At 53.7% G+C, this 139,833-nt stretch overlaps 3 protein-coding genes across 5 annotated transcripts in view; all 3 read left to right on the top strand.

Moving 5' to 3' along the window:
- Nucleotides 1-21,032: 21,032 nt before the first annotated feature.
- On the top strand, nt 21,033-47,855 carry P2RY6 (pyrimidinergic receptor P2Y6). Its single transcript, XM_032166895.2, has 2 exons — nt 21,033-21,357; nt 45,620-47,855. The coding sequence occupies exons 1-2, from the start codon at nt 21,089-21,091 to the stop codon at nt 46,638-46,640; spliced, it is 1,290 nt and encodes a 429-aa protein (XP_032022786.1). The 5' UTR covers nt 21,033-21,088; the 3' UTR covers nt 46,641-47,855.
- A 9,945-nt stretch (nt 47,856-57,800) lies between these two features.
- On the top strand, nt 57,801-119,869 carry ARHGEF17 (Rho guanine nucleotide exchange factor 17). Its single transcript, XM_032166899.2, has 21 exons — nt 57,801-60,995; nt 95,881-95,958; nt 102,142-102,324; nt 104,854-104,970; nt 105,182-105,274; nt 105,496-105,672; nt 106,037-106,087; nt 106,353-106,462; nt 106,560-106,645; nt 109,147-109,265; nt 109,633-109,846; nt 110,401-110,474; nt 111,352-111,551; nt 111,733-112,034; nt 112,511-112,760; nt 113,052-113,138; nt 113,477-113,544; nt 113,756-113,904; nt 114,691-114,865; nt 114,979-115,248; nt 116,870-119,869. The coding sequence occupies exons 1-21, from the start codon at nt 57,801-57,803 to the stop codon at nt 117,064-117,066; spliced, it is 6,195 nt and encodes a 2,064-aa protein (XP_032022790.1). The 3' UTR covers nt 117,067-119,869.
- Nucleotides 119,870-125,611: 5,742 nt separating this feature from the next.
- Nucleotides 125,612-139,833, top strand: part of RELT (RELT TNF receptor) — a 20,046-nt gene continuing 5,824 nt past the window's right edge. For all 3 annotated transcript variants that reach the window (XM_032166901.2, XM_032166902.2, XM_058446757.1), the window contains exons 1-4: nt 125,612-125,804; nt 138,119-138,188; nt 139,566-139,640; nt 139,770-139,833. The exon at nt 139,770-139,833 is cut by the window's right edge and continues 103 nt beyond it. In XM_032166901.2, the coding sequence (XP_032022792.1) occupies nt 138,144-138,188; nt 139,566-139,640; nt 139,770-139,833 (184 nt within the window). In that variant the 5' untranslated portion in view covers nt 125,612-125,804; nt 138,119-138,143. The remainder of the gene's footprint in view (nt 125,805-138,118; nt 138,189-139,565; nt 139,641-139,769) is intronic.

Consider the following 139,833-nt stretch of genomic DNA (forward strand, 5'->3'; position numbering starts at 1 on the left):
AGCTTGCAGTGAGCCAAGATTACGCCATTGCACTCCAGCCTGGGCGACAGAGCGAGACTTCGTCTCAAAAAAAAAAAAAAAAAGACAAAGACAGCCAGGTGTGGTGGCTCACGCCTGTAATCCTAGCCCTTTGGGATGCCGAGGCAGGCAGATTGCCTGAGCTCAGGAATTTGAGACCAGCCTGGGCAGCATGCTGAAACCTTGTCTATACTAAAATACAAAAGAAATTAGCTGGGCGTGGTGGCAGGCACCTGCAGTCCCAGCCACTCGGGAGGTTGAGACAGAAGAATTGCTCGAACCCAAGAGGCAGAGGTTGCACTGAGCCGAGATCATGCCACTGCACTCCAGCCTGGGAGACACAGCGAGACTCTGTCTCTAAAAAAAAAAAAAAAAAAGACAAAGATGATGCCCTTGAGCTTACATTCTAGTGGGGGGAGAGAGATAATAAGCAGTGAACATAATAGAATGTAAATTATATGGTGTGTTAAAAGGTGACAAGCTCTGTAGGAGGCAAAAAACAATAGGAAGAGGGATTGTGAGGACAGGAAGGTTGCAATTTTAAATAGGGTGGTTGGGTGAAAAGGGGCCATTTGGGCAAATACTTGAAGGAGGTGTGGGAGTTAGCTAAATGGAAAAGAGCTCCCAGAAAGAGGGACCAGTAAGTGCAAAGCCCTAGGGCCTGTGGCTGGCATGGAGTGGGCCTGGAGGAGAGGAGAGGAGGCCAGAGGTCGGGGGAGATCTGGCAGGACATTAAATGAGAAGGGAAGCCATGCAAGGTCTGAGGAGGGGACAGAATCTGACTTACATTTTAGAAGGATCGGTCTGTCTGCTGTGCTGAGAATAGACCACAGTTGGGCAAGGTCAGAAGTAGTGACAACAGGGAGGAGCTGTTGCAGAAATCCAGGTGAGAGCTCAGTCTGAGGACTGGGACCAGGTGGTAGCCATGAAGGTGAGGAGAAGTGGACCAAGGCCAGACGTATTCTGAAGGAAGAGCGAACAGGATTCTCTATGGATTGGATGGAAGGAGGTGGTAAAAGAAGAGGGGGTGCAGAGGATGCCTACAATGTTTTGTAGACAGTGACCCTGAGATCTAGAGAAGATGTAGTGTGAGGCCACACAGCTAGTCGGTGGGTGGGGGTGGAGGAGAGGAGGATGGGACCGGGGTGGCGGGAAGGTCCTCAGGTCTAGGACAGCATCTGGGAGAGGATAGGGGGAAGGACTCTGCCATAGCTGGTCACAAACCAGCCCCAGGGCAACTGAGCATCGATTTGATCAATGGCTTTTTCCTCTTCCCTTGAATTCCCCTATGATGGCCTTTTAATTGGGTCCATTTGTTCCAAGGCCATGGGCTGAGCTGAGCAGATGCCAGATGATATGCCTATTATTAAATAGATTAGGAAATGGCCCTACATCTTGGGCTGCCAGAAAAACCAGAATGACTGAACAGTGTCCCTGAGGAGTAACACGTGTATTGTGGAATACTGGATGTTTTGCAGAATCCCTTCCAGGCACCTTGCCTTTCCCATGCTGTCCCGGCATCTACAGAGTCCTTCTGACTTCCTTGCTCACCTGAAATGTGTCTCCTCCTCCAAGATTCACTTCAAATCCCCTCCTCGGTGAAGGAGCTGAAGGAGCGCGCTAATCACCACCCCTCCCCTCAGCCTGCCTGAGCTCCTGCCACAGAGAACTCACATCTGCCTGGCAAGAGATCCAACCCGAATTGGAGGGTCTGCCCTAGGGGACACTGTCCAAGTCAGGGTTGTCCAGGGAACAGGATTACCCAAAGAATATTTAAATAACAATCCCACTTCAGTTAAAAAAAAAAAAAGATGTCTCCATTTCCTGAGCTCGAGTCAAAAAGGGTGGCTGGGAGGCAGCAGAGAAGAGGAGTGAGTGTAAATTCCGTGTGATGGGAATGAGTGGCAATTTAAATTCGACTGGAGAAAAAGAAAACTTTCATGTCAGTATCAAACTTAGACCATTTTTAAAAATCCATTTCTTCCATTTTAGACATTATATATTGGTTTCCTTTTGTGAAATGAGGCTTTAGTTCTCTTCCTTCTCTCATTCTCCCACTGCAATTTTTGATTAAATATTCAGTGCTTCTATTTTTATGACGTCAAAAGTATTGCTCACAGTGACATCTTAGGGCATTCTATGTTTATATTTTCTTTCTTGCATAACTTTTTGTTTTTCCTGGAGTTAATAACTGCCTCACTGTACATTCCTAAGAAAGACATATTCTAAGGACAAAGAGAACGAACTCTAAAGAAATCTGAAGCAGTCTCTGTAATCATATTGCAAGTACAGTTAACCCTGAACATCATGGGCTTGAACTGCATGGGTCTACATATATGCAGAGTTTCTTCTGCCTCTGCCACCCCAGAGATAGCAAGACCAATCCCCACCTTCCACCTTTTCCTCAGCCTACTCAGTGTGAAGATGAGAGGGATGAAGAACTTCACGATGATCCACCTCCACTTAATGAGCAGTAAACATATTTTCTCTTCCTCATGTTTTCTTAATAACATTTTCTTTTCTCTAGCTTAATTTATTATAAGACTATAGTATATGATACATGCAACATACAAAATATGTGTTAATCAACTATTTATATTTTCGGTAAGGCTTTGATCAACAGTAGAATATTGCTAGTTAGGTTTTGGGGGAGTCAAAAGTTATATGTGGATTTTCAACTGCATGAGGGGTTGACATCCCTAACCCCTGCGTTGTTCAAGGGTCAACTTTAATACGATTGATGGTGTTAGTTTGAAACTATTACATATAGTAGGATATAATGAAAATGTAATTATGTTAATGTCACTGGAAACCAAAATTTTCAACATAAGAGAAAAGAGATACGAATATAAAATCAAAGAAGAAAAAACTACTATCAGTATAGTCTTGGATTTGGAAACATCTGTATAAACTCATGATGCCTTTTTCTCTTTAAAAAGTATTTCCTATTTCTAACTTCTAAAAAGGCCTGGAAACAATAACTAGCCCAGTGATACTGAGCACCTCTAGTACCCGCTTCAAAGGCTCTAAATGTATTTCCTATTAAAAGGAACAAGGGCTTCTTGGAGAAATGGCTGATTCCGGGTTTGTGGCAGGAAATGCATAAGATGGGTTCAGAATATTGTGTCATACAAAAAGCAAGTTGGCTCACGCTTGTAATCCCAGCACTTTGGGAGGCCAAGGCGGGCGGATCACGAGGTCAGGAGATCGAGACCACGGTGAAACCCCGTCTCTACTAAAAATACAAAAAAAAAAATTAGCCGGGCATGGTGGCGGGCGCCTGTAGTCCCAGCTACTCGGAGAGGCTGAGGCAGGAGAATGGCGTGAACCCGGGAGGCGGAGCTTGCAGTGAGCTGAGATCGCGCCACTGCACTCCAGCCTGGGTGACAGAGCGAGACTCCGTCTCAAAAAAAAAAAAAAAGCAAGTTGTCGGCACTACTAATGTTGTTTTTAAAGGACATAAAAACCAACTTGAGGACTGTGCTGCACAAAGGTGGGGTATTTTTAAGTATCAAAAAGAATAATGCCTACAATGGAATGAAACATACAAATCTGAAACTCGTGTTTCAATCTATGAGTTTACAATGACACTAAGAGCAAACAAACAAGCAAACGTGTAGGTCTGTTCTGTAGGTTGGTAGCTTATCAATGTATTATTCTGAAAGGCAGGTTAAAAGGAAAAGAATCTGTCTTTCCTATACAAACTGTATTTCAGAGTAACCAAATAGACACTGAGGAAAATTCTTCTTTACTGAACTCCAGCCAATAAATGAAGAAGGTATCACAGAATTAAATGTCATCATTTTGCATGCCCTAATCGATTAATGCCTGTAGGCCTGGGGTGTCCAATGTGGCAGCCACTACCCACAAGTGCCTACTGAACATTTGAAATGTGGCTTATCTGAATTGATATGTGGTATAAGTGTAAAATACACACTAGATTTTTGAAGACAATACAGAAAAGAAAGATTGTAAAATATGTTGGTTTTTATATAATATTTTTGATATAACAGATAAAATATTATTTAAATTAATCTCAGTATTTCTGATTACTTTTTTAATGTGCTTACTTTAACATTAAAAAATATACCTATGCTTTGCTTTCTATTTTTTTTGGGGTCATGTCCTCTCCTGACCGTTCCCCCGCGCTAAAAGGTTGGTCAGCCCTAGATGGAGTCTCCCTCTGTCCCCTAGTCCGGAGTGCAGTGGCACGATCTCTCCCGGGTTCAAGCAATTTTTCTGCCTCAGCCTCCCGTGTAGCTGGGACTACAGGCGTGTGCCACCACACCCAGCTAATTTTTACACTTGATCTTAGCCAAAAGGCCGAGAAGCGATACACCCAGCTAATTTTTGTTTGTTTGATTTTTGGTGTTTGTTGTTGTTGTTGTTGTTGTTGTTGTTGTTGTTTTGATTTAGAGTCTTGCTCTTGTCATCGAGGCTGGAGTGCACTGGTGCAATCTAGGCTCACCACAACTTCCACTTTCTGAGTTCAAGTGATTCTCCTGCCTCAGCCTCCTGAGTAGCTGGGACTACAGGCGTGTGTCACCATGCCCAGCTAGTTTTTGTATAATTTTCAGTGGAGACAAGGTTTCACTATGTTGGCCAGGCTGATCTTGAACTCCTGATCTTGTGATCCGCCTGCCTTGGCCTCCAAAGTGCTGGGATTACAGGTGTGAGCCACCGCGCCTGGCTATTTTATTCTGTTTTTTTAGAGACAGGGTCTCACTATGTTGCCCAGGCTGCTCTTGAACTCCTGGGCTCAAGCGATCCTCCTGCCTTGGCCTCTAAGTGCTGGAATTACAGGCATGAGCCACCATGCCTGGCCCTGAAGTTTTCTTAAAGGTCTTTCTACATAAAAACTCCCCTGTTCTGTTTTAACAACCATGGTTTATTTAACCAGTTCCCTATGAATAGACAGGTCATTTCCAATATTTCAGTATTGATATGTTGATTTCTTAAAGAGCTGAAATAAATGAAAACACCAACTTTTTCTTCATTAGAACATAGTTTAAACTATGTACTAAACAATGTCTGCTTGAATCTCAGATTTAGTAAATCTGTTTTAAAATGGACAGGGATCTGTTGGTACCAAGTGAAAGAATTGCCCCACTCCCAAGGGTTGACTCACATTAACTTGGCTTTTTTTAAATTTTATTTTATTTTATTTTATTTTATTTTATTTTTATTATTTTATTTTATTTTATTCTATTTTGCAATGGAGTTTCGCTCTTGTTGCCCAGGCTAGAGTGCAATGGCGCAGTCTCAGCTCACTGCAGCCTCCGCCTTCTGGTTTCAAGCGATTCTCTAGCCTCAGCCTCCCCAGTAGCTGGGATTACAGGCACCAGCCACCACGCCTGGCTAATTTTTTGTGTGTGTTTTCAGTAGAGACGGGGTTTCGCCATGTTGGCCAGGCTGTTCTTGAACTCCTGGCCTCAGGTGACCCGCCTACCTCGGCCTCCTAAAGTGCTGGGATTACAGGCGTGAGCCACCGTGCCCAGCCTAACTTGGCTTTTTGTTCCTTGTGTTGATTTCATTACCCTCTCAGTGTCCCTACAGTCCCAAGGGCAGCAGACAGTGTTGCAGAGGTCACAGGGCTCCACAGGTAGTGTGAGCAGCAGATCTCTGTGGACTATCACCTCCTCTGACATAGGCATTATGCTCCTTTTAATGCCGCCAGAAAGTATGTTAACATTTATAGCCAAGAGTGGTGGCTCACGCTTGTAATCCCAGCACCTTGGGAACCCGAAGCAGGTGGATCACAAGGTCAGGAGTTCAAGATCAGCCTGGCCAACATGGTGAAACCCCGTCTCTGCTAAAAATACAAAAAATTAGCCGGGCGTGGTGGAATGCTCCTGTAATCCCAGCTACTCGGGAGGCTGAGGCAGGAGAATTGCTTGAACCCAGGAGGCGGAGGTTGCAGTGAGCCAAGATCGTGCCATTGCACTCCAGCCTGGGCGACAGAGAAAGACTCCATTTTGAAAATAAATAAATAAATAAATAAACAAACATTTGTACCAGGAGCAGCTCTGGTGGGCATGGGTCTGGTAGGAGGGAGCTAAATGGAGTGTCCCATCAGTGTGCTTAGAGGCAAGAGAGGAATCCAGAGCCCTGACTAAGAGCTGCCAGGGCAGGATTCCTGGCTCATGAATTTGTGAATCAACACTTGGTTGGGCAGCCGGAATGTGGTGGGAATGAGAAAGAGGCAAATTCCAGGAAGAGGTTCTCCTGTTCAGAACAAGGGCTAGCCATGGCTGGTGGACTGACAGGGCAAAGGGGAGTCATGTGGGGGCTCCTGGACCTCAGGAAGGAGGCTGGGGTCTTAGGACTACGGCTGGGGCTAAAAGAGCAGCCCCGGCCCTGAGAAGAGGCCACAGGGACACCAAGGCCAGGGGCTGACAGGGGGAGGGGGATATCTAAGAAGTTGTTGGAAATGCCAGATATGGCTCATTCAGTGCGGGATCTTGCTGGGCACCTGCCAGCTGCTAAGGCTTCTGAGGCCATGGCTGAAGCTGGGAGGGAGAGGAACAGGAGGAGGCAAATTAGCTGCCGGATACAGTTTAACCAAGGGCTCCTTGACCTCTCTTGGGGCCAGTGGGGATGGGGCCTGGCTCCCAGGCCCAGCTCTGAGCCTGTGGCCTCCCTCCTTCTTCCAGGCCCATCTTCCCTTGGCCTCAGTGACATGGCACTGAACTGCTCCTTTTCTTACTGCTCTGGCTGCCCCCCTACAGTTCCACTCCTGGGCATCTCTTCCCTCCTTTAACTGATGGCTCCATCTTAAAGAGAGTAGAAGTGACTTCACCCACCCTATGGCCTAGAGGCCCAAACATGAAGCTCCTGGGCAACAGGATTTGGTTTTATTAAAGAGCTGCCAAGTTCCTCTGCCTTGGTGTGAGTATGGGGATCAGGCCGCCTGGCTAAGCTGGTCAGAGGGAGCATTTCCAGAGGTCAGAGCACAGTCTCCATGGAAACCAGGGCTCTGCATACCCAGGAGGACCCAGGGACAGCAGGAGGACCAGTGAGAAAGATGGAGTGCTGAGGAGAGGACACTGGGGTGCAGGCAGGGCCATCAGGTTGAAACCCACCCCCACTTCCCCAACTCCTACACAGAGTCCCTCCTCCACCCAGCTTGGAGAACCAGAGCTCAGCCTACAGGGAACAGACAGGACTCGTTTCGTCCTGCAGCAGATGCTGTGCCTCCTACGCCCCTCCTGGGCCTCAGGAAGGGGGCTGGGGGTTATAGGGCTATGGCTGGGGCTGAAAGAGCAGCCCCAGCCCTGAGAGGAGGCCACAGAGACACCAAGGCTGGGGATTGCCTGTGCCACTTAGCACTCTCATCCCCACACCTCTGCAGCTTCTCACTGTGGGACCCTGGGTTTCTGCCCTGGGGTTTCTCTGGCCTTTGGAGCACACTTGGCCAGAAGTGCCAGAAAGTTTGAGGATCAGCCTTTAACCAATGACAGCTAGAGTTGGTGACCAACTGCTCCACTTTCCTTGCCTTTTGGGTGGGACCTCCCTGTGGGAGGTTCTGCGCAGTCTCCCACAGGTTCCCCACAGGACTGACCCACAGAGATGACCTGCTCGGCAGCCACCATGGCTTGCTTCTTTTCCCTGGATCACCTCTGAAATAAATGATTTGTACTTAAATGTTTGCCCCAGGCCGGGCGCGGTGGCTCACGCTTGTAATCCCAGCACTTTGGGAGGCCGAGGCGGGCGGATCACGAGGTCAAGAGATCGAGACCACGGTGAAACCCCGTCTCTACTAAAAAAAAATACAAAAAATTAGCCGGGCGTGGTGGCGGGCGCCTGTAGTCCCAGCTACTCGGAGAGGCTGAGGCAGGAGAATGGCGTGAACCCGGGAGGCGGAGCTTGCAGTGAGCCGAGATCGCGTCACTGCACTCCAGCCTGGGTGACAGAGCGAGACTCCGTCTCGCTGTGACAACAACAAAAAAAAATGTTTGCCCCAGGATCAGCTTCTGGAGGAACCCAGACTGAGAATCCCCTCTCTCTCCCTCACATTCGCATCCAATCTGCCTGATTCTGCTGATTCTACCTCCTTAAAAAGCCCTCAAGGCCAGGTGTGGTGGCTCACGCCTGTAATGCCACCACTCTGGGAAGCTGAGGTGGGAGGATCACTTGAGCCCAGGAGTTCAAGACCAGCCTGGGCAACACGGCAAAAGCCTCTCTCTACCAAAAAAAAAAAAAAAAAAAAAAAAAAATTAGCCAGCCATGGTGGCATGCATCTGTAGTCCCAGCTACTTCTCGGGAGGCTGAGGTGGGAGGATCACTGGAGCCTGGAAGGCAGAGGTTGCAGTGAGCAGAGACTGTGACACTGCACTCCAGCCTGGGCAACAGAGCCAGACCTCCATCTCAAAAAAAAAAGAAAGTTCTCAAATCCACCTTCCAATCATCTCCCATATATCACCCCTCCTCCATCCCCACTGCCCTGGCCACCTGCCTGGACTACTGGCCCAGCCTCCTCACCAACCCACTGCCTCTGCACAGCAGCCAGCATAAGTCAGCTTTCTAAAACACAACTCTGGGCATCTCCCCAGCTCCCACCCTGCTTAAATCCTACCATGGTTCCCATTGCCCTCAAGATAAACCAAGCTTCCCAGCCTGGCATCAAGACCCTGAAATGGCTGGTCCCTGCCCTCTCTACAGCTCTCTTATGCCACTCCCCTCTTCCACTGGACTCTCCAGTAGGGCTGAACGTCTTGAGGTTCTCAGAGTTGGCAATGATCAACCCCACCTCCTGGTCTTCACAAGCTGTCCCCTCTTGCAAACAGGAACATCTTCCTCCTACTTTACCCAAACAACTCTAGTTGTTCTTGAACACAGCCTAAGACACAACTTGTGCCTTAACCACCCCTGTTCTCCCTGCTCTAGGGCTGGGCGGGCTGGGGGTCCCTCAGTGCTCCTAGGTATCTTCATGTCTCTCTGGCCCAATGCCCACCAGGTTCTGGTCTGTTCTCCTCCACACTGGGCATTTCTGAAGGACACTAGCCATGAGCAACTCATCTTTTTTCTTCCCCGGGCCTAGGCACATAGCAGGTGCCAGAGAATAAATGAGTGATGATGATGACTTTAAATCTCCAAAGAATTATGCCCCGGAAAAACTCCTTGGCCGGTGGAGGAGAAGTGTGAAGAAAAACACCACCAGGCCAGAGTGATCAGGGTGTTACAAAGGCCAACACTTGGACTTGGGAGCCCAGAGGAGGCCTCAGCCCTCTGACTGGCAGGGAGGGAGCCAGAGAAGGCTTTGGAGGGGAGGTGCCTCCTTTGCGTGCTGGCCCTGCCCGTCCTCTTTGTCTTTGCAGAGTGTGCTAGGGAGTTGGGGAGTCAGGAGGGAAATAGAAAGTAGCATAGATCCCACACAATCTCACCCCTTCCTTTTCCTCAAAGGTGACCTCTACCTTGGTGGTCATTCTTACACATGCCTTTGTATGGTTTCTACATTATTGTATAGAAATATACAATAATTAAAACTTTACGTGCATAGTCTCATACTGTGTGTATCCTATATATTTCTTTTTTGGTCACATTATGCTTGTGTGATTTTAGCCTTCTTGATGTGTGTTGCTCAAGTTTATTTTTTGTCTGCTGTATAGTATTCCATTTAAGAACATACAGTCACTTTTACTGTTAGAATATAATTCATTCCTATAATCCCAGCACTTTGGGAGGTCAAGGCAGGTGGATCACGAGGTCAAGAGATCGAGACCATCCTGGCCAACGTGGTGAAACCCCATCTCTACTAAAAATACAAAAATTGCCTGTAGTTCCAGCTACTTGGGAGGCTGAGGCAGGAGAATCGCTTGAATCCGGGAGGCAGAGGTTGCAGTGAGCTGAGATTGTGCCACTGCACTCCAGCCTGGTGACAGAGAGAGACTCCGACAAAAAAAAGAATATATTTCTGATAACAAATTTGTGAATAGTGAAAGCTTATATTCCCAGAAACTTAAAAAGGAAAAATGTGTCACCAGCTCATCCTAAGACCCTAATTTTCCCCAAATGCCATTAAAATTTTTTAAACTATTAACACTCAGCAACGATTACTGCATAGTATAAAACTACACTATCAAATATGATATCTGTTAGTCACACGAGGCTATTTACATTTAAATGTAAATTAACTTGGAGTTAAAAATTCCATTCCTCCATTGCCCTAGACGTATTTCTACATGTGGCCAGAGGCTACCCTACTGGACAGCAGATATAGGATATTTCCATCATCACAGAAAGTTCTAAAGCATTTAAAACACTGACTACTTCATTATCTAATACTGAATGTGCTGTGTTTTCTCACTCACAGAAGCGCTCCCACATATGGGGGGTGAGGATCAGTCTAACATCTCTCACATAAGCCAAGCTTACATCTTTCACTGTCCAGCCCTCCCAATGAGCTTTGTCACATCCACATTTTCTTCTAATAATAAATAGGCTTTTCTAGGTCTTTCAGGCTCAACTACTTTCTTCTCAGGCCTTTCCACTTTCTTAGAAGACAACTATACTTAACAATGAAGGGAAGAGGCTGGCATGGTGGCTAACGCCTGTAATCTCAGCACTTTAGGAGGCCGAAGCGGGTGGATCGCCTGAGGTCAGGAGTTTGAGACCAGCCTGGCCAACATGGTGAAACCCTGTCTCTACTAAAAATACAAAAATTAGCTGGCGTGGTGATGGGTGCCTGTAATCCCAGCTACTTGGGAGGCTGAGGCAGGAGAATCACTTCAACCCGGGAGGCGGAGGTTGCAGTGAGCAGAGATCATGCCATTGCACTCCAGCCTGGGCAACAGAGAGAGACTCCATCTCAAAATAAATAAATAAATAAATATAAAAAGATACAGTGCTGTGATGTACATCCTTATACATGTGCAGGGGTTTCTCCTGATTATATGCCTTGAAGTGGAATGGTTCAGTTTTAAACTATGCATTTTCACTTTTACTAGATATTGACAGATCGTTCTTCAACTTGGTTGTGTTCCCAGCAGTATGTAAAAATTCCTGTCAATTCAAACAAAGTTTGTTTGGTTTCAACCAAATAATTGGTTTCAACGTTTACTGAATAACCAATTATTGGTTGAAACCAAACCAATTTTGTTTTAATTGAGCAGAATCAGCAGAATCAGGAGCACTTCTGTATGTGAGAAAACGCAGCACATTCAGTGTTAGATAATGAAGTAGTCAGTGTTTTAAGTGCTTTAGAACTTCCTGTGATGACGGAAATATCCTATATCTGCTGTCCAGTAGGGTACCCTCTGGCCACATGTAGAAATGTGTCTAGGGCAATGGAGGAATGGAATTGGTTTCAACCAAACCAATTATCAAACTTTAAAAAGTTTGGTAATCAGATATGCATGAAATGGTATCATTTCATTTGGTTTTAATTTAGATTTCCCTGGCTGGTAGTGAGGTTGAACGTATTTTCTTATGTGTATTGGCCATAATTGCTTTCTTTTCTGCGAAATGCCTGTTCATGTCTTTCAATCATTTTTCTGTTAGGTTGTTTAGCTTTTTCCTATTGACATGTAGGAGTTATTTTTATATACTGGATAATAATCCTTTGTTATATGCATTGCAATAATCTCCAGTCTGTAGTCCGTCTTCTTGCTTTTTTCTTTTTTTAGTGTTTTTGTACAAACATAACTTTTTTATTACTCTGAGCTTATTAACATTTTCCTTTACAATTTTCTTTGTTTTTGCTGTTGCTGTTTAAAAAATTGTCCCTTAATCCTGGCAGATAGTAGAAATCCAACATTTGCTGAACGAAAGGAGAACAAGGAGAATGAGTGCCATCCCCAGGGAGAACGTGCAGAGTGAGCAAGAAGAGGGTGGGACAGAACCCCGGGGAGGACAGAGACAGAGCTACCTAGGGAAGAGCGTGAAGTGGCGGAAGAACCAGGAAGGGAGCTGTACAGGCCACATGGGGAATTTTGAAAGTGTCCGGGGGAGTGACTAAGATGTGTGCATTGCTTCAGAGACATGGAGGTCACTGGATAGGTGGGCAGGGCACTGCAGAGAAGAGTCCGAGAATTGTCACCTCTCCCAAGAACGTTGACAGTGAAGGGAAGACCTTTCCTGTCTTGGGGCCTCAGTGTACTTTCTGCCTAGGATTCTCTTCCCCTTACCTTCACCTGGCTAAGTCTAACTCCTTCTCCTGGTTCAGCTTAAATGTCTCTTCCTCTGGGAAGCCTTCCCTGACTCTCAATTTAAATTAGATGGCCTCTTTCCCCATGATAGTCTTTCATCCAGTTCTTGACTTTTCCTTCTTAGCAGTTAACACAATACGCAACTATGTATGAAATTTGCATGACTATTTGTTTAATGTCCGTGTTACCCACTAGATTACCAACTCCACAAGGCCCCACTGTCTGGACCTGGACTGTTGTTCCAGTGCACCCTCGTGCCTAGCACACAACCTGGCACAGTAATTGTTGAATAAAAAGCCACAATGGGGGCTGAGAGGAGGAGCTGGTTTGTATCTGGGGACAGCAGATCTGGGAGGTTTCAGAAATGAGGGAATCAGAGGTCCCTGTCCACCAGCCAGATTTTAGGCGATAAAAGGGAAAAAAGGAAGGAGAGTGACAGTCAGGAGGAACACTGACATTGATGAGACACCAACTGTGTACCAGGCACTGTCCTGACACCATCCCGAGCATCACTGCCATCCCCACTCCCATCTTCAGTGTGATGTCCCACTAGCTGGGTGAACTGGAGCAAGCTAATCTCCCTGAGCCTCAGTTTCCTCATCAGTAAAATGGACTGGTAACACCAAGCTCCTGGGATTGTTATGAAGAGGAGGAAGCAGGGTATGGTGTGGAAAGTGTTACAAACCCACGCTTCAGGGGTACTTGGGCTCTGGAGTCAGACCACCTGGCTTCAAATCTCAGGTCTGCCACTTAACCAGCTGTGTGACCTTGAACAAGTCACTTCATTTCTGTGCCTCAGTTTCCCCACCTGTAAAATAGGAGTAATAATACCTCTGGAATTGCTATGAGGATTAAATGAGGTATGCATTAAAACACCTTAGCACAGTGCTTGGCACATAGTAGGTGCTCAAGGAAATAATAATTAAAATTATTCCTCCCTCCTCCCCACTATCCCAGAACTGCGGAATGTCAGAGCTGGAAAGATGGGAGAAATCACCATTTGATACCCACCCCCCCACACACACACATATCAATACAAAGAGGGAAACTGAGGCCAGCGAAGGGTAAAGTCGTGAAGGATTCTGGACTGGAGTCCACCGGTCCCAGGTCCCAGCCCAGGAGCAGTCCCCAGAGGCCTGCAGCCTCTTCCAGACATCACCTCCCCTTCATCCCACGAGGGCGGGCCGCCGAGTCCGGGCTGGGCGGGACTCCAGCGGTGCCGAGGCCGCTTGGCCACAGCCCCTCCCTGCCGCTTTGCTCTGGCTCCGCTGGGTCCCAGGGACGCTGGGGCCGGAGCTGCTGCCGCGGTCTACACCGTCCTCTCGTTTGACGGGTTCGCCTCCCAGCAGCGCCTGGGCGAGTGACATCTGGGCCGGACCGGCTGGTGCTGCGCGGCGCAGGTAAGGGCGTGCGCGGGCGGGGACAGAGAGGCAAGGGGTGCCGGGGCGCCGGGATACAGGGAGGCCTGCCCACTCCAGGGTCGCGGCCAGTCAGGGCGGGTGCCGGGGATGAGTCCCTACGTGTGTGTAGTGTGGGCAATGTGTAAATGATTACTGTGAGCGCGATCTGCACTCCAGCCTGGGAGACAGAGCAAGACTCCGTCTAAAAAAAAAAAAAAATTACTGTGAGCAATAGGTTAATAGGTTGTATGCGGTTAGTGTGCGGTATGTGCAAGGTGTGACCCGTGGATCATGATGTGTGTCTGCCTGCAAGAAGTGTGCATTGCAACTCTCTGTAGCTCTAAGTGACTGTGCTGGGGTAACACAGGGATCCACGGTGCACGTACACTCTGTGGCGGGAGCCGTGGCAGGGTGGTGCACTGGGTGTGCGTTGTGTGAATTGTGAGGTGTGTGTTTTGTGTGGCACATCCATGGCCCCTGTGGTGTGTTGAGCCAGGTGATGGAAGGTGGGACACATTTGTGCAGGAGTGACACTGACAGAATGTTTTCCGTGGTGGCTCTGCCTTTTCCACCCAGTGCCCCGGAGGGCTTGGGAGAATGAAAGCTCACCCGGATCTGGGTGGAGAAAGTATGACAGGTCCCAGGCTCACCCTCTCACACACAAACACATGCACACACAAGAGAAGCTGCTCCGAAATCTCATTTTTTTATCTTCCAAAATTCCTGTGGATTTTGCATTCTTCTATAATATTTCTGCATTTGTTTTAATGTAAAAATACTGTTCTGATAAATTACCATCCAATGAGTTGGCTCAAGTCTTGGAGGTAAGCTGAGTTTATCTTGTGGTGGGAATCCCCTGCTTGTCTCCCAAACTGAGATGCAAGGACTTGGACTCAGCAGGAGTGAGGCGGTGATGTTGGGTATGTGGTGTGTGCTGCAGGGCAGGGTCGGGGGGAGTTGTTTTGGTCACTCCTAGGGCAGGGGCAGGAGAGCTGGGCTTCTGAGTAGGAACCCTGACCATCAATGAAGTTCTTGCCTCTTCTCCACTGCCTGGGCAAGAAGAGGCTGCAGGACCTTGGGGACCACAAAGAAGGGGGTTCCCCTAGCAGGCTGCCTCCTGAGACAGTTAGGTGGTTGTGTCATCCAAGCTTGGTTCAAATTTGATTTAAGCAAATGCAGAAATATTAGGCTTCAAAAGGGCTCTGGCACTTTATCTGCAGAACTTTGGGCAAAACCTCACTGTGTCTCAGTTTCTTCCTTTGTAAAATGTAGATGTGGATAGTATTTGCCTCATAGGTTATTTTTAGGACTGCCTGAGTGCCTGGATATTAAGTGGCTGGCACAATCTTTGATACATAGAAATCTTAACAGCTGGTGACAAAACTGTGATGATAGTAATGGCGACCCCCACACAACTGGGTCCCTACCCACCCCAGGAACTCTCAGTTTTCACAGAGGCAATGATTCCAATAAGCTGTGTGGGTAGGAATCAGAGAGTCCCTATTTCAGTATGTCTGGGGGATCCTTTCCCATTCCCAGACCGAATCCTTGTTGAATTCTCAGTGACCACCTGCTTCCTGGGAAGATGCAGTCTGGGAGAGGACAATGCAGGTCTCTGTCAAAGCCTGGGATGGAGCGTGGGAGAGAGGTTGGGGGAGAAATGCAGGGGCAGCCACGAGCTTGGATGGAGGCTTCTCAGTCCTGACAAACCCTGGAGGAACCGAAAAATGCTGGCCTTGTGTATGTGTGCGTTTGGGAACTGGCAGGGGCAGGGGCCTGGGGTGCCCTCTGCCTGGAATGAGGAAAGTCCAGTACAGGATCAGGAATATTTGGTCCCTGGACCAAGACAGGCCCTGAGAGCTGAAAGGGAGGCTGTGAGGTCAGCACTGAGCTGCAAGAGGAAACGGACCAGGAGGCCCCCCTCAGGCTGAGCCTTGTTTCTGGGGCTAAATCGTTTGCATTGGCAGAGCAAGTGCCTCTGTTCCTGTTGACTTCATTGAGTCAGTTTAGAGGAGTTGCCCGGAAGCCTTGGAGGACAAGGGGACATAAAAGGCAGTGTTGGGAGCTGTGGAAACATCTGGGGAGGGCACCTAAATATATCTCATGGTGACGGGGTGCCATGATGGGCCAGTGCAAGCTTGGGCACGGCAGAGGCAAGCCACTGTTCCCACTGTCCCCTAACAGGGAGTACTGCTGCCCCAGAGGCCCTGAGAGCTTCTCTGGAAGGTCTGGACAGAGCCCTCCTGGGGAGAAGGAGGCCTGGCCCAGCCCTGACTTGCTGAGTGATAAGGCCAGCTCTCTTCTTAGCTGTCAGGGAGGTGGGACCAAGTGATGCTGGCGTCACTTCTGGTCCTGATTTCCTTTAATCCCCAATTCTGGCTATAACTGTTTATAATTCCACACCCCTAGCCCTAAGAGTCTATAATTACTCAAACATTCTAGAAGTCTACAATTCAAACTCCAACTTTGTACACTCCAGAGCTGTAACATTCCCCAATTCTGGCTCCAATGTTGGAGGATTCTGGCCCTGGCTTTGGCAGTCTGACTCTTGCAAACTTATAAACTCCCAAGAAAGAGGTTACTTCAGCAGAATCATGTGAGAAGCCCCAGAAAAGGTCTCCTCCCTGCCTAAGCCAGCCTGGAGTGGAGGCAGGTGCCTGGTAAAATGGCCATATGCTCTCTGGGGTGGATGACAGTGAACCCAGAGGCCCCTCCTCATCAGAGCAGCAGAGGTGCTGGGAGTACCTCACAGCTCTCAGGGGACAGTAGCCCTAGAGCAGAGAAAGGTTCACATCTTGGATTGTAGGCACCCCTCATGATGAGGGAATTGTGGAGTCACTGGGCACCTTGCAAGGCCATCAAGAGGAAGGAGAGAGAGAACAGGAAATGGGGCTGAAGAGACCTCAAAGGCAAACCTCGTTCTCTCTGAGAGACCTCAGGTTATAGAAAAGACTCCTGTGGAGCCAGCAGGAGCAGCACCGTTGATGCACAGCCATGTCTGAACTCAGCATAGGCTGGGGGGTGGAGAGCTCCAAAATTCACAGTGATTAGCTTAAAACCTTTCCTTGAGCTGGTGACAAGCAGGACTGGTAGCTGACTGGGCAAGTTGGGGACAATCCTCCCATAGAAACCTTTGCCTACTTTCTGTGAGTATTCTGACCAGGACTTATGTGGGACGGCTGAAGAATGTGAGCCAGACAAACCATCTGTGTTCTTGGGGAAACCTGTTAGCTTCTCTGGGAGGGGCAAAGGAAGGGCTTGGGCATCCAAGGACTCAGGTTTTCCTCTCCCATCTCTTTTCTGGTTCTGAAAGCTCTTCACATGCAACTTGCTGCTGAGCTAAGCTAGAGCCCTATGTACGCTGGCTGGAAGTGGGTGCATGCATGTGATGGTGCCTGCGTGCCTGCTGTGGGTGGTGTGTTCCCAAGTGTGGCAGGTGCCAGGGCACGTGTGCATATGTATGTGTGAACCTGCATGAGTTATGTGGAGCTGTGTCCGGGGCTGGGTGTGCTGTGCATGCACCAGTGCAGAATTGCACCCACGGGCATGTGCTCCTTACAACTCTGTTAGGTCTCTGTGGCCTCTCTGTGCTTTCCTATGATGGATGGCAAACAGCAGACCCCAGACTCTGGACAGAATGAGGGGCTCAGGTTGCAGAGAGGGAAAACCTCTGCAGCTCAGCAAGAAGGCCTAGCTCTGGCCAGACGCGGTGTCTCACGTTTGTAATCCCAAAACTTTGGGAGGCTGAGGGAGGAGGATCGATTGAGACCAGGAGTTCGATACCAGCCTGTGCAAACTAGAAAGGCCCTGTCTCTACAAAAAAATACAAATTTAGCCAGGTGTAGTAGCTTATGCCTGTAGTGCCAACTACTTGGGAGGCTGAGGAGGATCATTCGAGCCCAGGAGGTCAAGGCTGTAGTGAGCTGTGTGTTTGCACCACTGCACTCCAGTCTGGGTGACAGAGTGAGACCCTGTCTGGAAAAAAAAAAAAAAAGATGTCCAGTCTCCTCCTGTCTAAGGAGACCACCAACCATGCTTCCTGCAAGCTTGAAGTGGGCCAACTCTTTTTAGGATCTGATCTGAATCCCAGAGGGACCACATCTCCTCCTACGGACCAGGGCTAGGCAGCCTCCTGTTTCAGTCAAGAGGGCTGAAGGTAGTGCTTTCCCTCCTGACTCCTGGGAGCAGCAAGGAGCCAATGGGCGGTGGCCAGGGATGTGCACGAGACCATTGCTGCCTGCCAGGGGCCTCATTACAGGCTACAGAGACCCTTCTCAGCCCTTGACTCATGTGGATCGGAACAGCTCCATTCCACAGCTGAGAAAACCAAGGTTCAGGAAGCGGTAAGACCCACCCAAGGGAGTAGCCAGTACTGAGCTGTGAGCCCAGCCCAGAGCCAGGAAGGAAGACACTAGGACTAAGCTAGCAGTGGCTGCCTGGGGGCAGGGCCTCCGGGGGTAGGACGCCAAGGTCAGCCTGGCCAGCTAGTGGTGAGCATCACCCAGCAAGGGCATGTGGGGTGTAAACTGTTAAGCACCTGATTTATTGTAAAGGACCTGGGGGCTTCCTGCTGGTGACTGAGTGCAGGAGGGTGGCTGTGGAGGGGTCAGTGCCCACAGGCAACATAGGGTCTGAGGGGCTTCAACCTTGGGCACTCCTCCCCTCCCCGTGAGGAGCCTACACCCTGGGCTGAGCTAGGAGAGCCTGCGCCTGAAAGTTATCCCCTAAGGCTTCCTCCTCATCTTATGTAACTGCTTTTATTCCTGGGGAAAATCAAGAGCCTGGGAACCCCACAAATCTCCCGTGGCATCTGGGACAGTTTGAGATTACGATAAGGATTTCGGAGACTGGGAAAACAAGGCCTGTGGACTAGGGGTTTGCGGGGCTGCCCAGGAGTGGCATGTGTGTGGAGCACATGCAGAGGCACGGGCCTGGGCAAACAGGTATGTGAACAGGTGTACACACTCCAGAGCCACTCACAGAAACACACACACACTTGGGCACAGTTCTAAACACTTGTGCCTTGTGAATGCATGTGCATCTTCCAGCACAGGCACACATGGCTGACAAGCCCCCAGGCAGACACTGTGCACCCAGCATTGTCCTCCCCCAGCCTGGGGGCCTGACTGGGGTTGGTGGCCCTTAAGGCTACCTCAGGGCTATGCCTCTGCCTCCCAGAACAAGCTTTCCCAGGCCTCCCAGCCTTGTCTCTTTCCCGTCTCTCCCCCCCACACCTTCTTACCACAAGGACAGAGGAGGGGCCCTTCCTGTCAGCTGGCTGGGAGCAGAGGTGGCTTTGTCTTTTCAGAAGAACTGGTTCTGTGGAATTTGTGCTTATTTCCCATCAAGGATCAAGGACCTGCTCTGGGGCTACCTCAGGGCCCCACAGGATGAGGGGCTGGTTTTCAGATGAGTTTTCTGCTTGCCTGTCATCTGGATAGTGTCTAAAAATTTGAAAACTGCCTTCCTGTCAGTGTCTTGCTCATTCTTCATGACACTCCTGATATGTAAGTGCCTTCACTTCCTCTATTTGGCAGATGAGGGAGCTGAGGCCAGAGAGGGATGGGACTGCCTGAGGTCACACAGCAAGCTGAGGCAGGGTTGACCAAAACTCTCATGAGCTGGGGTTGCAAGGAAAATGCTTTCAGCTTCCTGGGGCTTGGAGGAGGAGAATTTGGCTGTCAGAGCCTACAGTGTGGGGCAGGCTGGCACCACCAGGTGGGCCTGCCACAGAAACACCTCACACTCCTTTACCAGGAGCTGACGGGGGGCACAACCAGCCCCTCACAGGCCAGCACTGTGCTGGGAGGCTCACCCCTGAACCTACCTTTGTGGACATGCCAAGAGAGGGCAGGAGAGGGAGCTCTGCCTTGCTGTGTGACCCAGGCAAGCCCCGACCCTCTCTGGGTCCAGCGCCCTCTCGCCTACTGGTATATTGGGATTAGGGATTGGTTGAGGGATGTGCTCCCTCTCTGGACCACAGAGGAAGCAGAGAGTTTTCCCAGGGCCGGGAGTGGGGCACAAGCTCGGGATGCTCCCTGCCAAAGCCCTGGTGGCCCTGAGTTGTTGCCTGTGCCCAGGGAGTCCGAGTCTTGGCACTGGCCTGCTGCTGAGATCCACCGAGGCAGGGCCTGGCACACAGTGGGGGCTTGGGGCCTGGGCGAGGGTCTCCTCCAGGCTAGGTGGCTGGGAGAGGGTGATCTGGCAAATGCAGATGGGGCCTGTCCACCCATCCGAGGCTGCAGCCCCCTAGCTCTCTGCCCCTTACCCTCCTTTATGTTTCTCTACCACTGCTCTTATCACTATCTGGCCTGCTATATATTTACTCATTAACCAAAAGAAACTAATCTCCCCTGCTAGACTACAGGTGTCTCAAGGGCGGGACTTTGTTTTTTGACCTCAAGTGCCTTAACATTACCCGAACCGAGTAGATGCCCAATAAGTACCTGTAATAAAGAAGAGGAGGAGGAGGAAGCTGGAGAGTCATCTTACAGATGGGGAGAGCCCACCATAGGCCCAGGTAGAGCCGCCCTGGCTGCCTTCTCATCAAGCCCAAGCTCAAGGATGGATTGGCGCTGGGGAGGGGAGGGTCGTCTGGGGTCAGCCTTTCCCCCGGCATCACCCTCCATCTTTGGTGCTGTAGCAGGACGAGCCACGGGCAAAACCCTTCAGACACCGAGATAGTGAAGGGTGTGGCTTTAATCAGCTGGGAGAGTTGGCAGGCTAGCATCTTAAAATCTGAGCTCGTCAGGTGCTCAACTTCTGTCCCTTTTAAGGGCTCACAACTCTAAGGGGGTCCGTGTGAGAGGGTCATGATCGATTGAACAAGCCAGGGGGTACATGACAGGGGCTGCGAGCACCAGTGGTCAGAGTGAAACAGAACAGAACAGGAGGTTTCATAATGTCCTTCCATACAATGTCTGAAATCTATAGACAACAACAGCTGCTAGGTCAGGGGTCGAATTTTAACCACCAGGCTTAGGTCAGGCAGGCCCAGGCCTGGTTTCAGGTCTGGTTCCTTGGTTTCGGGTCTGGTTCTTAGGCGCCAAGCTACCTGCCTTTAGTTTCACTTCTCTTTCCTTTTCCGAGTATAAAACAATATCAAACAATATGAGAGGGTCTCTCTCTTCCCTCAGTGCCATCCTCATCCCTGGGTGGGAGTTGTCTGGATCCATAGGGTTGGAGCCACAGATAACAGAGCCATTAATCTCGGGGTCTCAGCCTCTCTTAACGGACCTTCCAGGCAGTGCTGAGAAAACCAGGTTAATGGTTTCCTGCGACAGCAATTAGCAGAAGCAGGGCCATCTCCAGACTCCAGAGAAGCCAGGAGAGGGCTGGGGTGAGAATGGGGAGGAGGAGAAAAAACAGCCACCCAATGCGTGCCTTCCCTGTGCCAGGCCCTTGTCCTGAAATGTTATCTCACTCCATCCTCCCAACAGTCTCTTGGGCTAAATTGGTGATGCTGCTTGTTTGAGTGAGCAAACAGAGGGTGAATGAAGTGACTTGCAGGCACCTGGGTAGAGGATGAGTCAGCATTGGTGTAAAGGCCTTGAGCTTCAGGGTTCTCAGGATGCGAGTCCTGGCCCTGCTGCTTGCCAGCTCTGTGCTGTGGCAAGTTACTTCCTCTCCCCAGGTCTCTCGGTTTCCTCATCTGCTGCCTTTCCAGACTTCTGCCAGAACATTGCACGCGACAGTTTCAGGCACAGAACTGACTGGCAGCAGGGGCTGTTCCATGAGTGGGAATTTGCTCCAGCACTTCACAGACTGCAAACAGGGCACTTGCTAACTCTTGGGTGAGTTTTCTGGGTCCTTGCCTGGAAGGGCTTGTGCCCCTCAGCTCCCCTAGGAGCTTCCTGAGTAACTGCAGTCCACTTGCTGCCACCGAGGCTCATCACAGGCAAGAGTGGCAGTAGGGCAGGCACTGGGGTCCTCCTCCTTCCTCCGTCTGGCTATGCCTGGAGCCTGCAGACTGCACAGCGTGGAGGGACGAGGCACCTCAGGACGGGGTCAGTGGGGGCGGGGAGGAGATGGACACATTGGTGCTCTGCTGTGCCTTGCTGGAGAAGTGGAATAGCTCAGTCAGGATTCGGAGTCACAAAGGTCTGGGTTGGAGTCCAAATAGCTGGCAAGGACACTTTTCCTCTCTGGGCCTCAATTTCTTACTCTCTAAAATGGGGGCAACCGTGGTCTCTCCCTGCGTATGTGAACACTGCTAAGTGTAGTATCTGGAGAGGGGCCGTCACGGAGGAGGCTGGGCCCTGCCCTCAGAGCTCCCCAGGAACTTTGGTTGAGGGAGTGAGTAGGAAGGATTAGTGACCGAATAATTGTCCACAGAGGAGGCCCTTGGGAAGCCTCTCACCTCTGCCATTCCAGCTAAATCTTAAGACAGCCTGGAGCTGGCCCCATGGGAGTGGATTGGAAAAAAAAAAAAAAAAAAAAAAAAAAAAAAAATGCGTCCCTGAGTCCAGGTGTGACTTGTTAAGGGTGAAAAGGCCTATCTGGGAGAGCTAGGTTAAAACTTTTCCGGAGTTTCTATTGCCATTCAGCTCTGCTGACACTGACACAGAGAAAACAGGCAGCCCAGCCCATGAGTTCAGCCCTGGCCTCTTGAAGATATCTGGGACTCTCATCTCTTGCCAGCTCTAGAATGGGTCGCATTCAGGGAACCTCTCCACCCCTCAGTATCAATGAGATGAAAAATGAGAAGGCCCTTTGCAAACTTTAAAGTGTTGTGCCCCAGAAGGTGCATCCATGTGTGTGCCAAGCCCCTGGGTGTGTACGCGAGAGTGAGAACGCCCGGCTTCCAGTGTATGTGTGTGTGTATGACTGGCTGGGTGGGGGGAACTCTACACTGCCCTCGACTCCCTGTGTGGCTGGGACTCTTCTAAAATTCTTACAATCTTTTTTTGCATTTCCTCACTGTTTGTCAGTTTATCAGAAAGGGAGGGGGCCATGGTCCAGAAACCTGGCAATTGTTTCTGAGCCTGCCGACTCTTCTCTCCTGCCCTTGCCTTATCCTGTGGCTGTCTCTGGAGGCCTGACTGCCAGGAGCTCCCAGCATGGCCTGTTCTGCCAGAAGCTTGCCTGGCTCCTCTGCGCAGCCCATCCACCACCTGTTTTTCCATCTGTGGCTATGCACTGGCTGTTTTCACACCACTGTCCCACTGACTCTTTTTATTTTTGGATTTTTTTTTTTTTTTAAAGATAGGGTCTTGCTCTGTCACCCAGGTTGGAGTACAGTGGCCCTGTCATTGCTTACTGTAACCTTGAACTCCTGGGCTTAAGCAATCCTCCTGCCTCAACCTAAAAGTAGCTGGGACTACAGGCATGTATCACAATGTTCAACTAATTTTTAAAAATATTTTGTAGAGATGGAGTTTTGTTATGTTGCCCAGGCTGGTCTCAAACTGCTGGCCTCAAGTGCCACTGACTCTTTATAACATCCCAATGCCCTCCAGAGATGGTATTTATTGTTCCCATTTTACAGGGAAGGAAATGGAGGCTTGTTGAAGGGAAATGGCTCTCCCAGAGTTATCCAACCAACTAACGGCAGTGCTAGGGTTTCAATTCTTACCAAACTCCAAAAACTTTATTAACTGTTGTGGCTTACCTAGTAGGTGTGTGTTGGCTGTTTGGCTGAATGAATAAATAAATGAAATAATATGAATAAATCATTCATCAAAATTGAGCTGAAAGAGAAAGTTAAGCAATAATAGCAAGGTCTGTCATTGACTGAGCAACTACAATGTGTCAAGTGTTTCACACAAAAATGAAAGCTTCAGGAGGCTCAGGCAGCAGAATCATTTGAACCCGGGAGGAGGAGGTTGCAGTGAGCTGAGATCATACCACTGCACTCCAGTCTGGGTGACAAGAGCGAGACTATCTCAAAAAAAAAAAAAAAGAAAAGAAAAGAAAAAGAAAAAGAAAAAGAAAGCAGTCAGGATTATTGTTATTCCTATTTTGCAGCAGAGGAAGCTGAGGCTCAGAGAAATTAAAGGATCCTGTCCAATGTGGGAGCTGGGACTATAATTTGTCAGTGTCCAGGCCTCAGAGCTCTGAATCTAGCTTTCCTGGTTCCTTAGTGTTAGAGTGAGTCGGCAAAGCCTGGCAACAGGTGCCCATTACAGCAGAGGACCCGGGGCCCGTCGAGACTCTCAGGAAGCTGGGTGCAACAGCCCACCCTGCCCCCTCCTGCCTTGGGACCATTTCCCCATTTGTCTCTGAAATAGGTTTCTATTTCAGGCTGGGGTGGGGATCTGGCAGCTCAGGCTCTGACTCTCCCTCTCTGACTGTTGGCTTGTCCAGTTAGGGCCAATGCCCCGGCATGGGGTGATATCTTGCTGCTTCCCCTGTCCCAGGGCTGGCCCTGTCATTGATAGCTCCATGGGAGGGCAGGGTCTGAGCAAGATGCAGTCATTTGGTTTACGGAGATGGCATAGGCTGGGTCAGTGGCTTCTGTGCCCAGCCCTGTGTGGATTCCAGGGACCCAGGAGCTAGTGGGTCCAGCTCTCTCCTTAGGAACTCAGGGGCTGGGTACTGAGCTCCAGGAAGATGAACTCTGCAGTAGCTGAGACAGAGCCTGGCATCCTGACTCCCAGGGCAGTGCCGGTTTTCATGGCCTGGGATGGAGTGGTGGCTGTCCTGTGGTACCAGGAGGCAGATTTCAACTCAGAGTGAGGGATAACCTTGTTTCTCTCATGCCAGAGGGATGGGAACCAGCCTTTCAAATCAGCCCACAGTTCCTGAGTGTCCTATCCCTTCTATTGAGAGACAGGGGCACGACAGGGACAGACCTGCACAGGAGAAGGAGAGCCCATTGTCTGAGGGAGGAGAAATTCCCTCAGGCAGCAGCTAATATGATGGTTGAGGCAAGAGACAGACATGGAAGTGCCAGAACCTGTCCTGCAGATTCACTAGTACTTGACAGCCTGGTGCAGTCTCATTCCTCATGCCTTCGCATTGCGGCCCGCCACGCTCCTGAGAAGGACACACCTCCATAGAATGGAGGGGAAACAGAGGCACAGAGAGGCTAATGTTTGACACAGAAATGCCTCTGTTGTAAGAAGTTGCTGGAGTAAAGCAAATAATAGATTAAAAGCTAAACAGTCCCCAGCCTAGGTCTCCTCCAAGGCTGGTAATCTCCCGTTCTGACTCTTGGATTCATTGGTGAGATTCACGGAGGACTTGCTTTGTGCCAGGCCCACTCAGGGGCTTTATTATAGATTTATCTTATAATAGCAGCAACACCAAGAGCAGTTAATACTATAACTCACATAGAATAAGTGGGGAAACTGAGACTCAGAGAGTTAAATAACTTGCTCGAGGTCATATAACTAGTAGATGCAGAGGGGATCAAACCTAGGACTATCTGTCCCCGAAACTCATGACTCTCCCACTCCATGGAGTACTTGTTCCACAAGACGTCAGGCCTCAGAGCATACCATTAAATGGTAAAATATGAATGACAACATAAGAAAAGGAGCAATTAGGGAAACACAAATCAAAACCACAATATGATACCACTTTACACCCATTAAAATGACTACAATGAAAAAGGCAGACAATAACAAATGTTGCCTAGGATGTGAAGAAATTGGAATTCTCATACACTGCTAGTGAGAATGAAAAAGTATATAGCCATTTTGGAGTGCAGTTAGGCAGCACCTCAAAAGGTTAAACATAGAGTTACCATATGACCCCCTGGTTCCATTCCAAGGTGTATATGCAAGAAAATTTAAAACACAAAAACGTCTATATAAATGTTCATAACAGCATTATTCATAATAGCCAAAAAGTGGGAATAACCCAAAATGCCATCAGTGGATGAACAGATAAACAATTATGTGGCCTATCCATATAATGGAATATTATTCAGCCATAAAAATGAAATTTTTATTTATGCTACAACATGGATAAACCTTGAAGACACACTAAGTAAAATAAGTCAGACACAAAATGGTACATATTGCATGATTCAATTTACATAAAATGTCCAGAACAGGCAAATTCATGAATGCAAAAAGGAGATTCGTAGTTTCCAGGGGGATGGGGAGAAAAGGAATGGGGAGTAACTGCTATTGGGTACAGGATTTCTTTCTATGGTTATTAAAATGTTCTGAAATTAGATAGTGGTGATGGTTGCGCAATCTTGTGAATATGCTAAAAACCTCTGAATTGTCCACTTTGAAAGGCTGAATTTTATGGTATGTGAATTATATCTTAATTTTTTTAAAATCCGGGAGCAGGAATATAGAAATTACATAGAAGGTTGAGATGAATGTTAGTCCTCAGGTAGGTGAAAGGGAAACTTCACTGTGAGTTTCCTGGCAGCTGGAGTGAAAAGGGAGAAGCAGCCTCCAAAAGGAGGAAACCAACTCTTCAGGGGCTTAGGTCCAGGGCAAGATCCCTATAAACCCAAGTTGGCCCACTGCATCACTGCATCATAATGTCAGAAATACAGATTTTTTTTTTTTTTTGAGACACAGTTTCACTGTGTTGCCCAGGCTAAAGTGCAGTGGTGCAATCTCAGCTCACTGCAACCTCTGACTCCCAGGTTAAAGCGATTCTCCTGCCTCAGCCTACCAAGTAGCTGGGATTACAGACTTGTGCCACCACACCTGGCTAATTTTTGTATTTTTGGTAGAGACAGAGTTTCACCATGTTGGCCAGGCCAGTCTCAAACTCCTGAACTCAAGTGATCCGCCCACCTCTGCCTCCCAAAGTGCTGGGATTACAGGCATGAGCTACTGGGCCCAGCTAGAAATACAGATTTTTTTTTCTCCCACCTGAGATTCCGATGCAAAAAGTATGAAGAAAGTGGGAAGGGCCTGTGATTTGACCACACTTCCAAGCCAATGAGTTGGCCTGCTACAGTTTCATAGTTGCTGGCAGAAGACACAAGACTTCTGGTTAAAGATAAAGAACTTTGTTCCTCACAACAATAGGAGTAGCCCAAATATCAGCATTGGCACTTGTTCCCCAATTCCTGCAGGACAATGCAAAGGGGGCCAGGTAATACCTGCACATGCAATGGCTTGTGCAGGTAAGGAACCTGGAGCTTAGGCAATCCGCATCTTTTATAAGAGGCAGCAAGCCTACCTGACCTTTGCCCCAGAGGAAGACATCATATTTGTTATATTTGTTATACCAAACAGTCAATAAACCTGGTTTTGGCTCCAGAAGGGGACACTATCTCTATCTTTATCTTCCAAAGCTGTCTGCTCTACAGATATCCTTGAAAAGATCGTCTGGAACAAAGGCAGTCTGTCTCTGCTCACAAGACATGCAGAAATCTGAGTGGCCCTTGGAGAATTGTCTCCCAATACAGTAGATGTGCTGGTCAAGGCTGAGTTTTGTTTGTTTGTTTGTTTATTATTATTTCGTTTGTCTTTTATTATGATAAAATATACATAACAAACTGTATGATTTTAATCCTTTTTGATTGTACGATTCACTGGTATTAAGTATACGCACATTGTTGCACAGCCATCACATCACCACCATCCATCTCCAGGACTTTTTATTTGTTTATTTATTTATTTATTTATTTATTTATTTATTTATTTATTTGAGATGGTGTCTTGCTCAGTCACCCAAGCTGGAGTGCAGTGGCGCGATCTCGGCTCACCGCAACCTCTGCCTCCGCAAGTGATTCCTCTGCCTCAGCTGGGATTACAGGCACACACCACCACGGCCAGCTAATTTTTGTATTTTTAGTAGAGACGGAGTTTCACCATGTTGGTCAGGCTGATCTCGAACTCCTGACCGCAGGTGATCTGCCCACCCACCTAGGCCTCCCAAAGTGCTGGGATTACAGGCATGAGCCACCGTGCCCAGCCCTCCAGGACTTTTTAAAGTCATCCACTGAAACTCTATGCCCATTAAATAATAACTCCCCATTCTCCCACCCTCTCAGCCCCTGGCAACCCCCACTCTACTTTCTGTCTCAATGAATTTGACTTTTTTAGTTACCTTATATAAGTGGAATCATACAGTATTTGTCCCTTTTTGACTGGCTTGTTGTACTTGGAATAAGGTTTTCAAGTTTCATCCACGTTGTAGTATGTATCAGAATTTCATTTTTTAAGGCTGAATAATAATCTACTGTATGTATATATCACATTTTATTTATCTATTCATCCATCTACAGATGTTTGGCTTGTTTCTACCTTTGGGCTACTGTGAATAATGCTGCTGTGAACATTGATGTATAAACTTCTGTTTGAGTCCTTGCCTTCAATTCTTTTGGTTGGAATTCTAGGAGTGGAATTGCTGGATCATATGGTAATTTTATGCTTTGATAAACAGCCGTAATATTTTTCACAGAGGCCACATCATTCTACATTTCCACAGTAGTGCAAAGGTTTCCAGTTTCTCCACATCCTCACCAACACTTGTTATTTCCTAGGTTGGTCTTTTTTTTTTTTTTTAATAATAGCCATCCTAATGGATGTGAAGTGTTATCTCATGGTTTTGATTTGCATTCCCTATTGATTAGTAACGTTGAGCATCTTTTCATGTGCTTATTGGCCATTTGTATATCTTCTTTGGAAAAATGTCTAAGTCCTTTGCTGATTTTTGAATTGGGTTGTTTCTTTTGCTGTTTAGTTTGTAGGAGTTCTTTATACATTCTAGATATTAATACCTTATCAGACATATGGTTTGCAAATATTTGCTCCCATTCTGTGGGTTGCCTTCCAACTCTGTTGATAATGTCCTTTGATGTACAATAGTTTTAAATTTTGATAAATTTCAACTTATTTAATTTGCTGTTGTTGTTGTTCTTGCCTATGCTTTTGGTGTCAGGGTGGTCAGGGATATTTTGGTTGCAAGAGACAAATGCAACTAGCTTGGGCAAGAAAAGGTATATCAGTTTATATAAATAAAAAGCCCAAGGTAGACCTAGATCTGACACGGCTAGATCCAGCAGTTACAAGGATGCCGTGAACATCTCTCTCCTGACTTTCCACTGGGTTCCTACATTCTCACTCAAGTTCCTTCCAGAAGCACCAGGCTTCCATGGTCTGCACAGCTAATAATCCAGGAGAAAAAGAGTGAGAACCTTTCATGCTGGTTCCACAAAAATTCCTGGGGCAAACTCTAATTGGTTGCCCCTGAACCAATCACTGGTGAAGGGTCTGGATGGATCCTGAGTCTGGTGACCACCTTGAATGAAGAAAATCGCCACTGAATGGGGCGAGAGTCTCCCAATAAGAAGAGATGCAGGACAGGCAAACATTCCTCCCCAGAAAGAGTCCAGGAATCTGATGAGCAGCCAGGGTTGGGAAGCTCTGCTTAGAAGGGTGTCCCTTACCTTAGGCTTCCTGTGAGGGGCCTGGGAGAAGTAGAAGGAATCCTTCTATTTGATCACTGAAGATTTCCTAAAGGACGCAGCATTTATGAGGCCCTGTGACTGATGGAACGGCGAGGCCAGGGCAAGCTGGGCCCCAGGCAGGTTGGGTCAGAGCAGTTGAGGGGCTGGATTTCCCTGCCACCTGAAATCCTTCCTACTCCAGCCCTGCTCTGTTGTAGGGGCTAAGAATATGCACTCTGGAACCAGGCTGCCTGGGTTCAGAATAGCCCAGGAGACATTCTTTCTCCCTGTGCTACCTTGAGCTAATCTTTGTGGCTTGGTTTCCCCACCAGAAGTATAAAACGAAGATAATAACCAGTCCCACCTTGCAGGATCCTTACGAGGATTAAATGGGGCAATGCACATCTGGCACACACTAAGGCTTCAATAATTGTATTGTCATCATTATTAGTTTGGGCCTCTTTTCAAGCACATCCAGAGCAGCTCCAGCTCTGTTCACCATCCTTCAACAGGCCTCTCACAGACTCTGCCTTTTACTTCTACATACACTTGACCATTTCACTGCCACCTCCTCACCGAGCCTTCTCTCCTGTGGAACTATCCCTCCCTGCCTGTGTTCTGGCAGGACTCTGGGGCTTAGGGTTATAGATCTTCAGGTAGATGTCCCTTGTCCCTACTGAGTGCCTGTGGGCAGGACCTGGGCCTCCTCTGTCCCTGAGTTTACGATGGGAGTTGGCCAGCCACAGATGTGGGGAGAGGGAAGTCCAGTGGTGGAAACAGCACTGACGAGGGGGAAAAGAAGAGCAGGAACTGAAAGTAAATCAGAGCCCAGCAGGTCGCGTGCCAGGGGCAGGAATGGGAGCTGAGAGTGGAGATGTCAGCAGGAACTGGGTTTGCCTTTATCCTCAGGCACTGGGAAGATATAGAGAGGGCGTAGAAGGAGAACCAATGAAGTCAGACTTTTGCTGAGCCAGGGTCCATCTGGCCGCAGAAAGGGGCTGGACTGGCCCTGGAGATGGAAAACCAGAAAGCATGAGAAGGATGCGGTCTGGGTTGGGGGAGGGGCCGTGGGGTGAGAGAAGAGGAGTTCGAAATGTGAAAATGGAGCACAAACAGGGCTTGGTGATTGACATGAAGTGGGACCTCAGTTTTTCCACCAGAGAAATGGCAAGTCCTGCCCATCTGGCCTCTGCAGGTGGGATTAGAGGACAGCGGGCTCTTGGCACTGACCACTCTAAATGGCCAGTAACTTTGTCTGCTATATCAGCTCATCTGCTCCCTCAGCTCATCCTCATGCCCTGGTACAGTCCAGGTCAAGCACAGACCAGACACTCAGGGTGCTAAGTCAAGTCTGTAAGCTCTAAGAACCAGAGTTGGGCTTCACCACCCAAGCCCACCCTGGGAGAGCTAGTGGGGCACAGACTAGCTGAGCTGTGCTGAGGACATCTGGCTCCCTTGGGCAGGGTGGGGCCCAGGCTCCTCCATTCAAGAAGGGACCAGCCCACATCCACAGTGATCTGGAGCAGATGGCACACGGTTCCTTCCTGTTCTATTCTGCTCAGCCATGGCTTACAGACACAGGCTAGGATGGAAGGGAAGTGACCCCTGGGAACTGTGCTGGGCATAAGGGCCAGGCAGGAGCCAGACAGTGGTGCCATTAGAACTCCACCCCTCACCAGCTGAGTGTCCTCGGGAACTGTGAATCCCGCTGCCCAGGGGCAAGGCCAGGCCTGGGAACCAGGTACTCTGTCTCCCACAGCTGACATCCCATGTCCAGATGACTGTGCTATCCCAGGAGCCGAATGTCTCTCCTCTCTTGGCCTCAGTTTTCCTCACTGCAAAATGGGTGCAAAGGAGAGAAGAGAACTTTGGAAGCTCTAAGGGCTCCCCTCTCCAGTCTGTCTGATGGAGGAGGGCCTGCATAGGTCTGGCAGTTGGAGCAAATCATCCTTCTGCTCCTCCAAGTCCCCTGCTACCAAAGCCATGCCTTTGCTGCCCCTGGAGAGGAGAGCCAGGCTGGAGCAGCAGGCTTGATGACTGGACACAGAGATGGGAGGCTCCCCACCGGCTCCCTGCAGGGCCACAGCATCCTCTTGCCTGTTCTGGACCTCAGCTTTTCACCTGTGACCTGAGGGCTGGTGTGGGACATCTGTCTTTCCACTACTCTGGCTGTCAGGGCTTGTTAGGGGGCAGGGGAGACTGCTGTGAGCCTGCCATCTGAGATCCTTGATGTGAGCCTACCACTGGCTGGTCCCTGGAGCCTCCCCATCCCATGGCCACAACCCCATTTGAGGCTTTATTTTTTCTGAACCTAACCACAACCAATTCATCCTCCAACTAGCAGCCCAAGGGACCTTCTAAGTCTCAAATTTGATTATGCCTCTGCCCTGCTTTAGAAAGGGGTCTCCCGGCCAGGCGCAGTGGTTCACGCTTGTAATCCCAGCACTTTGGGAGGCCAAGGCGGGCGGATCACGAGGTCAGGAGATCGAGACCATGGTGAAACCCTGTCTCTACTAAAAATACAAAAAAATTAGCCGGGCGTGGTGGCGGGCGCCTGTAGTCCCAGCTACTCGGAGAGGCTGAGGCAGGAGAATGGCGTGAACCCGGGAGGCGGAGCTTGCCGTGAGCCGAGATCACACCACTGCACTCCAGCCTGGGTGGCTGGGTGACAGAGCGAGACTCCATCTCAAAAAAAAAAAAAAAGAAAGGGGTCCCCCAATGAGGACTTTCTTCAGCTGGCACCCTCAATGCAGCGGCCACATGTGTAGCCTGGCATTTTGAGGCCTGTTGGGCCTGGCTCTAATGACCCCACAGGCTTACCTCCTGCAGGGCCCCTCAGCACCTGCAAACCCAAACACTTGCAGGTACTCTGAGGTCCCACATCTCCAGCAGGTCTCTCTGCCTGGAGCACTTGCCTTTTCCTTTCTACACTCCACCAAAGAATCACCTCCTCCAGGGAGCCTTGCTTGATACCACAGACAGGGTTAGAGGCCTCCTTTGTCTTCCCAGAGACCCATGGATCTACATCTTCATCTGTCTTTTCCACTAACGGGGGCTCCTCAAAGGACAGAGCCCAGAGAGGTGCCTGCACATTGTAAGACTCCTTGTAAATGCATGGCGAATGAATGAATGAATGGAGGAGGAAGGGAGGAAGGGAGCAAAGGTTGCAAGGGAAGTCATTTCTCATGAGTTTGGCTGGTCCATGATAAAATTATGGGTGATAATAGAAGCCTCACTGAGCAAATACTTCTTATGCACCAGGTATTGGGCTAGGTGATCTAGATCCACTATTTCATTTGAGCCCCCAGTGATGCTGTGACTATTGACAATATTTAAAATTAAGGACTCGGAGGCTCAGAGAGGTAAAGTCACAGCTCATAAGTTGCAGAGTCAGGACAGGAACCCCCAGGTCTTTTGGGTGCCAAGCTTTGCAGAGGGAAGAGTGATGGGTTACAGAGGGGTACAAATGCTGGGATTGGGCATTTGGATCTAATTCCATGGGCTGGGGTTTGAAGAACTCTGGTTTTCTGGGGAGCTCTGAGGAGAGACCTGTTCCAGGAGTGAATCCTCACATTTTGTATCCACAGGGGCAGTAATCTGGGGAGCCTTGTACCCCAACCCTCACCTACTCCATAAGCAACGATCCCTCCTATTCTGTGACAGAAACCATTGATGTTTTCTCAAACCAGTGTCACAAGCTATGCAAAGGTATTATCCCAACCGGTCACCTCCCTCATCCCCTGCTAAACAGATGTCCTGGAGGTGCCCCTGCCGGCCCTGATCCCCACCCACCTTCCAGGCAGAGTCCAGGCCCTTTCCTGGAAGCCAGAGAGGTGGCTCTCCTCCCCTAGCCCTGCACCAGCCCTGGGTGGTGCTCAGGGATGTCAAGCCCAGTCACGCTCAGTGGCCTGTTTTCTCCCCAAGGCCTGTGTTGTCAAGATCACTTTGGAGATTTCCTTGTGGATGGAGCTCAGACAGTTGCTCGCTCCTTGGTTCCATCTTGCCAGCCTCACCCAGAAGACAGAGTGCCCACTGCTCTTCCCGGAGCTGGGCTCAAAGGCTCCTTGCTCTGCCCTGGGCCTGACTGTAAGTGTGTGAGAAATGGGTGCAGGGAGGCAGGGCTTGTGGGTGACTCTTCCAGAAGCTTGATTGCGCAGGGAGGAAGAGGAACAGACGGAGAAGCACAAGGGATCAAGGAAGACATTTTGCTCAGATGAGAGAGACAGAGACTGAGGAGTGGGAAGTGTTTGGGCTGAGGGGAAGGAACCAGCAGATGCAGCATGGGGAGGGTGCTGAAGAGAGGGCAGGAGGTGGCACCTGGGGTCCCGCGGGGCTGTGGATGGGTGAGGAGAGAAGGTGCAGACACACGGGTTTATTTGGACAGTGGGAAGCTGAAGGCAGCCCCTCTGAAAGGCTGTCTGCTCTGAAGGAGGAGTTGAGGGCTGGTAGGGTTGAGGGTATGGGGCTGACAAGAAAGATGGGGCCAAGGCTTAGAAGACAGAGGAGGAGGGAGGATGCCCTAGGGCAGACAAAAGTTGGGGACCCAGCCAAGTGGGGCAGTGACAGGGTCTGCAGGGCCTCAGGCACTCAACCGAGTCATGTCCTCCAGCTCTACTCAGCCCCACAGTGCAGGATGGAGCAGTCTGGTGGCACCATGAATGAGGGACACGAACTGACTGGTTGTGTTCGTGGGAATCCTGGGTCCTGGTGGGGAGGCCTAGGCTGGCAAGGGAAGGGAGACAAGCCAGGAAGATCCTGGGCCGGGGCCCCAGTGCAGAGGGAGTGATCCCGTGCAGGGAGGTGAGAGTACCAGAGAAAACCTCAGGCAGGGCAGGAGGGAGATACAGGCTGCCCAGCCCTGCCAGGCCAAGTTCTATTCACCCTTCTCAGCTGGGACTGTTCACAGCCCAAATCTCACACACGTGGCCAGGCAGAAGCAGCCCCAGGGCTGGCTTAAAGGCCTTTGGTGCTCACATTTAATCTCTATCTGCTCCCAATCCCCAATAAACACATACTCTTAAGTACAAACTACAGCTTGCTATATGAATAGCCTCAAGCCAAGACCCCCGTGCACCCAGTCCTCTCTGTGTAGACATAATTGAACCACCTCTGGAATTTATTTGTTCAGTCACTCAACAAATATTTATTGAGCACCTACTATACACCAGACACCGTCCTAAGTACATGCAGCAGTGAAAAAAAAACACGAAAACCCCTGCCCTGGTGGAGTTTATGTTCCAGTCAGAAAAGAGAGACAATAGCCAATAAATAAGTAGAACAGTGTATTAAAAGATTTTAAATGCTAAGGAGAAAAATATAGCAGAGAAGGGGCATAGGAATCACACGTGTGCATGTGTTGTGTAGGGGGTTATAATTTTAGCTTAAAGTGGTAGGAGAAGGTCCCATGGGGAAGGTGTCATTCGAGTGACCACCTGAGGGGGTCTGTCCTGCATCCCTTTTTTGAGACAGGGTTTCGCTCTGTAGCCCAGGCGGGAATGCAGTGGTGTGATCATAGCTCACTGCAGCCTTGGCCTCCCAGGCTCAAGAGATTTTCCCACCTCAGCCTCCCAAATAGCTGGGGTTACAGGCACACGCCAACACACCCAGTTAATTTTTAAACATTTTTTGTTAGAGCTAGGTTTTTCTCTATGTTGCCCAGCCTGGTCTCGAACTTCTGGGCTCAAGTGATCCTCCCGCCTTGGCCTCCCAAAGTGCTGCGATTCCCGGCATGAGCCACCACACCCGGCCTGTCCTGTGTTCTTCATGCACACTCCACAGCAGGAGCCACCTGTCGCCTGCTGACCTCCTACATTGCACTCTGAATGAGGTAGTTGCCCCTGACTTTGAGCTCTTCCTCCCAGGCCACCCCTTGGACACCCACAAAGCCCTCTTCCTCCCACACTGGACTGGCCACAAACGGGCCAGTTGAGGGTGAAGATTTGGGGTTTGGCGACAGGCAGTCCAGCTGATTGGAAGATCACTGACAGATTGGTGGCCCTCGCAAGTAACTAAGCTGTTGGTGGCCTTAGTTTCCTCCTCCCAAAAGAAGAGACCATGCCCCCCTTACAGGCCCCAGGCAGGCAATGAAAAAGGACAGAAGGTAGCAAAGGGTTTTGTCTTCAGGTTTGAAAACAGTCACAGACCACGGCCTCATCCTTGAGGATCCACCACTAGGTCTCCCGGGGCCTGGACATGTACCTGAAATTGCCTGGTGAGAATGAAGACCAATAGATGGACAGTCTTGGGACAATCTCTGCAGGGTGTCCTGGGGCAGCCAAGCTCTATGGCCCCAGAGGCAAGCTGGACTGCTGTGGGAGAGCAGTCACTAGGGACAGATCTCAGGGCTTGGTGTGACAAAGCATATCTCCCAGTGAGCTTTCTCAAGGTGGAATGCAGTGGCCTAGGAGAGGAGTGAGCTCTCTGTAATGGGAAGTATGCAGGCAGGGGCCAAACAAGCCCAGTAAGGAAGGCTTCAGAGAGCCCCCTTCTCTGAGGGGATGGTGGGAAGACCTCTGAGTCAGGTGACCTTAAGGCCTCCCTAGCCCTGAGGGTCCAGAACTCAGAGGCCTGTCATTGACCCCCGGGTCCAGCTGAATGTCTTATCTCTGCCAGGTGGGCTCAGGCCCTAGGAAGAGCTAGGGATGATCAGAGCAGGAATCAAGGCAGGGGCTGCCTTTCATGGGAGGGGAGGAGTTCCCTGAGGCTCCCCCTCCACACCCAAACCTTACCTGTACGAGTTGTGGACAAAGCTGCCTCCCTTCGGGCCTCAGGGTCTGCCTGGGAAATGGGCAGGATCATAACCCACAGTAACCACTTGGCAGGGTTGGTGGTCTGCCTTTCCTGAGGTGGGGACTGGGGGACCCAAGCAGTCTCAGAGGTGCTACTCCTGAACCCATTACCTTCATTCTCCTTGACAAATCTTCTCCATCATCAGTCAAGACAAAGATTTAAAAAAAAAAAAATGGAACCAGGCAGCACCAAGGACAGAGACCCGGGGCTCATCTTTATAGACTGGATCCAGTCATCCAACATTTCCCAGTGCCTCTTGGGCCAAAGCCTGTACTGGTCTCTGAGGCCCCAGAGGCAAAGCAGACCTTGTCCCCAGTTCCTAGCAGAGTTAGAGAAGGAAAGGGAGGGAGTTTGACACCGCCCCTTCGGCTGGTCTTCTTCTCTGCCCTGACTCCTGACCTCCATTTCCTTGTCCTTTCTTAAGCCACTCTTCCTGAGAGACAGGGTGTCATGGTGGATTTATAGTGCACTTTGGGCAAGTTCCTAACCTCTCTGGCCTCAGTTTTCTCGTAGGGAAATGTCACGTCTCTTCCTGGGCACAAGGTGCAGATCTACAGGTGGGACTCCTAGTTTCAAGAGACAGAATCCTAGGTTAAATGGATTGAGGCAAAAAGGGAGTTTATCAGCTCATGACACCAAAGGTAAAACCTCAGGCACAGCTGAAACCAGGCACTCAATGTTGTTCTCAGGAAACGATGCATCCCCATCTCTCATCTCTGCCATTCCTTGGCTTTCTATGTAGACAGTCTCCTCCCTGGTAGCAGTATCTCCATCGCCCAGGACAGTGCCTGGAACTTAGTTCACTTGGCTCCAGCAGTTCCTGCCTCGCTTTCTACTAGCTTTGCAAATGTTGTGGAAGACCTGTCTCCTTCCCGATGCCCCAGTAAAAGCACCAGAATTGACTCTGAGGCATGCAGTGAAGGTCACTCCTCTACCCTGAGCCAGTTACAGGCCTGAGGGGCCCACTCTTCTCTCATTGGTAGGCTTAGATCACAGACCCATCACTCCCAGACCCCCAAGACTCTAGATGGGAGAAGGGGGATCCCCCCAAAGGAAAATCAGAGGGCAGGGTCATCATCATAAGAGGGGATCTGGGAACTGGGTGGGAAGAAGCTACAGAGGGGCTGAACAATGACTGCCAGGCTAGCCAGGTGGCTGGACCTGGGCCATCTCTTCCCCCACGGACTGGAGCCTGGTTATCTGGGAGGATGGGTGGATCCTGAAGGCACTAACTGTGGCCATCAGCCAACTGCACTACTTGCAGCTAAGCAGCAGGTTCCTTCTCAAAGGGAGAACCAAGTGACCTCTCCCACAAGGAGAGAAACAAATGGGACAGCCTGGTGGTCCAGGCAAGGCACAGAGAGCTTCTCCCACTAGCTCCAGGGGAGAGATTTTTAGGAGGCCCTGGGGATCTCCTGGAGCACTGGGTGGGAGGTGCAGTGGCCCTATAGGCGTGGACTTATACGGGCTGGGCACCACAGGCCATCCCTCTGCTCACCGGGGGCTGCCCTGTCACAGCTGCTCCCTGGGCCTCTGTGCTATCCACACAGTTCCTCAGTCTCAGAGCTGCCCTTGACCTCTCAGCCCTGTGCCCACCAGGGCCGCGTGGTCTCTAACCCTCTTCATTCACATTCCCAAGAAAGAACCCCTTGCTAACTTTGCTATGCCTCAGTCACCTCATCTGTAAAGTGGAAACAGTAGTTGTGAAGAGTGAATGAGACACAGCACATCAAGCATTTTGCACAATGCTTGGTGCATCGTTAGTGCTCAATGAATACATGTGTCCAGGTTGTGGTGGGACTTCTGGGTGCCTTCTTGGGCAACTAGGGCCCCTCATACATAGTGGGGTCTTGGGAGATGCAAATTCCATCTTTGCTAAGCTTGAAGAGGCTGGAGAGAAACCAAAGGAAGCAGCCCCAACCCCCAAATTCCCCAAAGCTGCAGCTTCCTCTTCCTTTCACTGAAAATGGCTGTTTCAGTTTTAGCTTTAATTCCTGTTGAGCGGGAGGTGAGAAGGGGAAGTGGGAAAGGAGAAGAGAAATCAGGGTCCCTGCCTTCCATGTTCCCTTCTGCCAGGTTTGTCCTTCTGTAGCCAGCCAGATGCCACAGGTAGGACCAAAACTCCTCCAGGTGAGAGGACTCTGCCTCCGGCCCTCTGTCTTCTGGGTGCCAGGGAGGCACTGGCATTAGGAATCTGGCCTCAAGCTGGCCTCAGGTGGGCTCCAGGGGTAACCCTGCCTCAGGCTAGAGGCTTCCCAGAGTCAGGATTGGGTTGATGACTGGGGCACAGAGGGTATAGTGATCCTGTACGGTAGGTAGTTACCATAAGTAGCCCTGTTTACCCAGGCTCAGAGAGTGTAGGTGGCTCTCCCTAGGTCACACAGCAAGTTGGTGGTCAATCCCAGCCTGTCTGACTCCTCAGGGGAAGGAAGCGAACTCTTGACCCGTGACATCCGATGCCCTTTCTGCTAACTCACCGGCCAGGGGCCCAGCAAGGGGGTTTCCAGGCCTTTATTTCCCAGCAGGCAGGCAGGCCAAGGTTAGGAAGTCTCTTCCACATCCAGCCTGGTCTGAGCTGGTTCCTGCCTCAGCTGGCTGGCAGACAGTGACTCAGGCTTCCAGCTCGTGCCTTTGACGAACAGGTCCCCTCATCCCCGCTAGATATGAAGGCCTCAGGGGATGGGGGAGGCTGTGGGGTCATGTAAAGTTTATCCTGAGACCATAGGATCTACGCAGCCTGAAGGGCTAGGCCCCTTGTCATTTCTTCCTATGTCCATACTGAATGGCTCTGCTCTAGAACTGACCCCATGGTTGTCGCCTGAACTGAAAAAAGGAAACTGGAAGAGGCTGTCTCTGCTGTGAGGTGAGGGGCTGCCGTGTTTTGCCAAAGGTGTACCTGGGTGGAGATGGGCGCTGGATGCCTGAAGCCAGGGCCTCTACCTCTGACAGACACGACTTGGTGCTGACCCTGTCGTCCCTGCCATGTCCCCAGTGGCTCCTGTGACCACATCCACCAGGGTGAGGACCTGAGAACAAGAGCTTGAGTTCATCTGGGGAGGGTGAGTGGAAGGAAGGTTGGAGAGTGGGTCAAGAGGAACTGAGACTGGAAACCCAGTCCAGAGGCTGCTCAGTGCCAGCCCCGAGGGGAGGCCCCCCGCTGTGGGCAGACCAGCCTTGCCCTCACCCCTCCCTGGCTGTGTGACGGAGCTGGGCTGGCTGTCCTCTGGCGCCATCTCATGGCTACAGAGTCTCAACGCAGGGAAAGACCCAACTCCCCTGGGAATCCTCAGGTATGAGCATCTTAAGTTCCGATTTCAGGGAACAATGGAGAAGGGGGCCTTAGAGTCAAGAAGAACGTGCTGAAATGCCAGCTGGCTGGGATAGCTTGGAAAACTCACTGGCCCTTCCTGAGCCTTAGTTTCTTCATCTGTAAAGGGGAGGGAATAATTCACCCCCCATCAAATTGCCCAGAACTGCAGATTAAACATCTGGCACAGAATAGGCATTTAAGAAACAATACTGGCCAGGCACGGTGGCTCACGCCTGTAATCCCAGCACTTCGAGAGGCTGAAGCAGGTGGATCACCTGAGGTCGGGAGTTCGAGACCAGCCTAACCAACATGGAGAAGCCCCATCTCTACTAAAAGTACAAAATTAGCCTGGTGTGGTGGCACATACCTGTACATCCCAGTTACTTGGGAGGCTGAGGCAGGAGAATTGCTTGAACCTGGGAGGCGGAAGTTGCAGTGAGCCAAGATTGTGCCATTGTACTCCAGCCTGGGCAACAAGAGCGAAACTCCGTCAAAAAAAGAAAGAAAGAAAGAAAGAGAGAAAGAAAGAAAAAAAAAAAAAAAGAAAGAAAGAAAGGAGGGAGGAAGGGAGAGAGGGAGGGAGGGAGGGAGGGAGACTGGCTGGGCACAGTGGTGCATGCCTGTAATTCCGACACTTTGGGAGGCCAAGGAGGGAGGATCTCTGCCGGAAGAAGGCTCTGCCTTGGAGGTTTCGTGACGGGCCAGCCCCTCTCAGGCCTCCCATCTGAGGCCCCCTCTTTGCAGAGCTCATCCATTGCTCTGGCTTCTATATTTATTTATTTCTCACAGAGGTTAAGCTCATTCCCCACTTCCGTGCCTTTGCCCACACTGGGCCTCCTGCCCGTGATGCCCTCTTCAGCCTTGTTATGTGTCCAGGTCCCTCTGGCCCTTCAGTGCCCAGCAATGGACATGCTTTCTCCATGAGCTTTGCAGGTTACTCACTCCCAGGTGCACCCATGACCCCTCAGACCTGAGTGCTCCCTCCCGGGTCCTGCCCCCTCCTCTAGGCCTAGCCAGGTCCATGGGCAAAGCTAAGGCCCGGTGAGAGCAAGGCAGTTTCTCGGCTCCGATTCAGTCATCCTTAGGTTCTTTGAAGTCCCAAGCCCTAGGATGCTGTGGTTCCAAGGTCCTGAGAGCCCTCAAACCTAGACTCTGTTAGGAAGGCAAAGAACTAAAAGGCTGGTGGGTAATGGGTACTCAGTTGTTGTTGAGGTGCCAGGCCAGGCCTCTTGTATGTCCTTGAACCCCTGAGAAGAAGGTGGGGAAGGGGCAGCTGGCCTTAGTTTCTTTCTCCATCTGTCAAGTGGGACCCCATGAGCCTTTCCTTCCCCTCTGAGGTTAGTCCAAGTGCCCTTATCTGAGCAGAGCAGTGGGGCTAGGGGTCTCCAGATCTGCACGTCTGGGTGGATAAGGCATGATAGGGACAGCTTTGTGTTTCCCATCCATCCAGGTTGCAGGAACTGAGGCCACTTAGGCTTCTTACCCAAGCTCTGCCCTGCCCTGCCCTGCCCTGCCTTGGAGCCAACACCTCCCAGGAGCCCTCAGAGTTGTTCACATTCCTGGGACAGTGACCCGCCCTGCTGGGAATGGGTACGGGAGGTTGTCCCAGGGACCCAGCAAAGGACTGGCTGCTGAGCTGAAGGCCACCTTGCTCTCCTGGGCCACAGCACAGGTCAATTCAACCAGGAGGTCCACACTCAGCTGGCAGAAGCGACCTCTTAGCACAGGCCTGAGCAAGCAGTAGGTGCTCAATCTGTGCACAACTGACCAAGTGTTTACCAGAAGTTCAAACCTGATTTTTCTCAGTGTGATCCAAACTTTAGGTTCCCACTCTGTTTCTCAATCCCCTTGCCTGTAAAAATGGCTTTGGGGTGAGATCGGTGCCTTTAAGAGCACCTTCAGCTCTGATGCTGTAGGCTCTAGGAGTCTCCTCTGCACCTCCCAGGGTAGAAGATGAGCTGCTCTGAGTGGCACTTCATCCTCCCAGCACACTGGTGATCAGTATGACCATACTCTACCAAGGAGGCTCAGAGAAGGGAAGGGGCTTATCTAGTCAGTGACTGGGGGCAAAGGTGGAGTAAGAACCTGGGCCTCAAACTCCCAGGGCAGCATTCTTTCCCCACACCATCTTCCCCTGCCACCTGCCTTGCTGCCTCAGCTGCTCCAAATCAAAGCCCACCTCTTCCAGGTCACCCACTTGGAATGCTGCTTCCCCCTCTGGAGCTGGCCTCCCTGGGACAGTGAGGAGCCACATGTCCTGCTCTGGTCTCCTAACAGCTCTGAGGCCAGTTTGGTGGTGAGGAGGGGCTGGGGTGGATGAGGCAGCTGGGTCCTCATGGGCATCACATCTATCTCCACAGCCCACGTCCATCACTCCTCATGCGCTCTGCGCCTGCCTTGTGGAAGGCAGGAAATGGGGGAACATGGGAGGATCTGGTGACACATAGTAGGTACTCGATAAGTGTGTGGAGAAAAGGAGAAGAGGGAAGGGGAGGGGGGAGAAGGCGGCTGAGTAAGTTTGTACATAAGTGGATTGCCACATGGAGGGATGGGTAGATGGACATGTTGGTGAGTGAGCTATTGAATGAGGGAAGAAAGGCTAGATGGGTGAGTGAATGGCTGGGAGGAGGAATGGACACCCCGTGGCTCTGAGTGTTATAGCTAAAGGAGGAGCCACGAGCTCTCTAATCACTGCCCTACCCATTTGACAGCTGAGAAGACTGAGAGAGGGCTGAGCAGAAAGAAAATTCCTGGTTCTGTGGGGCTGGCAGCCTCTGGTTCTCCCCTACCCCTCCTCCTCTGCCCCCATCCCCCTGTTTCCCCTGCTGGGGTAAGGGAGTGTTCCGGGAAGGACGCCTTTTTTCCACCTCCTTGCTCCTCTAAGCCCAGTTTCCGCCAGGCTCTAGGCGTGGTGTTGGGGATGGCAGGGAGCCGGTGGCCCCCACAGGGACTCTTTTAGTCAGAGGCAGCCCTGCCAGGAAACAGAGGAAGCTGCTCACCCTGTCAGAGAAGTTGCAGCCTAGCTGAGGGCAGGAGAGTGGGGAGCCTCAGATCTGGCTTCCCTTTGCCCCAACACACTTGGGACCACCAGCGTGCTGCAGGGACAGGAGGCTGCCTGTGAGTGTCAGTGCATCTTGGGGCCATGGGCCAGTGCAGGGGTTGCGGGGGGTGGGGGGTGGCTGGACACAAGGAACTGTGACTTTGGGTAGGTAGGCTGGGTTCAGCATTGACTTAAAGGAGGGCCACAGAGTTAGGAGGCCCAGAGGAAGGGATTCCACCCAGCTGGGGGGATAAAAAAAAAGGAAGAAGCAAGGTGAGATCTGGAGCTAGATAGACACTTAGGGTTTTGACGAATGGAGATTAGTTGAATGGCACTTTGTGTGAAGAGAACAGTGGAGATGGGGAGGCTGGAAAGGGATTCTGGCTCTCTGGCTGCCACTGGCTGTGTGGGAGTCTCCATGTCTTGGGAATGTGTGACGAAAGAGGAAGGGGCAAGGGCAGAGTGGCCCTGGCGTACTTCAGATAGGACTGGAGGGCTTGGCAGGGGTCTTGAATGTCAGGAAAAGGATTCGGGCTTTTCCCCCAAAGGACAGAGGGATGCAGAGAAGGAAGTAGTCAGAGCCACTTGTTAGCAAGCCCCCCACCATGGGCAGAGTCCAGCCCGGGAAGAGGCTGGGGTCTGGTCTGGTCCAGGACTTAGGACCCAAGAGCTAGTGACAGATGTCAGCGCCAAGGTCAGCTGCTGCCTGGAGGTGGGAGCCAAGAGCACCCTCCTTGAGGCCAGCCCCTGCCAGGAACTGGGAGAACAGCTCAGCTCTCCTAGGTCCTCAGAAAGTAGACAAGAGAGCCCGGGCAATGGCCAGGCCTGTCTTTCCTGACACAGCCCTGAAGGGTTTCCCAGAGAGCTGTGTGCCGGATTCCCTCCTGCTGCCCCTGCCTCCTGCCAAGATGGAGGGGAGGGGGTCCCAGGAGGATCAGTCTCACCAGGGTGTGGGAGCGGCACACTGCAGTCCCCAATCATCTGAGACAGAAGGCTGTCCCTGGAGGTGGGATCTGAGGGTGAAGGCCTCCCAAAGGAAGGTTGAGGAACGCAGCACCCCTCTAACATGTTCTCCTCCTCACCACAACCCTCTTCCCTTGCAGACTGGTCTCCTCAGACCCTGTGTGAGGAGAGGGGTCAGGGAGGGGCAGAGGCTGCCTCTTGAAGGCCAGCCCCACCAAACCAGCAGTTTTCTTTCTCCTCAGATTTCTTTGTCAGACCCTGTGTGAGAGGAGATCAGTCTGCAAGGACAGAGGGTTATGGTGAGGAGGGGAACATGATAGAGGGGTGCTGTGTCCCTCAACCTTCCTCCTCACCCGGAGTGTCCTTACACCCTTCTCCACCCATGGAAATCCTCCTCAACCACCCAGGCCTTGCTCTGTCTTTCATTCTGCTCTGAAAAGTCTCTTCCATCAGGTGGCTCACACCGGTCTCCTCCATCAGACTAGCATATCTGTATCTGTATCCCCATATTTCCATGTCCACCTATACACTATTCCCTCATGTATCTAGCTGGCAGGGAGAACTCAGTGAATCCCTGTCAGGTGAAAACAAGAGAATGAACATGTGAATGAGAATGGCCTGAACCAATGAATGAAGAGATGAGCGGACATTCTCTGCCTGTGCTAATCGTGGCTTCCTGGGTATGCTATGGTGGGCTGCTATGTTTCTTCCTCTGGCCTCCCCGTCATGCCTACCTTGTCCTAGCTGGGCACCCAGCACTCCTAGCATACGGGCTAAAGCCCCACAAAGAATCTTTGATAACTGGGAGTGACATGGGATGTGGGCTGCAGACTATAGAATCCAACATTATCATTTTGCCCAAAAATGGCGTAAAATAGCTCCACCAAAATGAAATTGCAAATTGGGACAAATGTATTTTTCTCTAATATAACTTTTAAAAACCCCATAACCTTACTTAGTAGGTACAGTAAGAATAGCAAACACTTGGCCCCATGCCAGGCGCTGATCTTCACAACAATCTTACAAGGCAGGTACTATCTCATCTCATTTACAGATGGGGAATCTGGAGAACAGAGGTTAACTAGTATGCCCAAGACCACAGAGCTCATCCATGGCATAGCTGGGACTTGAACCTGAGCATCTGGATCAGAGTCCATATACTTTGCCCGAACCCTTTACCACCCGCTGAGTGCATTTGCAGGACTTCATATTTTTTCTGGGCCTCAGTTTTTCCCATCTGTAAAATGGCAAGAGAGGAGGATTAGATTCACTATCTCAAAGGCCCATTGGATTTAAGTTGTAAATTTTCTCTAGACACCAGTAATATGGCAATGTCAGTTTCGAGGTGAGTGTCTAGGAGTCAGACTTACCCCATCAGGGAACCCCTTAGGATATTTGTGCTGCTGGCTCTCCCAAAACCAAGCCCGAAAGAATGAGAGGAGGGATAAGATGTAGAATGCAATGGCATGGCATTTACTGAGCACTACTGAATGTCATCACCACATATTTCACTGATGAGGACACTGTGACATGACCTGCTTCACACAGCACAGAAGTGGGGGAGCACCATTTAAACCCAGGCCCGTCTAGCTCTGAACTTGGTCATGTAACCTTTACATCCCATGTCTGTGGGCTACACTAAGCTGTCTCTTCTGGATTGGGCAGTTGGGTTCTGGTTCTGACTCTGCTCTGAGTCTCAAAGAAAGAAGGAGCACTGTGCCTGGATTTCCATCTCTGTAAAGCAAACGGATGACTCGGTCCCTCACCCATCCGCCTTCAGGGACGCTGTTTTCACTCTGGGCACTAGGGGGCGCTGTGTTGTCAGAGGCTCTGCCAAACCTGCCTTTGTAGCCTCAAGTGGAAAGAAGCCTTGGGGAACTGGGTATCACCTCCTTCCCCTATTTTACAGATAACAAGACCTCTGCCAGAAGAACCATGGCTTTGGAAGGTGGAGTTCAGGCTGAGGAGATGGGTGCGGTCCTCAGTGAGCCCCTGGTGTGTGGACCCTTCGTATTGGTTAACTAAGAGTTATCAGGGCCCTTTTCCACCCCAGACCCTGGGCTAAGATACAGAGAGACACCAGACCTGGCCCCTCTCCTCAGGCGGGTCCCAGTCTGTGAGAGACATGCAGATCCACCATGACCAGAGTTTCCACACCCCAGGGAGCCCCTGGCAGCCCTGCACAGCATGATTTAGTGCTTCTAACCTCGTGACATCCCTGAGAGGCAGGCGCCGCATTCCCCCTTTTCTCGGGTGAAATGAAATCACCACCTCAAGGTCACATAGTAAATACATAACAGAGTTGGGATTCAAACCCAAGTCCATCAATCTCCACTAACAGAGAAAGAAACATATGATCAGGGCTGTGAAGGATGAATAGAAGTTCACTAGGAAGGCTGAAGAAAAAAATATTTATATATAAACAAAATGAATCAGATTGCTCCCAAGCGTGAGCTTTATTGTATCCCAAGTTTTCTCAAAGTGAGGGCTCTGTGGGGCTTCATGGGGTGGTTAGAGTAGCAGAGTTGACAAAGTTGGTGCCCTCACTGTTCAGACAGGGAGATCAAGGCCTGAGGAGGGGCAGGGCCTGCTGGGTGGTGAGTGAGCGTGTCACTGACAGGCTGTGTATTGCTTTCCCAGCCTCCCTGAACATAGGAAACTCACCTTGGCAGCCATGGAGTGGGACAATGGCACAGGCCAGGCTCTGGGCTTGCCACCCACCACCTGTGTCTACCGAGAGAACTTCAAGCAACTGCTGCTGCCACCTGTGTATTCAGCGGTGCTGGCGGCTGGCCTGCCGCTGAACATCTGTGTCATTACCCAGATCTGCACATCCCGCCGGGCCCTGACCCGCACGGCCGTGTACACCCTAAACCTTGCCCTGGCCGACCTGCTGTATGCCTGCTCCCTGCCCCTGCTCATCTACAACTATGCCCAAGGTGACCACTGGCCATTTGGCGACTTTGCCTGTCGCCTGGTCCGCTTCCTCTTCTACGCCAACCTGCACGGCAGCATCCTCTTCCTCACCTGCATCAGCTTCCAGCGCTACCTGGGCATCTGCCACCCACTGGCCCCCTGGCACAAACGTGGGGGCCGCCGGGCCGCCTGGCTAGTGTGTGTAGCCGTGTGGCTGGCCGTGACAACCCAGTGCCTGCCCACAGCCATCTTTGCTGCCACAGGCATCCAGCGTAACCGCACTGTCTGCTATGACCTCAGCCCACCTGCCCTGGCCACCCACTATATGCCCTATGGCATGGCTCTCACTGTCATTGGCTTCCTGCTGCCCTTTGCTGCCCTGCTGGCCTGCTACTGTCTCCTGGCCCGCCGCCTGTGCCGCCAGGATGGCCCGGCAGAGCCTGTGGCCCAGGAGCGGCGTGGCAAGGCGGCCCGTATGGCCGTGGTGGTGGCTGCTGCCTTTGCCATCAGCTTCCTGCCTTTCCACATCACCAAGACAGCCTACCTGGCAGTGCGCTCGACGCCGGGTGTCCCCTGCCCTGTGTTGGAGGCCTTTGCAGCAGCCTACAAAGGCACGCGGCCGTTCGCCAGTGCCAACAGCGTGCTGGACCCCATCCTTTTCTACTTCACCCAGAAGAAGTTCCGCCGGCGACCACATGAGCTCCTACAGAAACTCACAGCCAAATGGCAGAGGCAGGGTCGCTGAGTCCTCCAGGGCCTGGGCAGCCTTCATATTTGCCATTGTGTCCAGGGCACCAGGAGCCCCACCAACCCCAAACCATGCAGAGAATTAGAGCTCAGCTCAGCTGGGCATGGAGTAAGATCCCTCACAGGACCCAGAAGCTCACCAAAAACTATTTCTTCAGCCCCTTCTCTGGCCCAGGCCCTGTGGGCAGGGAGATGGACAGACCTGGGCCTGGCTCTTGAGAGGTCCCAGTCAGCCATGGAGAGCTGGGGAAACCACATTAAGGTGCTCACAAAAATACAGTGTGACGTGTACTGTCATCAAGGGGTATGCTCCATGCTTTGAGTCACCAATGAAGCAGGTGAGGGAAGATGAGAGGGGGAAGTGAGAGCTTCTGGGAAGGGGCATTTGAGCTGGGTTTTGAGGGATGATTATGAGCTCTCTGGAGAGGCGTGATATTCCATTTATTTAGAAAGCCTTTACTGACACCTTGTGCTCAGGCCTGGGTTGGTTCTGGGGCCCTAGAAGAACCGGTCCTAGCCCTGGTCCATACAGGCTCCCAACTGCTGGAAGTACAGACTGGCACAGCAACATCAGCGTTGTGACAGAGGGAAGCATGGCTGGGGGGAGGGGGTACACAGAGAGTGCCCATGACCCAGTCCAAGGAGTCAGGAAAGAGCTCTCTGAGGAGGGAGCATCTGAGCCAGCCATCGAGGGCTGAGTGGGAACTTGGCAAGCAGAAGTGGGGAGCACTTTAATGCAACCCAGGTATGCTCCATGCATATTCCAGCTGGGCCAGCCTTGTGCTGGGCTCTGCCCTGGGCAGACAGGCAGACGGCCAGAGCAGAGGACACATGGCCTTGCATGTGTGAAAGCTGAGAAAATGGGAGCTATGCTTCAGCCACCCTCCAGACAAGGGCAAGAGTTAGCCAGATGCTCCAGGCAGCGGGAGGCCAATGGAGGGATTAAGCGGGGGAAGCTTCTTGGAAGAGGCAGGGGGCGAAGTGCAGTGGCTCATGCCTGTAATCTCAGCAATTTGGGAGGCCGAGGAAGGAGGAATGCTTGAGCCCAGGAGTTTTAGACCAGCCTGGGCAACACAGTAAGACCCTGTTTCTACAAAAAATATATATATATAAAAAATAGCCTGGTGTGGTGGTGTCTGACTGTAGTACTAACTACTCAGGAGGCTGAGGTGCTGAGTTCAAGATTACAGTGAGCTAGGATCACGCCAGTGCATTCCAGCCTGAGTGACAGACGGAGACCCTGTCTCTAAAAAAATTAAAATAAATTGGGAGCGGTGGCTCACATCTGTAATCCCAGCACTTTGGGAGGCTGAAGCAGGTGGATCACTTGAGGTCAGGAGTTTGAGACCAGCCTGGCCAACACAGTGAAACCCTGTCTCTACTGAAAATACAAAAATTAGCTGGGCATGGTGGCTGGCACCTGTAATCCCAGCTACTCGGGAGGCTGAGGCAAGAGAATCGCTTGAACCTGGGAGGCAGAGGTTGCAGTGAGCCGAGATCACATCACTGCATTCCAGCCTGGGCGATGGAGCGAGAACCTGTCTCAAAAAAAAAAAACAAAAACAAAAACAAAATTAAATAATAACTAAGAAAAAAGAAAAGAAAAGAAGAAGGGATCAGCTTGAGCCAGGAGGAATTCAAAAAGCAGAGTGAAGCAGCTCTGGAGCTACTCCCAGTAGAAGGTATGGGCGTGATGTGTACAAAACCCAGAGTTAGAAATGAGCTGAGGGGCCGGGCATGGTAGCTCACACCTGTAATCCCAGCACTTTGGGAGGCCGAGGCAGGCAGATCACTTGAGGTCAGGAGTTTGAGACCAGCCTGGCCAACATGGCAAAACCTCATCTCTACTAAAAAATACAAAAATTAGCTGGGCGTAGTGGCAGGCGCCTATAGTCCCAGCTACTCCAGAGGCTGAGGCGTGGGAATCACTTGAACCTGGGAGGTGGAGGTTGTGGTCAACTAAGATTGCCCCACTGCACTCCAGCCTGGGTGACAAAGCAAGACTCTGTCTCAAAAAATAATAATAATAATAATAATGGCTGTAAAGCAACAGTGAGTTTCAATTAAATGGGGGGTAGGCAGGATTGGGTGGGGCCTGGGTGTGTGGAAGGGGGTGGCCAGGAAAAGAGCTGGGTAGGGCCAGAGCATTCAATGCTGGGATGAGCCCCAGATCCACCTCTCCTTCATCCACCTCTTCAAGTGTGGCTCTTTCAACCTTAGGGTATCCTCTGTATCTGGGGTACCTCCACCAGCCCCCTAAGTGAGGGGAAACAACTGTTCAACATTGTTTCATTCTAAACGGAGGAGCCAGCAGCTTGAGAGCCTCAGGGCCACCAGGGAGCTGCTACATGGAGGTCCCACAGCTGGAAGCCTACTGACCGGTCTCATGACAGATTGTTCACGCCGTGTTCCACTCCTGCCCTCTCAGGCCCATCGTTCTGATGTGGGTACCCAGAGAGCTGCCTTGAGGCCATCTCATAAGGAGGCATGTCAAACACATATCTGAGCCTTAAAAAGCCTTGGAAAGGCATCTTTACCAAAGGTCCCTGGAGGAAGCAGCAAAGGGGAATGGTAGCACACAAGACCCCACACTCAGCCAGGCGCAGTGGCTCATGCCTGTAATCCTAACACCTTAGGAGGCTGAGGCAGGCGAATCATGAGGTCAGAAGATTGAGACCATCCTGGCCAACATGGTGAAACCCTGTCTCTACTAAAAATACAAAAATTAGCTGGGCGTGGTGGTGGGCGCCTGTAGTCCCAGCTACTCGTGAGGCTGAGGCAGGAGAATTGCTAGAACTCAGGAGGCGGGGATTGCAGTGAGCCAAGATTGCACCACTGTACTTCAGCCTGGGGACAGAGTGAGACTCCATCTCAAAAAAAAAAAAAAAAAAGAAAAGAAAAGAAAAAAAAAGACCCCACACCCTCCACCAAACCACCAAATCCTCTTCCCCTCCGAGAACCACACCTCAGCCATTCCTTTGCAGCTCCTCATTCTCTCTGCCATTTTTTCTCATTTCTCCTCTCCCACTCCTCCCCCTCACTTCTCCTCCAGTCCTTGTGCCCTCCTCCCAGATCTGTTTTTCTTACGTAGAACAATCCAGCCTGCCTTGGCTGCTGGTGCACCATACAGAACCTGTAAGCCAAGAACTACCTCTGGCTAACAGTCTTCTTTTTGGAAGGCAGAGCAGGGAGAGGAAGGACTGTATAACTTATGCAATATTTTTCTTTTAGCCCTGCCTAGTCCCCAAGCTGCTGGGCAATAGGGTCATTCAGAGAGGGGCATTGGAGGAGTTAAACACCATGGTAATGTCACAGGTGTGCTTGCAGCTGGCTGAGGAAGTCGGAAAACCAGGCCCAACCCACCCTAGGAGGCCATTCAAAGTGTCCTTGCTGGAGAGGCAGACCATTTGGACAGAAGGAACTTTGGCTTGTGACCACAGCGAGACCGACGTATGTTAGAAGACAGAGGCTGGTTATTATTCCCTGTACGGTTTCCCGCTGTGCCAAGCGGGGCACATAGGACCCACCTTGCATCTAGCTTCGAGTCTGAGACCAATCTTCTCAATTGCCTGGGATGGGGGCTAGGGGAGAGTGAGAGCAAGGGCAGGGGACAGGGCCTCTGCTCGTAGCCCACCTGAGCCCCTGTAGAGAGTCCCAGATGACTGTCCCAGCTGACCTCCAAGAGCTGTGACCCTTTGCTTACTCTTCCAGGAGTGGAAATTGTGACCCACAGGTAAATTCCATTCCAAGCTTCCCTTTGTGAGGCCAAATAGCAGGGAAGGTGCAGACTCCAGAGCCAGACCATCTGGGTATATGTCCTGGCTATACCATTTACTAGCTATGTTATGCTAGGCAAGCTATTTATTTATTTATTTATTTTTAGTTTTTTAATTTTTTTTTTTTGAGACGGAGTCTTGCTCTGTCGCCAGGCTGGAGTGCAGTTGTGCCCTCTCGGCTCACTGCAACCTCCACCTCCTGGGTTCAAGTGATTCCCCTGCCTCAGCCTCCCAAGTAGCTGAGACTACAGGCACGTGCCACCACGCCTGACTAATTTTTTCTATTTTAGTAGAGACACGGTTTCACCATGTTGGCCAGGATGGTCTCTATCTTCTGACCTCATGATCTGCCAGCCTCGGCCTCCCAAAGTGCCAGGATTACAGGCACGAGCCACTGCGCCTGGCCTATTTTTTGTTTTTTATTTTTTTGAGATGGAGTTTTGCTCTTGTTGTCCAGGCTGGAGTGCAATAGCGTGATCTTGGCTCACTGCAAAACTCCACTTCCTGAGTTCCAGCGATTCTCCTGCCTCAGCCTCCCGAGTAGCTGGGATTACAGGCACATGCCGCCATGGCCAGCTAATTTTTATATTTTAGTAGAGATAGGGTTTCACCATGTTGGTCAGGATGGTCTCGAACTCCTGACCTCAGGTGATCTTCCCACCTCAGCCTCCCAAAGTGCTGGGATTACAGGCATGAGCTACTGCATCCGGCGTGGGCAAGTTATTTCATCTCTTTGTGCCTCAGCTTCATTATTATTCCCATAACATTATTATAAATGTCTATCTTTTTAAAGCCACTAGTTTTGGGGAGGCTTTTGTTACCCACAGCCAAAACTAATACCTTTATTTGTGTTCCATCCTGGGATGGTGGACCTTAGGTGCAGGCCAGGCAGTGACCTGGACAGAGGTGGGGCCAGGGTCTAGGCTGGAGTGGGAGCTAGGAGTCAACAAGGTCTAGGGACACCAGGAAGGCTGCTTAGAAAAGATGCAGAGCCTGGGGAATGGTCAGCCCCAAAGTGGTTTGAGCTCGAGTGGGTGGGTGGGCTTCGTGAAAGAAAGAGTGGGAAGAGGGGAGGAGTTCTGGGAACTCCAAGATTGGGGAGCTGAGGAGAAGGAGCCAGAGATGTGGAGGGCAGGAGCCCAGGGGTCTCTGAATGATGGTGGTACGAGGTGAGAGTGGAGTTGGGTGAGTGAGTGAGAGGCTTCAGGGAAGGAAGTGGGGGTAGTAGGCGGAGAATAGAAGAGGGAGGAAGATTCCAAGAAAGGCCAGGCCCAGGGATGGAGTTTCCAGGACAAAGTTGTTACTGAGAGTTGGCTGGTGGTAGTTGAGGGCAGAGAACCGGGGTGGGGTGGGGGTGGGGAGGTAGGAGCAAGGATTGGGAAGCTAGAAAGTCAGGAATCAGTGACTGTCTTGGGGAAATTTCCATTCCAAACAGGAAAAGCCCAGGAGCATTTGATCTGTCCTAGCAATGGACAAAGGTGGCCTCTTCCTCCCTCATTCATTTGTTCAATGAATATTGACTCTGTTTCTGAGACGAGCTCAGGTCCAGGCCCTAGTCTTGGGAAAGAATCCAAGGGGTTTGGGATGCGGACAAAGAAACAGTTCATCCAGTAAACAATAATTATTGGGCACCTCCTATATGCCAAGCATCATGCTGGGCCCTCAGGGAGCTCCTAGTCTGATGGAGGAGACAGGTAATAATGAAGCACATACATACCTGGATCATTATAGCTGGGGAGGAGAGCTCAGATCATAAAGAGGACCCAGGCAAGGAAGGTATCACTAGGGAGATGATGAGCTCCTGGAATGGTCCATGGCCAAGAAATACTAAATACCAGAGGGGCCCTGACCTAGTTGAGAGGCAGAAAAGGTATCTAAGTGAGGCCTAGAGCCTCAGAAGGCCTCAGAAGGCATTAGCTCAGTGCAGAAGGGCTGTGACAGAGTCTGTGACTTTGACCAAGCACCTTCACTCCTCTGAGCCTCTGTTTCCTTACCTGTAACATACTAGACCTTCCTAAGCCACCAGGGATACCAAGGAATAGAAAAGTTAGAGCAGAAATTTCATAAAGTACTAAACATACTATAACCCAATAGAAAAATGAGCAAGAGGCACAAATAGGCATTTCATATGAAAGGAAACACAAGGCCAGGTGTGGTGGCTCACGCCTGTAATCCTAGCATTTTGGGAGGCTGAGATGGGTGGATCACAAGGTCAAGAGTTTGAGACCAGCCTGACCAACGTGGTGAAACCTTGTCTCTACTAAAATATAAAAATTAGCTGGGCATGATGGCATGCACCTGTAATCCCAGCTACTTGGGAGGCTGAGGCAGGAGAATTGCTTGAACCTGGGAGGCGGAGATTGCGATGAGCCAAGATCACACCATTGCACTCCAGCCTGGGCAACAAGAGAGAAACTCTGTCTCAAAAAAAAAAGGAAACACAGATGATCAAAAAACGTACACGAGAAATTAGATCCTAGCTTGACAATGCTTCCTAATGTTGATCAGTTGCCTGCCCTGTGCCCAAGCACTTCTTTCCACGTGTACCTGGAGTCATGCACAATGCTCAGCAAACACCTGGAAACACCCAAATGTGCATCAGCAAGACACTGGATCAACACACTGTGATATATTCACACACTGAAATAGTCCACATGGAATGGACTATAGAGGCATGCAACAATATGGGTAAATCTTAGCAGCATAATATTAAGAAAAAAGAAGTCCCAACAAATTTTGTAAAGCAAGAAACCCCCCCCCCCCCGCCTTTTTTCTTGAGACAGAGTCTTGCTCTGTTGTCCAGGCTGGAGTGCAGTGGTGTGATCTTGGCTCACTGCAACCTCCACCTCCTGGGTTCAAGTGATTCTCGTGCCTCAGCCTTCTAATAAGCTGGGATTATAGGCATGCACCACCACGCCTGGCTAATTTTTGTATTTTTAATAGAGGCTGGGTTTCACCATGTTGGCCAGCCTGGTCTTGAACTCCTTGCCTCAAGCAATCCACCCGCCTCAGCCTCCCAAAGTGTTGGGATTACAGGCGTGAGCCACCACGTCCAGCAGGATGCCCGTTTTATAAAGTTAAGAACAACTAAAATGAAAAGATACAGTTTGAAGGCATATATAGTTTGAAGGAATATGTTTGAAGGAAAGCAAGAGAATGCTGAACACAGGATTTGAGATGATGATTTTCTGATTTTCTGTGTGGTGGGACAGCAGGAGGATGAGGGCAGTAGAACTATATAATGAGATGTGAATTATTTTAAAGGTCCTAGTTGTATTGTTTTGTTTTTTGGCGAAAGCCAATTAAATAACTGATGAGAATGTATCATTATCAAAATATTATAAAGAATTTAATCCTGTGTGCTTAAGGTCGAATTACATAGGAAAGAGGGCAATCTCGATAGTTTCTATTTGGCTTTGCTATGGAGTCAGAAGAGTCAGATTTCCCCCTAAGACAGCTCCTTCATGGAGCTCATTGCTTCTTGTCCCTGCACTCATCATTTCTCTCCCTCTTAAGTACAGTTGCTCCTCAACTTACGATGAGGTTACATCCCAATAAACCCACTGAGAAGACATTTAATACACATAGCCTACCAAACATCAGAGCTTAGCCTAACCCACCTTAAACAGGCCCAGAACACTTCCATAGCCTAGAGTTGGGCAAAAATCATCTAACACAAAATCTATTTTATAATAAAATGCTGAATATCTCATGTAATTTATTGAATACTTTACTGAAAGTGAAAAACAGAATGATTATATGTGTGCTAAAAGTATGGTTTCTACTGGATGTACATAGCTTTTGCATCATCAGAAAGTCAAAAAATCATTAAGCTGAAACATCATGAGCTGGGGACTTATCTGTACCCAAAGCCCACCAAAGCCCATCATTGGCCATGACTTTCAAAACCTTCCCATCTTGATTTCTCCAAGGGATTCCATGGTCCTCACCTCGCTAGATCACCATGACTCACTGGGTAGATGGGCTATTGTTTTCATTACCCTTTCATAGGTGAGGAGCCTGGGGCCCAGAGAAAAGGGGGTGAGTTGCGGAAGGTGAGCCTGGCTTCAAAACCCCAGAGTAGGGTTTCTCTCTACTCTGGTGCCCAGTGCTCCCAGCCCCCTATCAGATGAGTCTTCTTGGGGCTAAAAATTGCTGTACATAATTACCAAGCACCATTAAAATTCCAGATTCCTTCTGTTCATGGAAGATAACTTTGTCTTATACTGGATCATAAGGAGCTGGGAGTGGAAGGGTTCATGAAGCACTGAAAGCAATCAAGCCACTCTCAGATTGGGTGAGCTTCCCTTTGGACAGAGACCCAGTCTAGATCCTTAAACACCCCCCTCCCCACCAAGGGGATTCCTGAGCCAAAGGCCCCAGCCAGCTCACCTCAAGGCCAAGCCACAGGACTCTGGGAGCCCGTGACCTGAACCTCCACTCCTCTCTATCCACTTGCCCGTCTGTGATATGGGATAAGGGTTTCTGTCCCAGAAGTGACAGGGAGGTGGAAAAGTACAAATTTCGGATGGTAAGAGTCATCATTATGGGGGGAGAGAGTGACTCCTGGGATGAGAGTCCTGTCCCCCACCCCTCCACAATTCACCCCTCCCCAACTCACCCCTCCCCAACTCACCCCTCCCCAACTCACCCCTCCACAACTCACCCCACAGCACACACCAATACTTGCCCCAAAGAGCAGAAAGAAAATACTAAAGGAGGTGAGAGTCTGATGTCAAATGCCAGAGGCAGAGAGGGCACTCTTGGGGAACCTGACCCACTCCTCACTTTTCAGACATCAGCAAGTGCAGAGATTTACCCAAGGTCACAGAGTAAGGCAGAACAGAGAGGCACAGGCCGGCAGGGCTCTCTTTTATCAATTTCCTAGAGAAAAGGGAGAGATTTACTCTTTGGCCCCCTCGAGGCAGAGCTGAGATGAGGTTGAGGTGATGGACTCCCTGGATGCTGGTCTCAACTCATAGAGGAAGCACTTTCTCACTACAGAGATATTCCACAACTCAAGAGGCTGCCCAGAGAGTGGAGAGTGACCTCCTCATCCTGTGGGGTATATGAGTAGCAAATAGGTTCTGGGGTCCCAGCTGAGTCCTCCCTCTCTCATTCGGTAGTCAGGCAATCCCTGGGTGTCTACCATCCTTTCCTATCCTCCTGCCTGCCCCTCTCCTCTGAACCCCATCTCCTAGCCTAGTCTGGCCCAGCTAGTCTCCTTGGCTGGACCTGGTGGCAGTGGGGTTGGCTGGGTAATGCACAGACTGCTGACCTAACTATGTGGCCCTGAGGCCTTGCTACTGGGGGTTGGAGGGGCCAGGGCAGTTTGACCAGGCCTGAAGAAGGCTGGGCAGCGCTGGAGGGTCATGGGTCAGACCAGGTTATCCTCTGTTCCTGAGGAGAGTGAGCTCAGGCCCAAGGAGGAGAAGGAGGAGACTGGGGGCTCAAAGGAGCAAGAACCTCCTTATTCATCAGGATTTGGGGGTGCATCTCAGAGCTGGCTGGAGGAGCATGGTGTTTGAAGCCCCTAAAATCTGAATTTTAGCAGGACCTGCTATTTCCAGACTTGCATAGTGGTCAAAGTTACTTCTCCTTCACGGTCCACAGAGAAGGGGTAATAATATTTGTCCCCAAGGGTGGTTTGTGGATTTAAAAAAATAAGTTAAATAATATTGCCCATACATTATAGGTACTCCATACATTTTCATTCGTTCGTTCATTCGTTAGTTGGGCCGGGAGGATGAATGGGATCTAGAGGCACGTGGGAATGGGGAAGGTGATGATGCTCCAATACCCAGAACAATGTGAGACTCAGACGGAGGCGGGGGCGGGAGGGGAGCTCAAGCGAGGGATCAGCGTGAAGCCAGAGAAACAACCTACACTTTCCCTGCCAAGAAGGTGAAGCAGCTGAGGGTAAGAGTATAGGTTTGGCAGTGGGAAGTCAAGGGCGTTCCCGTCGAAGCTCCTTTTGTGTGTAAGGCCTAAGAAGGGGCAGTGCGCTTTGCGAAGGTCTGAAAAAGACTAAGGGGATTAGGTAATGACTGAAAGGAAGTTTTCCCAACTCTCCGTTTTTTGGGGATGGGTGCTGCTTTATCCGTCCAGCACTCCGTGCGTTGGGAAAATCAGGCCGCGAGGGGGCGCAAGAGCCGCGTACTCCAGAGCGAGAAGGAAAGGGGCTCGGGGATCCAGGCGGAGAGTCCAGGAGAAGAGCAGCCAGACGGCGGGGGCAGGTGGGAGGCGTGGCAGCCGGAAAAGTAGGGGTGGGGGCGCGGTCGTGAAGGGTGGGGCTTCTGGAGCAGCGCTGGGCGGGTCGGGGGCCGGTCGGAGCCAGACAGGCGGCTGGGAGGTGGGATGGGCGGGGCGTTTGGGAGCGAGATGGGGGGACAAGGGCGTGGCTACAGCTGAATTCGCCGCAGAGGGCGGGCGGGGAGGGGGAGGGGAAGGGGCGGGGCCTGTGCGGGGAGTAGGGCGGAGCAGGGAGCAATGGACCCTTTAGGCCGCGGCTCTCCGGGCTCCCCCTGGCGCCGAGTCCCACACCTTTCCCGGCCCGGAGAGTGTGCGTCTGCGTGCACCTGAGTGTCAGTGTGTACGAGAGTTTGTGAGTCCGAGGTTGCCATGTTGGAGTCCCTGGGCAGGAGGTGTTAGCGCGCGGAGGCTGGTGGCCCGCGGTGGACGCGACGCCCTGGCTGCGACTCTGCGGAGCTGAGCACGCTCAGCGGTTGCGTGTGTCTCAACGACTCCCTGGGGACAACTCGGCCTGCTGGACTCCCGAGGGACGTCTCTGGAGGGCCAGAGGGTCGCCTCAGTCTGCAAGTCCTCCAGCAGGCTTTTTCTTCTTCGGCTCCTCCCTGATTCCCTCCCACCACCCGGTTCCCAGGCTCGCGCACGCCCGGAGCCCACCCCCTCTTTTGGGCGCGAGGCCCCGCCTCCCGCCCCCTTGCCTCTGCCACAAAGTTTATTTGCAACAAAAGGGTGCCAGGAGCGAGCAGCCAAGGGGGAGGGAACGGGAGCCGGAGCGGGAGAGTGAGGAAAGGCAGGCAAGCCGTTGGGCAGGCGGGCGCAGAGTCGAGGAACCAAGCGCTGGGATCCCGCCCAGACGGAGCCGCGGTGCCCCTGGTCGCTCCAGCCGCGGCGGGGGCCGGGCCTGGGGGTCGGCGCTGAGGCGGCAGGGGCCGCCCGGGATGGAGACGTTGCGGCCGGTGGCCACAGAAACTTGAGCCGCGGCAGAGAAACCTCTGCTCCGGTCTCTGCGCCCTCCTCCCACACTCCCGTGCGCTGCTTTCGGCGTGGGCCGCTGCGCTCCTAGGGAGCGGGGGCGCAGGGGGGGTTGGCCGCGGCTCCCCGAGGCCAGCCCCCCCGGAGTGAGTTACGCCACTATGGCGGACGGGGCACCCCGGCCCCAGCTTTACCGCAGCGTCTCGTTCAAGCTGCTGGAGCGTTGGAGCGGCGGCCCCGGGCCGAGGGAGGAGGACACGGACACCCCCGGCTTGAGGCGCCGCGCCTCGTGCCGACCGACCACGGCTGCCCGGGGCCAGCCCTCTCGGCGCGTGTCCAAGCTGGCGTCTGGGCCCCCGGCCGCCCCCGCGCAGCCGCGCCCGCTCCGCAGCCTCTCGCCGTCGGTGCGCCAGCTCTCCCGGCGCTTCGACGCGCCGCGTCTGGACTACGGCTCTGCTGGGGCCTGGGACGGGGGCGTCTTCCCCGCGGCCGCGGAAGAAGCGGCCGAGGGCCCAGCGCGAGGGGCCTGGCCCAGCGTCACCGAGATGCGCAAGCTCTTCGGCGGTCCTGGCTCCAGGAGGCCCAGCGCCGACTCTGAATCCCCAGGAACGCCCAGCCCCGACGGTGCCGCGTGGGAGCCTCCGGCTCGGGAGTCGCGGCAGCCACCGACGCCACCCCCTCGGACATGCTTCCCCCTGGCGGGTCTGCGTTCGGCGCGGCCCCTGACCGGGCCGGGGACCGAAGGGAGGCTGCGCCGGCCGCAGCAGCAACAGGAGCGGGCGCAGCGTCCAGCGGATGGTTTACATTCTTGGCATATCTTCTCCCAACCGCAGGCCGGGGCCCGGGCCTCCTGCTCCTCCTCCTCCTCCATCGCCTCCTCCTATCCTGTCAGCCGCAGCCGCGCTGCCAGCTCCAGCGAGGAGGAAGAGGAGGGCCCGCCGCAGCCGCCTGGAGCCCAGAGTCCGGCCTACCACGGCGGCCACTCCTCGGGCAGTGACGACGACCTAGACGGTGAGGGCAGCCACCGCTGGGGAAGGAGGCCCGGGCTCAGGCCCAGAAGCTCCCTATTGGATCAGGACTGCAGGCCTGACAGTGATGGGTTAAATCTGAGCAGCATGGACTCAGCAGGGGGAGCTGGGAGCCCTGAGCCCCCAACATCTCCAAGAGCCCCTAGAGAAGAAGGACTCCGGGAGTGGGGTAGTGGCTCTCCGCCCTGCGTCCCAGGTCCCCAGGAGGGACTTCGGCCTATGTCTGACTCTGTGGGAGGAGCTTTCCGTGTGGCCAAGGTGAGCTTTCCCTCGTACCTGGCCAGCCCCGCAGGCTCCCGCGGTAGCAGCCGTTATTCCAGCACGGAAACCCTCAAGGACGACGACCTATGGTCTAGTAGGGGTTCTGGGGGCGGGGGCGTGTACCGCTCCCCTAGCTTTGGAGCTGGGGAAGGGCTCCTGCGGTCCCAGGCTCGAACCCGTGCCAAAGGACCTGGAGGCACCTCTAGGGCATTGAGGGATGGAGGATTTGAGCCGGAAAAGAGTCCACAGCGGAAGTCCCTGTCAAATCCAGATATCGCCTCAGAGACCCTGACGCTTCTCAGTTTCCTGCGCTCAGACCTTTCAGAGCTGAGGGTCCGAAAACCTGGTGGGAGCCCCGGGGACCGTGGAAGCAGCCCCCTAGATGGCAGAGACTCATCATCCGCAGGTGACCCCGTGGGGCAACTTGAACCCATACCCATCCCAGCCCCAGCATCACCTGGCACGCGCCCCACACTCAAGGACTTGACAGCCACTCTGCGGAGAGCAAAGTCATTCACCTGCTCTGAGAAGCCCATGGCCCGCCGCCTGCCCCGCACCAGTGCTCTGAAGCCCAGCTCCTCCGAGCTCCTGCTGACAGGCCCTGGCGCCGAGGAGGATCCGCTGCCCCTCATCGTCCAGGACCAATATGTGCAGGAGGCCCGCCAGGTTTTTGAGAAGATCCAGCGCATGGGTGCCCAGCAAGATGATGGAAGCGATGCCCACCCTGGAAGCCTTGACTGGGCAGGGGACATAACCCGAGGGCAGCGGTCCCAGGAGGAGCTCTCGGGCCCTGAGTCCAGTCTGACAGATGAAGGCATTGGGGCGGACCCTGAGCCTCCTGTTGCAGCATTTTGCGGCCTGGGTACCACAGGGATGTGGCGACCCCTTTCCTCATCCTCGGCCCAGACGAACCACCATGGCCCTGGGACTGAGGACAGTCTGGGCGGGTGGGCCCTGGTGTCCCCTGAGACCCCTCCCACACCAGGTGCCCTCCGCCGACGACGCAAAGTCCCACCTTCAGGTTCTGGTGGGAGTGAATTGAGCAATGGGGAGGTAGGTGAGGCCTACAGGTCCCTGAGTGACCCAATTCCTCAGCGCCACCGGGCTGCCACCTCTGAAGAGCCCACTGGGTTCTCCATGGACAGCAACCTCCTGGGCTCACTGAGCCCCAAGACAGGGCTTCCTGCCACCTCAGCCATGGATGAGGGCTTGACCAGTGGTCACAGTGACTGGTCTGTGGGCAGTGAAGAGAGCAAGGGATATCAGGAGGTTATTCAGAGCATAGTTCAGGGGCCTGGCACCCTGGGGCGTGTGGTGGATGACAGGGTTGCTGGCAAAGCCCCCAAGAAGAAATCCCTGAGTGACCCCAGCCGCCGTGGGGAGCTGGCTGGGCCTGGATTCGAGGGCCCTGGAGGGGAGCCCATCCGAGAAGTTGAGCCCGTGCTGCCTCCATCCAGCAGCGAGCCCATCCTTGTAGAGCAGCGGGCAGAGCCAGAAGAGCCTGGTGCCCCCAGGAGTCGGGCGCAGTCTGAAAGGGCCCTACCTGAGGCTCTGCCTCCCCCTGCCACTGCCCACCGAAACTTTCACCTTGACCCCAAGCTGGCTGACATTCTGTCCCCGAGGCTAATCCGCCGAGGCTCCAAGAAGCGCCCGGCTCGGAGTAGTCACCAGGAGCTTCGGAGAGACGAGGGCAGTCAGGACCAGACTGGTGGCCTGTCTCGGGCCCGGCCCTCCTCCAAACATGTTCGCCATGCCAGTATGCCCGCCACCTTTATGCCTATTGTGGTGCCTGAGCCACCGACTTCTGTCGGCCCCCCTGTGGCTGTGCCAGAACCCATAGGCTTCCCTACCCGAGCCCATCCCACGTTGCAGGCACCATCGCTCGAGGATGTCACCAAGCAGTACATGCTGAACCTGCACTCCGGTGAGGTCCCTGCCCCAGTGCCAGTGGACATGCCCTGCTTGCCTCTGGCTGCACCGCCCTCTACTGAGGCCAAGCCCCCTGAGGCAGCTCGGACTCCAGATGAGCCTCCCCCTGCCAGCAAGTGCTGCAGCAAGCCACAGGTGGTGAGTCCTTTGAAGGGGCCTTCAGACTGGGGCCAAAGGAGGGCCGTGGGCACCGACTTCAGTTGGAGCCTTTTACATTGTATTCACTAGTCAGGTGCCCAGGTGCCAAGGGTGCTTTTCTGGTCCTGGAAGTGCCCGTGCAGTTTTAAGAGTATTAATGACAGGCTCCTGTCTACTCAGGCCCTGTAGAAGCTTCAGTTTTCTGCTGGTGCTAATGGCAGAGGTGCTTGTCTACTCCAGGCATTCTGGGTGGTAATTACAAAGGATTCTTATCTTGTCCTTTGGATGTTTCTCAGGGACTGGTTTTGGAAATCCCTGTGTGGTTCTTTGTTGGAGGGATGAGTGTGATGGCACCCAGCGCGGGCTCAGTCCTTTCTCTGAGGCTTGCTACTCTGTTGGCCAGACCCTTGATAGGATGTTTGGCTCAGGGGCCACAGTTGACATGGGTTTGCCTTTCTTCGTGTGGCTTTCCTATGACAGGTCAGAATATAGATGTGTTCCTGGGCGTGGGAGAATTGGGGAGGTACAAGGCCTTACTTTATGGAGGAGCAGAGGGGGCTCAGGGTTCTAACTGCAGTTCTGTTCTTGCTGTGTGACATTGGCCTTTCTCTGTGACTTAACCTCCCCAATCGGGAGGTAGGTGGACAAAGTAGTGCCTACGTTTCCATCCAGCTGGTACTGTGCAGATTTGGGGGAGCCTGCGGGTTTGATTTGGGGACTCTTGGGGCCTGAGTTCTGCCAGAGCCTCCTCAGATGAAAAAAGCTTCTAGATGGGGGCTTTTAGGGGAGGATAGAGGCAGGGAGGGGGCTGCAGAGGCTGGGCAGCCAGGGCCCTTTAGAGAGGTCAGGAGTGGTTCTGGGCCCCATATTCATGGCTGCCTCTATGGGTCCGGGGGGTCGGTTCTTATTCCCCCATCCTGTCTGCTTGCATCTTTTCCCCACTCTACCCCCTTCTTGGTGACTCTGAGATGCACCCCCTTTTTGCCAGACCCCCAGCCCTGGGGGCTCACTCTCCCTGAGACCCCTCCTTCTACCTTCTGGCTTCAGCTATCCCTGGAGTTTAGGCTGTGGATTCAGATGGGACCCAGATGGCATATGCCCCGGCATCTGGGTTGGGAGCTAGATTCCAGGCTCTGGATTCTGGGCTGAGCTCAGCGATGGCCAGTGGTTATTTCAACTGTGGCCTGCGCTCCCTGACTGTGTGAGAAGCCTGGAAATTACAAACCCTGGACTGATTCAGTCACTCCCGTTCCCAGCACTCTCATGGTCCCTCTGAACTCCCTTTCTCTTTGTTTCTCTCTCCTTGTCTCCAGTTCCCCCTGGTCCTGGCTCTGGGGTTTCTCATGGAGTTTGCAGAGAGAGCAGGCAGGGAGTGGGGAGCAGGGAGTTTTGAACCTGTCCTTCCTTCTGAGTCCCAGCGAGGGCAGCTCCGGTGCCCCTGAAGTCCAGTGCCAGTTCTGAAGGTGGGGGAGGGGAGGAAGAGAGCAGGGCCAGCTCTTGTCAGGGGTCTCCTCCCCAGCCTCCTTCCCCATATATCTTTTCTGGGATCCTTGAAGGCTCAAATGGGGGAGAGGACAGGAGTAAACCAAGGGACTCGGGGAGACTGAAGGTGAGTGGGGGGCACTCCTAAGAGAAGGCTTTGAGACCCAGAGAGGAGGTGGGAGTTTACAGAACTTCTCCTGCCCCACCTTCCTTCACATTCTCCTCTACCCCCCACCCCTTTCTGGAGCTCTGAGGCGGGACAGATCTGCCACAACATGGGCTTCTCCCTGCCACGAACAGAGGCCTTCTCTGATCTCCAAGCTTTTGCCCACTCAGGCCTCTCACTTTTCCAGGCCCAGCTTGATGTCCCCTTAGGGGGAGGGAACTGGTGAATCTGTCATTAGAAGAGCAGGGTGTGAGCCTTTGCTCTTTTAATCACTGTGTGGCCTAGGATCCATCATATCCCTGCTCTGTGCCTCACTTTCCCCTTCCATAAAATGGGGGTAATGGCCTCTGCCTGGCAGGCTGTCTCTTATGGTGAATGGGTGGTGTGATCATTTCCTCTCTGGTAGCAGGAAAGAAGAAAACTGGAGGCTGCACTGCCCAGCTGCTTCTCGGCCACCAGGCTTGGCTTCTGAACACAGGGCTGGGTCCTCGGGGGCCTCAGTATAACCTGGTGGACTGCAGTAGGCTCCAGAAAGATCCATCATCATCCAATTTCCCACCCCCTCATAAAGCCTGGAAGTTCTCCCATCTGCTAGCTTGAACCCCTCCTGCTGTCCCCTTCCTTCTGGCTCCCGGAAGATGGAGAGCAGCTGTTCACCCCCTCCTGGTGGCCTCTGTTGAGGAGACAACGTTCCCTTGTTTCAAGCCTGAGGCTCCAGTCATGCTCCCTGGGCCGTGGGTGGAGATGGCGTGGTATGGACTCCAGAATAAGAGAGACGAGAGGACCTGTCATTCTTTGCTTCTGGCAGTCCCTGGGGACTAAGGGGACGCCCCCCCCCCACCCCCCAGGCTGTGGGGAGTCCCTCACCCTCAGGTCCATATTCATGCTCTGTGTGGTGTTGCCCCCATTGCCGGGAGGTGGGAGGCCTGGGGCCAGGCCTGGCTCAGCCTTTGACTCATTCAGACCTGGACAGAGTCATCTTTGTCTCTCAGTTTTCCCATCTGTACAGTGGGAGGTTAGACTGCCTGGTCTGTGAGGCTCAGAAGGAGGGAGTCAGCCTGCAGGGGGTGTCAAGTGAAATGGGAGGAGCCAGGGGTGTGGCTGGAGGGGAGAGAAAGGCAGCTGTCTGCAATAGCTGCATGAACCCAGGAGAACAGGGAGTAACAGTCGCTCATGGGTCATTTATTCCAGGAATGCTTGTCTATGTGCTGGGAGGTGAGGAGGGAGAGCTGTCTGGCCTCCCTGTCCCGCCCCTCCCACACTCTTATTACCTCCACTGAGGCCCACCGTAGCCTGGTTGGTCAACAACTCTTCCTGTGAGGGAGAGCTTCCCCCGCCCCAGCCTCAAAGTGCAGAATCTTGCAGTCCCACCTTCTGCCCTCGTTTGCCACATGCCACAACTGTAGCCCACAGCAGGGAGTGACTTGTCTCTCAGCATCATAGGCAGATGAACTCACAAAATTTTAACATACTGGAATAGCAGTAACAATGACCAACATTTATCAAGTGCTTACTATATGCCAGATATTGTCTGTTTCATTCTTCAACTGTGAAAGCTGTGGATATCTTACAGTGCAGACTTAGAGTCGAAGACTGTTGGATTCACCCTGAATCCTAGCATATCAGTGTCTTAGAGGTGAGGGGTCCCAAGGAGATTGGCCTGCCATCTGAGTAGCGGGGACAAGTCAGCAGACAGTTGGGAGTGTCATCTCCACATCCCCAACAGCCTGAACACTTTCATAGTGGTTATTTAATTCACCAGGGCCTGGGGTTGGGATGGGAAGAACCTTGAGATCCAGAAAGGCAGAATGCTAGGTCTAAGGTCACACAGCAAGGGCGGGCAGAACCAGGCCCATGCACCAGGACCCTGGCCTTGTTCCTCTCCACTCAGACCCCGTCCCTATCCAGCCAGCTCCCTGCCTTGCTGATGAAGGTCTGGCAACAGCTCTTCTAGTCACCCTCCTTTTTCCCCTTTTGGCGGGGAACCCGTGGGGGTAGAGGTTCTCTCCTTCCCCTCCTTGACTCTTTGTGTGATTTTTCCATGGAAACTGGTTCTGGGGGGAAGGGAGGAGGTGATTAGGACACTTGGAATTCTGAGCGGTACCAAATATCTATAATTAAATGTCTTGTCACCCAGCAGGAGGGGGTGAGATGAGGGAGGACAGGCAGAAGGGCAGCCCCTTTCCTCTGTTTATTCCTCACATCTCCTCCCAACTCCTTCCTAAGGGCCCGGGCTCTTGGGGGGAACACTGTCCAGGAATGAGTCCTCCCCAGCGAGGAAGGGTTGGGGGATGGACTAGAGTTGAGTCTGACATTTTCCAGCCCCACGTTTCCGGGACCAGCTGGGTTTGGGAGGTGGAGAGGCTGCTGCTAATCCTGTCCCCAGCCCCCTCTCCCCATGTAGGGACTTACCCCTCTGCTTCCCTCCCTCCCTCCCATCTGTGATCTTTCAGGCTACACATTGCTGCCCCGCAGCAGGATGTAGGCACCCCCAGGCTTCCTGGGAGCCGAGACACACAGAGAGTGTAGGATCTAGAAGCCAACTCGAAGGGGCTTAGGATGTTGAGGGACTAGCCTGGAAACTGGCCGAGGGACTTCCTAGAAGAGGCTCTGCCTGAGCTTGAGCTTGAACACTGAGTGAGAGGGAGAGGTTCTATGAAGAGGGCACAGCATGAGCAGAGGCTAGGAGATGGAAAGGAATATGGCAGGTTGTGTGCAGTAAGAGTTTGTTTCAGAGACTTGGGTGGCCTTTGATAGGGTAATGCATTCATCCATTAAACAAATACTGTCTGAGCAATAAGACATGTCAGGCCTTCTAGGCCTGGGAATACAGCAGCAAACAAAACAAAAGCCTGTCCTTGTGGAGCTTCCAGACTAGGGAGGAGGCCTGTCTGTAAATGGAGACATTCTGTGTCAGGGAGTGGTAGGGGCTGAGCAGGATAAGGGAGTAGAGAATGACAGGGTGGGGGTACTTCAGATCAAGAGATCAGGAATGCCTGTCTGAGGAGGTGACATTTGAGCAGAAGCCTGGAGGAAGTGAGGGAGCAGGTCAGGTGGCTGAGGGAAACAGCATTCTGGGCAGAGAGGAACAGCAGATGCAAAGGCACTGAGGTGTTTGAGAAACAGTCAAGAGAAGAGGACTGCATGGATGGAGCAGAGAAGTAGAAGATCAGAGGTGGGTTAGGGTGAGGAATATCATGTAGGCCAATAGGAGGACTTTAGCACATACTCAAAGTGAGATGTTAGAAGGTTGTAAGTAGAATAGTGGCCTGGTCTGACTTACGCATTCACAGGTCTGCTCTGGCTGCTCCATGAGGATAGATTGCAAGGGGCCAGGTGGAGGCTGTGAGGCCAGTCAGAAGGCTACTGGAATAATCTGGACAAAAGATGATGGTGGCTTGGTTCCAGGCAGAGATGGTGGGGTGGTGGGTTTCTGCTGCAGTCCCAGGGGCTCCTCAAGGGCCTGGACCCCAATGTTCAAGGTGAACACAGAGCTACAACTTCTCACATGGCTGGGCAGTGTGTGAGGGGTCACTTAGGGTTGGCTGGTGGAGTTTGATAAAGTCCCCAGGGTGAACTGGGCTTTGTGCTACACTGGCCACCCCCTGCAGACCCACACTGGCTTGGCTGAAAGGCGAGGAGAGTGGAGCCGCCACAGGGTCCCAGTGAGGCAGGTGACAGGGCCATATCCCACTGGTGTCTCCTCTTCAGCCACTATGACACCCATTTAGCTCCAGCGTGCATGTCTCCTGGGACAGGGAGCTCATGCCTCCCCCCACCCCCAAGGTAGCCCCATCCCTCCCATCTGATCCTCCAGCTAGGTGGGCATTGCCATGGCTCCAATAGTCCAATAAAGAAGCAGGCCCAGAGTGGGCAGGGTCTGCCCAAGGCCCCAAAGCTTGAGTATGGGATTTGGCTCCCAGTGTCCTGACTCCCAGACCATACATTGGTCCCACAGAGTTCCCACTAAGCAGAGTTGGCAGGGATGGCGGTGACAGGGTGGGGGAAGGGGGAACCAATGTTTCCCAGAAAGGCTTGAAGCCCTGGCGTACTTACTGGGAAATGTGCCCAGGCAGCCTGGCGCCTTGCTGGCAAGCCCTGAAATGGGGGCCCTGGGTCCCCTGGGAAGCAGGAGCCTATTGGAGCTGATGTCTCCCCATGGGAGTTAATTCCCCCCACGATGTCCTCCCTCTAATTCTCAGCTCCCAGGGTCTCTGGGGCATTCTGGGGGTTGGGAGAGACAGACACAGAGGAAAACTGTCAGGCTGCTGGGCTCTGTGCAGTGAGTGAACCTCAGCCCATGAGATGCAGGGGTTTGGGGCCCCAACCACAGTGCCTGAGCCCCCGGAGGGACTTCCAGGACTCCAGTAGCTCTAGGGTTCACTAGGGACAGCCTGGTGTCTATACTAGGAGTCAGGAGACCAGCTTTGCCTCACCACCTTCCTGCTGTGAGGCCTTCAATAAGTTCCATCCCCCTTCAGAGCCACAGAGCCGTCCATGCTCTCGGGCACCAGGATAAACCTCCTCCCAGGGCTGTTGGGAAAGGACCCAGTTCTAAGGAGGATCTCGGTTGCAGAATGAGTGCTGGCAGGCAGGGACCCATCACCCCACTAGGCTGCTGAGAAGGCAGGTTCAGAGTGGTGCCAGGACTCAGGCCCGGGTCTACCCCTACCTGCTTTCCCCACCATTGGCTCCTGCTCTAGGATCCCCCCCACCCCCAGATAGGGTCTTTTTCCACACTTGTGGCAGGCTGTGGTGCTCACTCTGGGGCCTGTCCAGAAGTGTGATGTTGCAGCTGACGGGACAGTAAACTTTTATCTGGGCCGGGAGTGGTGGCTCACCCCTGTAATCCCAGCACTTTGGGAGGCTGAGGTGAGAGGATTGCTTGAGCCCAGGGGTTCGAGACCAGCCTGAGCAACACAGGGGGACCTTGTCTCTACTAAAAATAAAAAACAGATGTGGTGGCACAGACCTGTGGTCCCAGCTACTCGAGAGGCTGAGGTGGGAGGATGGCTTGAGCCCAGGAGGTTGAGGCTGCAGTAAGCTGTGATTGCCCAACAGCACTCTAGCCTGGGCGACAGAGTGAGACCTTGTCTCAAAACAAAAAGCAAAAACCAAACAAACAAAACTTCCTATGGTTTCTTTCCAGTGGAGCTTGAAGAAGTCGCCAGGCAAGAACAGGGTGAGAGGGGCGTGCAGAGCGTACCTGAGGTGGGAAGACCTGTGCTGATTGCAGAGGTCTGGGTGGTGTATTAGTGTCCTGTTGCTGCAGTAGCAAACTACACACATCTAGTGGTTGAAAACAACACAGATCTCCTACTCTCCAGTTTGGAGGTCAGAAGTCTGAAGGGTTTCACTGGGCTAAGATCCAGGTGCTGACAGGCTTGCCTGCCTCTGGCTGCCCTGGAGAGATCAACGCCTCTGCCTTTACCAGCCTCTCCTGGCTGCCAGCACTCCTTGGCCTGTGGCCCCTTTCCCCATCTTCCCCAGCATCTTCAAATCTCTTGCTCACCCCATACCTCCTTCCTCCCTCTTTTTTTTTTTTTTTTTTTTGAGACAGAGTCTTGCTTTGTTGCCAGGCTGGAGTACAGTGGCACGATCCCAGCTCACTGCAACCTCCACTTCCCGGGTTCAAGCAATTCTCCTGCCTCAGCCTCCCAAGTAGCTGGGACTACAGGCATGCGCCACCACATCCAGCTAATTTTTGTATTTTTAGTAGAGACGGGGTTTCACCATGTTGGCAAGGATGGTCTCAATCTCTTGACCTCGTGATCCGCCTGTCTCAACATCCCAAAGTGCTGGAATTACAGGCGTGAGCCACCACGCCCGGCCTCCTTCCTCCCTCTTTAAGAACCCTTGTGATTCATTGGGCTCACCTGATAATTTGATAATCTTCCCATCTCAGAATCCTTAATTACACCTGCAAAGTCCCTGTTACCATGTAAGGTAACATATTCACAGGTTCTGGGGATTAGCATGAGGATATAATGCCAGGGCCATTATTCTGCCTACTGCACAGATAGGCAAAGGACCAGGCTGTTGGTTCCTGAGATTCAGAGTCCCCAGCTGGTGCTGGTCCCGGGGCAGAACCTTCAAACTCAGGCCCACTGCATTTAACTTGCTATTTCTTTCCATGTTCATTTGTCATTCATTCATTTAGCAGTCAATCACTGAGCTCCGTGTTGGGTAGTGGGGATATACAGGGAAAACTTGGACACCATCCCTCCTTGCCAGGAGCTTTCACCAAGGATCCTAGCCTCCTGAGGTGGGTGAGGTCCAGAGGCAGGCAGAGCCCAGGCCTGGTGGGGCAGGGGCAGAAGTGCCAATGTGTTCCTGGGGCCAGGCCTGGCTTCCAGAGGTGGCAGGCTACAGTTTTGCTGACTAGAAGTGGGATGAGGCCGCTCCCAAGAAGGGCAGTTGATAGGAGAGTTTAAATCCAGGCCAAGGAGGGAAGGTGGGCACCTAGGGAGGGGATGGGAGTCACGTCTCTGCCAGGCTGCCCCATCTGAGGGCAGAACTGAGAGCCCAGAGGCAGAAGGAAAGAAACTCCCTCACCCCATGTTCTGGGAGCTCCATGTGGGAATTGGTGGCATTGGTGCTGTCTGACCAGAGGAACTGTCAGGTCCCTTCATCCCTGAGAGGCCTAGGGAGGCTTCAGGGAGGTGGCATGTGGAGGGTGAAGGGTGCTGTCCAGAATGCCATCTCCCCGCACCCTGGCTTTCAGACCCAAGCAAGCACTTACCTACTCCCCCGAGGCTGTAGTCGGTGGGGGCAGTATCCCCTCACTCCACAGAGGATTATTGTTAAGATTATTTTGTTTCTCGGCCAGGCGCAGTGGCTCATGCCTGTAATCCCAGCACTTTGAGAGGCCGAGGCGGGCAGGTCACAAGGTCAGGAGTTCAAGACTCAGCCTGGCCAATATGGTGAAACCCTGTCTCTACTTAAAAAAAAAAAAAAAAAAAAAATTAGCAGGGCGTAGTCCTAGCTACTCAGGAGGCTGAGGCAGGAGAATTGCTTGAACCTGGGAGGCGGAGGTTGCAGTGAGCCGAGATTGCACTATTGCACTCCACACTCCAGCCTGGGTGACAGAGCGAGACTCTGTCTCAAAAAAAAAAAAAAAAAAGGGTATTTTTTTTTTTTTTTTTTAAGGCAGGGTCTCACTCCGTCAACCAGGCTAGGGTACAGTGGGTCAATCATGGCTCACTGCAGCCTTGACTTCCTGGACTCAAGCAATCCCTCCCGCCTCAACTTCCCAATGAGATGGGACCACAGGCGTGCGCCATCATGCCTGGCTATTTTTTTTTACTTTTAGTAGAGGCAAAGTCTCACTATGTTGCCCAGGCTGGTCTTGAACTCCTGAGCTCAAGTAATCTTCCCGCCTTGGCCTCCCAAAGTGCTGGGATGACGGATGTGAGCCACCACACCCAGCCTACTGCTGAGATTAAGTGAAAGCATGCCAAGAGAGCTTGGCACACAGTAAGTGCTCAAGAAATGTTACCTCCTGCCCTCATGACTGAGATGCTAAGGTTTTATGATTCTAAGATTCTTGGCTGCTGGGCACCTCTTTCCAGCCATGAAGCAAAAGACAAAGCTCTAGACAGGAGGGCAGGTTGGGGCCTGGCTACAGTACCCACATAGAGTCAGTGGCTCCGAGCCTGGTTCTCTGGAGGTGGGAAGGAAGGAGAAACCCGGGCCGGAGGCTGAGCCACATGCCCACTGTCCTTGCTTCTCTCACCAGCTCTCCGTCTACTTTTGTTGACGCCAGCCCCACCCTGGGACATGTCCAGGATAGCTCAGCCCACACGGGGAGGAGAGCAGAGGCAAAGCCCTCTCTGCGTCAAAGCCACCCCTCACTGGAAGCAGCCTGTGAGGTGGGGCTCAGGGAGTCTGAGTGTCTGTGTGCCTGGTGGGCTTTGGGTTCAGACTGATAAGGGTTAAAATCACAACTGACTCTGACCCCTTGCCGGGTGATATTAACAAGTCATTAGATCCCAACTCTGAGCCTTAGTTTCCTGCTCTGTAAAATGGGGGCACTAAGGAGTTTTATAAGGGCCAAAGAGAGAATGCTTGTGGAGCGCTCAGCCCTGGGCGCTGGCTCCAGACAGCTCTCAGAAATGTGGCCACTTAGTGTTGCTTTTGAGATTGTCACTCTCAGAGTCTAGAATCCTGTGGTTTCAAGATGAAGGATTCTGGGTTCTTTTCCAAGAGTCCAGACCTCTTGATTTTATTTGTGATTTTGAGACTGTGACTTCTTGGTTCTGACATCCTGTGGTCCTGAGACTCTGGGGTCTGGAGAGGTGCAGCAGGTCGGGGGCCAGTGGGAAGGCAGTGGGGGCAGTGTGATGGAGGGGCCAGCCGAGGGAGCAAACACAAAGTTGGTGTCTGTTTCCTGTTTATTGGTTCCCAGGGGGTGAGCAGGCCTTGCTCCCGCACAGCGCTGTGGAGCAGGAAGGGGGGAGACAGAGTTCCTGGCTGCCAGCCAGCCCCACAGCCGGGCCTCCAGGGACTGCTGGGACCCCACTCCCCAACCTCCTGGACAAACATTCAGTCCTTTCCCAGGACAGGGCACTGGAGGTTAAGGAGCAGATGTGGAAGGGAAGGGGTGGATGGATGGGGAGGGATGCCTTCCCCCAATAAAGGTCCCAATAGCTCCATCTTTCTTAGCTGCCTGAATCACTGAGGTCTCACTCTGGGTTTCTTGGTATCCCCCGTCTTTCCCTGTCTCCCTGGGATGGGGCCTGGTGATGAGATGTCCAACTTCTTGGCAGGCCAGAAGGGCAGGAGGAGGAAGAAAAGGGCCAGGGCCTTTAATGCCAGAACTGTCTACGTGGAAAGACCCTTAGAAACCAGCCATGTTTTCTAGCCTTCTTCACCCCTGCATCATTCAGATAGGGAAACTGAGGCCCAGCAAGGGGCCTTGCCCAAGGCCACACAGTAGTGGACTGGAGCCAGAAATCTTCCCCAAGCATCTCACCATTGCTCCAGCCTCACACTGTGTAAGGGGTCACTGAGAGTTCTTGAGAAGTGCAGTGACGTGGTTCACCTGGCATTTTAGGGAACTTGTCTGAGCCAGGGCAGGAAAGGGAAGCCCCTGTATGTGTCTGAGGCCAAGAGGGACAGGGAGGTCTCAGTTTGACCAGAGCACCTGGTGAAAGGCTCTGTGTGGGCAGGAGCCAGGTTGAAAGCCTCAAGTGCCGAGTTAAACGGCCTGAGCAGAGGGGCTCCCCTTTGCCAGCTCCCCTCTCCCTTCCTGGGAGAGGAAGGGCTGGGAGCACTGCCAGCTTTGCACATCACAGCATCCTCTGGTTGTGAGGTGATGATCTGACTTGAGGGTCCGGGAACATGAGTAGCCTGAGCTTAGGTAGCAGAGGATGTGGAGCTGGCGAGGGGAGAACTGACTGGGAAGACAATTTGGAGGCAGAATCTGGGAATTCGAATTTAGGTTCAGGGGTTCTATCAGAAACAGGGTTGGGGGAGCAGGACTCACTTTTTGTCTGGGCAGAAACTTCCTCTGCATTCTGAAAGAGTGAGGTGGCTGTGAGCCCTGCTTCTGTGCCCAGCAAGCCTCCTGTCTGACCTCAAACCCTCTGCTCCAGTGGAAGTGCCCTGCCTCTCAGGGGTGTCCCTGCAGAGCCCCAGAGCTCCAGGCCACACCTGCAGTCCGGCCCTCTGGGAGAGGCCTGATGGAGGGAGCATGGAAGGGAATGAAAGAGCAGGCTTGGGCTGCCTTGCTGGCTCTAACCTAAGACAAGTCCCTCTGCCTTGGTTTCCCCATCTGTGAAGTGGGAGTCCTCCAGAGTCCCAGCAGAGCTCTAGAATATGCAGGCTTTCGGGTCCACAGGCAGGCATCCTTGCCAGCAGCCCTCGTGGTGGGTCCTGTAGTCAGAGACAAAGAACCTTGTGATACGTGTACCCTAGATCCTGAGACCAGTGCTATTCTGTGGCCCCGCAGCCCTGGAGGTCTTCCTGAAGAAGAGAGCCGCGCTGTAGGGAGAGGAGTGCCTCACACTGGGGGCCTGAGCGGAAAGCCTGCTTCCGTATCAGATGCCTGAGCGCCCTCCCAGCTCCTGCTGCTCCTGGGCCCCTCCTCCCCTCTGGCCTGGACCCGCCACTTCCAGGCTTCTCCCCAAGGCCAGCGGGGGCGTTGCCTGGGGCGGGTGAGGAATTTCCGAGGGAATGGCTAAATTCAGCTCCAGCTAAAAATAGTCCCGGGCCTGACCCCAAAGCTGGTGGAGGAATAGGAGAAGGGCGGGCCCGGCCTGCCCCATCTCATCACCTGGATGCAGGGCCTGGGCAGTGGAAGGGTCTCTGCTGGTCCCCTGGGCATCTGAGTCTTTGTTCCAGCCACTCGCACCAGGCCTTCCTCTCATGAAGGCTCCCTGCTTTCTTCTCTCCTCCTGTCCTCTGTCCTTCTCCCTGCCCTCCTCCCAGGGTCTTGCTCCTCTTCCTGTCTCTCATCTCCTCTGACCATCTGTGTCACCCTGCCTCCCTTGAGAGAGCCAGACAGAGACCCAAACGGCCGTGTAGGGCAGAGTCCCCCTCAGCTTCCCAGCCCAGGTATCAGGAACCGCCTCTGTCCCAGGATACACGGTGATTGCAGCTCCTCTCTGCTTCAGAGGTAACAGACCTCTAAGGCTCTGGAGTGTGGAGATGTGGGTGGGAGCCCCCAGTTTGCCCTGTGACCCAATGCTTGGTTCTGGTCAGGTGGATCCACCCATGCCAAGCCCTCCTGTTCCTGGCACGAGGTGGAGCCTGGGTACACATTTATTAAATAAATAATGTGGGGGAGGCAGGAGAAGGACAGCTGAGCCCTGCCCAGGGGGAGCGCCCAGGCTCCTCTCAGCTCCCCTCACCACCCTTGCCTATGCCTAGTCCTGTGTTGCTGCTGCCCTGGGGACCAGGCAGGTGGAAGCTGGCAGATGGGCAAAGGGTGCTGTCCCGAGTCTGCACTGATTGGAGGTGGGGTGGGAAGCAGACACAGGCCCAGAGAAGGTGAGGATGCTTAGCTGAGATCACAGAGCCCAGAAAGAGAGAGGTGGTATTCAAACCAGGATAGTCTCACTGGGTTGGAGTTCAGACCCAGATGGTCTGGCTCCAGAACCCGTGCTTAGGCCCCTGGCTTTCAGGACTGCCTGGGTTGGGGGCAGTGCCGTCACCAAGGTGGGCACAGAAAGAAAGGGTGGATTTTGCTTTGAACATAGTGATCCTACTGGATTTGCAGTCCGTGGTCTGAGTCCCAGGAACCAGCACATAGTTGTTGCTCAGTAAATATTAGTTGAATGGCTCAGTTGCACTTGAAAGGCCCTTGGGGAGTGGGAGGAGGTGACAGGCACAGAAGGAATGAGTGTTTCCTCCCTTTATGGGCCCAGGGACCCTTCTCTTGGTGGTGGAAAGCACCTGAGGTGGGTACTGGGCTTTCTGTTGGCAGAGAGAACTCGACCCAAGAGTTTGGGAAGGTGCAGAGATGGGCCACGGGCAGGGGAATGGGAGACAGGCAGGCCAGGCAAGTGTGGTGCAGTCCCGTTTGCAGTATCTGGAAAGCAGATCTCTTGGGCCATGGCCGGCGTGACTCAAATGGAGACAAAAAAACCTTCCATATTTGGACAAAGAGCCCAGAGAGGCCCAGACCCGCAGCCAGCCCAAACCTCCCCCACCCCCAGCCTCCTGCCCTGTCTCCCTCTGGGCCCCTAGCCCTGAGTCCTGTCCCATGAGTTGAACTCTTGGGCCTCAGTCATCAGGTCGCTTCCTGTGTGGCCAGGCCTGGGCTGTGGGTGCTGGGGAAGAAATTTTGTTCCAGGGCTGGGCCCTGTGCTTGGGCTGGAGATGTAGAGAGGAGCCCTGGTGGAGCCTGTGGGCTGGAGGGGGGCACACTGAGACCAACAGTTCCCACACTGTGGGGTAAGCTGACAGCAAACCCCCGCCCATCTCAACACAGGCAAAGCTTGAGCATAGCATATAGGCATTGTACACACACACGCTCTCTCTCTCTCTGTCTCACTTTTCAGTCCCCAGGAGATTTCCATACCCACAAAGACATCTGTGCAGATATCAGGAGTGAGGACCGAGCCTGAGACCTTCCCTGGAGCGAGCTTTGATGACAGTAAAGTTGGAGTAGATTGGGGCAGCCAGATGTCAACAAGTAACATAAACAGGCATTATCCATCTGGAGAGATGTGAACAGAGCAATTTGCTCCTGTACCACCCTCTGAGTGTCTAGCAAGGGGCGGGGCTGGGCAGTGGATGCCAGAGCCTAGTGAGTGGGGAGAGGGCCTAGGCCACTTCCTGCCTGGGAGCAGACCTTGCTCCCATGGGGACAGCCCAGCCATTTGACTGAGAACCGGGGTGTTCACTGTCGTTGGTGGATTGACTGAGCCCTGACTGCACAGCTGCTCCCAACTTTTCTAACTAGTCTTGGATAATTAACTCTGAAATAAGCTCTGAGTGGTGGGTTGGGGGAACCCAGGGGAACCTTTAAAATTCAATTGCACTGTGGCCCACTGGTGCCTGTATGTGCAGGGTTAGCATGGGGGCTGCAGGGTGAAGGAGAAGGGGTTCCCGACCCAAGAAGCCCCGTCTGAGAACTGGAGGCCAAGAAGGATGAGGCCAGGGAAGGCTAACTTAGGGCAGTGGCTGGAATCTTGAAGGACTCGCCAGACCTTGACAGGCAGAAGTGAATCAAGGCCCTTCAGGCAGAGAGAACTGCAAAGGTAGAGGCCTGTGATGGAGAAGCCTTGGTGTGTCTGGGGTACCATGAAAGCTCCCTGGTTCTGGAGAGCTCAGGTGGGCCCCAGGGGTTCCTAAAGGCCAGGCCTAAAAGCCTGGACTTGATCCCAGAGTGGTAATTTCCAAGCTCAAGGCTGTAATCCCAGCACTTTGGGAGGCCGAGGTTGGGAGGCCGAGGAGAGCGGATCACCTGAGGTCAGGAGTTCAAGACCAGCCTGGTCAACATGGTGAAACCACATCTCTACTAGAAATACAAAAATTAGCTGGGCATGGTGGCATACGCCTGTAATTCCAGCTACTCGGGAGGCTGAGGCAGGAGAATCGCTTGAACCCAGGAGGTAGAGGTTGCAGTGCACCGAGATTGCACCATTGCACTCCAACCTGGGCAACCAAGAGTGAAACTCTGTCTCAAAAAATTAAAAAAGAAATAAATGAATAAAAATAAAAATAGTAGAACCTTTTCTTTTAGAGGAATCTTGACACAGAAGTATAAAGCAGGCCGATCTCATTGATTTAAGTGAAAGTAGGGTCATGTCTGCCCCCTGGACCACATCTCACGCCATGTATTTCCATGGAGCTCTCAGGACTCAGTCAGGAAATCTCTGTTGTGGGCAGAGGGAAGCCCTCCCTGATGGGAGGCGTTAAGAGTGAGACAAGCCTCTCCCTTCAGTGTCTCTGCAGGCTCAGAAGGGCAACTAGCCAGGCTCCCTGGGCAGGGGTAAACTCTGTTGGGGGCCAGGTCTCCAGACGCAGCCAGGATGATGGAGCACACCACCCATCCTTGTGCTCCTGTGAGCAGGCAGCACCCCCCACCCGGGGCCTGGAGCTGGTTGGGCCCCACTTGATCAGGAGGACAAACTGTTGGAGTGGTGGGAAAATCCTGCCTGCCCCCCTTCTGCCACCTAGAAGGACACAGGCCCTTTGAGGGAGGTAGGAGCTGGCAACCAGCCACGCTCCCAGAATGTGCACCCTGTCTCAGCCCAGCTCAGTCACACTGACAGTGGACAGGCAGGAGCACATTCTCTAGAGGTTCAGGGATCGTCCTGACTGCTGTAGGGTGAGTGAATTAGGTTAGAATCAGGAAGGAATTCCCCAGAGTTTGGAGTGTGTAAAAGGAAGAGTATGAACAAGTGTTGGCAGGAGAAAGACTGAGCTCTGAGGCTGGCAGGTCTGAGGCCCTTCAGGACCTAGGCCTTGCCCCGCTTAGTGACCAGCCTGCCTGGCCCACCATACAGCCTAAGCTCCCACTTCTTTGGCCACCAAAAATGTAGAATGAGTAGGAAGTTGCCAAACATAGACATAGGAAGCCACACCTGGCAGAGAGACCAGCCATGTGCAAAGGCCCAGGGTGTAAGAATGCAATGGGTTGGAGGAACTACAATGGCCAGAACATGATGCAGCCAGAGCGTGGTAAAGGTGGGGAAATTTGGTGCTGGTGAGTCAGCAAGGGCCAGGTCATTGAGATTCTCGGGGGACAAGTACTTGATCTTACATCCAGCTGGATTAGTGTAATGGTTAGAACAGACTGAAGCCAGATGGCTTTGCTTCAAATCCTGCTCTTCCTCTTAGTTTTGTGGATAGTCCTGGGTAATTATTCACTGTAAAAGCTAAGTGCTCACGTGTTAGTACTTAGCCCCTCTGTGGCTCAGTTTATGTACCTGTAAAATGGGGATGATGATGATGGCACCTATTACAGAGTTATGGTGAGAATTTGATGTGATTATGTCTTTGGTGGCCGGGCTGGACCACAGACCACTGGGGATCAGTGGGAAGCTGTAAAATAAGTTGGAAGGGAGGGAGGGAAGTGACCTAGCTGGCTGAGAAAGAGCCCCAGGGATGGAGAGAAGAGGATGGGGTCACTGAGAGTAGCCCAGATAATCGTCTTTGGTAGGGGGATGAGTTGAGCTCCCTGAGGGAGACTTGGAGTTCCCCACGGGCATCTGTCCAAAGGAAAAGAGTGGGGCTATGCAGGAGGGATGGGACTCTGCAGGCTGGGGGCTCTGCCGGAGTTTTGCTAGCAGAAATCCCCACCCTGCTTTAAAGTTGCCCATCACTGACTCTGGAGCAGCTGGTCTGTGTTCCTTGCCGTACAGATGGGGGCCCAGAGAGGGGCAGGGTTGCCAGAGTCACCCAGTGACTTCTGACCCCAGGACCTTCCTTCGGGCTGGGGACTCACTTTGAAGCTCAAAGCCCAGCCCTGAGGTCGCTCTACCTAAAGCAGGGGTTGAGGGTTTGGCTTGAAGGAGGAATTGGACGGTTCTACCCCTCTCTGAATGTGATTTGGGCAGGGAGGGCTTCCTGGAGGAACACCACATGTGAGACTGGAACTGTCCCAGAGGAGACCAATGTGGAAACAGAAGAGGGAAAGCAAAGACAAAGGCTCCAAATTGGGGCTCCAAGGCAGTGCCCCCTGTTCTCTGGTGCAGTCTTCATTCAATGGGAACCACCTTGGAACCTCGTCCTCTGTATGTAGGCTGGGAATACAGGCGGTGCCCTAGCTATGAGGAGGCACAGACTGAGACAGGAACATCAGGCCTGTGTCACCAGGGCAGGGTCCGGGCTGAGGCAGAGATACCCCGAGGCCAGGGGAGCCCAGAAGGTCTAGGAGAGAGAGTCGTGGAGGAAGCCTAGAGAGGCAGGATGGAGAAGGAAGAAGAGGGGTGCAAAGGCTGTTCAGAGATGAGACATGAGGCTGGAGTGGGCAGTAGGGGCCCGATTGCAAGGTGAATTTTTTTAATTAAATTTATATATTTAATATTTTGAATAGATGATATATTCATATGGTTAGGAAAAATCCAAAAGGATAAAAAGTCTCCTTCCCAACTGGCTGCCTATTTCCTACCCTGCCTGACCCCAGGCCACCCAGCTAGTAGTGTCTTTGTGAATCCTTTTATCTGCAAACACCAGCAAATTCATCATCTGTTCCCTTCCTGCACACAGATGGTAGCACACCGCTCTGCCCCTTACTCGTTACACTTAATATCATTTGCAGGTCTTGCCTTATCAGTACTTTGAGAGCTTTCATATATATATATATATATTTTTTTTTTTTTTGGTTTTTTGTATTTTGGGTTTTTTTTTTTTTTTTTTTTTTTTTGAGACTGAGTCTCATTCTGTCACCCAGGCTGGAGTGGAGTGGTGCGATCTCAGCTCACTGCAACCTCTGCCTCCCAGGTTCAAGCAATTCTTGTGCCTCAGCTTCCCGAGTAGCTGGGATTACAGGTGTGCACCACCACGCCCAGCTAATTTTTGTATTTTTAGTAGAGATGGGAGTTCACCATGTTGGCCTAGCTGGCCTCGAACTCCTGACTTCAGGTGATCCGCCTGCCTCAGCCTCCCAAAGTGCTGGGATTACAGGCGTGAGCCACCGCGCCTGGCCTCATATTCTTTTTTGTGCTGCATGGTGTCCAATTTTGCAGAATACCAAACTGTATGCAACCACATATTAACAGGTATTTAGGTTTTTTCAGTCTTTTGCTGTTACAAACAGTGCTGCAGTGAACAAGCTTGTTTGTAGGTCATTTCTTAGGAGTGCTGGGATACAGGGTAAATGTGATTCTCATTTTGCTGCTGTCCATGGGGGTCTGCCATCAGCAGTAGGTAAGAGGTCCATTTCCCCACAATCCCACCAACTCAGACCTTTGGATATTTTCCCAATCTGATAAGTCTCAGTGTATTTTAATTTGTATTTATCTTATAATGAGTAAGATTGAGCATCTTTTTCTATCTCCAAGAGACATATGGATTCCCGTTTCTGTGAATGCTTCATATTCTTTGTCTATTTTTCTGTTGGGTTGTTGGCCTTTTGTTTTTATCAGTTTCTAGGAACCTTTTAAATACTAAGGAAGTTAGTTCTTTGTCTGGCATATGAGTTGCAAATATTTTTTTCCTGATTTGTCACTTGACTTTTGACTTTGTTTATATTTTTACCATGCAGAAGGTTTTGTTGTTATGTGTTCTACTTTATCAAGCTTTTATTTTATTGCTTCTGGATTTGGAATCATAGTTAGAAAGGCCTTTTCCCCTCCAAGATTATAAAGCAATTCTCTCATATTTTTTCTCTGGTATTTTCAGTTTTCTTGTTTTATTTTACATTTAAATCCTTGATCGGTTTGGAATTTATCCTGGTGTGTAGTATGAGTTATGGCTGCAACTCTGTTTTTTTCTGGATGGTTGGTTTTAAGGTGAGGAATGATTTGGTCAGAATCTTTCTAGGGTGGGTGTGAAGGTCAGCTGAGGGGATCGAGGCTGTGGCTGTGGAGGGGCGGGGCAGAGGGATGAACAGAAGGGCCTGGAGTGGCCCCAGAGAACTTGCTGGGCACTGGAAGGTGGCATAACATTCCCTAATTCCTTGTCTGTACTGTGTGACTTTGGGCAAGCCCCATCCCCTCTCTGGGCCTAGAGTATCATAGCTGGAAGAGGCCCTGGACATCACCCTAGCTGTCCTGGAGGTGGAGGCAGAGAGTAAGACCGTGGAGCTAGCGCCCACTCAGGCTTGGCCCAAGTGGATGGAGGGCTGGCAGCAGAATTCACTGTTTTCCTGGAGTGGGCAGGCAGGAAGGAGGAGAGGAGCAGGCACCCATTTAAAAATACCCACAGCAGCCTGGCACAGCAGGCGGGGGTGGGGGCAGGCCCTCTGCCAGCCCTCTGGATCCAGGAAGGCCAGGGGTTTCTGGGGGTGGGCACATTACCTGCTGTCTCAGCACTGTGGGCCCCGCTATTACCATTCTTGGGGATCCTCTTCTCCCTACCGTGAGGCAGGCACCCTTGTCCTCTCCTTTAGCAAAATAGGGAAGCCAGAGTGGACAGACCACATCCCCCAGAACATAGTCCTGCCACTACCCTGGACTTGCTGTGTGACCTTGGATTGAGTCCCTGTTCCCTGGGGTCCCTATCCATCAAAGGGAGCACCTGGCCTTGTCCTGGCTGTGTCCCATACCCCTAGCCCTTACCCATGTCTCGATTTGGATTAGAGGTAGAGAGATATTAAGGCCCATGCCTCTCTCTCCCTCTGGGAAACTGAGGCCATGGGGAAACTGAGGCCATGGAGGAGACCCTGGACCCCTGCCCTGCATTGCTCCTCTTGGCTTTCCTGGGCCCCTGGACCCTCCTCACTGCCCCCAGCATAGCCTATACCACCTCCCCACCCCCACTCCTGGGCCCCAGTGGTCAAATTCCAGGGCTGTCATTGCCATGGCAACAGCCAGCTCACAGGGCCCCTCCTCTGGGGTTCTCCACCAGGCCTGTTGTCCAGGGAGGAGGCAGAGAGGGCCTCCCGCCCCTGGGGGCCTGGAGGGTTGGGCGGGGGCGTGGGGCGGGGGGTGCGGGGGGAGGAGGTCAGACTCAGCTGGCTTCTCATTTGTTTTCCAAAGGAGAAAATGGAAAAGGCACAAAGTGCTGCCAACAAATGCTACTCTGTTGTCCCGGAGAGAGAGAGGGATAGAGGTGGTCACCTGGGCTGGGGACAAGAGAGCCACCTGGAAAACCTCTCCCAACTCTCACCTGGAGAATCACCCCACAGAAGCATCAGAGTCCAAAGGATTTTTGAATGGGAGGGGGAGGAAATTTCTTCCTGAGGTGACTGCTGTCCATTTCTAAGGCCACCCCGAGACTGAGGGGTCCAGCCCAGCTTGGCTTTTTCTCAAGCAGACGCGCCCATAGTGGAAGGAGCTACCATGGCCCCATGGGAGAGGGAGCTCCTCAGCCCTACGGATATGCCAGTGAGGGCTGCCAGGGAGGCCTGCCGTGGGAGGAGGGTGCTTAAGCCAACCGCTGACCCCTAAGGGGACCTGCCCGCCGAGATTCTGGTTATTCATAACAGCCAATATTTGTTGAACTCATGCTTTGTTCTGGGCACTGTGGGAAGTAAGCCCTCTATATTCTCTACTTTGTAGATGGGGAAACTGAGGCACCGATGTGGTCTTCCTGGAGGTCGGGAAGCCATCAGTGGAGAGTGGTCTCTGGCTCTACCCCTCTACCCACCTTTGTTCAGGGCCCCTGCCCAGTGTTAATGTTCTGGTATATTTCCCTCCAGGCTTTTTCTCCGTGTATGTGTGTGTCCGTGTGTGTGTGTGTGTGTGTGTGTGTGTGTGTGTGTGTGTGTGTGTTTTAAATAACGTTGAGATGGTGCAGAATGTATGCTTCTTGCTTCTTTCATTTGATGTTACACCCAAATACTTCTCCATAGCATTTCAAAGATTTCAGTAAGTGCATGAATCTCTGGGCCTTCCTGTGGTTGGACCTTGAGGTTGTCGCCAGTTTTCCCTGCTGCGGGAAAGGCTGAGTGGGTGAGTGGGCATCCTCCTCATGCTGGGAGCCTGGGCCGCTCCCGGGGTCACTCCCTTAGGCTAGAAGATGCTCCTCTCTCCAGGTTCCTAGATAACCCCACACCTCTTCCTTCTGGGGTTCCTGGGGGGCAGGAATCCTGTCTGCTTGAGAGACCTTGAGCAAGGTACTTAACTTATGAGCAAGGTACTTAACTATGCCTCATCATCTTCCTCTGTAAAACAGGGTAATAATAGGGCCTACCCAGGAGGCTTATTATGAGGTTAAAATAATACCTGCAGAGCACTTAGTAAGCAGCGCAGAGGAATCCCTCAGGAGATCTTCTCCTCCTGGTTTATGCTTTTGCTCTCGTCCCGTCCTCAGGCCCAGCGAGGTTGTGCAATTTGCTCACAGTCCCACAGCAGGTCAGTGCCAGCACTGAGATTTGGGCCCTGGCCCCACCAACCTCTTTGTCTTGAGAACCTAAGCACGCATGACTTCTCACTGAGCCTTGCTTTACCCACGGAAGAGCTCATGAAATTAGGCCCTGGAAGTGTTTTGTAAACTCTAAGGTACTGGGTGGTTCCACTTATTGCCAATAATCACAAGACTAGAAAGACCCTGAGTTTTGAAGGCCGAAACTCTAGAAGTTCAGAGGAGGGGAGTGGGCAGATCTGTGCTACCAGAAAGACTTTCTGGCGGTGGTGGCCTTGTCCTGGGCCTCAGGAGAGTATACCCCGGGTTTGGCTCAGGCTGACCTTCAGCTGTGAATCTTACCCACTGCGCACACCTGTGCACACGCACGTGCGCGTGCACTCACACGTGACTGTGGCTGTCCAGGCATTAGGGCTGGTCACCATTGGTGGATAAATTCAGTAAGGCCTAAAAGCCCAAGCTGCTGTTGGTCAGCCAGAGGCAGAGACCACTTCTTCCAGAGGCTAGGGTGGAGGGATAATTGAACGGGCATGGTCACTGCCCCTGGGCATCCTAACCACCTTATGCTTGCCTGGTGTGATGGGAGGGGGCTTCCCTTGGCTCTGGGTTATGCCAGGGTCCCCAGGGCCAGGGCTGGAGTAACCGACTGATGGGTAGAACTTACTCTTTCCTCAGAGCGTCACCTGGGTCCTGAAACAGGGTGGGAGTAGGAGAGGTAGGGGCCACAGTGCAACCCAGCTGGTTGGGCCTCTCTGGACAAGCTACAGTGGAAGAGCTCCAGAGGCCTGGTCTGGTCTGGTTCTAGCTCAGCTGACTGTCTGCCACCCTGGGGGTCATGAGACATTTCCTCTTTGAGGCTCGGTGCCCATATATCAAATGCGTATAAATGGTCCCTTCTCTGCCTCCCTCCTTCAAGAGAGGATTGAACATGGACATTCTAAACTAATCAGTGCACATTAATTACACTGATACTTGCTTTCATTCATCCACAAATTCACAAATGTGAACTGAGCACTTACTGTGGGCCAGCCTCTGTTGTAGGCATGGAAGCTGCTGGAACAAGGCAGAAGCGCACCCTCCCTTTTGGAGCTCACAGACTTTGTTATATGTCCCTTAGAACCTGGGCAGCTTGCCTGAGTGCAAGCCTGGCACATAGTAGGTCTTTCAATATGCCAAAAAGGAGGCTGCTGATTGGGGAATTAGCATCAGGCAGTTTGGTCAGTGCCCTGATCTATAGCAGGGATAGGTCAGGGAGGGTGGAGGACTTAAAAGAAACTTCCGGGAAGAGGCAGAGCATAAAAGTTAGATGGCATTGAAACAGGGCCAAGAGCAAGGAGGGCAGCCCAGGCAGAGAAGCAGTCTACACAAAGGTGGAGAGGTGGGGAGGAGACTGGGGTTGGACAGTGGTGAAGAGACCAGCCTGGCTAGAGGAGAGGCTGGGAGGTCACACGCGTAGGCTGCTGGGGGCTGATTGCACTTCAGGCTTCCCTAGGTCTCTAGTGGCATGAATAGAATTTCTGGCACTATGGTAAGTGGGGAAGACAGCCTCTTTTGGCTGTGGGGCTTCAAGAGCCCCCAGGATTTATCTTCAGCTGAGGCAGGCCCTGGCCCCCTCCTTCCTGCCTCAGCTCCCTGGGGCTCTGGCTGAGGCTGGCCTGGCCTTTCCCAGGGTGCCTGGCCCACAGCCCAGTGAGTCATCTTCTGCGCCAGAGGCAGGACACCCCATCCCACTGACAACACACGACTGCAGCCCTTCCCCCTGCTCCTGGGTCTGAGGGAGGGAGGGAACAAGAGGGGCTGGAAAAAGACCCTGGATAACTTCCTTTCCCACGATCCCAGCCTCCCTGCAGGCTGGGGAACTGGGTGGAGGAGAGGGAGGGGATCCCTGCTTTCCAGTGCTCTGTGCAGGTCAGGAATCAGAGGCTGAACAGTGGTGGTCCTGGGCCACAGGGGCCTGATTCACTGAGCACTAGTCTGGTGCTGAGCCAGGTTTAGACATTTTGAATGAAATAACTTTTAGGGCTGGGAGAGGAGGGCCCCTAGAGGTCATCTCATTCATAGGTTTTAAGCCAGGGCTTGGATCACAGGCCAGGCCAGTATGTAGGCAGAAGTGTGCATAGGGGAAGGTGGGTGCATTTCCTGGGAGCCCTAAAGCAGGAGTTGCCAGATTTAGCAAGTCCTACCCACCCTAAGGCCTCATGGGATTCCCAGTGGGGTCCTTCTCGACTGCCAAGAGCAGGGCAACCTCCCCCACTCAGACTCAGATGTGGGACCCAGAAGATCTGGGTTCAGGTTTCTCTGCCTGTAAAATGGGGGTGACAGTCCCAGCCTCTTGGGGTGAGAGGATGATTGTATTCAAAGCTTCTGAGCTCCTAAGATGTTTTTCACATCTGTTGGGGGTCTGTCTATCCATCTACCCCTCAAGCCCCACCTCCTGCTTCCTGCTATTATCCATGATGTTAAGAAACTTTTCCTTCCCAGCCTGGAAGGTCCAGCTGTATCTTCTTGAAATTGGGAGGGAGGGAGGCGGATCTCAGAGAAGAAAGAAAGGGAAAAAACCCACATTAAAAAAAAAACCCCACGAGTTAAATTCAAACCACATGCACCACAGCCCCTGCCATGTGGGCCTCTGCTGCCACCTGTGGGCGTCTGGTGGAAGTGCAGTTCTTGGGGCTTCAGCTTCCTCACTGGAGCCATGGGCTTAATCCTGAAGCCTGAAATCAGGGAGGAAGATCAAGCTGTCCATCCTCCACCTCTGAGCATGACCTCACCCCCACCACCTCTGCCAGGAAGCCTGGTGGGGAATTTAGAATCCATCTGCACCTTTCCTCCTCCCCCATTTGTTTACAGAGGGGGAAACTGAATCCCAGAGTGGAGAGGAATTTGGCTAAAGTTGCAAAGCAAGACAGTCAATAGATAAGTATTGTGCACCTACTGTATGTCAAGAGACCTGGTCTCTGCTCTTATGGATCTTCTGGTTGTAGAAAGCAGGGAGCAGACATTGAGACCGTCCTATTTCCATCTAACTCCCAGCCATCCATGGAAGAGAATACAGCCTCCCACCTTCTCATTCAAGGTGCTCTGGGCTTGGCTTGACTCCTTGTTAATGCGCTCCGTGACCCTGGTGAGGTCACTCAGCTTCTCTGATATGCCAGTTACTTGGGGTCAAATCCCAGCTTTGCCACATCCTGACTTCATAACCTCAGGCAAATTGCTTTGCTTCCTGGAACCTTTGTTTCCTCATCTGTAAAATGGCCATAACAGGAATACGTAACTCAGAGGACTGGTGTGAGGACTAAATGAGATAATACATGAGAAACAGCGCCTCACTAAACATTAGCCAGCTGTAGACATGAGCTCCCACCAAGGATACAGCGAGCACGCCTCATTCCCAGAGGTCTAGGAGGGGGCTGGGAGCGCAGTGGGTAGGGGGGTCCCTTCTGGGCTAAGAGTGCACCAGCAAGGTTCAGCAGCTAGAAGTCAGGCCTGAGTCCCAGCATAAGGAGTGAGGGCTACCACCTCCATCCTCCTTTCAGCCAGCAGGGACAGTTTCTGGAAGGAATGGTGAGGTTGGAGTCCCAGTTGGACCCCTCTGGGGCAACAGATGAAATCTAGCCTGTGCAGAAATCATCCCCTTCCTTCATTTCTCCCGTCAGCATATGAAGGACCCTGGGTTCACATTCCGTCTCTTCCACTCACTGCTTGTGTGACCGTGGCTCCTCCACCTCCCTGATCCTCAGTTTCCTCAGCTAGGCACTTCTCACTGAGAGTCATGCAGTGTGGTCAGATAGTGCTGGGCTGGAATTACCTTGAAGGCATCCTCGCTCACAAATTGGTGATTAATGCTGGCATTTGGCTGGACCTCATCTGGCCTGTCAGCTGGCATACCTACACATGGCCCCTGCATGTGGCCTGGGCTTCCCCACAATGTGGAGGCTGGATTTCAAGAATGAGCAAGCCAAGAGAGCAAGATGGAAGCACATGGCATTTTTATGACCTAGCTTTGGATGTCACATAGTATCATTTCTGCTGTGCTCTGTGGTCAAGGCAGTCACAAAGCTTTACCCAGCTTCAAAGGGAGGGGACCTGGACCTCCTCTCTCTGTGGGAAGAGTCAATACCACATTGTAAGAAGAGCATGTGGGCCGGGCACAGTGGCTCACGCCTATAATCCCAGTACTTTGGGAGGCCGAGGCAGGAAGATTGTTTGAGCCCAGGAGTGCGAGACTAGGCTGGGTAACATAGCAAGACTTAATCTCTAAACAATCTTTTTAAATTAGCTGGGCGTGGTGGTGCGTGCCTGTACCCCCACCACTCAGGATGCTGAGACAGGAGGATCGCTTGAGCCCAGGAGTTTGAGGTTGCAGTGAGCTGTCACGCCACTACACTCCAGCCTGGGTGACAGAGTGAGACCCTGTCTCAAGAAAAAAAAAAAAAAAAAAAGCATGTGAGATGATAGCTATCTTCAAAACATACAATCTACCTGAAGATGATTATGAGGAAAACAGCTCATTACAGCCTTGACATCCCAGAGCTCAAGTGATCCTCCTACTTCAGCCTCCTGAGTAGCCATGGGACCACAGGTGCATGCCACCAGGTCTGGCTATTTTTAGTATTTTTTGTAGAGATGAGGTCTCCCTATGTTGCCCAGGCTGGTCTTGAACTCCTGGGATCAAGTGATCCTCCTGCCTCAGCCTCCCAAAGTGCTGGGATTACAGGTGTGAACTACCATGCCCATTTATTATTATTGAAGTGACCCCTTCACTTTCCATCTCTGCCATTGAACCCTATGGACCATCACCCTCACCAGTTGTGCAGTCACATGTCCACAGAAGACCCCAACAGGAGTGTACACAGACACACAGAGGAGTCCACACAGAGAGGACACAGGTCGTGTCACTCATAATCCCACCCCAGGTGCATACACAGACCCACCTAAGCAGGGCAGTGTCCCTATAGCAGGAAGATCCCGAGGCTCTAAGGAGCTCTCTTTCCCATTCCCAAAGCACATTCCCCAGAATTATGGAGCCCACCCTGAGCAGCCAGTCCCCAGGGAGCCCTGTGGCTTGGACACTTCCCTTCTAGCTGCCTGGGAGGCCTGGGAACTCTGTGGAGCCTTGAGAGGCTCCTCTTTCCAGAAGGGAGGGTCTCTAGGAAACAGGACCTGGCCAGGGGAGGCAGGGGGAAGGGAGGAGAGGAGAGAAGATAGGGGGATGGGAAGAAGAAGACAGAGTCCTCAAGCAGGAACAGATGGAGAGACTGAGGCCCCAAGAAGTGAAGTGTCCTGCTCAAGATCACTTCCCCAGTAAGTGGCCGAGCCAGGATTTGGGATTGAGCTCTCTGGCTCCAGAGCCTGCCTTCTTAATCTCTCTACACCAAAAAGTCCCTCTTTTGGAACTTCATCTCCTCGATGAACTGAGCACCTGAGGAAGGCAGCGGCTGTCAGGGAAATGGATAGCCCATTAGGTTGGGAACATCCCGTACCAGCCCTATGCTTGTGGACTTTGGTGGGGTCAGGAGCATCAGACAGTCTGTCTGGGCCATTCGCCAGGGCCGAGTTCCCAGGGAAGAGGATCTTCTTTGACTCTAGCATTGCCTGTGGATGGTATTTTGTATAGAACCTAAACCTTCAGGAGAATCTGTTCATGTCACTGTCTTGGAACAAAGGAGGCTGAAGAAAGGCAACCACCGCACCAGGGAGGTGGGGGTTGGGGAAGCCCAGCTGTGTGCACCAGGCCAGGGGAGGTGGAGTGGGGCTCTCCCCACTGGGGAGAGGGTGGGGTTTAGGAGCCTGGGCCCTGGAGGTGGCTGGTAGAACTGGGTTCTACCTCTTACCAGCCAGGTGACCTCTCAGCCTCAGTTTCCTAGTTTGTAAGAAGGGAGAGTAATAATAATAGAGTTCTTGATGTGGGCCTGCTGTGGGGATTAAAGGAGCCAGGACGTGTAAAGTGATGATAGGGTGCCTGGCCCCTGAGAATTGTCCAAACAGCATTAGTGGTGTGGCAATTCTGAGATTATGGGGTTCCTAGTGTTCCAGTTTGGGCAGCTCTGGGGCCCAGGCACTCTCTTGACAAAGATTTAATAGGGTTGTGCCTCCACTCCCAGGAGCCTGATGAGTCCTGCTGCCCCAGAACCGGCATTTCTCCTTCACTACCTGCAGCATGCTTGCCATTTCTTTCTCAGTTCCTGTCTTCCTGTGTAGACTGTGGTGCCCAGTAGGGCACAGACCTCTTTACTTACCTTTAAATCCCCAGCACAGTGCTTGGCATCTAGTAGGTGCTCTATAAGTATTTATTGAACTAATCAACTAATGAATAAAATTAAAATGTAATTGATTACTCATCCATTAAACCATGTATCTGTGGATTCATTCATGTATTCATGACTGTCATTGATCTGTTCATCCATTAATTTATTATTTATTCATCTATCATGATTCCATCCTTTCATCCTTTCATTTATTTAGCCATTACCATAGGTTATCTGTCCATTTGTTTGTTCATCCCTATGTCTAGCCTTTCTCATCATTGGTCCCATTTGGTCCAGCACCAGCTGGAGGACCAGGTGGCCCCCAGGTGGACAGTGCCCAGATGCAGGAGGTGTGGGTGGGCTCAGACTGGGTGGTGTGTCCAGAGACGGGTAGTCAGGGTATTGGGATTCCCTCAGAGATGGGGAAGATGTCAGCAGATTGGGCAGAAGTAGGGAGGGTTAGGTGCTCCCCAGGGCTGGTAGAAAGGTGGTCCCACAGAGCTGGGACCCCTAGCCTGCCCCTCCTGGAGTGGGGTGGTACTCTTGTAGAGCAGAGCCCTTTTTCTCCTCTCTGTCTTGCCTTCCCTGACTAAGGAGCAGGTGAGAGTGTGGCTCTTTCATGGGAGAAGAGGTGTTTATGGTGGGGTGTGTGATATGGAGAGGAGGGCTGGGTAGGCCTTCACTAAGCACCTTGTATACTTACAAAAACTCTTCTGAGCCACACTCATTCTATACAACTGCACGTACCCCAAAGGAAAATAAAATCAGCACTCAGAACAGGAGCTCAGAGGAACAATAGCAGAACCAATCTGCATAGGGGTACCGTGGCCCGCCTGGTGCCCTCAGCCCCCACCCCAACTGACCTCATCCTGAAGGGCTCTGATGCCTGTGCTGTTATGGGGCTCCCCCTGGAAACCCTGCCTCAGCGACCGACCCATGTGCTCCTGTTCCTTCTCTTTGCTTCATCTCCCCCAACCACCAGCCCCACTCCATTGCCAAGACAACAGGCTTGGATCTGATTAGTCATCCTTAATGAAGCAGCAGCAGCAAGCAGTGCCTTTGGCACCAAGTCCCGCCCCCTTCTTGGTGGCAGGGCCTTTCAGTGAACTCTTGTCTTCTGGGCACCCATATGCCTGTGGATCTCTTGACCTCAGGACCTTGTTCATGCCATGCCTCCTCCAGGAGCCCTCCCTGAATACTTTCCCCTGAAGCAGCAGTGACTCCCTCTGCTGAGCCCTATGAGAAAAGCCCTGTGTTGTCTGGGTGCTCCTGGAGGCCAACAAGCGTGGACTGATCTCTGCAGGGCCCCATCCCACTGAAGCTAGTGAGGGAATGGATGCACCTGTCTAAATCCTGAGCCACACACTGCCTCTCAGCCACTCAGAGGAAGCTGATGCCCAGGGTTGTGTAGCTTGAGAGGGTCAGATGGGGGACGAGGTGCCCTGAGAGAAAGCCAGATGTGGGTTAAGTATCCTCAGTGACCAAGCAATGAGCCAGGGTTGGGGCCCTCAGACCACCACTCTGCATGTGCTGTGGGACCTGGATGTCTGGACTGGATCACAGGCCTGTCCATCCTCCCTTTCAAGCCACCACTCAGTCAATTGGTCTGGCTGTTCCAGACCCCCTGCATGCCTAGCCCTGGGAGGAGGAAGAGGAGGAGCAGGCTCCATCTGCAGGGAAGCCCACAATCCATCCAGTTGGGAGGGTGAGAGGCAGAGAGCTGTTCAGGCTGGTCTGCCTGTCAGTCAGTAACTGCTGGGCATGTGGGGAGAAGGGAGGAGGAAGAGCTATTGGGGGCTTGTTTATTAAGCGAGCCTTCCTTATAAGTGCCCTGGCTTACAAAAGGGACAAGGATGCTGCCCTCAGGAAGCATATAGTCTCCTGGGAGAAGACGGGCTTCAATCTAGTAATTGCTTAAATGTATATTTACGAACTGCAATACATGGTTAAGGTAAGGAAAACTGAGAGCCTTTAAGAGCAGAAATTAGATGCACATGACCTAATCTGAGGATCAGGGAGGGCTTCCCTGAGGAGGTGACATTTGCACTAAAACTGGTCTTTTTTCTTTTTGAGACGGAGTTTCGCTCTTGTTGCCCAGGCTGGAGTGCAATGGCACGACCTCAGCTCACTGCAACCTCAGCTCACCGCAACCTCAGCTCACCTCAACCTCCGCCTCCGAGGTTCAAGCTATTCTCCTGGCTCAGCCTCCCGAGTAGCTGGGATTACAGGCATGCGCCACCACACCCGGCTAATTTTGTAATTTTTTTTTTTAATAGAGATGGGGTTTCTCCATATTGGTCAGGCTGGTCTCGAACTCCCAGCCTCAGGTGATCTGCCCACCTCAGCCTCCCAAAGTGCTGGGATTACAGGCGTGAGCTACAGCGCCCGCCCAAAAGTGGTCTTTAAGGAAAAGAAAAAGCATTACTAGGAGAGGGAAAAGGCATGGGCCAAGACCTTGAGGCAGGAGAGAGCATGGTCAGTTTCTGGAAGTTAAAACGAAAGTGGCTGGAGCACATCAAGCAAGGAGATGAGAGGAGTTGACAGATGGGCCTGGCTTGAGCGATGGGGATGTCCACTGTGCAGGAAACTCAGGGGAAAGCAGGTTTGGGAGAAGGAGTCAGCTGGGGGCTTGGTGAGCGTGGCAGGGTGCAGCACACTAAAAAGCATGAAGTTGGCCAGGGCTGAGGCACAGCTGCAGGGTGCTTCAGAGCCTCCCTCCATCTTGCGGGGTGGGAGCTGGTGCAAAAGCAGGTTGCTCGCCCCCACCCCTCAGTCCAGATTGAGTCTAGGTTGGGTTCTGCTGTCACTCTGGGCTTGCAAGCAACAGGTTGTGAGGATCCTGCTTAGAGACAGTCTAGGGGTGCACAGTCTAGGTATGGGAGCAGAGTCTAGGGGTGAGAGCACAGTCTAGGGATGGGAGCAGTCTAGGGGTGGGGCAAATGGACAGGGACAGGACTGGAACCCTCCAAGATGGTCCCAGGTATAGGACACAGGCCAAGCTGGGTCGGGGCAGGGGTAGGGATGATTCAAGGTGGGTGATTTGAGTGAGAGCTGCCCTCCTTCAGGCCCAAGAGCTCCTCCCTTGGGTGGAAGACCAGGGATGTGTATGTGTGCACATCTCTAAATGTCCGAGCCTGGACATATGTGCCTGTTTCTGCCGGCAATAGTTATGTAAACACAAGCACTTGTCTGGGCGCAACGATGGATCATGTTCATGTGTGTCAAGTTTCAGGTCTGTAAGGGACCGTGTTGATGTGGGTGCACTTGGCCTGACGCCCTTGTGCATACGGGTCCAGGCCTGAGGGCAGGTTTCCATGAACGTGGCCTATTCCGTGTAGGTGTGTTCGTGCCCCTTTGTGTGTCCCGTGCTCCGTGGCTCCTCGGTGGGAGCTGCGTTCGGCGTGTGCCGGCGCTGGGTACAGGTGCGGACAGAAAGTACATGTTGCCGCCTTTGTCCACGGGTGTGCGCCGACTTGTGTCCTGGAGCGGGGGATGGGTCCGTGAGCGGACGCCGCCGCGTGGGGGAAGGGGCGGGTGCGAGGGCAGCCCAGAGCGTGCTGGGGGAGATGGGGCGGCGCGGAGAGGGCGGGGACCCTCCTCCCACAGCGGCGCCGCTTGCGCCCGGCGAGCCAGGCGCTGAGGAGGCAACAGCGCCGCCGCCGGCCGGGCCGCCGCGCTCAGATCGACGCTGGAACAGACCACCGCGACCGCCACTGCGACTGCCGCCGCGGCCGGGCTGAACCCTTAGGGAGCGAGAGTGGGAGGCGGCCCCTGACTCCGCGCCGACCCCCGCCCCCGCCGCCACCCCGGCGCCCCCGCCCCGGCGGCGGGCCGGCCGCATGCTGCAGATGGTGAAGACCCTGGCCCAGTTCACCATCGCGCTGGAAGACATGCGCGATCTGGGCCCAGCCGCCGCCTCCGGGGAGGCCGCCGGGGGCAGCAGCACTGATGCCGAGGAGCCTGGGGAGGCCCAGGTACCGGGAGGGGGAGGGGCAGCCAGGGACCTGGGCCATGGCCTAGAACTCAGCCGATCCAGGAGCCAACCCAGGAGATGGTGGGGGGAGGGGAGGCATGGGGCGCAGGGGCTCTCTGTGACCGGGGATGGAGACCTGGAGATTGAGGGTGAGGAACCCTGGCAGGCGGTGGTGTGGCTGGCAGGGCAATGAGGGTCAAGGCCTGGTGGCACTCCTCTTGCAGAAGTGCCTATAGAAGCCGAGGCTGTCGCCAGTGGTATCCTGGGTCCACAGGCTCAGGAAGGAGAGGTTTTCCCAGCCCTCCTCTTAGGCTTGAGGTGGTCCCGGTGTATGTGTGTGCTGGAAGGTAGAGTCAGTTTTGCACCCCCACTGCCATCCTCCCCCTGCCGCTGGGCCTGCTGGCCCTTGGAGGAGTCATGCTGCGGTGGGAACAGCAGCATCCCCGTTCTCGCTCAGTGTGCATACCCCTGCAGGGGAGGGGAGGCTTGTTGGGGCTGTTAACCTGTCTTTGTGTATCTCTGGGCCGGCCCCAGTGGGGGCTGTAGTTCTGTCCCCTCCCCGAGCTGTGATGTGTCTCTCCACAGCCTCAAGTCTCTGAGCTGGCGGGCCTGGTTCTCAGCTGCGTGACCTGGCTGCGTTTTTTATTTCTGTGTGGGGCGGCTTGCCTTTATGGCGTCTCTGTGTTCGTGTGTGTCTTCACACTGTGCCCATCAGGGTTTCAGTCTTTGGGTTGTGATGCCCCAGTCATCCCAGAGTGACTCTGTCTTCCTGCTGTATCCCCCAGTGCCCACCTCAGTGCCCAGTGTAGCGAAGGTCTGGGGATGGGGATGGTGAGGGATGAGGGGCGCTGTGGGGAGGCTGGGTCTGAAGGGTTGTCCCGCCCAGAACAGGTGGGCCTGCTGTTCAGGCTGACAGCTGCGCTGTCGGCCTCCTGCCTCCCCTGTCCACCCTCGCAACCCCCGCACACTACACCTGTGTCTGGGCACGTGTGGAGGGCTGCTCGCACAGTGACAGGGAGCTGGCCTTGTTTTCTGTGTCTTCACTTGACAGCTGAGTGACAGGCCACTGTGCTCTGCCGCAGGGAGAAGGCTGGGAGAGAGGCAGGCATTGCAGCGTCAGCCTCCCCGTGTCACCCCAGTCTCCCGGCATCAGGCACAGCGCCAGCCCTGCCTCTCAGGAAGCCTCCCTGACCATGACCATTGTGGTGCCCGCTGGGCCTGATGGGCCGTTGTGTGGGCGGGGGAGTGTGGCTGAGGGGCCCAGGGCCGCGCCTGGCCTGGCCCTGCTGTCAGGGAGCTCCCCACGCCGTCTCACTGAGGGGGAGAAAGGGTGGACACTGGTGACCTGCTGCGTGTGGACAGAGCTGCTCCGCTCACTGCCGCCTTTGCCTTCACGGTGATGGGAGGGAGGGGTTATTAGCTCCATTTCATGGAAGAGAGTGTGGAAACAGGGCCGTTAGGTGACACCACAGTCACACAGCCAGTAAGGGCAGTGCTGGGGACCTGTGGCCCGTGGCTGCCCAGTCAGTCTGGGCGAGAACTCCAGGGGCTGGGGCCCTGAGAGTCATGAGGTGGCTGAAGAGACCCTGGTCCTTGCTCTGCCACTCATGGGCTGTGTGTGTGTGATCTTGGACAAGTCATGTCACCTCTCTGACGTGACCCCTCACCTGTGCAGTGGAAATGGCAACACCTGTGTCACAGAGCTGAGTGTGAGGCTGAAGCAAGACCATGTCTGTGGGGTGCTGAGATGTCCCTGGAGTGGGGTAGGGCAGGATTAGGCATCTGGGCCTGTCCTTGGGAGGCCTTCCTGGCCCTCCACGCTCTCCCAAGTCTCCATCCTACAGTGAGCCTTGCTCGCACTGCCTCCTTCTGGAAGCTGCCCTGATTTTTTAGAGGTCACAGGAGTACCGAGGATAGATGGTCTGCTTGTCTCCAGAGGCTCTGAGGCTCTGGTCTGCGCTTCCGGAGGCTCTGAGGTACCTTCCCACCTGTCAGAGCCCAGGACTGGCAATGGTGGGCTGGCAAGGATGGGGAGAGCCAGCCCCCCTTCCTCCCTGCCCCAAGGGGTGTCCTTCGCACCCCCACCACTGAGTTCCTAGCATGGGAGCTCGCTTTTCTGAGTGTGCTTCATTATAGGACACTGTGGGGATAGGCCTTGCCCCTGAGTCCCTCGTCAGAGGGCAAGGGATCTGACGTGGGTGTGCCACAAGCAGAGGGGGAGCAGTGGCTGGGTCAGGCAGGCTGGACAGGCCTGGGCTCAGGTCCACTAAGACATGAGCCCTGGGCAAAGCAGTGACCAGGACAACCCCACTGGTTGAGTTCCTACCCTGAAGGACTAGAGGTGGAGGCTGGAGGGATGCCACAGACATGGACACCCTGGCATTGCCGTCTGCACAGCACCTGCTGAAACCAGTAGGCCTTGATGGCAGGAGCCCGAGATACGGTCCACAGATGCTCAGGCCAAGCCGAGACCTGGGAGGGGAGGGGAGAGAGGAGAATAACCCAGAGATCTGGAGCCTAGAGGAATTAGGGGCCTTGCCCAGGATCACTCTAGGGCCTTAGAGGGGTCAGGAGTGGAGTCTAGGGGTCTAGGACTTGGAGTGGAGTCTCTGCCAGAGAAGGGAAGTTGTTGGGGCTGGTGCTATCTGGGAAGGCTTCCTGGAGGTGGGGATATGGGGGGAGAGGTGTAGAGACTGGTGGAGAGGAGCAGCAGGTAAGTTCAGTCCCATGGGCTGAACACAAAGAAGGCCTTCCAGACAGGGATGAGCACCCTGTGCCTGGGGGTGTGGGTGCAGAGGCTGTGTGACCCCTTGGGGACTCAGTAATTCAGGTCATCAGATCCATAGGATGGAGGCATCGGTGTCTGGGTTTCCTTTTTCCCCTCCCTAACATGAAGAGAATAATAACATGTACCTCACAGGGTGGCCAGGATTATTGAATAATATGTCATGCTTAGAACAGTGCCTGGCACATAGGAGGGCTTAGTTAATGTTTTTAAATGACAGAATTGGGATCCAGCCTTGTCTGAGACTGGCTGAACCCTGATACTGCCCAGCTGTGTGACCTTCAGCACTGACTTCCCCTCTCTGGTCCACAGTGTCTTCCTCTGTAGCAGGGTGGTGGTGTCTACTCTTAGGGATGGTGGGCAGCCCAGCCAGGTGGGCATGTCCCCATAGCGCTGAGCCTGAAGGTGGGGTCTTCAGAGTTGGCAGCTGGAGTGGGTGCTGGCCTGGAGGCATTGTTCTTTGCCAATGTGAAAGGTTATTGATTTTTTTAAAGACCCTTTTTCAATAGCCAGGCAGAGGAGCCAAGAAGGGGGTGGATGGCGCAGGGGCGGAGGAGTGAGCACCTAACTGTGCAAGGCCACGTGTTTGAGGTGTAAGTGGGGGGCAGGGGGAGCAGCTGAGCAAAGACCTGGCAGAGTGGAGGGCCTGGGGGCCTCGGGGGAACAGCTGGGAGCCCCGGGCGGCAGGAGGGAAGGGGCAGGAGGGCAGGGAGAGGATGTGGGCGGGTTCTCTGGGTGCCACGTGGCTACAGGTGATGGGGTCTGGGGGAAACAAGACCCCTGTTCACCCTCTGCTCCTGTCCCCACAGGACATGCGGAAGCACGTGGCCATGACCCTGCTGGACACAGAGCAGTCATATGTGGAGTCGCTGCGCACCCTGATGCAGGTGGGGCTCGGGGCCCACTCCCCTGAGAATGGCCTTTCTGAGCCTAGGAGTCTGTCAGATGTGTGTGAGCAAACCCCTTTCATGGACAAGGGACTGAGGCCAGAGAGCCGTGTTCCTGGCAACCGTTGCCTTTCCATGGAGAACCCCCAGCATGGCCATCCCAGAGAAGGAGGAAGCCTTCTCCCGGGCAGGAGAGAATGCAGAGGGGCCAGGCCACCCCAGGGCAGGCGTCCCTACCCTGCTGTTCTTTCACGTCCCATCCCCCTGGCAACCCTGACCCTGAACTCAGATCCGTGAACTCCCTCTGGTGTGCCCCCTCCATTGTATTCACTGACTGGGAAGTATGAGTTGAATAGAGTTCAGTATTGAGCACCTGCTGTGTGCAGGCCCTGTTCCAGGTACAGGAGACACAGGGATGAATAAGAGAAACCAGCCCCTGCCACAAGAGCTCACCGCCCTGCTGAGTACATAGTGGAGTATATGGGCACTCTAGAAACATCGAGGGGAACCTGCTAAGCGTGGGGTCAGGGAGGTTTCCTGGAGTAGGTGCTCGCTTCCACCGAGACCTATCTTCTCAGCAGCAGCAATGGCACACTGCAAAGCCAAGTGAGGCCTGGCACATTCAGAGGTCTACATGGCCAGCACAGAGCACAAGGCACTGGTCCTATAGCGATGCTGTTGGAGTCGGCAGAGGCCACACTGTGGGGGCCTAGAACACCAGTCGGAGGCAGTAGATTCTGCCAGGGTCCCTGGATGATCAGCAAAGGGCTTTGAGCAGGGGAGGTATGTGGCCTGATTCATGCTTCATGAAGTCTGTCTGACAGCTGGGAAGGTGGGTGGCAGAAGAGGAGGTCAAGGCCATTGAGATCAGGCAAGGATAGAGGTTACAGGAAGAGAGTGCTGAGGACAGACACTCAGGAGGTGAACTGGTCAGGCCAGGTGTGGTAACTGGTTGGATGTGGGGGGCAAGGTGGGGAAGCCCAAGATGATGTCTGGACTCCTGGCCTCGGATAGGTGGGGCCCAGGGGAGAAGCACAACTGGAGCAAGGTGGCGAGTTCAGGCTCAGACATGAACCTGGGAAGGCCCACAGCCGGGATGCACACATGGCCTGGGGCTGGATGAGTGTGGACCTGAGCTGAAGTGGGGCCTGGCAGTCACCGTTGAGGATGAATTTGCCCAAGCTAGCTGGGCAGAGTGACAGCAAAGGATAAAGGTAGAACCTTCACCCTATGGAAACATCCAGAGCGTTCACTCACTCACCATTCATTCATTCACTCACTCCACAAATCCACGGTGAGCCCCTTCTACGCTCCAGGTAGTGTTCTCTGTGCAGGGGCATTAGTGGTAAGGGCCTGTCTTCTGGAGCTCACGGTCTGTGGCAGAGACCGACAGTGACCAGCCAGACATCACACACAGTGACATGTGGTGATGCAGAAGTGCACACACAGAGAACCTACACACAACAGGGATACGCCTTAAAAGGAGGGAAATTCTGACGTCCTACAACATGGATGAGCCTGGAGGACACGATGCCAAGTGAAAGAAGCCAGTCTCAAAGGACAAGCACTGTCTGATTCCACTTGCATGAGGTTCCTGGGGTAGTCAGACTCAGAGATGAAAGGTAGGATAGTGGGTGCCAGGGAAAGGGTGCCAGGCTGGGAAAGGAGGGAATGGGGAGTTACTATTTAATGGGTATAGGGTTGCAGTTTTACAGGATAAAAAGAGTTTTGGAGCTGGATGGTCACACATTATGAATGTATTTAATACGATTGAACTGTACATTTAAAATGGTAAATTTTATATTATATATATTTTACCATAAAATACATTGCATTTGTTTATTGTTTTTAAAAAGTGCATGGGGAAATGAGAACACAGAAGGAGGCCTACCCTGGTGTGGGGGTCAGGGAGGGCTTCCCTGGGGTTGGGGTGTTTAGCTGAGATCTGAAGGGTGGGTAGATTTCAGCAGAGAGAGCCCGGAGGGATGGCTCCCAGCAGAGGGTATGTCAGGGACAAAGGCCGGGAGGCTGGAAGGAACCTAGAGCAGCAGGGAACCAGAGGTGGCCGGGTGGCTGCAGGAAGGAAGCCTGCTGGGCATGGAGCTGGGCTTTCCTGTGCACGCAAGGAAGCCATAGGAGGGATGCAGCCAGAATGCCAGGCAGGAGGAGTAGACATGGCAGGGGCCTGAGGGGGTCCTTTGCCATCCCCTAGGTGAGAGCTGGAGGCATTAGGGTCAGACAGTCCAGGGTTTAAGTCACTTGCATCCTCACTGGGTGATACTAGCCTAATCACCTCACCTTCTCTGAGCCTCAAGTTTGCCTGCGAAATGTAGCTAATCTACCTATCTCCCATCAAGAAGACTTAAAGGTGAGCCAGGCGTGGAGGCTCACACCTCTAATCCCAGCACTTTGGGAGGCTGAGGTAGGCGGATCACCTGAGGTCAGGAGTTCAAGACCAGCCTAGCCAACATGGTGAAACCTCATCTCTACTAGAAATACAAAAATCAGCTGGGCGTGGTGGCAGGCACCTGTAATCCCAGCTCCTCCGGAGGCTGAGGCAGGAGAATAGCTTGAACCCGGGAGGCGGAGGTTGCAGTGAGCTGAGATCCTGCCACTGCACTCCAGCCTGGGTGACAGAGCGAGACTCTGTCTCAAAAAACAAAACAAAACAAAAAAACAAAAGGTGATGACGGCACCCATGCCTGTTCACAGGCAGGAGGCAGGAGCAGTGGAGAGCTGGGAGCAGGCAGGGCCTGGGCATGTCTTTCTACCTCCGCCAAATCTCCTGAACCCATCCAGGGCTGCACTTGGGAAAGGGTGCAGGACTTGTGGGTGGAGGAAGCCAGAGTGTTGGGTGAGCAAGGTGGAGGTGGACAGGAGGATGTCACATGAACCCAAGGACCGTCCCTGGAGGCAGCCCTGGAGTGTGGGAGGAGGACTGAGGTCTGGCTCCAGGTCAGGAGCATGACTCTAGAGCCAAGCCACCAGCATTCAAACTTGGCTCCATCTCCTGGCCAGCTGTGTGACCTGGAGCATGTCACATAACTAGTCTCTGCCTCAGTTTCCTCATCTGTAGAGAGGGGATAATAATAGACCTGCCTTGAGTGCAGATAATTAGAGAGACATGTTTATAATTTAGCATACTGCCTGCAGCTCTGCAAGCATGGTAAAAAGTTGCATTTAATCTTTGTATTAACCTTGTGAGGTAGATATTATATTCTTTATACAAAGTATACAAAGAAACGAAGACTCACAGAGCTTAAGAAACTTGCCCAGGGTCATCCATCTAGTGAGTGGTATTAGTTGACATTCACCGAGTGCCCACTATGTGCCAGGCACTGTTCTGAATGCGTTAGAACAGTGAGTTAGTTCATATAAGCCTGACTATAAACCCCATTTTGCAGATGATGCAGCTGAGACACAGAGAAGTAAAGCTGCTTGTCCAAGGTCACAGAGTTAGGAAGTGCCACACCCTGGGTTGAAACCCTGTCATTGTGACTCTGGGTTCTCCTTGTCACCCACTAGTCTGCACTGCCTGGAGCACAGTGGTATTCAAATTGAGATTGGACTCCATAGTCCCAGTGTTAACTTCCACGATCACTGCCCTCACTAATTGATAAGTGTTGTTCCTGCAGGCCAGGTGTTCAAAATGAACAAAGAAGTTAAATAGAAGTTAGGAGCCAGAAGGAGGGAGGATTTGAAACTAGGTCTGGCGGGGCGCGGTGGCTCACGCTTGTAATCCCAGCACTTTGGGAGGCCGAGGCGGGTGGATCACGAGGTCAGGAGATCGAGACCACGGTGAAACCCCGTTTCTACTAAAAAAAAAAAAAAAAAAAATTAGCCGGGCGTGGTGGCGGGCGCCTGTAGTCCCAGCTACTCGGAGAGGCTGAGGCAGGAGAATGGCGTGAACCCGGGAGGCGGAGCTTGCAGTGAGCCGAGATCGTGCCACTGCACTCCAGCCTGGGTGGCTGGGTGACAAAGCGAGACTCCGTCTCAAAAAAAAAAAAAAAAAGAAACTAGGTCCTAGGGCTACACCCTTCCTCAGCGTCACCCTCACCCTCTGAGCCTATTTTCAACTCTAACACTCGAAGCTAACGCCCCTTTCCCTGACCACCCTGACGAGCCCCCCTCCCCTTGGCACCTTGATCCCACTCCTCTTTTCCATAGCACTCACTGTCTTCCACCATGCTGTATAGTAATTTACGTATTTATTGTGCTTCTTTCCTGCCTCCCACCACTCAACGTGTTAGCCCCACAGGGGGTCTGTGCAGTGAGGTGCCCCAGTGCTGGGCGGGCTGAGCATTGGTGAGTGAATGGGGCATTGGCTTGTGCCAGGTTCCGTATTGGGCTCTCAGTCATTGTTTGTTCTTTCCTCCTGCTGTGTGCCCACTTCTGTGTGGGGTGCTGGGACCCTGAGGTGAGCGGTTTAGCTGCTGCTCCTGCTCCTTGTGGAGCAGCGGGCCCTGACCCAGCCTAGGAGCTGGCTCACCTGTGGGTAGGAGACTGCCTGCCTATCTCCTCACCATCATCCCAGCCTTTTCAGAATCCCCAGCTAAGAGAGAAGATTCTGTTGAGCTTTACTTTCTCAAGCTTGTTTTACAAAACAAGCCAGATTTTTAAAAATGTTTAATATAAATGTTATTGCAACATCACATATGCTTTTTCAAACAACACCCTCCTGTTTCTTTAGCCTGCAGTTACAGCGTAGGGCCAGTAGAGGGCGACCTCTCCACAAGCGCACTGGCCCCTGAGCTGGGCTATTAAAGCTAGGGGAGCATCTTTGCATCTAGATTTGACGTAAAATAACGGGAGTTTTAGTCACAGACTGGCCAGCAGATCTGAAATCTGTAAAACAGCGTTCAGAGAGTGTCATTAAGAGCCTCCAGTAACTTCCCATGTGGTCTCGTGATCTCCCACGACCCTCCCTGCTTTATCTTCACACCATTATCACCTTATTTATTTATTTATTTATTTAGTCGCTCAGGCTGGAGTGCAGTGGCGCGACCTCAGCTCACTGAAACCTCCACCTCCCAGGTTCAAGCAATTCTTCTGTCTCAGCCTCCCAGGTAGCTGGGACTACAGGCGCACGCCGCTATGCCCAGCTAATTTACTGTTTTAGTAGAGACGGGGTTTCACTGTGTTGCCCAGGCTGGTGGCGAACTCCTGAGCTCAGGTGATCTGCCTGGCCTCGGCCTCCCAAAATGCTGGGATTACAGGCTTGAGCCACCGCGCTCTGCCGCATTATTGCCTTTTAACTGACTACGAGATTTCCACACGTCATCCATTCTGAGACTCGTGGTCTTCACATTTTAATATCCCTAAATCAGGGTTCGTTCTATAATTGGTAGCATATCATAATTTAATTGGCAACCAGTTTTTCTTAAATATAAAATAATGGCCAGTGCAGTGGCTCATGCCTATAATCCCAGCACTTTGGGAGGCCAAGGCAGGTGGATCACTTGAGGTCAGGAGTTCGAGACCAGCCTGGCTGACATAGTGAAACCTTGTCTCTATGAAAAATATAAAAAACTAGCTGAGTGTTGTGGCGCACACCTGTAATTCCAGCTACTCGGGAGGCTGAGGCAGGAGAATCACTTGAACCCGGGAGGCGGAGGTTGCAGTGAGTTGAGATCGCACCACCGCACTCCAGCCTGGGTGACAGAGCAAGACTTCATCATAAAATAAAATATTTCTTAGATTTGATGAAATATGATATTTTAAAAAATTTCTTCCATTTGTGTGTTTCATCAGACTAGATCCTAAGCTCTATCAGGACAGGGATTGTGGTCTTTCTTATTCACTGCTGTCTCCCAATTCTTAGAACAGTGCCTGGTACGTAGTAAGTGCTCACTAAATCTTTGCTGAGTTAGTGGTGGGAGGTCTTTCAAGGAGCCCCATCTTGCTTTCCTCATTCCAAGCTCTGCTTGTTCACAAATTAAACAAACCTCTTCTGAGCGTCTTTGCTCCCATCTTGTGCCAGGCCCTGGGCTCAGTGATGAGGGCATGAGCTTAGATCTTCCCATCTCCCTCCTAGAGCTCTTAGTCTCATGAGGGAGATGTGGAAGGCAGGGTGCTGAGCTGCAGGCCCTGGTGATTCTGTGTGCACTCACACAGGGGCCCTGTGTAGGTGGGGTGTGGGTGGCATCTCTGAGGGAGTGTACACCGACCCTGTGGGTCCTTCAGGGCTACATGCAGCCGCTGAAGCAGCCAGAGAACTCCGTGCTCTGTGACCCTTCACTGGTGGACGAGATCTTCGACCAGATCCCCGAGCTCCTGGAGCACCACGAGCAATTCCTGGAGCAGGTTCGGCACTGCATGCAGACCTGGCATGCTCAGCAGAAGGTGGGAGCCCTGCTCGTCCAGTCGGTGAGTGGCCCCGCTGCTGCCAACTCCCACAAGCACGGGCCCTCCTGGAAGGGGCTGGATGTGGCCACGGACCCCACCCCTACCCACCCCACCTGGATACTGACTCTGTTCCCAGATCTGACCATAGAACTTGGCTAGACCTTAGTACTTACCCCAGCCCCTGGGTGGACCTGAACTTGGACACTCCCCTACCCCAGAGCTTGGCCAGACTCTGGCACGGACTCCGACCCCAGCCAGACACTGACTCTGATCCTGGACCCTACCCCGCCCCCGGCTGGCACTGACGTGACTCTAGTCCTGACCCCAAGCTGGTGCTGACGCTGACCCAGACTTCAGATGGATGCTGGTACTGACCTCCACCCTATCTTTACTGGAACCAAAATAACTGCCCTGGTCCTGACCCTGGACTTGGGCTGGATGTTCATGCTGGCTGAGTCTTGACTTTTTCTCCATCAGATATTTTCATCATAATAGCATACCTGTTTGCTAGGCATTGTTCTAAATGTGTTGTATCTATCAACAGCCCTGGTAGGAGAGTGTGTTGGTTACCCTGATTCTAAAGATGGTGACTGAGACATGGAGAGATTGGTAACCTGATGAAAGTTACAGTTAGGAAGTGGTGGAGGACTCAACTCCAGAAAGCCTGTTTCCAGTGCCCCAGCTTCCCCTACCCCATACTGCCTCTCACCACAGGCCAGATCTCCACTGTACAATTGTCAAGCTCCCACAATAGCAAGTGAGATCTTAGAAAAGGTATTGACTTCAGAATTCAAAAAGAACATCGAAAGCAAAACCAATAAGCATTTAATTAAATGCCTGTAAAACATAGCATGCCATTTTCATTCATTGTTAAATTTAGTATTTATAAGAATTTAATTACATCTGAAAAACTTCCAGTTCCATTTTATTTTGCCAGAATTCCCAAGAATACACCATGATGACTGATAAATCATAGCCAAATGCAAACTAAATGGTTTCTCAGAGCCACATAATTTCAAAAGCAAAATTGTAAAAATTCTTGCAAAAATTTTACAAGTGAAAAATTATATCTATTTCTGTGGGATGTATGTTTCAATATATTTGCTATGCTGTGGGGTGGGGCCTTGAACCATCTTAGAATGTCCTTGCTGACCCAGAAACTGATGGGACCAGACAGGGGTGATGGGGTCCCAGCTTGGATTGAGTGCTGATGTCTCCAGCCCATCATCACTCTCAGTGTCAGTAAGCTCAGCCCCCTGCCTGGACCTTGATACTGACCATGGACTATGGCGAAGCCCTGGACCCAGAGGGGTCAGCACAGGATGCTGTGTCCCAGGGTGGGGGTGGTTGGTGAGGGCTGTCTTCCTCCCTTTGCTTCTTCACACCCTGCCCTGTTCTGTCCAGGGGCAGGGGCAGTTGGCACCTTAAAGGGACAGGACTCTGGCCAGGCGCAGTGGTTCACACTTGTAATCCCAGCACTTTGGGAGGCTGAGGCAGGCGGATCACGAGGTCAGAGTTTGAGACCAACCTGACCAACATGGTGAAACCTCGTCTCTACTAAAAATACAAAAATTAGGTGGGCGTGATGGCACGCACCTGTAATCCCAGCTACTCTGGAGACTGAGGCGGGAGAATCACCCGAACCTGGGTGGCGGAGGTTGCAGTGAGCCGAGATCGTGCCATTGCACACTCCAGCCTAGGTGACAGACTGAGACTCCGTCTCAAAAAAAAAAAAAAAAAAAAAAAAAAAAGACAGGACTCTGAGGGGTACAGAAATATCACTAATGTGGTCACATAGCTTATCCATGGTACAGTTGAAACAGGAACCCAGGTGTCCTGGTTCCCAGACAAGGCTTCTTACCAATAACCTCCATATTTAGTCCACCATCAGCATCGAGCAGGTATTAGCCACCAGCTGTATGTCCTGCCCTGAGCTAGGCTTTACTGTGGGTGGGATGGGAGCACTTTTCATGGAGAGGGAGAACTTGTCCTAGGAAATCAGGAGAAGCCAGAGGCCAGGTGGAGTACCAGGCAGAGCTGTAGTCAGGGAAAGGAGTACTTCCGAGAGGAGGCAGAACTGGAGCACAGCCCTGAGGCGGGGCGAGATTTGGATGAGGAAAGGCATTCCTGGTGGGGGGATCTGCATAAGCAAAGGCCAAATGGCTAGAATGAGTCTTTGTCACTCAGAATGGGGAATGGGAGACCTGCCTGGCTGGACTTCATGAGGGTGGAGGTCTAGGGATGGAAATGCCCAGTTGGAAGTGAGAGAACCAGGTCTGAGCTCACAGGATACATTCAGGTCTACATATGTGCATACATGAACAGTCACACCCAGATAATATGAGCACTCATATATCCATGTGTACACATGCACATACGCCTAAACACGACCACACTTAGAGCCACAGGATACGTGCCTGATCCCTTAGAGATTGTATCATTTCTAGTTGGAGGGAAAAGATGGTGACTCATGAATCAGTGAAAACTAGGACAGGGTGAGGTGGGGTGAGGGACACCTTGAGGGTCCCCAACCTGCCTCCTCCTCCACAGTTCTCCAAGGATGTCCTAGTAAACATCTATTCCGCCTATATCGATAACTTCCTCAATGCAAAGGATGCTGTGCGTGTGGCCAAGGAGGCGAGGCCTGCCTTTCTCAAGTTCCTAGAGGTACTGTGGGCTAGGGCAGGGGGATGGAGGTGACCCTCGCCTTGGGCCAGCTTTGAGGGCCCCAGGAGCTCCCAGCCTGGGTACCATAGTCCCAGCCACTGGGCCAGCCTCCGCTCTCAGGCTGAGCTGGAGGGGCTTGCTGGGGACCTGTCCCTGGACATAGTCTCCCTGGCATGTCATTCCTCACACGGTGCCCATCCATGGGTTTCAGCAAAGCATGCGTGAGAACAAGGAGAAGCAGGCGCTGTCTGACCTCATGATCAAGCCTGTGCAGCGGATCCCACGCTACGAGCTTCTGGTGAAGGTGGGCATGGAGCTGGGTGGGCAAGTGGGCAAGGCCTGGAAGGATGGGGGGATACAAGGAGGTCTAAGGCCCCTGCCTCGCTGAGCCTGACATCAGGGTCTGTAGGGGTCAGGTAGGAAAGAAAGTCCTCTTTGGAGTCTACCCATAGTCCCTCGTGCTCCAGCAGTCTGGGGCCCCAGGGGTAGCTAAGCAGTCAGGCCTGGTCCCCATTCCCACCCCAGGACCTCCTGAAGCATACACCTGAGGACCACCCGGACCATCCACTCCTGCTGGAGGCACAGCGGAACATCAAGCAGGTGGCTGAGCGCATCAACAAGGGTGTGCGGAGTGCCGAGGAGGCGGAGCGGCATGCCCGTGTGCTGCAGGAGATAGAGGCTCACATCGAGGGCATGGAGGATGTGCGTGCGCCCTGCCCCACCCCACCCTACCCCACCCCACCCCACCCACATCTGTGTCCACTCGGCCTCTGTGTGCATCTGTGGCCACCTGGAATCGTGGCTGTGTCCATGTCCGGAACCACAGTGTGTTTGCATCCATGTCTGCCGGTCTCTGTGGCCACACGTCTCCACCTGTCTGTGTTCTTCCACGTGTCTCTGACCTTGGGTCCTGTGGCCTGGCAGCACAAGGGCATTGGGAGGGTGGGCAGCATGCTGCTTCCATTGGCCTAGCCCATGGAGTGGGGCCGAGGGATCACTGGGATTTGTGGAGGGGATAGGGATTAATAACTGGCCTTCGAGATGCCTTGTCCCTCCTGTCCCACAGCTCCAGGCCCCTCTGCGGCGGTTCCTGAGACAGGAGATGGTCATTGAAGTGGTAAGAAGTGTCCCAGTGTCTGCCCGGCTGTCCCCACCTCCTCACTTTGCCCTCTCTTCTGCTCACACCCTCTACCTGCAGGTCTCCCTGCTCTTTCACCCCGAGGGGAGCCCTGGTTGAGTCCCCACTCTGCTCTGACTCTCTGGGCAGCTGGGGAAGAGCCCTCACTCTCCCTGGGTCTCAGTGTCCCCTTGGGTACTATGGGCAGGTGGGAGGGCTTCTGGACTGTGTCCACCCAGCCTGAATTCTGCCTTGGGCTCCACAGAAGGCGATCAGTGGCAAGAAAGACCGGTCTCTCTTCCTGTTCACGGACCTCATCGTCTGCACCACTCTGAAGCGAAAGTCAGGCTCCCTGCGGCGCAGCTCCATGAGCCTGTGAGTGGCTGGGCCGGGGTTTGGGTGGTGCCAGCAGGGGGTTGGGGAGTGCCCCACTCCCCAACCCTGGCCAGAGCGCCCCATTGGCTCCCCACAGGTACACGGCAGCCAGTGTCATTGACACAGCCAGCAAGTACAAGATGCTATGGAAGCTGCCGCTGGAAGACACAGACATCATCAAAGGTGGGTCTGATGCTAGGGGTTCTGGGTGTTGGGGTCTTCCTCTGAGAAGCCCTCCTGGAGGGTCTGAGCTCCAGCCAGTCTGGCTGCTTGTCCAGCTGCTTTTCCACTTTTGGGCCTTGCTTTCTCATCCAGTGCAAGGGGGCTGGCATGAAGGACCCATTTGGCACCCATTTGGAGCCAGACAATCTGTCCATGCACACCTCCTTCCAACTGGGCAGGGACCTAGGCTGGCAGCGGGAGCTGGGTGGGGGTGGTGCACAGAGAGCAGCACCACTGTAATTAGCCATTGATTCATCTGTGCAAAATCATTTGAGCGCCTAATATTAGATGATGTTGCACTGTCTGGTTCAGCGGTTTCACACACAGGGAACAGACACTCGCTTGAGTTACTGCAAGCAAAGGGTTGATTGGAGCCATCCATGTTGTTCGGGGCTGAGACTGCTGGGAGCTGAGGCAGCTTCCAGGAGCCGCTCCTCCTGCGGCGTCTGTCTTTCTTCCCTTCTTGCTGAGTCGGCCCTGTTCTCACTGCTGTTAGCTTTCCCTGCTTCCTCATAACTCCCGTGATCAGACCCAGGCTGGCTCCTGGCTCAGCTGGAGGGGAGCTCACCTGGAGCTTGGCCCTCAGGGTAACAGACAGGTTTGCCCGGCCCCTTGGTGAACCCAGGCTTGCCCACTATGTAGGAGTACCAGCTGGTTATTACTCTAATTGGTCCAAGTCAATAGAATGACCACCTTTAAGTTAGGTGCCCACTCCTGGTCCAGTCAGCTGTGAGCAAGAATGGGGCAGGGTCATATGGAAGAAAACATGGCTGCCCAGGTGGTGAGGGTTGGGATGGGACAGTTCATGTCAAAAGGAGTAGATCGGCTTCGTCTCTTCAGGCTGCTTTAACAAAAATACCACAGACTGGGCAATTTATAAACCAGAGGAATGTATTGCTCACAGTTCAGGAGGCTGGGAAGGCCAAGATGAGGGTGCCAGCAGAACTGAAAGGAGCCTGTGCTTCACAGAGGATGCCTTCTATGTGTCCTCACTTGGTGAACAGGCTCCTTCAGGCCTCTTTATCAGGGCACAAATCTCATTCACAATGGTTCCCCTCTCACGACCAGGTCACCTCCCAAAGGTCCGCCTCTTTTTTTTTTTTTTTTTTTTGAGACAGTCTCACTGTGTTGCCAAGCTGGAGTGCAGTGGCACGATCTTGGCTCACTGCAACCTCTGCCTCCCGGGTTCAAGCAATTCCCCTGCCTCAGCCTCCCGAGTAGCTGGGACTACAGGTGCGCGCCACTACGACCAGTTAATTTTTTTTTTGTATTTTAGTAGAGACGGGGTTTCACCATGTTGGCCAGAATAGTCTCGATCTCCTGACCTTGTGATCTGCCCACCTTGGCCTCCCAAAGTGCTGGGATTACAGGCCTGAGCCAACACGTCCGGCCAGGTCCGCCTCTTAATACCAACACACTCAGGATTCGATTTCAACCTGTGAGTGTTGAGTGGACACAAACATTCAGGCAACAGCAGAGCTGTTCCCAGCCTCGGCCTAGCAGGAAACTCCACTGCCATCCACCGGGCACACACTCTTCTTCCCGTAGACACAGTGAGACAGCCTCCCTGTCCAGTGTGACTCCATCTTACAGTTACAAAGCGTGCCCTCCCCTCCTCAGCAGGCTGCCTCTCACCCCCACGGGGTTCTTGGTCACAGGGCCACTTCAGACAGGACTTGCCAGTCTCAGGGTCCATGTCTCTAGTGCTGTCATGACCCATCCAGGGCTGCCTTACCATTCTGCAACCTGTGGCCCAAATATTAAATTTATATACACCAATAACACATTCTATAAACTAGATTGGAGAAAAACAGGAAAAGAAACTCATTTAGGAAAAAGCAAAAAGAAACTTCTTTTCCCTTGATTTCAAGACACATGTGTCCTGGCCCAGCGGTGGAGGCACAGCTCCATGTATGGACCACTGGTCCAGAGTGTGCGTCCCAAGCCTTGGGTTGAGGGTGGCAGGCCGTCTGCAGGACCAGCCGCTTGGCAGTGTTCAGGTATGGGATAGGACCATAGAAATCCAGGGCACCATGCACTGCCCCCTCCTTTGTGGGGCAATGAGTCTCTTGGTCAGCACATTTGACTGCCTGGGGCTCTGCCTGCTCTGCCAGGGCCCCCACAGGAGGCTGCAACGCCACAGCAGTTCCTTGTCAGCCGGGGCCTGTGTGTCGCAGAGCCAGCTGCCGTTTGATACTCCGTGCTCTCCCAGGAATTCTCCGTGGGCCTGACATCCTGTGCCACATGGCTCTGAATCAGGCCCAGTCCCCAGCTCACAGGGCTGGGGTTCCTCTGGGACCTGCCTGTTAACTTTTTTCCCAAGTTGGGGTTTCTATGCTCTTGGTTTGTCAGGTCCCACCCCAGGCCCAGCTGCAGGCTATGCAGTGAGGGAAGGAGAGTCTGTCCCAGCCTGACCTTGTCTGTCTCTGTATCAGTCCACGGCCTTCCTCTCTCCCCTCTAGGGGCATCCCAAGCCACCAATCGGGAAAACATCCAGAAGGCCATCAGCCGCCTTGATGAGGACCTCACCACCCTGGGCCAAATGAGCAAGCTCTCTGAGAGCCTTGGTTTCCCCCACCAGGTCTGTGCCCTCTGCCCGATGCTGGGGAGCCAGGGGGTGGGAGGCTTCTGACCCTATCTGAGAGATAGACAGCCCTGACATTTGCCTGAGGGAAGAGACATCCCTTTCCCTCATCTGAAAGCAAAAATTGCAGCCTCCCTCCATATGGGGGAAGTAACATGTTCCAGGTCTGAGGGTGGAGACATAGCTGCATCCCTATCCGAGGGTGACAGAGGCCCCATCCCCCATCTATCAAAGGAATCCAGGTCTGAGGGAGGAGACAGTCCCACTTGCTGTCTGAGGAGAGAGGCAGGTCCCCACACATTAAGGGCAGGTGCAGGCTCTGGTGAGATGCTGGGGCCTGAGGCCTGGGCCCTCTTCTCCACAGAGCCTGGACGATGCGCTGCGGGACCTCTCAGCTGCCATGCACCGGGACCTGTCAGAGAAGCAGGCGCTGTGCTACGCGCTTTCCTTCCCGCCAACCAAGCTGGAGCTGTGCGCCACTCGGCCCGAGGGCACCGACTCCTACATCTTTGAGTTCCCTCACCCTGACGCCCGCCTTGGTTTTGAACAGGCCTTCGATGAGGCCAAGAGGAAGCTGGGTAAGCCAAGGCACATGCTGGCCCTCTTCTCCTAGAGCTTCCAGGCAGGAGGCCAGAGGCATCTCACAGCTGTCTGTGACTTCAGGGGCCAGAACCACAGTGCTCTGTGCTCCGGCTCCACCTGGTGGGGAGGGGGGCTTCTGCAGTGAAACATCAGACTGAATAATAGCTGTGGCCTCCCTGGCAGGGAGGGGATTCCATGGATAAGGTCTCACTGTCTGTTGGACCTGCCCCATAGTGGGCACCAATAGCCAAGACCCTCCCCATACCCTCCCTACACACACTCTGAGCAGGGCTGGATCAGGGAAAGCTATTGATCAGGGCTCATGGCTTAGAAGATCCATAGAGACCTCTGGGTCTAACCCCAAGACAATACACATGGGAAAAGATTGAGGCCAGGAGCAACTGCCTTATTCTAATGTGGCTGGGATCAGGCCTCCCACTAGAGAGACCCTGAGGGGCAGGGGAGGAAGGGGAGTGGGGCAGGGGCAGGACCAGGGTGAGATGGATGCTATGCTAAGCAGGGTCTGTCTGTCTGTGCATCTCTACTACAGCATCCAGCAAAAGCTGTCTAGACCCTGAGTTCCTGAAGGCCATCCCCATCATGAAAACCCGCAGTGGCATGCAGGTATATCTGCATCTGGGTCACGTGGGTGCATGTTTTCAAAGCCAGCAGGTGTTCATGAATTTTTGTTTTGTGTACGACATTGTCTATATGCCTTGAACATTGCTATTGCTCCTTATGTCTTGGAGAATTCAGCTCTCTGTACATGTGCGTGGGTGCTGCATATGTATTACATGTATACATGTATATGGGTATGCTTCGTGCATATCTGTATCTGTGCATGTGAACAAAGGCTATGTGAATGATGGGAAGTAACTTCATTTATGTGCTTGTATGAGGCTGCATACATATGTACAGAGGTTACCAGCATCACATTTTTTCTATGGATGTATCCATGATTATATCCGGAGATATGTGTGTGTACATGTAGGCATGATGGCCTGTATCCCATAGGCATGAGTGCATTTGATGTGTAGACAGTCACATGGGCAAGGCGCAGTGGCTTACGTCTGTAATTCCAGTACTTTGTGGGGCCAAGTTAGGAGGATCACATGAACCTAAAAGTTCAAGACCAGGCTAGGCAAGACCCTATCTCTACAAAAAATTCAAAAATTATGCACGTTTAGTGGCCCGCCCCTGTGGTCCCAGTTACTCGGGAGACTGAGGTGGGAGGATTGCTTGAGCCCTGGAGGTCAAAGCTGCAGTGAGCCATGAACCCACTACTGCACCCCAGCCTGGGAGACAAAGCAAGAACCTATCGCAAAAAAAAAAAAAAAGGGTCCTGTGCCGCGTGTATGTGTACGCGTGTGTAGAGGGGTGTATAGGTCATCCATACACACCCATGCAGGCCTGCCTCCCTCCATTCTGCCGGGGTTTCCCAGGAGTGGGGAATGCCGGCAGCAGTTCCTCACTTCACCTTCTCCATTGGTGCCTCCTGCAGTTCTCCTGCGCAGCTCCCACCCTGAACAGCTGCCCGGAGCCCCCGCCTGAGGTGTGGGTCTGCAACAGCGACGGCTATGTGGGCCAGGTGTGCCTCCTGAGCCTGCGCGCCGAGCCGGACGTGGAGGCCTGCATCGCCGTCTGTTCCGCCCGCATCCTCTGCATCGGGGCAGTGCCCGGGCTGCAGCCTCGCTGCCACCGGTGAGGCCTGGGCGGCGGGGTGGGCGGCACCGCGGGCCTGGGAGACCCAACCCCTGTCCCAGCACACTCTGAGGCCGCCCCGGCCTGGTTGTGGGCGGGGCCTGGCGAGTGTGGGCGGGGTCGGTGGGCGTCGCCAGCGAGGCCCTGTAGCTGCTCTCATCCTCACTCTCTCTTCTCGCAGGGAGCCTCCTCCATCGCTGAGGAGTCCTCCAGAGACGGCACCGGAGCCCGCCGGGCCGGAGCTGGACGTCGAGGCCGCTGCGGATGAGGAAGCCGCGACGCTTGCGGAGCCGGGGCAGCAGCCCTGCCTTCACATCTCCATTGCAGGCTCGGGCTTGGAGATCACGCCGGGCCTCGCCGAGGGTGACCCCCGCCCAGAGCTGGTGCCCTTTGACAGTGATTCTGATGATGAGTCCTCGCCCAGCCCCTCGGGGACGCTGCAGAGCCAGGCCAGCCGGTCCACCATCTCCTCCAGCTTTGGCAGTGAGCTTTGGCCATCTCCTCCAACTTGGCACTGGGCAGGGTGGACTGCCCAGAGGAGGGGGAGAGGAGGGACCAGTGTAGGGCAAAGGCATGGCGTCAGACCTCAGGATGTTAGCACACAGAGCAATGAGGGCAGGGGATGTGACACCGAGGATCCAGAGGACAGTGGGACAGTCAGGTGGGATCATGAAGACCTTGGAGCACTCAGCTAAGGAAGATGGGGTGTTGGTGGAGTGGGGACCCACAGTGTGGCCACTGGGTCCGAGGGGCCAGGCGAGATCAAGGATTCTGTAGTGCTGAGCTGTCGGTGAGCAGGGCAGCAGGCTGGAGCAGATGCAGAGGCCTCGGGGATGGGGAAGAATAGCTTTGAGAGGCCCTCCGGAGGGTCATGGCCAGGAGGGATGCATGGCTTAGAAAGATATCAGGTCCCAGGCCTGGCAGAGGAGGATGGAGACAGAGACCTTTGTCTCCCTCAGATGAGGAGACCCCGAGTTCCAAGGAGGCCACGGCAGAGACCACCAGCTCAGAGGAGGAGCAGGAGCCAGGCTTCCTGCCACTGTCTGGCTCCTTTGGGCCTGGTGGTCCCTGCGGCACCAGCCCAATGGATGGGAGAGCCCTTCGCCGCTCCAGCCACGGCTCCTTCACCCGGGGCAGCCTTGAGGACCTGCTGAGTGTCGACCCTGAGGCCTACCAGAGCTCCGTGTGGCTGGGCACTGAGGATGGCTGGTAGGGACAGGGGAGGGACTAGGGACACAGTGCCAGAACTCTGAGCTCCCTGCTCTGAAAATCATGTGGTCCCCTGGAGCCAAGGCAGGAGGGCTTTGGGTCACACCTCAAGGGTACTGCTGACCAGGGATGTCAGTGGGTCTGACAGTCCCAGGGAGGCTGTGGGACCTCAGTACCTTGGGCAGGCACCCAGCATTGAAGACGTGGTGCTATGGGCAAAGAGGTGGAGGGATGACTCCAGGGGCTGGTGTGCCCCAAGCATTTGTCCCAGGTGCATACCCCGATCCACAGTGTCCACGTGTACCAGTCCTCCGACAGCATCCGTGACCGCAGGAACAGCATGAAGCTCCAGCACGCGGCCTCTGTGACCTGTATCTTGTAAGGCCCCAGGGTGGCCCTTCCTGTCTAGACTCTTCTCAGCCACGCGTGCAGGCCTCCTTCTGTTCATCTGGGCCCCCTGCTCTACTGTCCCTCCTCTCTGTGGAGGCTGGAAGCCAGAGGCCTGGCCCTAGGCTAGCTGTGCCTCTTACACACTGTGTGAGCTCGGGCAAGTCACTCCCTTTTCTTAGCCTCAGGCAACCCCCACCTGGAGAACAAGGGGTGGGAAGAGGTGGCCTCTCGGGAGCCATACCCATTCTATCTGTGGTTCCCCTGGTCCTGGGTGACCCACTTTGGCTGCCTGAACTCCCTTACTGCTTCCTCTTTTCCCTACCCAGGTATCTGAATAACCAGGTGTTTGTGTCTCTGGCGAATGGAGAGCTTGTGGTCTACCAAAGGGAAGCAGGTGAGTATCTGCCCTCCCCCACACCCTGCCCCTGTCCCCTTACTGGTGTTGGGGCTCTTTCCTGGAGATATGGCTTTGGGCAACTCCCAGGCCCTCTCTGGGCCTTGGTGTCCTTGCTTATAAAGGGGAATGTTAACATCCCATTTCAAGGGAGACTGAAGCTCAAATTTAGAACTGGAGTGAATTTCCTGTTTTCTTTACCCCACTCCAGGCCATTTCTGGGACCCCCAGAACTTCAAATCAGTGACCTTGGGCACCCAGGGGAGCCCCATCACCAAGATGGTGTCTGTGGGTGGGCGGCTGTGGTGTGGCTGCCAGAACCGAGTCCTTGTCCTGAGCCCTGACACGCTGCAGCTGGAGGTAGCAGGGGATGGGGGAATGGAATTGGTGCCATGGGATGAGCTAGGTCCGTGTGAGAGGGAGATGGAGACCATGGTAGGGGCATAAGCAGCATCCAGCAGAGGGCTAGGGCCTTCCTCTGACCACAGAGTGACACTGGCCAGTCCCTGTCCTTCGATCCTCATTTCTTCTCTAGCTGATGAGGAATACAGTAAGTGTCCCATATACATTAGGAATCTTATTCATCCTCCTGCCCACCCTGTCTCTCAACTCAGGTTTTAGGGTCCTTTGGGGATAGGACAAGAGTCCTTCCTGATGTCAACATCCATTAGCATTAGACTCTGGCATTTATTGCTGCACATGTCACTTGCACACATGTCAGAAGTATCCAGGGGCAACGTGTTCCCTTAATTTCCCTCACTTATTCCATTGTTGGCTGGGCAAGAGTCCAAAGCCCTGGGTTCAGGCCCCAGCTCTGTGACTGACTTGCTGCGTGACCTTTCCCTTCTAGGCTTCAGCTTCCCCACCTGTCCAGGGGGAGGCCAGTGACTGATTTTAGAACCCTTTAAGCATTGAAGTTCTCTGATCCTTAAATCACTCAAGTTTAATGGAGAGAAAGCACCTCCATTGTAATTCCTGAGAACTAAGTTGGGAGGTGCTGGTGAAACCAAGCCTTGTAAGGTTAATCAGACCAAGGACCAACGCTAGTGTGAGTTGTAAGGGATGGACACTGGTGAAGCTCCAGGCTAGGGTGGGCCAAGGGAGGCAGGCCTGCCAATGACCCATCTTCTCCCCCGCCTTCCCCAGCACACGTTTTACGTGGGTCAGGATTCAAGCCGCAGCGTGGCTTGCATGGTGGACTCCAGCCTGGGTGTGTGGGTGACGTTGAAAGGTAGTGCCCACGTGTGTCTCTACCATCCAGACACCTTTGAGCAGCTGGCAGAAGTAGACGTCACCCCTCCCGTGCACAGGATGCTGGCAGGTACTGACCTCAAACTACCACAGTGCTCTCCTTGGAGGCTTTCTGCCCGATTGTAGAGGAGGCTGAGCCAGGGCCAGAATTCAGCCCCAGCTGTGGTCTGTCTCCTACCCCAGGCTCGGATGCCATCATCCGGCAGCACAAGGCTGCCTGTCTGCGAATCACAGCGCTGCTGGTGTGTGAGGAGCTGCTGTGGGTGGGCACCAGTGCTGGTGTCGTCCTCACCATGCCCACCTCGCCCGGTACTGTCAGCTGCCCACGGGCGCCACTCAGTCCCACAGGCCTTGGCCAGGGACACACTGGCCACGTCCGCTTCTTGGCCGCAGTCCAGCTGCCAGATGGCTTCAACCTGCTCTGCCCAACCCCACCACCTCCCCCAGACACAGGTGGGTCAATGCATCATACCCCAAGCCAGGGATCATGGACATTTGATTTAGGACTCCCCATTATCCTGCCAGAAGAGCTTTCAAGAGGGAGGAAAAGTGTCACATAGAGCTGGAGGTGGCATATATGACAGGAAATAGGCCACAGAAGTCCCCAAATGAAATCTAGGATTGTGTGTGTGTGTGTGTGTGTGTGCACCTGCATGTGTTGTGTGTATATAAAGTTCTGTCCAGAGAAATGTCATGGGAAACAGGGAGGGAACTATAACCTAAGAGGTAGAATATGTCACAAATAGAATACGTATGTAGGAAATATGTCCTGTTGTATATATTTCCTATATACACCAGGAAATAGCACAGGACTAGAAATGATGTATAGGGCAGGAAGTGGAATCAGGAAGTGATGCACAGAGCAGGAAATAGAAATAGCAACAGAAAACAACATAGAATGGCACTAGCACAGAAAATGGACTGAGAATTAGAAAGTGAAACAGCACGGTGCCAGGCGCGGTGGCTCACACCTGTAATCCCAGCACTTTGGGAGGATGAGGTGGGAGGATCGCTTGACTCCAGGAATTCCAAGACCAGCCTGGGCAACATGGTGAGACACCATCTCTACAAAAAATACAAAAATTAGCCAGGTGTGGTGGCACACACCTGTGGTTCCAGCTGCTCAGGAGGCTGAGCTGAGGTGGGAGACTCACCTGAGCCCAGGGAAGTCGAGGCTGCAGTCAGCAGAGATTGCGCCACTGAGAGTGATACCCTGTCTCAAAAAAATAAAAATAAAAATAAAAATACGGCCGGGCGTGGTGGCTGACACCTGTAATCCCAGCACTTTGAGAGGCTGAAGGGGGTGGATCACCTGAAGTCAGGAGTTCGAGACCAGCCTGGCCAACATGGTGAAATCCCATCTCTACTAAAAATACAAAAACTAGCTGGGTGTGGTGGCGGATGCCTGTAATCCCAGCTACTCAGGAGGCTGAAGCAGGAGAATCACTTGAACCAGGGAGGCGGAGTTTGCAGTGAGCCAAGAGTGTGTGCCATTGCACTCCAGCCTGGGTGACAAGAGCGAAATTACGTCTCAAAAAAAAAAGTGAAACAGCAGGAAATGAGGTACATCAGGAGGTCACAACCAGAAAAGTTTTGCTTTGGCAGGACAAGAAATGATATTCCCAAGAGGAAGTGGCCGTGGAAATCAGGAAGCAATAAAACCTCGGGTCAGGAGTTGTCTGGGTTCACAGAAGACTTAAGCTACCTGGGAAAGGGCTGTTGGAAGTAGGAGGCTTATTTAATGCAAGGACATTGCATGCAGTAATCAAGAGAGATAGAAAGTGGCATCTTACAGGGAACTTACATTGTAAAAAGAAAAAAATCAGAAGTGGCATCACCTTGGGAAGTTATGTGACTCCTGACTAGAGATTACAGATGGGACATAAGAAGTCTGGCTGCCAAGAAGTGGGCATTTCTTTCTAAATAAGTTCCTAGCTAACAGAAAGTGGGATTCCCCCATAGGAAGTGTGCACGTCTTCCTTCCTATCTTCTGGGGTGTGGGAATTCAGGCCCTGATGGGACAGTGAAGCCTCCATTCACCCCCAGGCTGACAGATCCTCGCCTCTGCCCCCAGGCCCTGAGAAGCTGCCATCACTGGAGCACCGGGACTCCCCTCGGCACCGAGGCCCCGTCCCGGCCAGGCCTAAAATGCTGGTTATCAGTGGAGGTGATGGCTATGAGGACTTCCGACTCAGCAGTGGGGGCGGCAGCAGCAGTGAGACTGTGGGCCGAGACGACAGCACAAACCACCTCCTCCTGTGGAGGGTGTGACCCTGTCTGCCATGGCCCAGGACTGGCCTGCCCACCTGCCCTCAGCCTGCTTGCCTCTTCCTAGCCCACACGCAGACTTTGACCAGGAGTGTCCAGCCAGGGGCACACATGTGCCTGCGTGGGCTCTGCCTTGTCTTCGCAGAAGCATTCCTGATGGAACACCCGCTGGCCAGCCAGGCCACGGCTTCTCCCGACCCTCTGGCTGCCCCGGTGCTGCCAGTCATGATCGGGTGGGGGACATGTGGGCTGACCAGGACCTCTGACCCTGGAGCTTCTACCAAAGACACAGCCGGGTCTGGACCCCACGGGGCTGGGGAGGGCCATGTGCAATATTTGGAGGGTTTTCTGGAGGGCAGCAGGAAGGCTGGGGAATTCCCCATGTACAGTATTTATGTTCCTTTTTAGATGTGGACCTTCCCAAGCACTTATTTATGCAGTGACCTGGTGACCTGGGGTCGGGGTGATTTGAGGAAATGACATGAGGAAAAGAAACCTATTCCTGCCCTGGGGACCACCCTGGGACTCTAACCAAGCCTTCCTGGAGGGACCCATGCGCCCCTGAGCCCCATTCCATTCATACAGACACACACGTACGCACACTGCATGTCCAAGGCCCTAAACATTGCCTGTTGACATAAACTTTCCAGGGCCCCAGCCTGATGGGGCTGCCCTCAGTCCTCTAGATCAAGATGCTGACTATTAGGGGGCAGTGATTGCCATCTGGGGACCTGCCAGGCTTTGTCATTTCCCAGTTTGTTGGTGGTGCCTTTAGTGGTTCCCTAATTTGGGAACACTGATGGGGCCTTGGACAGGGCTTTCTCTCAGGTGAGAGAAATGGGCCCGCGATCTCCTCACAGTCGCCCCCAGTCCTTGGCCCTGCTTCCCTGTGTCTCACGCACTGGCACATACGGTCACCTTGGAGGGCAGACCTAGGAGCCCCTCACTCTGATCACAGAATCCGTCTCCACACCCCTTCTGCCAAGGGAAGCCCCTTCAGGAAGGACCCCCCAAAGCTGAGGGGCTGAATGTAGCCTCTTCAACAGAGAAGGCTCCCACTTGAGAGCAGCCTCTGCCTGACCCCCTGGACTGCAGGGAGCCACTCTGACCCTCAGCCCCCTTGCTTCTTCAGCTAAAACTCCAAAGGTTTGGTTTCAGATGGGGTTTGTTTTGTTCTGTTTGGTTTTGGTTTTGTTTGGGGTGGGTGGGTCATTGCGGTCTTAGATTGTGTTTCTCTTGCTACCAAACAGTCATGTATTAACTCTCTTTGGATGATGAAGTTTAAAGAGTCAATAAATAGAAACACCAGATGACTGCATTGGTGGCCACAGTGGCCTCCTGTCAGCAACCTCAGGGCTCAGTCTCCCTGGCCACATGGGCCTTCCGACGTCCACACACTTGGGAAGAAGGGAGGCCTTGGAGACCCAGAAGAGTGCTGGACGGCGAGGTGGCCACGATTTGCTGTGCTACCCTGGGCAGGTGTCTGGGCTGCAGTTTCCTCATCAGGAAAATAAAGGGGTTGTACCAGTTCAGTGCTTTGTAACCAGGGTTACATGGTAGAATCCCTTGCAGATGACATGTAAATGTGGAAACATGATACATAACTTATTTACGTTTTATTCGAGAGCTTCGGAGTCAGCGGGCCTGGATGGAGCTTGGGAATCTGAAGCTGACATGCTCCAGATAAAGAGCCAGGCCCCCCATTGAGCCTGTTTACGGCTCCTCCAGGAAACAATGTTCTCCAGCAAAGCCTCAGCTGGAGAACCCTGATGAAGGCCAAGGCCCTGCTCCAACCCTCTGAAGTCTTTGGAGCAGGAGTAGAATCCAAGGCTGTCTGATTTCTGGTCTGAAGAGGTATGTCATTAAATCAGACACAAGAACGCATAGGCCCAGCAACATGGGGCTATTCTGTGCAAGGATGGAGAGCCCTCCACACCAGAGTGCACCTGCAGAACTAGAGGTGGCCATCACTAGAAGGCATGTCATGCCTCAGCTCTGCTACACGCGTGAACCTTTCCAGCCTAAATGACTGACTTTTGAGTCAGCCCCTGAAGGGCCATGCAAGCTCATGCTCTGCAAACTGGCAGCACACCTCTCGGGCCTACTGGGTCCTCAACACCACAGGACGGGCATGGACCGTCTCCCTGCAGCATCGTTTTACTAGGGCTATCTGGGGAGGAAGGGATTCTATTAATAAGCACAGATATATTATGGAGTAGGAGGCCTCATTCATGTGGAATATATAACGAAACAAAGCATTAGAAGGAACACAGGCTTTGAAGCTGGACAGACCTTGTTTGAGATCTTGACTTTGCCGCTAACTAGCTACGTGCCTTTGGGCAAGTTGTATCCCCTCTGAGCCTCCATTTCCTCATGTGTGAAATGAGGCTGATGATCCCTTCCCTAACAGGACTGCTGCTTGGCGTGCACAGGTCTTTGGATTGCAAGGAAGAGATTCATTGTGCCTTTGAACTAGAAGGGTGCTTATTAGTGAAGACGTGAACTGGCAGCAAGGAGCTGTCACAGGGCACTGTGGCCCAGACATCAGAGCTGCATCTCAGGACATCTGGCCTCTCCACTTGAGTCGTCAGTGCCTCCCACACTGCCAGTCAGTTGCTGTTACACTGCTTTCCAGCTTCTGCTGCCTCAGGGGCTCTGCCTCCTCCACTCAGAGGCCCCTGGGCAGACTTCAGTTTTAGCACAAGATACCCAAGGCCAGATCCTCACCACTTCCCCCACTCAAGTGCCTCAGTAAGAATGGGCTTGGCCCAGCCCACTGTTACTTAGAGGGCCACATTCCAGGGCACTGGCCAGCCTGTGGACAGCCCGGACCCTGTCAGCTGTGGGCAGGGAGGCCCTGGAATGAGCATCAGACCCCAGGATTCTGGCCCAGGGGAGGCTCCTGGAAGGATTAGCTCCTCTGAAGCAGTGGTTCTCAGCCTGGGATGCACATTATAATCATGAGGGCCCAGGGCAATTCCAAACCAATTATATCTGAACTCTGAGGGTGGGACCCAGGTGTCTATATGTTTTTTAGAAACCTTTAGTTGAAGTATAACATTTATACAAAAAAGGACCCAGCGTGATGGGTATTCATAAAGTGAACATACCCAGGTCAAGGAACAGAAAATATCATCACCCCAAAAGCTCCCCTTAGACCTCCTTCTGGTCTACCCTCCAAGGGTAACCAGCACCCCGGCTTCTGACACCATGATCTAGCTTCACCAGCCAAGGTAGAGAACTACTGCTTTAAAGGGTATGACTATGGTTAGCCACTGGCGTGGGGGAAAGTGGGGCTTGGGTTTGATGTTAAGAGGGAACACCAGCCTGGCCAACATGGAGAAACCCCATCTCTACAAAAAATACAAAAGTTAGCCAGGCGTGGTGGCGTGCACCTGTGATCATAGCTACTTGGGAGGCTAAGGCAGAGAATTGCTTTAACCCAGGAGGCCAAGTATGTAGTGAGCCGAGATTACACCACAGCACTCCAGCCTGGGTGACAGAGGGAGACTCTGTCTAAAAAAAAAAAAAAAAGAACGGCTCGAACCAAGGCAAGGAGGGGTAGAGGAGCCTGGTGCAGGCCCAGGTGGATGGGGAAAGAGGAAAAGGCAGGGGAGCCTAGGTTAGGAGCTCCGTGAGCATGGGATTTTGTTCTTTGTTCCCTCCCCAGGCCTGCCACATGTGTGACACCCAGTAGATGCTCAGTAAATATTTGTTGAATTAAATCTGGAGAATTCAGGTGAGAACCAACTCTAGGTCTTGAATGCCACGAAACAGTAAACCCAGCTTCCACTTAGTGTTTGCTGCAAGCCAGGAGCATGGATCATCTCGAATCCTCACAATGGTCCTAGGAGGTTGATACCATTATTACCCTCCTTTTCAGATGAGGAAACTGAGGTTCAGAGAGGTTAGATGCCTTCCTAAAGGTCACCTACCCACTAACTGATAGAACCTGGAATCTGTCTGCTCAGTTCTCTGTATCTCATGGAAGAGGAGGGCCAGCCTGGTGTGGCTGGAGGACAGGAGAGACAGCCTGACCACCCAGAGTCACACGTAGTCACTCATGAGGCTGGACTAATGTTCCTTAGACTAGCCCTGGGAAGGGGATCCAGATCCCAGATCAGTGAGGAGAGTCAAAGCCAGAGGCCATCTCCTCTTCAAGGGAGTTCTCCAGGTGGTCCCTTGGGTTAGGGACAGGGGGCAGGATTTAGCTAGACCATCTACCTTATGGAAAAGAGGCACAGAGAGGGACAGGGACTTACCTGAGGTCACACAGAAAGGCAACATTGAGGCTGGGGGTAGCTGGGGAGGAGATCCCAGGCAGGAAGGTTTCCTGTGGTCAGAAAAGCCAGGAAATGACCCTTAAAGCCAGGAGAGGCAGAAGGCTAGATGAGCTGGCCTCCAGGGGCCCCGTCACACACCTCAAACCAGCCTCAGCACTGGGCTGGTCCAGAGGGCTTGGAGAGAGCAAGTCTGGCTAAGGCCTTACCTTAAACCTTCTGGGCAGGGCCTGGGGAGGGGATGGGGGACCCCAGGGCCTGAACTCAAGCTCCAGCCAGGCCTCTCAGCACTGTGTGATGCCAGGCAAGTGTCTGTCCCTCCATAGACCTGGATGACCTCTGTGAGCCCTTCACATCTTCTGCATGCCTGCCAAACACCAAGTCTGTGTCCTCACAGACCTTAAGCCACAGGCCAGGTTGCAGGAAGCGGCAAGGGGAAGTCTATTTTAGGCCCAATTATAGCCAATGAGGAGTCCTGCCTGGCAAAGGCAAGTGAGCCGGCATCCCAAGCTGGGTCAGAGGTAGTTTGCTGGGCTGGACTGGGGAGGGAGATAGTGAGCAGGCATCAGGCATAAATCGGGCAGAGCCCCTGCTGCCCAGGGCAAACACTGCACCAAGGAAAGGGAGAGGAGAGAGAGCTTCTGAGCCCAGCGGCCTGGAAGAAGCTGGTGCGCCCGATGAGGTCTCAGCAGATCCTCATAACATGCTTGGATGGGCGAGTTCTCAGAGAGGTGAAGTCACTTGCCTAAGGTCACAGAGCCTGGCAACGGCAGAACTGGGACTTAACCACTATCTATGTGACACCAAAGCGTATATTCTTCCATTTTCCCCTAGATTTCTCTTCTCCAGGCTTCTTAACCTCAGATGCTTCAGCAAGCCACCTGTCTCCCTGGGCTTGGCTCGCACTCCCTAGCTCTTGACCTGCTCATGTTCTGGGCCCAGAGGGTAACTGGACTGCAAGTCTCACCCTGACAGTCCCCAGGGTCCCCACCAGCCCCATTGTCTGCAGTTGATGGCTCTGGGTTCCTCTCTCAGACTCACCATGGGACCAAGAATACCCCACACCTGCCTCCTTGAGCACCAGTCAGGTGGGCAATAGAACCTGGGATGGATGGAACTGAGAGTGCTGGGCCTCCCATGAGGGAGGCAGTGAGGCAGTCACCAAAGACTTGACAGCTCCACCCCAGTGGGATTCCAGACCCAGGCCAGGGTCTGGACCTAAATGCAGGTTGAACCTGGTCCTCAGACCCAGACAGCCCCAGCTCAGCTTCTGGCCTGGCCCCAGGCTGAGCCCCATCCTGGCCTCCTAGCCTCAGTTTCTCCTCAGACTGAGCCCACCCTCCCCTGGAGCTAAGACACAAACACAGGACAGCAGCCCACCTTCTTAGGGTTAGGACTTGGCCCACTGGAGGTTAGCCTAGGGTGGAGCATTGAATTTTTTTTTTTTTTTTTTTTTTTTTTTTGAGACGCAGTCTCGCTCTGTCGCCCAGACTGGAGTGCAATGGTACAATCTTGGCTCACTGCAACCTCCACCTCCCGGGTTCAAGTGGTTTTCCTACCTCAGCCTCCCGAATAGGTAGGATTATAGGCACCCACCACCGCACCTGGCTAATTTTTTTTTCTCTGTATTTTTAGTAGAGATGGGGTTTCACCATGTTGGCCAGGCTGGTTTCCAACTCCTGACCTCAGGTGATCCTCCCACCTTGGCCTCTCAAAGTGCTGGGATTACAGGCGTGAGCCACTGCGCCTGGCCTGGAGCATTGAAATTTAAGTCTGAGCCTCCCGTTCCTCCAGGCTTGTACTGTATGTACTTCCTTTTGGAATTCCAGCACAGCCAGCAAGCAGAGTGGCACCCACTACCTTTGGTCCATGACTCCACAGCAGTCATCTACTCAGATCCCCTGCATACAGCCACACTGTGGTGGCTCTGATCCTGTGACCCAGGATCCCCACCACAGGCAGGGCCTGGCTGGGGCATGGCACCTGTGCCCCTGCCTCCAGGTCCCCATCACAGCTCGTCCCAGTTTACTGGGACCTTGTGCTGTGTACCTACAATGAGGTGCATACATTCTCTGGGCCCACTTGCCCAGCTGTACCATGTGAAGTTCAACAAGATGGTCTATGAGGTCCCTGAGTTCAGGGATTCCAGTGCTGACTCCATGGGTTCAGTTGAGATGCCAGGATTTTATAAAGCCTGTGATTCTGAGAGTCCTTTGTTCTCAAGCCTGTGGTTCTCCAAGCTCCATAAAAAGCAAGTCTAAATCTTTCCTGTGGCTTCCACAACTCCTTCCCTGTCTACTTACTGTGGAGCAACCCAGATGCTGGTAGACTCTCAGGGAGGGGCTCACGTCACAGTGGTTTCAGAGTCAGAGCTGGCTGCAGGAGGAGCTGGCCCATCCACCCGGCAGTAAATAATAATTAGGCTCCCTCCTAACCTGGGGGTTGCAGGGGCGAGAAGTGTTTGGGCTGTGGCTACGGGAGACCTACTCTATGGAGCTGCTGCCAGGGCAGCCAGGTAGCCCCCTCCCACAGAGAACTTTAGGCAACATGTCTGGCACCCCAGTTTTCAGATGAGGAAACTGAGTTGGGGGTGGATTTGATGAAAACCTCACAGAGAGCTGGTGGTAGAGAGGGGCGTGGACCCTCTCTAGGTTATCTGATTAATAGCCAGTGCTCCTTAACCAAAAAGCATTTCCCCATTTAGTTTATTGATTGAGCCAAGGTCTCACTCTCTCACCCAGGCTGGAGTGCAGTGGCATGATCGCGGCTCACTGCAGCTTCAACTTCCTGGGCTCAGGTGATTCTCCCCCATATTTTTGTAGAGACTGGGCTTCATCATGTTGCCCAGGCTGGTCTCGAACTCCTGGGCTAAGTGATCCTCCCAACTCAGCCTCCCAAGGTGCTAGGATTACAGGTGTGACCACTACACCTGGCCTTCCCATTTGGTTTATTGAGTGACACCTGAAATTGCCACCATTTGAACTCTAGAACTTAGAGCTGGGGTGTTGACGGTCCCCTTACAAAGAAAACATTTCCAGGAGTGGAGGGTATTCTGGCTGCTCTGGCCCTCCATAGGCTGGGATGTGGGACCCTGGAAGAACCCCTGCCCCAGCCCTGGAGGTCTCCATTGACATATGAGGGTGCTGATGTCATGATCCTGACATCAATGACCTGTAGCTCCTTATGCCCTTCCCCCACAACCTGGGCATGACCCAGGGAAATGGAAACTCATCCCCTGTTCCCCTCCCCATGCGGTGTCCAGTTCTCCTCCTGGAATCTCCTGGACCCTGGGGACCTGACCTTTCCCGTCTCCTAGCCCCTGGGTTCAGATTCTATGACTGTTTGGAACCCCACCCCCAGCCATCTATCCCCAGCTGACTTATTTACCTTCCTTTCTCCATCTCTGTCATGGGCTGTGATTATCCTGACCCCAGCCAGGCCTCTGGCCCAGCACTAGGCCCTCCCTGGTGTCTCAGTCTCCCATCAGCCCTACTGTCCCAGGAGGACTGCCTGAGATCCCCTGAATAGTACTGAGAGGGGGAACGGGCCACTGAGCTGCTCCCTCCAGTCCTGGCACACCCTGTAGCACAACTCCAGGGGACACGATTCGGAGTCGGAATACAGCGTGAATAGTGCCTGGAGTTTGTGATGGCTGGCATTGGAAACTGGCAGGGTGGGATGGCTGTAGCAGGGAGCGGGGCAGTGAGTCACCTGTCCTGCTGGAGGGAAACTAACTACCCTGGCAGAGAGAAGTGGTGCGGGGAGTGGGGGAGTGGGGGAGTGGAGGCAGGAGACGCCTCCTGGAGGATTTCACTAGGGCTTGAAGGATGTGCTGAAGACCACCGTGTGGGCTTCCTTTATAGACTCACCTTCCCCAGGCCTTTTCGCCAACTAGGTGAGGGTTTCCAGGGTTGGGCCTGGGCCTCGTCAACAAGGCAAAGTGAGGTTATTCTTCCTGGCCACCAACTGGCAGGAGGAAGATGAGGCCCAGAAAGGGGCAGAGGTGGCTCTAGTTACACTGGCAATGCTGAGAGGGCCCAGAGGAGTATCTCAGTCTCCAGTCTCTTTATCTTGCTTCGCACAACCCCTTCTTTCTTGGTTCGGAGCCCTGAAGAGGCGGATGCAAGAAGCCCTCTGGGCCCCGCCGCCCAGTCCCGCGCAGCCCCCTGCAGTTCCCAGGGGCGCGAGAGAGGGCGACGTAGAGCAGCGCCGCCCGGCGGCAGAGCTGCAAGCCCCTCCGCGGCTCGGGGTGAGTCGGGCGGGGGGCGCAGCCCGTGCTCTGACGTCGGGGGCGGGGCCGGCGGCCGTGACGCGCGGGGGCGGGTCTGCGCACCTTCCCGGCCCGGCCGGCGATTCATTCAAAAGGCGCGCAGGCTGCGCGGCTGTCCGGGCGCTCGCCGAGCTGGGCCGCGGCGCCGAGTCGAACTGGGAGCCGAGGTGGAGCTGCCGCGGCGAGGCCAGGTAAGGAGGGCGCGCGGAGCGCCCATCCAGAGTCCGCTCTCCGCGGCCGGGCCAGCGGGATACGGACCCTAGTGGCGCCCCCAGCCTCCCAGCGTCTCTGAGGAAGTTCGCGGGCTCGGCGGATGCTGCAGCCCGGCCGCGCGCCCCCGCCCCTCCCACTCCACCCGCCTCGCGTCCTGTCCCGGCGCCTTCCGCGCACCAGCCCCCACCAGTCTCCGAAAACCGTGAACTGCAGGTCCTTCGGCCGCGACTCCGGGCCGGCCCTGCGCGGTGGCTGTCGGGGGGCGCGCGGGGAAGCAGCGGAACTTGCGGTGTGAGGGGCCGGCGGGGCCCGCAGCGGTCCCTGGCCCGGGAAACTTGGACCGAGACCAGGTTGTGGGGCGGACTGGACGGCGGCGCCTCGGCGCGGCTGCGGCGCGGGGCGGCCGAGGGGGGGTCTGGACGGTGTCAGCCCGTGACTGTGGGTGACACGGCGCGTGAGGCGGCCTGGCCGGGCGAACGTGTGGCTGGGACACTGGGCGGTGACGCCGGGCCGAGCGGGCGACACAGAGGGGCTCTGTGTGTGGGAGACAGGCAGCGTGTGTGCGTGTGTTGTGTGAGGGAGAGACCCGGGGTCACTGGGGTCACGAACTGCGTGGCTTGGGGCGTGACCGGTGCAGGGCCAGGGCCACCCTTTACTGTGAGTGTGAAATAGAGGGAGAGGAGCCCGAGTGACTGAGAACGAGCCGAGCTCGCTGGCACCATGGTGTGCGTGTGGGGTCAAGTGGTGTCAGTGTGTGTGTGTGTGTGTGTGTCTGCGCCTAGGGCGATGATGAGTAAGAGGCAGGAGGAGGAGGGACCGGACCTAGGACACCTTCCAGCAGATGGGGGGCGATTAGGAAGTTGGGGAGCCAGGAGACAAGGGTCTCCAGGACTGTCCCCACGAGGGCACCCCTCAGGAATTCAGCTTAGTGAGGAGATGGACCCTGAGGGATAGGCCCTGGCCGAGGGAGAAAGCCGAGGCTGGGCAACATCTGGTGGGGTGGCCCAGCTGGCAGCAGGGAAGGGGCCCTGTGGCAGTCTCAGCGTCCCCCCGCCCACCTGCACCCACACACTCATGCATTGAAGTCCCTACACCTGGCAAAGTTCTGCCACTGTGTAATCTGTATTCTCAGTGGACCCGGACACAGTCTTGTTCTCAGACCCCCCCTGCCCCCCTCCCCCCCTCCCCCACGCAGGCCTCAGTCTCCCCATCTGCACACTGAGGTGTTGGGCTTTGAATGGACTGTGAATCATCACTTTGGGATCCTCTATTGTTTTTGGGTCAACCGCCTGTGTTCTCCTTTCCCTTCAGGCAGAAAGACTGCAGTGGGGGGTGGGGGCAGGCTTCTCTTGGGGGCACAGTGGCCCAGGGGCTGCACTCAGGGGCTACTGATAGGGTTGGAAGCACAGCCTTCTCCAAAACTGGTCAAGGAAACGTTAGCCTCCCAACCAAAGGCTTCCTGGTCCTCTGTCACGAAATGGATCCATAGACAATATGGATCCCTAAATCCACAGACATTCACTCCTCTGTCTGGGTGTCCTTTCTTCAGTTCCTTGGGTTGGGGGAGAGTGGGGAGAGACTTGTTCCCCAGGAGTGGCCTCTGGTCTGGGAGGCTAGGTTCTTGCTGGAGAGCTGGAGCGGGGCCCTTTCGCCATCTGGGCAAGACCCTTCTGAGGCCCCTTCTCCCATACGAAGGTCTGTGGGGGTTCATGCAGGGTGGGGTGGAAGCTGAGCTCCCTAGTCTAGGAGAGGGTGGCACTTGCTGTAGGATCTGGTAGTTGTCTTCTGCTGTGGTCTTCTGAAAATGCTGATTACGTTCTAGGGGTGGAGGACAGTGTCAGGCACTGTTCTGAACATTTCATGGTGTTCTGTTTTGTTGAATCTTCACAGTGATTCTGAGATGTAGTGACTGTGTTTCAGAGAAAGGAACTGAGGATCAGAGAAGCAAAGTGACTTGGCCAAGGTCATACAGAGTCAGGACAGTGCCAGGACTGGAATTCAGGTCTTCTGACCCCGGAGACCTGTGAGATGCTGGGAGAGAGGATCACCCACCTTCCTAATAACTGTTCATGGCTTTCCTGGACTTCTGTCTCTCAAACTTGGGCTAGAAGGCGTGGCCTTGCCAGGGCATTACATTGTGAGTTCTAAGTGTGATTTGTGTGTGTGCACACATGTCTGGAACATTGGGGATGGGTGGGTTACATGGTCTTCCTGTTCTTCCCCAGACTTCACTCCCAACCAGACATCACCAGAAAGACGTGTCCCCTGCCTTCTAGAGCCTGGACCTGGCTTTGGGGGTGTCCCCATGGCTTTGAAGAGTGTATGGAGTTAGCAGCACAGCTTAGGGGTGGCAGGGAAAATTGAGAGTCCCAGGTGACCTTCATCGTACTTGAGAGGCCCCCTCCCCTTTGCAGTTGCTCTAGAGGCATTTCCCCAAATCCACCTCCATGTTGTGGTGGGGAGCAGACAGGGAGTGACCTTGAGCTAGTCCCTAGTCTCTCTGGGCCTCGGTCTCCCTGTTCTTCCCAGTGACCCCTTTTGGCTCTGACCATTGTTGCCACTTGGCCAAGAACTGGAACTGGGGATCAGGGTGTCCCTCAGTCCTCTCTGCAATGACTGGAGCTGTGCTTCTTGGGGCTGATGAAAATAGCTGTCGTGGTCTCTAGGGGCTGAGCCCGAGTTATTTCCATCCTCAGCAAAGAGGTGGAAATAGCTTAGGGCCTGGGAGGGGGAGCAAGAGGGGAAGAGTTAACTTCTCCTTATCCCAGTCTTGAAGGAGGCCCCCAGCCTCAGCCTGTGCCCTGGCCAAGCCAAACCTTTCTGGGAACTTGGGCCTCTGGGGATGACAGTGGGGCCAGGCTGGGTTTCCACTTGTGACCACAGTTGGGACTGGTGTGATAGCTGCTGGAAGGAGGGCTCTATGTCTAGCCAAGGAGACATTGAGGGCCAGTCAGCACCTGCCCCTAGTCATAGGATCAGGCCCAATCTCATTTCACAGAAGGAGAGACTGAGGTTCTGAGAATTCAGGGACTTACCCAAGGACTCCCAGAACCTTCACCTTCCAGACAGGGTACCTGCCTTCTGTCCTGAGTTTGCCATTCTGTGTCCACACTTTCCTTGGCGGCTGGAGGTTGGCCAGCACTGGAAGCAGGCCCAAGACACACCTTCCCGACGTCGGCCTGCCTCATATTCCAGCTCTGGCCTTGCCATCCCTGCCCAGGCTCTGGTTGTAGCTTCTGTGCTTCCATGTCGGCTCTCCCACACACTGCCAGAGTGACCTCCATAAAGTACTCTTGCTTTTCACCTACAAAGTATAGTTCAAACTCCTCACCTGGCATTGAGGCCTTTCCTTCCAAGGCCTTTCAGAATTTACATCTTCACCCTCGCCTCTCCTTGCCAGATGCCTTGTCTGCCTTGCCTTTGCTTTTAAAGCTTCCCTCTTTCTAGAATCCTCTTGGCCATCCAGACTATAGCCCCAGCTCCACCTCGCCCAGGAAGCCCTCCTGGCCCGAAATTAGTCTGTCTTCATTGTTGTGGGCCACCTGCCAGGTGTCCTCCCTCACTGCTGGGGAATGGGCACAGGTTTGGGGCACCTGTGGGCACCGCATGCTCAGCTTGGTGGGGCCAGCGTGGCTAGCAGCCCATCCCCTCCCACTGCCGTCTCTGTGCTGACGAGACCTCTTCCTGAGGAAGGGCAGCTGCTCTAGGATCCCAGCACCTGTGTGCTGGGAGGCACCGGGAGATTTGCCCCCAGGTCTCTGGTGCTTACCATGACCTGAGGCAGAATGTGTGCTGGGGGGTGGGGGCAGAGACTCAACGGCCACTCCTGTGGGTAGGGGGCAAGTGTAGTGCTTGCCATGGTCCTCGAAATCTTGAGCCAGTAGAGGCAACTGTCCCTGCTCAGGCCCTGTTGTGCGCCAGGCTGTGGGCCCAGCATTTCCTCACAACAGCACTGACCCGGGCCCTCTCCTTTCCAAGTTGGTATGGGGGAACCTCGACTCAGAGAGCAGCCCTAGGCTGAGTCATGCAGCCACTTGTGTTGGAGTCAGGTACTCCAGATCCTGCCCAGCCCCCAGCCTGGTCTCCAGGCAGGAGGTGAGGGTCGAGGGGTTTGTCTGACAATTCTAACATTAGTTTCTCGAGAAGGGCCAGGCTGGTCAGTACCCAGTCTGGCTGGGCGGGACCTGATTACCTCTGTTATGGGGCCAGCCCTTCTGCCAGGTCAGCAGGAGAGAGGACCAGAGAGGAAGGGGTTTTGCCTGAGATCACTCAGCAGGGCGTGTTTGGCGCCATTCCCCACTCAGGATCGATGGGGGTGCAGGGATGTGGTCTCTGGACAGAGAGAACACCCACTGTGTGCTGAGCCCGTGTCTGTCTGGGCCTAGGCTTGGTGCTGCTGAGTGGGGCTGGAGTGGCAGAGAGGACAAGAGCCAATGCTGCATCCCTACTCTGCCCATCCCTGGGATTATGGCCCGGGAGGCTGTCACATCCTTAGCCTTATACTCCTGGGGGTCATCATTCCCTCCAAGCACAGGCAGGGAAACCAAGGCCCAGAGAGAGGAGGCACTTGCCAGGCCCCAGTGTCACTGGGATCCAAACCCAGGTCTGCTGGCCTTGAAGGCCAGAGTTCTTTCCTAGGCCACTCTGGGAAAGATGAGAGCGCTATAAATAAACTGCCCATGTGGCTGTGAGCAAGTGCCCTGGCTAGTTGTCACAGACAGAGGGGGACAGTGGGAACCTCTATATAGCCAGTTAGAGTCAGGGTCTGAGTGTGCAGGTAGAGAGAGGAGTGGAGGCTTCCAGAGGAGGGACCTGTGCTTAGCCCAGTGCATGCGCTGTGAGGAGGAGCAGTGAGAGGGGAGGACCTTGGCCACTCACACCACCGGCCTGCTATGTGCCTGGCCTCCTGCACACACCCGTTCCCTCCCTCCCTCAAGGAGCCTCACCCCTTCTCGAGGAGTCAAGGGAGACTGAAAACTGATGGCAGGGGTGAGGGGGTGGGGGAGTCTGGAGAGGGGAGGGGGCCCTCTTGACAGGGAGGCTGGGGAGGCTTCCTACAGGAGGGGATGGCTGGCCCAAGGCCTGATTGTAAGAAGAGCCCCTGTTGCCTGTGAACGCTGAGTCCTCCACCACACCGTGAGGCCAGCTGCAGTGGTGTAATTGGGAAACAGGCTTGGGAAGTTGGGGCTGGGTTCCTGACTGCTGAACTACCCCTTACATACCTGACCATGGCCCTGGCTGGTGTGGGAGCAGGTGGATGCAGGCCTGTACAGGGGCTGGGACATGGGCACCCAGGGCCCTCCCAGAGAGGCCGAGGCCCCTCTACTTGTGCTGCCAGGATTTACATGGAGTTCCCCAAAGCACTCTTGCCACACCCAAGCCTCTGGGTGACCTCGGCTGGCTGTTGCTTGGTCCTGAGCTTGGGTTCCTCTGGCCCTCGTGGAGCTGTGTTGAGAGCCCTCAGTATCCCATGAGGCACGGACTAGCACCCCTGTTTGCAGAGGAAGACCCCGAAACTCAGGGAGGGTAAGTAACCTGCCCAAGGCCACAGATCCACGAAGTGACAGAGCCAGAGTCTGAACCCTGGTGGATTGCTCCAGGGCCCAACTTTGTCTCCTCCCTGCCCCACCACTGCACTTGCACTGACCCCAGTCCTCAGCATAGCTCCACTGGGTAGGTCCTTACCTGGGATGGCCTTGGGGGCGCCTCCTTCCCTAGCACCGCAAGTCTGGGGAGAGTTGGAGAATGGGGCAGACCAGGGCTGTGGTCTCCCCCAAGTCCCTCCCAAAGCCTCTGCCCAGGTCTTCCAGGTCAGGGTGATTGGGGGCAGGGCCCATGCTGAGCACATTAGGGACTCGGGATCAGGTTTATGGCCGGGGCAGGTGGCAAAGGTGGCTTCTTGGAGGTAGCAGAGCATGAGCTGGGGCTGCAGTGAGGTGTCCTTCAGCACCGCCAGACCCGTTGCTGTCCTGTCTCAGGGCCAGGGTTGGCAACACAGGGTTGTCCGTGGTGCTGAGAGGTTGATGGTGGGCCAGAAGCAGTGGAGATACCAGGCCTGGGTGGCTCAGGCAAGGGCCGCCTGCCAGTAGCCCCTACTCCAGGGTAGGTAAATTTCATCTCCTTCAAGGTGAAGTTGTTACAGGCTACCACTTGGCATCTCTGAGCCTCAGTTTTTTCTGTGTGAAGCATGGAACACTGTCTTTGAGGGGTTCAGTGAGACCCAGCTTAGAGTGGGAAGGGGACAGGCAGTAGTGCTCAGTGAGAAGGGTTAGAGAACCCCCTCTCTGCCCGAGATAACTGTCTGGTCTCAGACATCCCTCCTCTAGCCCCAGACTCGGCCCAGGAAGTGGAGCGAGGATTGCACCTGTACCATACCCAGACTGGGAGGCGCTGGGTGAGCCAGGTGTGGCCACCTCAGCCCTTTTGTTGGCCTCAAGGGGCCAATTTAGCCCCGTTAGCCTCAGCCCCACCCCATCCACCTGAGCCACGGAAGCCTAGGCCCGGTGGCAGCCAGGAGGTCTGAGGTGCAGAACCATGCCCAGCTTCTGGGGGTGTGGTTGAGAGTGGGCTGGGGAGCAGCTGCTGCCTGGCCTCGAGGTGGTACAGGATTAGGGGCCTAGAATTTGAGAGATTTATACCCCATCGTGGTGACCTGGAAGCTCATGGCTGCCCAGGGCTGTGGGAAGGGGCGGGAGTGGAACACCTGTCTCACTGAGTGGCCCTGAGCCAGCCTCCGCACATCTCTGAGCTCCCAGCAGCAGCCCTAGTAAGCTGGGGCTCCACCCTGGGACCTCTTTTTCCCCGCTCTGGGAATTCCCAGACTTCCCCGGTCTTCCTGCCTCTTTCAGTTCACAGCTCCCTTTCCTGCCAGAGCTGGCACAGACTAGAACAATATGCAAATGAGTATAGATGCAGGCAACTCCTAGAGGTCCCATGGGATGGCGGTGCAGACGACAGCACCTTCTCCTGGGGCCCTCCTGGGTCCTTAGTAACAGACCCGCAGTTGAGCCACCTACTGGGTGCTACTAGCTTGCTAGCTTCCACCATCAGGTTGGCAAACACTGCAAGGACATTTACTATGTGCCAGGTTCTGGGCTAAGTTGCAGGGCAAAAGGAGACAGAAAAGAGACAGTCCTGGGCTCCATTCCTGCTTCATCTCTTACTGGCTGTGTGACCCCCGCCAGTGACCTCCCCTGACCTCAGTTTGTCCAGCCGTGGAACAGGAATGCTCACTTCTCCTGCAAGGAAAGGCAGCAACCCAGGACGAGGGCCCGGCCTGCACAGGGCTGGGGTCCGTTCCTTTCCCTGTGAGTGTGGAGGAGGGAAAGCCACTCAGCGTGGTCACTGCCCTACTTCAGCCCCAGTTGCCAGGGAACCGCTGGGCTCCTTGCTAACCTGGATTTCTCTGTTGATGGGTGGCCTTTGTCTTCCTGCCTTGGGTGCGGCCACTGCCAAGGGAGGCCTGTGTCCAGCTGTGTTTCCAGGCAACCCTAGCCTCTGGAGGCCAGAGGAAGGTCCACAGGCTCAGGAGCCACTATCTGGGAAGCGGAGTAGCTGCCTCCCCACCTGCCCTGCTCCAGGTGGGCATCGGCCCCCACCTCCATCTCCCCCAGTGCAGCCTCTCTTGGCAGGCAGCCTGGGCAGCCTGCTGAGACCGAACTGTTCATTCTTCTCCCTCCCTTGCTTAACCCTTCCAGGCTCCCATAGGCCCTAGGGGGACGTGCAGGCTTTTGGGCAGGCAGCTGAGCCTTGGTGTGACCTGAGCACTGCCCACCAACCTTCCCAGACTCCTCCAGACTCCTCCCATCTCCTCCACCCTCCCACCCTCCAGATTCCCACCAGGGTGAACCCAGCACTGGCTGTGTACCCAGCCTGTGTACCAGCTATGCCCTTCTAGCTCGGCATAGCTAGGCTCTCTACCAAGAGTGCCTTTTCTGCCTCCTCCCCCAAATCAGCCCATACCCACCCAGGTCGGCACTGGGCATGGAGCAGGCAGCTCGTGGTGGGGAAAGGGCTAGGTAATGGGATCTGCATGGCACCATGAATGCTGAGGGGGAGGTGAGGGAGAGGGTACTTCCAGGAGGAAGTGACTTCGAGCTGAGCTCTAAGGAAGAGTGGGTGCTGGCCAAGCGATGAGGGGAGAGCAGAAAGCAGGTGCAGCGTGTGTGAGGGTGGAAAGCACTCAGCGTGGCAGGCGTGTGGGTGGGGGAGGTTGGCGGGGGCGCATCACGACGCCATCCTGAGGGTGGTTGGAGCCGGCGCCAGAACTGGGTGTCAGGGCACCTAGGCTGCAGGGCGGGACTGACCTGGAGGCCAGAGACAGGGCAAGGGGGCAGGAGCAATGGGCGCAAGCCCTGGGAGAGCTTAGGGACTGTAGGGAAGGGGAGGGCCCTGCCTAGGGGAGGGGGAGTGGCGTGGCAGGGCCCGGGTGACCCCAGCGAGCTTCTGGGAAAGGGGAAGCTGCCTGTGGCCTGGGCTGGTGGCACAGCTTCCTCTTTCTCTGAGGCCTTCGGGGCTGCACCTCCCTGGGGCTCCACCGCCTGTGGCCTCAATCGCGGTCTAGGGCCCTCAGCTTGGGGGTCTGGCCATGGCCTTTGCTAGTTGGCTTTTCTCCAGGGAATTTCTGGTTCTCATTGTTTGGGCATTTTTTTGGAGGGCTGAGTCTGAGGAAACCCTCCCCGCCTTGTGAGTCTGTTTGGAGGTCTCCCGCTTCAGACATGGGGCTGGGTGTGGAGTTTTGTGGCACATAAAACAGACATCCCTGCCCTCACCACTGTCTGGTGGGGGAGCAAGGAATAAACAAGTAAGCAAACAAATACTTAATCACAGCCCTCTGCCAGCAGGGCAGAGGAGAAGGGCTGTGGAGAAGGAAATCCCATGACCTACTTTAGCTTCATTACCTCCTTTAAACCCCATGACTGGCTGGGCATAGCGGCTCGCACCTGGAATCCCAGCACTTTGGGAGGCCAAGGCGAGAGGATCGCTTGAGCCCAAGAGTTGGAGACCAGCCAGGGCAACATAATGAGACCCCGTCTCTACAGAAAATAAATTTAAAAGTTTAGCCAGGCATGGTGGGGCATGCCTGCAGTCCTAGTTACTCAGGAGGCTGAAGCAGGAGGATCACTTAAAAGTTCAAAGTTGCAGTAAGCTGTGATCGTGCTACTGCAGTCCATCCTGGATGGCAGAGTGAGACACTGTCTCAGAAAAACAAAACAAAACAGAAATTCCCCAAAAACTTCGTGACGGCCTTGCCAGTGAGATGAATGTCCCCATCTCTGTAGATGAGGAAACTGAGACCCAGTGATGTGAAGGTCCCACAGGGAGTTGGTGGCAGTGGAGACTGGGCCCCATGCTAGGAGACATGGGAGGAGTGGCCTCTAAGCTAAGTTCCTTCTCTGCTACCCCCCTGGGGCCCCTCCTCCCCATCCAGTGTGGCTGGGTGTGGCTCTCCTCTGTCAAGCATCGGAGGCTCTGGGGCCTCACTAACTGCCCAGCCTTCAGGATGAGGCAGAGGCGGATATGGGACCTTCACAAATCCCCTCCCAGCCAAGGGGGCTTCCATCTGAACTGTTTTTTTGGTCACGGTTCCAGGGCTGTTTTAGACAGTGGAGGCCTCGTGAGGCAGGGGGTGAGGGGTGCTGAGCAGCAGGTGTGGACATGTGTGTACACCAGGCCTTTCTATCTGACTGGGCAAGTCCAGCGGGGGCTCAGTCTGGGCTGAGTGTGGGGGCTGGGCAGCCAGACTGGAGTAAGTGCAGGTTTGGGGTAATGAGAAGGTGTGTAATTAGAAGGCACAAGGCCCTAGGTGGCAGTGTCTGTGCGTGTGCTGGAGTGGGCCCTCGCTGGCTTTGAGTCTGGGCCTTTGGACCCTGCTTTCTTCCTGGAAGTTCTAGATCACACAGCTCTGCTTCTGTCTGCAGATGAGCAGCTGCACAGCTGTTCCCTGTGGGCTCAGGTCACCTAGCAGGTGCCACCCAGGGTTGGGGTGGTTCTAGGGCTCTCTACTGTGGTTGCTTGGCCTCTTTTCACCCCCGCGTCAGCCCTCTGGGCCTACCTTGGGGACATGGAGGGCTGCTAGAGCCGGGGGCTGGGCTGCTGGGTTAGTCACGGTTCCCCCGGCTTTGTCTTTTTTTTTTTTTTTTTGAGATGGAGTCTTGCTCTGTCGCCCAGGCTGGAGTACAGTGGCGCAATCTCGGCTCACTGCAACCTTCGCCTCCCAGGCTCAAGTGATTCCCCTGCCTCAGCCTCCTGAGTAGCTGGGATTACAAGTGTGCACCACCATACCCGGCTAATTTTTGTATTTTTACTAGAGACGGGGTTTCAGCATCTTGGCCAGGCTGGTCTTGAACTCCTGACCTCGTGATCCACCTGCCTCTGCCTCCCAAAGTGCTGGGATTACAGGTGTGAGCCACCATGCCCGCCACAGCCTGCCCCCACCCCCAGCATTGGGCTCTTACATAGTCAGGCCTAGTGGGGAAGTGAAGCCTGAGGACTCAGGGCTTATGGTCAGGTCTGTGGGTTAGATCCCTCAAAGGACAGGGGAGGAGCCATGGGGAGACAGGCTCGAGGTGGGAGCTGGGCCCTGGCAAGGGCACAGGACACTTTGGGGCAGAAACTGGAAGGAAGACTTGTGAGCAAATTTGAGGAGGGACAGGGGGCCCTCCCCAAATGGCCTGGGGGTACTGCCATCTGTTGGGTGTTGACTGCCAAGTGTGGCCTCCACCCTACACTGTGGCCCTACCTTCTCCTGTCCCTGGCTTTCCCCTGAGCTGGCCTGGGACCCAGAGTGGCTGCCAGTGACCTGGAGAGTCCTGAGATGATGTGACTGCTGCCCACTCCCTCCCCTGAGTGTAACTCAAACCCTGGGCCCCTCTGAGATCTGCCAAGAGGGAGGGCGGGTAGACAGATCGGTTTCCTGGGCTGCTATTCTAGGTGGGAAGGCCGGGCTGCCTGCAGGGAAAGGCCTCTGAGTGACTTGGGACTACCACAGGAGGCGCTTTTCTCACCTCACGGGGCTTGGAGTCACAGCGAGGGCCTCAGCCTGTGGTGGCCCTGAGCCAGTGGCTGGGTTCCCAGGCTGCCCCTGGACTTCAGAGGCTGCATGTGGCCTGAGGAGCACAGCTTTCCTCAGCCTCGTGCCCCTGAAGCCAGGCCTCCAGGAAGTACACAGTGGACTTCCTTGCTCTGCCACCTGTCCCTTCTGCTGTCTGATGTGAGTCCTTTGTCCTGCTGTGTCCACCTTGTCCACTGGCTGGAGGCTTCTCCAGAGCAGGCTACCGTCTGGGCTTGGGGGCCTCAGTCTCAGACCGGTGGGCCGTGGCGCCACCATGGATATTTCTCTGAAGTGTCACACACGGCACTCCCACTCTGCTTTATTTCGTTTCTTGGCACTTACCACCAACTGGCGGGGGCACCTCTCTGTTTGCAGTTGGGTCTCCCCTGGGATGGAGCTCCCTGCAGACAGGGACCTTGTCTGTCTTGTTCATACCGATTTCTCCATTGCCCGCATGCAGTAGGTGCTGGAGAGATGACAAAGACAGCGCATTGGCTGCCGTGACCACCCCAGCCCCATAGGTCTGCCAGGGGCAGAGCTATGGCCAGACACGTTCCAGCCTCAAGGGAGGAGTCAGCCTCCCTGGAAGAGGTGTGGACAGTGGCCATGCGGAAGGACCAGGACCTAGATGGGGTGGGGAGCTGTGGGAGCCAGACCCACTTTGGGGAAATATTCTAGAGAAGTTTCTGGAAAGAGAGGCCTTCGTGTTGGGCTTTGAAGGGTAAAGGAAAAGGCCTTCCTTGGACCAGAACCAGCAGGAGTGAAGGCAGAGGCCGGGCATGCCTGCAGACCTGTGAGGAGGGGGCGGCGGGGGCCTGAACCTGGAGCACTGGGCTGGAGTGTGGAGGCCGGGCTGGGGTGTTGGGTGTTGGTTGCAACCCTGTCATCACGGACACAGGCCGCCACACGCGCTTCCTTCCCCTGCTGATGCCTCGGGGCACCTGGCAGTTTAAGGAAGGGGAAGGAAGCCCTTCCTCCTCTGGGAAGCCTCCCAGCCTGCAGAGCCTTCTTCCTGCCTTCCTGCCTGTGCTGCCCCGTGAGGCTGGCTCCCAGGCAGGGCAGCCCCCTCTGCTCGGGCCTGTGCTTGTAGGTGTGGAGCCGGCCGCCCCAGGCTCTGCCTGCCCAGCAGCACCTTGCCTGCTCCCCATGAGTCCTGTCATCCTGGAAGTGGTGCTGAGGGGACAGCAGCTGCCTGCCTGTCCCTGCCGCTCTGCCGAGCCTCCTCTCCATCTGCCCTAGGCCGGCGACCACCAGGGGCCTGAGGATGAAGCCAAGACTGCTGTGCCGGCCCCTGTCCTGCTTCCTTATGGTGAGTTGGGGATGGGCCCTGGGAAGGAGAAAAGCCGCACCCTCAGCCCTGCAGCCCTCCAGCAAGAGGGTGCAGACACTCCTGGGGAACCCTGTGCTGGGCAGCGCTCAGTTACTCAGCTCTTGAAGAATCTGAGGCAGTCAGACCCTAGGAAGCACCTCTGGGCCCACCCAGGCTTGTCAGGGAGATGGAGAAGGAAGGGCTTGCTGGCATTTATGGGCAAGGCAGGCATGGCTGAGGGCAAGATGCCCGTTGGCACGCAGGCGTGAGAATGGAGCCCAGCCCAGAGGGTATGCTGGGCACCAAGAGGAAACTGGGCAAAAGAGGCCTGGGATTTGGACCCTGAGAGCCATAGCACCTCAGGTGCTGGGGTTCGAGATCTGTATTGGTCTGGGGGGTCCCAGATTCCAGGTCCGAGTATCACAGGATCAGACCAGCTTCCCGGAGCTGCAGGCAAGTCCACATTACAGACTTGCAGCATCTTGGGGTCTGCCCTGGGGCCCATCTTTCTGCTGTGACGCTGGAAGCTCAGGGAGGGTGAGACTTGGCCTTGGGCCTTGCTAAGGGGTTGCTCCATGTACTGGAGTCCTTCCAGCCTTAGCAGGTGCTGGGAGCCACTCTGGGGTTTGAGGAGATCCCTATTCCATCTCCAGGGCGGCTGATGGTAGCCTCATCCAGCCTAGGCCAAATTGGGGGACTGAGGTCTCCTCCAGGAGGGATTCAGGAGAGACAGTTCATTCCTAAGAATGGGAAGCAGAGAGAACTCCTAGTGAAATGGGCTGGGGACACACACTGAGAAGATGGAGCTTTCTTTTGGGATATGTCTCCCTGTTTGGGTGTGTGGGTGTGAATGGGGTAGCCTCGCCTTGAGGGGAGGTTGCGGAAGAGGATGTGGTCCTGGAGACTTTCGCTGAAGGGAGGGCCCAGAATAGGAAGCGCCACCCGCAGACTTGGCTCCAGGGATTATAAACGAGGCTGGTTAATGATATGCCCAGCTGTAATGGGGGCAGGGATGGACCCAAAGTAGGAGGAAGGGGGGCAGAATATGAGAGAGGATTCAGAAGCATTTCCTCCTCATCATTCTGGTTAGCTGGAAGGGTTGAGATCCTGATGTGGCCTTATCTGGGGCTTCCCAGCACTTTCCAGAGCCAGATGTGGCTCTCTCCCTGCCCAGGTACTGGTCTTGCAGCAGGTCTGGGACAGGACAGGTTTTCCTCAGTGTGGGGATTGAGGTTAGAAGAGTGTGTCCCTGAAGCCCGGGTGGGGTGGTCAGTGGTCCCCACCACTGGGGTTTCAGGAAATAGGTGGGGGATAGATGACCCCAGAGACCCCACACCCAGCACTTTCTGCCTCTTTCAATGCCTGCTGTTCTTCTAGCTGCTGCCCTGGCCTCTCGCCACCCTGACATCAGCAACCCTTTGGCAGTGCCCACCTGGGGAGGAGCCCGACCTGGTGAGCATTGCCCTGCTCTCCTGCCTGTCCTGGGAGGGCCCTGAGGGCCAGGGGCAGAGTCCTGTGCCTGGCCCCCAAGGGTCCTCAGGCTTGGTTCCTGGCCGTGCTCTCACCCTTTACCTCCCACAGGACCCGGGGCAGGGCACATTATGCAGGCCCTGCCCCCCAGGCACTTTCTCAGCTGCATGGGGCT

Source organism: Hylobates moloch, unplaced genomic scaffold (genome assembly GCF_009828535.3).
Source record: "Hylobates moloch isolate HMO894 unplaced genomic scaffold, HMol_V3 SCAFFOLD_11, whole genome shotgun sequence".
NCBI lineage: Eukaryota > Metazoa > Chordata > Mammalia > Primates > Hylobatidae > Hylobates > Hylobates moloch.

Excerpts from the sequence above, each read along its gene's own strand:
- ARHGEF17 (XM_032166899.2), top strand. The coding sequence starts at position 57,801 with ATGGCGGACGGGGCACCCCGGCCCCAGCTTTACCGCAGCGTCTCGTTC. Across the intron at positions 110,475-111,351 it reads AAACCCGCAGTGGCATGCAG|TTCTCCTGCGCAGCTCCCAC; the intron begins GTATATCTGCAT and ends TGCCTCCTGCAG. Across the intron at positions 113,905-114,690 it reads CTGACACGCTGCAGCTGGAG|CACACGTTTTACGTGGGTCA; the intron begins GTAGCAGGGGAT and ends CGCCTTCCCCAG.
- P2RY6 (XM_032166895.2), top strand. The coding sequence starts at position 21,089 with ATGAGTCAGCATTGGTGTAAAGGCCTTGAGCTTCAGGGTTCTCAGGAT. Across the intron at positions 21,358-45,619 it reads GGGCACTTGCTAACTCTTGG|CCTCCCTGAACATAGGAAAC; the intron begins GTGAGTTTTCTG and ends TTGCTTTCCCAG.